We start from the raw sequence: 121,896 nt of genomic DNA on the forward strand, positions 1-121,896 counted from the left end.
CAAATAAGTCTGGCTGCAGAGCTAAAAGTATTGTATATTGAGAAATCATGCGACTAAACTAAAAAAAATAAGAAAAAAACTGTACTTTAAATGATACATGATACAACGAATGATAGTAAAAAGCTGTGGAGCATTTTGGGTAAAAAGGCAAACTCAGCTCCGTCCTTCATTGAATCAGATGACCCATTCATCACAAAACCCACTGATATTGTCAACTACTTTATTAATGATTTTGTTCTTTGGCAAGATAAGCAAATTCAGGCATGACATTCCAACAATAAATTCTGAATAAGTGACCAAATTATAAAAGACAAGCATTGTAATTTTGAATTCCGTAAAGTGAGTATGGAATATGTAAAAAAAAAAAAAAAATGTTTTGTTGTTGTCTAGCAACAATGACAAGCCACCTGGGTCTGACAACTTGGATGGAAAATGATTGAGGACTACATTGCCACTACTATTTGCCATCTTTTCAATTTTAGCCTACAGAAAAGTGTGTTCCCCCAGGACTGACATTCAGCATGTTTATAGGTGGGGCTGTACGGCTCTTACACAAATGACTGATGATTGGCTGAAAGAAATGTATAATAAGAAGCTTGTGGGAACTGTTCTGTTAGACTTCAGTGCAGCTTTTGACATTATCGACCATGATCTGCTGCTGTAAAAACAAATGTGGTACGACTTTACATCCCCTGCTATAGTGTGTATGGAGAGTTACCTGTCTAACAGAACACAGAGTGTGTTCTGAATGGAAGCGGCAGGGTCGCCTAGTGGTTAGAGCGTTGGACTAGTAACCGGAAGGTTGCAAGTTCAAACCCCCGAGCTGACAAGGTACAAACCTGAACAGGCAGTTAACCCACTTTTCCTAGGCCGTCAATGAAAATAAGAACTTGTTCTTAACTGACTTGCCTGGTAAAAAATAAAATAAAAAAGCCTCTCCAACATGATCCTGGTAGTCAGGCATTCCCCAGGGTAGCTTTCTAGGCCCTTTACTTTTTTTCAATCTTTACTAATGACCTGCCACTGGCACTGAGTAAATATTGTGTGTCTATGTATGCTGATGACTCAACACTATACACGTCAGCTTCCACAGCAAGTTAAATCACTGCAACACCTGGCACACGTTAGCATAACAAATTCCTCATCAACCTATCATAAACATTCCTCAGCCACCAGAGGGATAAACGTAAACCTTTAATGTGGAGGTTGACATGTAAACTCTGGTGGCTAAGTTGACCTATTTTAAGAAATGGCATTGGTTTGTGGAGAAAAAGTTTAAGATCTGTGATAGGCTGATGAGGAATTTGTTAAATAATCCCTGCCACCTGGTGAGGTTAGCATAGGGCTAACATCTGCCATGTTATCTGATGAGACCAGCTACATTGTAACATTTTATCACATGACACTACAGTGCCAATTTTAATTGCCGGATACTTGAACTTCAACTTTTTTTTATAATCTTTGCAAGTGTGGCCCTGGGGTCATCAGATAAGACCTTGTGTGCCTCTGCTACTCTATAGTTTAGCCTCACTTTCACACAGATACACGTTTATTTTCTTGTTTGCCAGTGTACCTCTTCAGTATCATTCAGTCTCTTGTTTTCATCCATTTGCTGCTGCTCAAATGGACACATTCCTTTCTCGTACTTCCTTGGCTGCTCTCTCAAGAACCTCAAGGGGGGGCTAGACCCTTTGTTTGTTTTACATTTGTATGTAGACATATTGTCACGTTCTGACCATCGTTCGTGTGTGTTTTCCTTGTTTTAGTGTTGGTCAGGACGTGAACTGGGTGGGCATTCTATGTTGGATGTCTTGTTTGTCTATTTCTATGTCCGGCCTGATATGGTTCTCAATCAGAGGCAGGTGTTAGTCATTGTCTCTGATTGGGAACCATATTTAGGTAGCCTGGGTTTCACTGTGTGTTTGTGGGTGATTGTCCTTAGTGTTAGTTTGCACCAGTTTAGGCTGTTTCGGTTTTCATTACGTTTATTATTTTGCACTGTTTGTATTTGGATTCATGTTGTTATAGTCACAATAAACATGGATCGCAATCTACACGCCGCATTTTGGTCCGACTCTCCTTCACACCTAGAAGACCGTTACAGAATCACCCACCACCAACGGACCAAGCGGCGTGTCAACAGGCAGCAGCAGCAGCAAAAAGAGGAGTTACGTTGTAAGGATTTCTGGACATGGGAGGAAATCCTCGACGGGAGAGGACCCTGGGCTAAACCAGGGGAGTATAGCCGCACCAAGGTGCAGCCGAAGAAGGAACAGAGGCAGCAGGAGCAGCAGCAGCCGCAGTGGGAGAGAGCGTCATGGGAGGACGAATTAGACGGTAAAGGACCTTGGGCTCAGCCAGGAGAATATCGCCGTCCCAAGGAAGAACGGGAGGCGGCGAAAGCGGAGAGGCGCTGGTACGAGGAGGCAGCGCGGCGTCGTGGATGGAAGCCCGGGAGTCAGCCCCAAAAATTTCTTGGGGGGGGGCTAACAGGGAGTATGGCTACGCCAGGTAGGAGACCTGAGCCAACTTCCTGTGGTTACCGGGGGGCTAGAGAGACCGGGCAGGCACCGTGTTATGCTGTGGAGCGCACGGTGTCCCCAGTGCGGGTGCACAGCCCGGTGCGGTACATTCCAGCTCCGCGTATCGGCCGGGCTAGAGTGGGCATCGAGCCAAGTGCCATGAAGCCGGCTCTACGCATCTGGTCTCCAGTGCGTCTCCTTGGGCCGGCTTACATGGCACCAGCCTTGCGCACGGTGTCCCCGGTTCGCCTGCATAGCCCAGTGCGGGCTATTCCACCTCGCCGCACTGGCAGGGCGACCGGGACCATTCAACCGGGTAAGGTTGGGCAGGCTCGGTGCTCAAGAGCTCCAGTGCGCCTGCACGGCCCGGTCTATCCGTCACCACCTCCACACCCCAGCCCTCCGGTGGCAGCTCCCCGTACCAGGCTGTCTCTCCGGCCCATCCGTCCAGAGCCTTCCTCCTCTCCAGCGCTGCCGGAGTCTCCCGCCTCTCCGGCGCTACCAGAGCCTTCCTCCTCTCCAGCGCTGCCGGAGCCTCCCGTCTGTCCGGCGACTCTGCCGGAGCCTCCCGCCTGTCCGGCGCCTCTGCCGGAGCCTCCCGCCTGTCCGGCGCCTCTGCCGGAGCCTCCCGCCTGTCCGGCGCCTCTGCCGGAGCCTCCCGCCTGTCCGGCGCCTCTGCCGGAGCCTCCCGCCTGTCCGGCGCCTCTGCCGGAGCCTCCCGCCTGTCCGGCGCCTCTGCCGGAGCCTCCCGCCTGTCCGGCGCCTCTGCCGGAGCCTCCCGCCTGTCCGGCGCCTCTGCCGGAGCTTCCCGTCTGCCCGGCGCCTCTGCCGGAGCTTCGCGTCTGCCCGGCGCCATCGGAGCCGCCCGTCTGCCCAGCGCCGCCAGCGCCGCCCGTCTGCCCAGCGCCGCCAGCGCCGCCCGTCTGCCCAGCGCCGCCAGTGCCGCCCGTCTGCCCAGCGCCGCCAGTGCCGCCCGTCTGCCCAGCGCCGCCAGTGCCGCCCGTCTGCCAGGGGCCGCCAGTGCCGCCAGTCAGCCAGGGGCCGCCAGTGCCGCCAGTCAGCCAGGGGCCGCCAGTGCCGCCAGTCAGCCAGGGGCCGCCAGTGCCGTCAGTCAGCCCAGCGCCAGCGCCGCCAGTCAACCAGGGGCCGCCAGAGCTGCCAGTCTGCAAGGAGCTACCAGTCTGCAAGGAGCCGCCAGAGCTGCCTGTCTGCAGGATGCCGCCAAAGCTGCTAGTCTGCAAGGAGCCGCCAGAGCTGCTAGTCTGCAAGGAGCCGCCAGAGCTGCCAGTTAGCATGGAGCAGCCAGGGCCGCCAGTCAGCATGGAGCAGCCAGGGCCGCCAGTCAGCATGGAGCAGCCAGGGCCGCCAGTCAGCATGGAGCAGCCAGTGCTGCCAGTCAGCATGGAGCAGACAGATCTGCCAGTCGACCAGACTCTTCCAGATCTGCCAGTCGACCAGACTCTTCCAGATCTGCCAGTCGACCAGACTCTTCCAGATCTGCCAGTCGACCAGACTCTTCCAGATCTGCCAGTCGACCAGACTCTTCCAGATCTGCCAGTCGACCAGACTCTTCCAGATCTGCCAGTCGACCAGACTCTTCCAGATCTGCCAGTCGACCAGACTCTTCCAGATCTGCCAGTCGACCAGACTCTTCCAGATCTGCCAGTCGACCAGACTCTTCCAGATCTGCCAGTCAGCCAGACTCTTCCAGATCTGCCAGTCAGCCAGGATCTGCCAGAACCGCCAGCCAGCCAGGATCTGCCGGATCTAACTACCTGCCTGAGCTTCCTCTCAGTGCTGTGCTACCCATCAGTCCCGAGCTACTTCTGTCCCGAGCTGCCCCTCTGTCTCGAGCTGACCCTCTGTCCCGAGCTGTCATTAAGAAGGGTCACCTATCTAGGGACGCTAAGGAGGTGGACTAAAACTGTTATGGAGTGGGGTCCACGTCCAGCGCCAGAGCCGCCACCGCGGACAGATGCCCACCCACACCCTCCCCCATAGGTTTAAGTTGTGCGTCCGGAGTCCGCACCTTGGAGGGGGGGTACTGTCACGTTCTGACCATCGTTCGTGTGTGTTTTCCTTGTTTTAGTGTTGGTCAGGACGTGAACTGGGTGGGCATTCTATGTTGGATGTCTTGTTTGTCTATTTCTATGTCCGGCCTGATATGGTTCTCAATCAGAGGCAGGTGTTAGTCATTGTCTCTGATTGGGAACCATATTTAGGTAGCCTGGGTTTCACTGTGTGTTTGTGGGTGATTGTCCTTAGTGTTAGTTTGCACCAGTTTAGGCTGTTTCGGTTTTCATTACGTTTATTATTTTGCACTGTTTGTATTTGGATTCATGTTGTTATAGTCACAATAAACATGGATCGCAATCTACACGCCGCATTTTGGTCCGACTCTCCTTCACACCTAGAAGACCGTTACACATATACTGTATATGTTCCAATAAATCAAGAAAAAGGTATAGGTCCCTGATCTGGTCCCTGTAGGTCCCTGATCTGGTCCCTGTAGGTCCCTGATCTGGTTTCTGTAGGTCCCTGATCTGGTTTCTGTAGGTCCCTGATCTGTCTGTGCTCGCTATGGCTTGAGATGGCTATACAGCAAGACATATACTCTAGGTTACCAAAACGTAGGCCTACATTCTTTTCAGTTCCTGCCCAGACACAAAAATATCAATTTATTCAAAGAAAAACATAATAATAAACTGTTTATAGACCTGTATGAGAAAGAGATGTATGATTGTATAATATCCGATATTTTCTGAAATTTGCCTTTTGCGATCACCTCGAACAAGAAACATAGCCTAGAGTTTATGGTGAAACGTGTCGAAACCTCTTTCTAATCATGCATTTAATGATTACAAGTTATTAGGCTACTGAACCGTGCATACGTTTAATAATTAACTTGCTACCATCAAACATAAGCCTAAAGTAGGCTATTTAGTAGCTCTTATTGCCCCGTTATTGAAGAGCCTATCTGGCAGCTTCATGGTTTGACAGTCAACCAGTGTGCACTGTGCACTCATGAACGTATGTCTTCACTGACCATGATTGATTGTGATTGGTTTAAAATTGACGAAAATGTTACATTTCAAACTAATCACAATCAAACCTGTGAGCACTACCATATGAAAACCTACAACCAGGATGCGCACAAATGCCACTTTCACATGCTAGTCGGACCTCTGGAATCTCCGACTTGCTAACTGGTTGTAGTTATAGGATACACGTGCTACGTTCAAGTCGTTAGCAAGTCGGATATTTCAGAAAGTACCAATGCTCCAATTGGTTCTTGGACTTTAAGGTCAAAAGTTCATCAGTGGGTCATATGGGTGAACTGTTGAAGAGCTCCAGGACTGTGTTCATTTGCCACCAAACTGAAGAAAACTGACTGAAACAAAGTAGGATCTACTTTTCAATGAGAAAAGCACATTTTTGTTTTCTGTTGCAAACGGTTTTTAAACATTTTCCATGGTGTGCCCTGCTGAATGTGTCCCATGAGTCTGTGAGGACCTCAGAGAGACCAAACGTGAGGGAACCAGCCAGTGGACAGACACATTAATCCAATAGAACAGTTGAGGCATAGCCATCCCATATAGGAGTAGTATGACGCCAGGCTGAGCCTGCGTGCAAAAAGGTCACTTCAAGGTCACTTGTCACTTCAAAGCTAGACTGGAAATTGTTCAATGGCATGTTGTGTGTAAGCCAACTACCCTGGAATTCAAAACCACCTAATCAGTTTAACTGTTCTTTTGATTCCTGAATTAGACATCCGTCCGATTCATTGTTGTATTTAGTGGGAGACCCAGACATCAGTTAATTTCCTAGAAGGTCACGACATGTTGCCTTTTATTATCCACTTGACTGTGCTAATAAACAACCTGTTGAAGTAAACGGCAGGGGCGGACTGGGACCAGGAACCAGCCCAGGCATTTCTGATGTATCATTTTTCTGGGCCTGTGTCTGTGTAATGGGACAGCAGCCATTTAGCTTAATTCTCTGCTCGCAATCCTTTCTCTCTCTCTCTCTCTCTCTCTTTTAAACAATCTTTTTTTTTCTCCCGTGAGACCGGCCCGTTAGCCAAATGATGGAATAGCCCACCGGGCAGTTGGCTGAATTGCCCTATTGCCAGTCCATTTCTGAAGTAAGTCCACTGTAAATAGTAGAAAGGAGGGCATTGGCCATAAATCAGAGATCTTTACGGCTGCGTTCACACACCTTTGTTTCTGTGAGGCGGCGCTGACGTGCTCGGGGAGTCAGATAAAGGGTATTTCTCACCAACACTTTCCTGTTATTATGCATGGCCCTTTGTTTGGTTGTGAAGTCTCAGTGTGTTGGTTCTCAGGGGAATGACAGGAACATGCAAGGCTGAACACTATCAACACCCCTCACAGCCCTCGCAGATCAGTCTCTTATCAGACCTGCGTCGTGTTCATTAGGCACCAAATGGAGAAGACAAAACACTGGCTGAAACAGGGAGGGAATTGGTGGACTACCTGATACAATAAGAAATACAAGTTTTTTCCGTTTCTGATTAATTACGTTTTTTAAAAAACGTTTTCTGTTTTTAGACCCTTAACTGTCTGGCTGTCACAGTGTGAGGCTTGTTGTTCTGGCATTGCATCCTGACATGCAACACGTCCTGTTTCATTGGCTCTTACCTTGACATGGCCCTTGACCAGGTCAAGGCTATCCACTCCTTAGCATTCAATAAAGTCTATGCTATCTTTGTCACGGGTGGCTGAGTTTAGACCATAAGAAGCTCTAAAGCTTTATAGGTCTATATGAAAAGCTGGGAAACTTTGGATAGCCTACATACTCTGCCATCTTGACACGCTTCATGCTGTTTCTATACATATAAAAAAAATCAGTATTAATTTTGTCTACTGAAAGAAACTGGTGATAATTAGATGTCACACGAGTCACACCCTTCAACAAAACGTGTATGGTGTGTGCCCTCCAATAGCAAAAACAGAGATGCATTGACTGAAATGATGTCCTTGAAGTACATGATGGGTTCAGATACCTTTATTCATAACCAAAGGAGTCTATGTTAGCCTTACTGTAGCCTATGTGACTGCTGCTGCTGAGGGTGTGTAAGAGACTGTCCAGTCATCCTTCCATGGAATTGTTGATGGTGAGAATAATGAAAAATTGGACCGGAATATGGCGAAAAGAAAAATGCCTTCCATCTGAACACAAGTACATTGTCTTTGTATAATAGAATAATATTCGATCCTATTCTATTCTATCCTATTATTTCTATTCTATTCTATCCTATTCTTTCTATCCTATTCTATCATATCCTATCATATTCTATTCTATTCTATCATACCCCTATCCTATTCTATTCTATCCTATTCTATTCTACCCTATTCTATCCTATTCTATTATATCCTATTCTATTATATTCCATTATATCCTATTCTATTCTATTCTATTCCATTCTATCATATTCTATTCTATCCTATCCTACCGCTATCCTATTCTATCCTATTCTATTCTATCCTATTCTATTCTACCCTATTCTATCCTATTCTATTCTATCCTATTCCATTCTATCCTATTCTATTCTAGCCTATCCTATTCTATTCTAGCCTATCCAAATCAAATCAAATTTTATTTGTCACATACACATGGTTAGCAGATGCGAGTGTCGCGAAATGCTTGTGCTTCTAGTTCCGACAATGCAGTAATAACCAACGAGTAATCTAACCTAACAATTCCAAAACTACTACCTTATACACACAAGTGTAAAGGGATAAAGAACATGTACATAAAGATATATGAATGAGTGATGGTACAGAACGGCATAGGCAAGATGCAGTAGATGGTATCGAGGACAGTATATACATATGATATGAGTAATGTAGGGTATGTAAACAAAGTGGCATAGTTTAAAGTGACTAGTGATACATGTATTACATAAAGATGCAGTAGATGATATAGAGTACAGTATATACATATACACATGAGATGAGTAATGTAGGGTATGTAAACATTATATTAAGTGGCATTGTTTAAAGTGGCTAGTGATATATTTTACATCAATTCCATCAATTCTATCCTATCCTATCCTATTATATCCTATCCTATCCTATTCTATCTAATCCTATCCTATCCTATTCTATACTATTCTATCATATTCTATCCTATCCTATTCTATCCTATCCTATTCTATCCTATCCTATCCTATCATATTCTGTCATATTCTATCCTATTCTATCCTATCCTATCCTATTATATCCTATCCTATCCTATTCTATCTAATCCTATCCTATCCTATTCTATACTATTCTATCATATTCTATCCTATCCTATTCTATCCTATCCTATTCTATCCTATCCTATCCTATCATATGCTGTCATATTCTATCCTATTCTATCCTATCCTATCCTATTCTATCCTATCCTATTCTATCCTATTATATCCTATTCTATCCTGTTCTATCCTATTCTATCATATTTTATCCTATCCTATCCTATCCTATCCTATTATATCCTATTCTATCCTATCCTATCATATTCTGTCATATTCTATCCTATTCTATTCTATTCTATTCTATCCTATTCTATCATATTCTATCCTATCCTATTCTATCATATTCTGTCATATTCTATCCTATTCTATTCTATTCTATCCTATCCTATTCTATCATATTCTATCCTTTCCTATTATATCATATTCTATCCTATCCTATCATATTCTGTCACATTCTATCCTATTCTATCCTATCCTATCCTATTCTATCCTATTCTATCCTATTCTATCCTATGATGTGCCTTCTCACAACATTCCAATACGGTTATTGCAGACACTGCCGTGCAACATGTCTTTGCTCCCTGTGAGTGTGAGAACTTGTTTGTGTTTAGGTGTTGACTTGAAGTTGTTTCAGGAAAGAATTCAGATAAACTCAAGCAGCCAGGGAGGAAGCACGGTGTCTCCAGCTCTGCCGGGATGACGGTCCGACAGTCACACCAGTGACGTGTGTCACTTGACAAATTCCAAGCCTTTTAAATTGCTGGGCAGGCACAACAACAACAGGAAGAAGGACCATTTTCACAGGTGTCAGGAAGCCCAGGAATAGGAAACAAACAAGCCTGATGCTGGAAAACAGTTGTGTTGTGTACCGTGCTGATTCTCGGAGGTGAGGGCTAGGCTAATAACAGGCTATTTTTAACCCTGACTGGGGTATTTTCAGAGTCAGGGTGGACATAGCCCACTCAATGGAGGTCCAAGAGTTCCATGAGTTCCAAAGTGATTCAATTGAGAGACAATAATAGGCTTTTAACTCGGCTATAAGTTATGACCAAACGGTGTCAATAAAGTTGGTAATTGGGAGACTTTTCAACCCTTTCTGGGTTTTTTTTTCAAGTATACTTCATTAGCCCCAGAATCTACATTTTTTCGACCACAAAAGTTTCTATACATTATGAACATACACTTCATGTTATCCATTTGGGCCAAATCTTTAGCATTTGTCAAAAAGTAGTGTGACAACTGCAGTTTTGCAGCTTCCATTGTCAGGCATCGAACGCCTCGTGATATCAATATAATCATGTTGCATTCAGATAAGACATAGCTTTGCAGATTCATTTCATGTCCTTGTGGTTTTTCTAGAAAAGGTAGCCGAAAGGTCGCCGAATCGAACCTCCAAGCCGACCATGTGCCCTTGAGCAAGGTACTTAACCCTAATTGCTCTTGTAAATGTTTCTTTCTCTTTATGTAGACGGACATCTTTAATAACATAGGAGGGAAATAAACCGCAATGACTAAAACACAGGGCTTCAAACTGATTTTTTTCCAGGTCAACTTTGGTTTATTTGTAAGACCATACTGTACATTGGCAGGTGATATGACATAATATATAATATATATATATTGATCCATGTGATCACAGGTGAAAGAAAAATAAGAGATTATCAGTAAAGAACAATCAATCAATCAATCAAACAAACAATCAATCAATCAAACAATCAATCAATCAAACAAACAAACAAACAATTAAAAAGCACAGATCACAGTAGATACTTCTAGAAGAAAAGGATGAGACAATATATTATTTATTATTTTATATCCCTGGGGGGGTCATGTCATATCAGCACAACATTTTCACATAATTTGATTGAACCAAATGATCTCAATTATGAAGAAGTGAATGCAGCATTGCTAGAATGTTAGCTCGTCATAGAGGTCATCATAGACATTCTAGATATATTCATACTTTGTATAAAAGTAGAATAAACATATATTTGAACTTTGGTACATTTGACCTCCCTTCGTTTGGTACAACACAACTCTTATGACATGATGGGGCACTGGTACAAAATAGAAACACCACAACAGAGATGCTCAAAACATTCAATCATCTTGTAGAAAATGTGTTTTCTTAATAATACATAATAAAATATATCCTCCAATCATTTAATTTACTACTATGCTTTCTACATTTACACAGAATAAACTAAGTCTTGATAATGAGTGTCAGCGAGGTGTTAACCACTTTGGAGCAGTGGATCGTTCCCCATTCAGACTGGTGCTGTCATCTCCTGAACCAATCTCACCTCCTGAAAATGAGAAATATCACCAGGTCAATATCTATTTAATGCGATGTGACAACTGCAAATACTTCACAGAGATACACACGCTGCGCTTCTTTAACTGGGTTGCTTTTAATGGTGTCTTTGCTTTAGTGCTACTCCACATTGTGTATCCAAAACATGCTCAAATGGATTTGCTTTTTTTTTTTAGCTCTACAGTTTCTCAGACAAAGACGAGACCTTTCAACCCGGATTTAAAAGCACTTGATAATCTCCATCGGAAGTGCTTCATAGTCCAGAATCTGTGTCCCATAGGGTGGCTCTCACATTGAGGTATTTTCTCAATCTCTCACCTGCATTGGGGTGCTGTGTCTTCAGCTTGCTGGCGATTTTGGTGAAGAATTTGAAGGTGAGGCAGGCTCCTGTCTCTCTGTCACAGATACCTCCAGCTTTGCAATGGCATGTTTTACCACACCCTACCCCATAGGTTCCATACATGCAATCTGCAAGGAAGGGAATACCATTCAATGTTATTGCACTTACTTGCAGGAGAGGGACATGATATGTAGTTACAGTAGGCAATTAAATGATCATCCATTAGACAAACAAAGTACAGAGTGGGGACGTCAACGGGCCACAGAGATGTATTTTCCGTTCTGTTCTGTTCTGTTCTATAGGTCCATGATCCTTTGCTCTTTATCAGATCTGCATTATAGTGATGTAAGACTACATATTACATACAGTTCTCTTCACCACTGTCAACATGAGCAGAAATAGTAAACATTCCAAATTCGAAAAACTTTGCATCCAAAAAGTCCACAGTGAAAGCTAAGCATAGCTTGATGTAAATACTATATATTCTACACGAAGCGTGTCATAGTCGGCGTCGTTTTCATCACGGTAACTTTTAGGAATGCTATGAACACAGAAACTATAGATCCCTTTGTAAAAACAGCAATGAAACAGTCAGGCTAAGCGTGAACGAAATGAAGCTTCCAGGGTTCCTTGGAATCGTTTTGGGAAGAAATAAACAGACGTAATAGTCAATATGTAACACAATATAAATAGGTATCACATGTATCTAGCCTGTTATGGCATATGTATGGACTATGTACAGATTAATCACACAATTTATGATGCGCAATTGCGCATTTGATGTGTCATGGTGAATATTAGCCTACCTTTGCAGATGCCATATTCATCTCCATAGTCGTCCTCATCTTTGTAGAACTCGCAGAATAATCCCGGTCCGCACTTGACTCCGTGCATCCCAGACACAGTGCGATAGCAGTGTTCCCCTCTGTCTGCCGCACAGACCTGACAACAACCGCAGTCATCCAGCACAGTCCGTCTGCAGCGCTGCGTCAAGCCGCACAGATCCACATTGCACCGCTCCGGGCAGTTCACCGCGTACTTGACACTTGCTCCCCAAGCCTCAACATTACGCACTATGAATATGGAGAAGACTGTGAAAAGGAGAAAATACATCTTTGGATAAGATTTAGCACGGGGTGCCTTGGATGTTCAGAAGAGCTGTTCTGGGCTGACGACGTCGCTGCTTGAATGGAGTGGCTTAATACACGAGGTTGCATGGTTATATCGGCTTAAAAACAAGTTTGTTTTTTCCCCACATGGTTTGCCCTCGTCAATTTCCTCAATCCGGTGTTGTCATCTAGTCTAGTTGCCAGCCTGTCCCCCTGTTTTAGAAATCCGGCATGGAAGTGGGAATTACACTCAACTGCCATCCAGGAATTGAAGTCTGTACAAACTGATGTCATAGTTTGTTTGTGTAGAGGAGACAGTAAGATGCCCCTTCGACCCCCCAAAGTTCCTGGTTCCTTACTTGACCCCAAGGAGACAGACAGTCAATCTAACACACACACACACACACACACACACACACACACACACACACACACACTTCCCCCCCCTCTCTCTTTTTCTGTCCATCTGTCCGTCTGTCCGTCTGTCTATCTGCCTCTCTGTCTGCCCACCTGTCTGTATGTCTGTCTGTATATCTGTCCTTCTGCATGTATGTCTGTCTGTCCGCCCGCCCGCCCGTCCGTCCGTCCATCCGTCTGTCTGTCTGTCTAAATTACTACACTGGTGGCAGCAGTGTGATAATCCCTGCAGTCTATTACCTGTCTCTGTCTCTCTCTGTCTCTGTCTCTCTCTGTCTCTGTCTCTCTCTGTCTCTCTCTGTCTCTGTCTCTCTCTAACAGTATAATACTGATGACTACACAGACAGGCGGCGGACAGACATACAGACAGGCGTCTGTCTGTATGTCTGTATGTCTGTCCACCCGCCTGTCTGTATGTCTGTATGTCTGTCCACCCGCCTGTCTGTATGTCTGTATGTCTGTCCACCCGCCTGTCTGTATGTCTGTCCGCCGCCTGTCTGTATGTCTGTCCGCCGCCTGTCTGTATGTCTGTATGTCTGTCCACCCGCCTGTCTGTATGTCTGTATGTCTGTCCACCCGCCTGTCTGTATGTCTGTATGTCTGTCCACCCGCCTGTCTGTATGTCTGTCCGCCGCCTGTCTGTATGTCTGTCCGCCGCCTGTCTGTATGTCTGTATGTCTGTCCACCCGCCTGTCTGTATGTCTGTATGTCTGTCCACCCGCCTGTCTGTATGTCTGTCCGCCGCCTGTCTGTATGTCTGTCCACCCGCCTGTCTGTATGTCTGTCCGCCGCCTGTCTGTATGTCTGTCCGCCGCCTGTCTGTATGTCTGTATGTCTGTCCACCCGCCTGTCTGTATGTCTGTCCGCCGCCTGTCTGTATGTCTGTCCGCCGCCTGTCTGTATGTCTGTATGTCTGTCCACCCGCCTGTCTGTTTCTCTGCCTCACTCTCTTACACAGACACTCTTTGTATCATAAGCGGTCACCGATCCTTAACAGTAGATGGCAGTATCATATAGAGGCAAAGACCACATGTAATAGACTGGTGGCAGCAGTGGGATAATCCCTGCAGTCTATTACCTGTCTCTCTGTCTCTGTCTCTCTGTAAGATCATCAGTATTATACTGTTAGAGAGAGACAGAGACAGAGAGAGACAGAGACAGAGAGAGACAGAGACAGGTAATAGACTGCAGGGATTATCACACTGCTACCACCAGTGTAGTAATTTAGGTGCACCAGTCAGTGCAGGACTTGGACCAGTGACCCCTTTGTTATGGGGCATGTAGGCTATAGCACCTGTGCCGGAGACTTAAAGGTCCTGATCTCTTGTTAGAGAGAATCAAATGTTAATAGTCACACGCTTTGTAAACAACAGGTGTAGACTAACAGCGAAATGCTTTCTTACAGGCCCTTCCCAAAAGTGTAGAATACAATAAAAAATAAAATTGGAATAATAATAATAATAATAATAATAATAACAATAATAATAGAACAGTTGATATGACACATGCTGCACAGGTATGTGCACATGCAGCCAGCAGATCTGACACACTTTCTTACAGCTGCACTAGGGTCGGACAGGCTTGCTTTGAAGATTAAGACACTGTGGAGCCATAGTTTGTGAGGATTAATGTTAATTTTCTCTTCCCTCTAGCAGAATGTACATTTTTTTGTGTGATTTTTTTTTTAACCCCTGTCCAGTTGGTGGCGACAATGCACCTTTTGACAGACCGCCCCCAGGGTTTAATGGTAGGAAACAACACATCCGCTACGCTGATCCTCAACACGGTGGCCCTTCAGGGGTGAGGGATCAGCCCCTTCCTGTACTCCTTGTTCACTCCTGACTGCATGGCCAGGTACAACTCCAACACCATCATTAAGTTTGCCGATGACACAACAGTGGTAGGCCTGATCACCAACAACGACGAGACAACCTATAGGGAGGAGGTCAGAGACCTGGCCATGTGGTGCCAGGACAACAAGCTCTACCTCAATGTGATCAAGATAAAGGAGACGATTGTGGACTCCAGGAAAAGGAGGACCGAGCACGTCCTCATTCTCATCGACGGGGCTGCAGTGGAGCAGGTTGAGAGCTTCAAGTTCCTTGGTGTCCACATCACCAACAAACTATCATGGTCCAAACACACTAAGACAGTTGTGAAGAGGGCACGACAAAGCCTATTCCCCCTCAGGAGACTGAAAAGATGTGGCATGGGTCCTCAGATCCTCAAAAGGTTCTACAGTTGCACCAACGAGAGCAGACCTGCCTGGTATGCCAACTGCTTGGCCTCCGACCGCAAGGCACTACAGAGGGTAGTGCGAACGGCCCAGTACATCACTGGGGTCAAGCTTCCCGCCATCCAGGACCTCTATACCAGGCGGTGTGAGAGGAAGGCCATGAAAATTGTCAAATACGCCAGTCACCCTAGTCATTCTGTTCTCTCTGCTACCGCACGGCAAACGGTACCGGAGTGCCAAGTCCATGTCCAAAAAGCTTCTTAACAGTTTCTACCCCCAAGCCATAAATCTCCTGAACAGCTAATCAAAGGGCTATCCAGACCCCTCTTGTACGCTGCTGCTACTCTTTTCTTATTATGTATGCATGGTCATTTTAACTCTACCTACATGTACATATTACCTCAATTACCTCAACTAACCGGTGCCCCTGCACATTGACTCTGTACCGGTACCCCCTGTATATAGCCTCACAATTGTTATTTTACTGCTGCTGTTTAATTATTTGTTACTTATATTTTCTATTTTTCTACATATCTATTTTTTTAACTTAACACATTTTTCTTCTTAACTTCTTTAAGCATTGTTGGTTAAGGGCTTGTATTTCACTGTAAGGTCTACTACACCTGTTGTATTCAGTATTTCACTGTAAGGTCTACTACACCTGTTGTATTCAGCATTTCACTGTAAGGTCTACTACACCTGTTGTATTCAGCATTTCACTGTAAGGTCTACTACACCTGTTGTATTCAGCATTTCACTGTAAGGTATACTACACCTGTTGTATTCAGTATTTCACTGTAAGGTCTACTACACCTGTTGTATTCAGTATTTCACTGTAAGGTCTACTACACCTGTTGTATTCAGTATTTCACTGTGAGGTCTACTACACCTGTTGTATTCAGTATTTCACTGTGAGGTCTACTACACCTGTTGTATTCAGTATTTCACTGTGAGGTCTACTACACCTGTTGTATTCAGCATTTCACTGTAAGGTCTACTACACCTGTTGTATTCAGCATTTCACTGTAAGGTCTACTACACCTGTTGTATTCAGCATTTCACTGTAAGGTATACTACACCTGTTGTATTCAGTATTTCACTGTAAGGTCTACTACACCTGTTGTATTCAGTATTTCACTGTAAGGTCTACTACACCTGTTGTATTCAGTATTTCACTGTAAGGTCTACTACACCTGTTGTATTCAGTATTTCACTGTGAGGTCTACTACACCTGTTGTATTCAGCATTTCACTGTGAGGTCTACTACACCTGTTGTATTCAGCATTTCACTGTAAGGTCTACTACACCTGTTGTATTCAGCATTTCACTGTTAGGTCTACTACACCTGTTGTATTCAGTATTTCACTGTAAGGTCTACTACACCTGTTGTATTCAGTATTTCACTGTAAGGTCTACTACACCTGTTGTATTCAGTATTTCACTGTTAGGTCTACTACACCTGTTGTATTCAGCATTTCACTGTAACGTCTACTACACCTGTTGTATTCAGCATTTCACTGTAAGGTCTACTACACCTGTTGTATTCAGCATTTCACTGTAAGGTCTACTACACCTGTTGTATTCAGTATTTCACTGTAAGGTCTACTACACCTGTTGTATTCAGCATTTCACTGTAAGGTCTACTACGCCTGTTGTATTCAGCATTTCACTGTAAGGTCTACTACACCTGTTGTATTCAGCATTTCACTGTGAGGTCTACTACACCTGTTGTATTCAGCATTTCACTGTAAGGTCTACTACACCTGTTGTATTCAGCATTTCATTGTAAGGTCTACTACACCTGTTGTATTCAGCATTTCACTGTAAGGTCTACTACACCTGTTGTATTCAGCATTTCACTGTAAGGTCTACTACACCTGTTGTATTCAGCATTTCACTGTAAGGTCTAATACAGCTGTTGTATTCAGCATTTCACTGTAAGGTCTACTACACCTGTTGTATTCAGCATTTCACTGTAAGGTCTAATACACCTGTTGTATTCAGCATTTCACTGTAACGTCTACTACATCTGTTGTATTCAGCATTTCACTGTAAGGTCTACTACACCTGTTGTATTCAGCATTTCACTGTTAGGTCTACTACACCTGTTGTATTCAGTATTTCACTGTAAGGTCTACTACACCTGTTGTATTCAGTATTTCACTGTAAGGTCTACTACACCTGTTGTATTCAGTATTTCACTGTTAGGCCTACTACACCTGTTGTATTCAGTATTTCACTGTAAGGTCTACTACACCTGTTGTATTCAGCATTTCACTGTAACGTCTACTACACCTGTTGTATTCAGCATTTCACTGTAAGGTCTACTACAACTGTTGTATTCAGTATTTCACTGTTAGGTCTACTACACCTGTTGTATTCAGCATTTCACTGTAAGGTCTACTACACCTGTTGTATTCAGCATTTCACTGTAAGGTCTACTACACCTGTTGTATTCAGTATTTCACTGTAAGGTCTACTACGCCTGTTGTATTCAGCATTTCACTGTAAGGTCTACTACGCCTGTTGTATTCAGCATTTCACTGTAAGGTCTACTACACCTGTTGTATTCAGCATTTCACTGTGAGCTCTACTACACCTGTTGTATTCAGTATTTCACTGTAAGGTCTACTACACCTGTTGTATTCAGCATTTCATTGTAAGGTCTACTACACCTGTTGTATTCAGCATTTCACTGTAAGGTCTACTACACCTGTTGTATTCAGCATTTCACTGTAAGGTCTACTACACCTGTTGTATTCAGCATTTCACTGTAAGGTCTAATACACCTGTTGTATTCAGCATTTCACTGTAAGGTCTAATACACCTGTTGTATTCAGCATTTCACTGTAAGGTCTACTACACCTGTTGTATTCAGCATTTCACTGTAAGGTCTACTACACCTGCTGTATTCAGCATTTCACTGTAAGGTCTACTACACCTGTTGTATTCAGCATTTCACTGTAAGGTCTACCTACACCTGTTGTATTCAGCATTTCACTGTTAGGTCTACTACACCTGTTGTATTCAGTATTTCACTGTAATGTCTACTACACCTGTTGTATTCAGCATTTCACTGTAACGTCTACTACACCTGTTGTATTCAGTATTTCACTGTAACGTCTACTACACCTGTTGTATTCGGCGCATGTGACAAATATAGCGTATATTTTGTATTTGTAATTATTGTGTCTCTCCATTATCTACCCTTCCTGTGATCCAGCAAAATTAACTTAAGGCAGTTATATACAATTTAAAAACATTAGCTACAATACATTTCACAACAGATTTCACAAAACATTAAGTGTGCCCTCAGGCCACTACTCTACTACTACCACATATTGGGTTCCCAAGTGGCTCAGCAGTCTAAGGCACTGCATCTCAGTGCTAAAGGTGTCACTACAGAAAGTGGTGCAGCAGTCTAAGGCTCTACAGACCCTGGTTCAATTCCAGGCTGTATCACAGCTGGCTTTGATTGGGATGTGGGGTGCATTTGGCCCAGTGTTGTTAGGCTGTCATTGTAAATAATAATTTGTTGTTAACTGACTAAATATAGGTTAAATAAATAAATAAAACATACAGTATCTGTATTTTGCCAATAAACCCGAAGAAGAATCTTGATCTCGCGTTACTTTTTCCGTGTGTTCTCGCTGACGCCCAGGCATGAAGGGCTGTGCTTTTCCTATGGTGCTGCTTTTCATGGCAACCAGGCACAATACTGTTGTTTCGTCCTGGCGAGACCGAAAACATTTTGCCGGTGCCGTGTCGGAGACCGACTTAATGGAAACCTGGATGTCTTAACTTGTTACTTATTTGTATTCATTAATTCTAGATAAATAATTATTTGTAAAACTTGTTTTTTCCCGTTAGCTGTCAACTGCAGTGGCACTGTAACGTTAGTTGCCAGCTGTAGCTAGCGTTAGCTAACTGAGCGTACGAGGAAAGCAGAGACCGGGTGTGAATAACACTGACAACAGAGGTAGGGTTTTATTTTCAATGCATTTGTGTATGCAGTGTGTGTAGCTATGCCAATAGAAAATCACCGTTACACAACATTTTGTGTTACAAAAACAACAATTGTTGATAGCTAGCTAACTTGGCTTGTTGCTAGCTAGCAATGCTGTCTAATGTCAGAATGACACAGTGCAGCCTGTACAGCCGTATCCTATTTGTCAAGATGGCTAACTATAGCGAGGTTGAGTTTGGTTAAAGAGCAGTTGTCAACCTAGCTAGATAGAAAGCTAAGACCTGATAGGACAGTAGCTAGCTACTAGCTTGCTGCAACATAATACAGAGCTGCTAACGTTACACAATGCAGATCTGGTGCTGATTTAGAAAATGACAGCTGTCACTCTACCACATCTGTGAGTAGTTTAGGTATTGTATTGTACCTATGCAAGTTAGCTAGCTTTTACTGTAACTAACTGTTTAGAATACCCAGCTAGTCAATGTGATTGCAAGGATAAAAGCGACCAGAATCCACTTTAGTCACCCTGTGCCGTGTATGCCTTGCAAAACAACAATGTGAGTTTTTTTCCCAGCTGAATTTGTTTCAGGAGCACATGGTCATCTTGTAGTAGATTAGCTACACTTTGAAACAGAGGTGATACAGTATGTCAACACTAACATACAGTCATTACACAGTAGGTAGTGTAAAACATAGAACACCGAATTTTCGTCCAACCCATCCTTCCTAAATTCGCCCACCTTTCTCAATCAATGAGAGAAGATTTGAAATAGTCAAGATGGCGGCATCTACTACATGTCTACTACATTAGCAGTTGACATTTTCTCACACTCACTGATTGTTTTCTGCTTACTGAAAGCCTGTCTGCAATGCCAGGATACCTGGGGGAATAGCTGTCAAATTCAAACCTGTCTTTCAAGTCCTTTGTGTTTGAATGTTAGTCATGCACTCTCATATTGTGGTCTTCTGATGACAGAAGACTATTCAGAGAAAAGTGATCAGCTTTCCACAAACCTCTGTCACAGATTCTTTGCTTCATGTAGCCTCAAGGTTAGAGCATTGGGTCAGTAACTGAAAGGTTGCTGGTTCAAATACTGGAGCTGACAAGGTAAATAAAAAAAATACAAATCTGTTTTAGTGCCCTCTAGCAAGGCACTTAACACTAGTTGCTCCAGGGGTGCTGTCCAATAGTGACCCTGGCTGTGACCCCACTCGGGTGTCTCAGGGAGTTGGAATATGCAAAAAAAAAATATATATATATTTTTTTTTATTACACACTTATAAATAAAGGCACCTCTCTAATAATAATAATAATTGTTGTCTCAATTGTTACAGTTGCCACTGGTTTGTTGACAATGAGGAATCATGCCATTGTTGTCGCGTCATTCGTCCCACCCCATCATGCATTGATTTTAGGCCATTTTGCAGCTGAATTTAACCGTACTGTAGCTTACTGTTGCATCTCAGCTTAGTAACTGTTAGCTAGTCCTAGGGTATGTTGAAATCTGACATAGGGATTGAGTGATATACATTATTTACTGCTGTATGAGGCAATTCTCGTATGAAAGGCTTGCTTCCAGCTTATGGCTAGAAATAAGCTTGTTCAGGCCACTGTTCTTTCTGTAATTAATTATGGTGACTTGTTGTATATGCATGCAACCTCCTCCATCTTACAGAGACTGGACTCTGTTTATTATGCGCTTTATTACAAATGCCAAGTCACTCACCCACCATTGCACCTTCTACCAAATGGTAGGTTGGACCTCACTTTATATGCGCAGAAAGATACATTTGTATGTGTTCATCTACAAAGCTCTTTTGGGTCAACTCCTTCTTCATCTCTGTAGTCTGGTCTCCTTCACCACCAGCAGTTACCATACCCGGTCTGCTAGGTGGTTGCTTCTTAAAGTTCCCAGGGCATTCACAGTATTAGACAAGACTGCCTTCTCTTCTTGTGCACCACAGAGGCATGGAATAGTCTACAATCCATGCTTCATCTAGATATATTAGTGCCACTGAATGAATTAAAAATATTGTTGTGAGACTGTTACAGAGGAGTTTTTTTTTAGGCTGGATCATGTGTTGTATTGTATGTTTTAGTTCTGTAATGTACTGATTGTTGCTGCTGCCTTGGCCAGGTCTCCCTTGAAAAAGAGACTCTGGGAGACTTCCTAGTTAAATAAAGGTTAAATATAATATATAAATAAAACTAACTCCATTAGCTAGTTTCATGAACACCAATTATGCCTGGTTCTAGACAATTATGCCTGGTTCTAGAAAATTAGGCCTGGTTCTAGACAACAACAAAACAAAATACTTCGCTCCAATTGACAATTTTGTATTGAACATACTTTTTAGGACTAGGCCTAATTAGTGTCTGGGAAACCGTCCCTACGGTCTGTTATTTCAGTACTCTGTGTATGACAACCTAAGTTTTATTGCCACCGGTCACCTTACTATTTGCCTTTTATTATTAGTAACATGTAACCTAACCTGCACATTTTGCTCTTGCATATAGTAAATAATCAGAGACCGCCTGACCAGTCTGGAGCTGTAGGTCAACCTGATACTAGACAAAGTGTGAGGCCTCTCCAATTGACATTTATTTTAATAATGATACCCCCCCCCCCCCCCCCATGCCCAATATAGGGCAGTCTGTTGATCCAGATGGTTGGTCAGGTGCTGGTTCAGGGATGTCGCAGAGTCAGCCAGGGAGGGCTAGGTTAGGCCCGACCTAGCTATGTCAAGAACTTTACTGTATCGTTGTTGCCTCTCTTAAAAGACGCTTTCTGTTATTTTTGTCCACTGGAAACCATACAGGCTCAGTCCTAGGGCTGTGCTCTAGGCAAGCTGCCTGCCTCATGCCTGACTGTTGAGCTGCAAAAGAGAGAAGAGGCTCACTCTCAGACATTAGTCGGCCCATAGCTAGCTCTCACTTCACTAATGCTGCATCATGGTAATGTATTACAGTAAGAGTTCAAGTTCTATGAAGGCTGATGAAAGTCTTAATGTACTGTGCTGTGCATCGAGTTCAATTGTCTGTTGTGATGTTGCTGAGGAATCTCAACACTCCGCGTACAAGTACAAGGCCAAGTTCAGCGGCAACGAGTGTGGGTGGACTGAAGCTCCGACTACATCGAGTCACTGTCAGTCGATACTTGAAAAGTCAAATCTTAAACCCTTACTGTGTACCTATGTTTATCCTGTTTAAAGCTGGGCTCGTATTTGTTTGCTGAAATCCATAGTTAAAAAAATAAACTTGAGTCAAATACAACCACTGACTGTTTCCTAGTTTCTGTTGCTCTAAAATGGCTCCAAGACATAGTGTAATCAACGTAATCTGACATTCAGTTGACACATGCACTGAGTTGTCATTTTAGAGCGAGGGAAAACAAGGAAACGGTCGGTGGTTGTATTTGACTCCAGTATGAAAGTATGGATGCCCCTAGACCAGAGAGAGACTACTGTGCTTGGACTGTCTCATCCAAGCTACTGTGTTGGCCTCTGGGCATTGTAGAGACTGAGGTAACCATTGAAAGGTTTGACTTTTATCTGTCTAATGGGAAATTAAGAGTCTCTCAAGTTATTGACCAGTTCAAGGGGATGGTGGCAATATTACCCTAGGCGTTGGCAGCACTTGGAAAACAAGTATACTCCAAGACTAACAAAAACGCAATTAAACTCTTATTAGCCTGCTCTTACCTTTATCAGCAATAATAACATCATTTGACATGCTTTGTTTGCTCACATGATCACGTCTTAGGCCTATTATCAATATTATCAATAGGCCTGCTGTGGTGTTTTGTTGTGTAGCGTAATGGATTTCAAGGCTTGTGATCAGAGAGGGGTGTTGTGCTAAGCAGTGTTTGTAAGCAGTAGATTGTAGAACAAGACGTCTGGAAGGTTAGTTGGCTAGACATAGAGGGTTAAGAAGGGACTGGGTTCAATGGGATAGTGTGTCATACATTCATGGTCATGTGCCCACTGCCCTGCAGCTAGACGAAGCCTTGCCGTGCTGTGGCGTGACACTGAAACGGATTTAAAATGGAGAATCATATTTCCGTACTACTGGTACTTTCCAGCTGCTGACCAGTGACTGCTGCCACCAACTGTAATGTAAATGAATCATTTACAAGTCACAGACCCATATCGATCAGATCAAGACGAGGGATTCCTTTACTGAAAGGCCTTGACTCCAAGGACATTTCAGTTAAGCTATTTTCATGTCATCTCATGTCCTAAGAAGACTTTCGGACCACTTTAAATCAGATTCAAGTTTCAGTGTTTTAATTAAGGATCCGCCCCTTCCTCCCCCCTATTTTCGCCTAAAATGACATACTCAAATCTAACTGCCTGTAGCTCAGGACCTGAAGCAAGGATATGCATATTATTGGTACCATTTGAAAGGAAACACTTTGAAGTTTGTCGAAATGTGAAATGAATGTAAGAGAATATAACACAATAGATCTGGTAAAAGATAATACAAAGAAAAAAAATGTTTTTTTGTTGTATTTCTTTTATACCATCTTTGAAATGCAAGTGAAAGGCCATAGTGCATTATTCCAGCCCAGGTGCAATTTAGATTTTGTCCACTAGATGGCAGCAGTGTATGTGCAATGTTTTAGACTGGTCCAATGAACTATTGCATTTCTGTTAAAAATGTTGTATCAAGACTGCCCGAATGTGCCTAAATGATTTAATAATACATTTTCAAGTTCATGTGCCCTCTCCTCAAACAATAGCATGGAAATCTTTCACTGTAATATCTACTGTAAATTGGACAGTGCAGTTAGCTTAAATTCTTGTTAATCTTTCTGCCAATATCAGATATGTCTATGTCCTGGGAAATGTTTTTGTTACTTACAACCTCATGCTAATCGCATTAGCCTACGTTAGCTCAACCTTCCCGCGGGGGGCACACTGATCCTGTAGAGGTTTTAATGTGCTAAGCTTTCGTTCAACACAACTTTCGTCGGGGCATACAGCCAAATACAGTGATAGGCCATAGCTTTTATAGCGGTGGTGTTTAATAATTTTCCCTTTATAACCTAATTATACTGTATGAACCAAGGTGTTTTCTCTCTCTCCTTCGGTCCCGTCCCTGACAGCTGCAATAACTCCAGTGTAGATAATGATCAGGAGAAATGCTGCCTTGATTTTGGTATCTATAGCTCGTAGTCTAACCTTATTAACCAAGGTGCTTTCTCTTTCTCCCCTTCATCTGTTCCTGACAGCTGTAATAACTCCACAGTGTAGATAATGATCAGGAGAAATGGTGCCTTGCCAGACCCACGTGATGCTGAAGTGGCAGGAGCATCTGAACAGCTCCTGGGCGGCGGAGGACAGCCAGACGGCCACGCGCCAGGGGGCTGCAGGACTCTACGCCAAACTGCTACACAATAAGGAGGTGGTGGGGGTGGCCCAGCCTGTAATGGTAAAGGAACAGAACGTGCTCAACTCGTACCCTCTTGCATATATTATATAGCCTGAGTTCCAGTACCGTTTTTGTTCTCATGCCAAACCCCCTGTCACTCATTGTCATGACAATAACAGCAATGGAGCAGGCAAGAGCACAGACTGATCTGGGACCAGGCTCAGTATTAGGAAGGTGTTCCCAATGTTTGGTGTACTCGGTGTATATTCAAAATGCTTGAATATAAGTTGCAATTGAAGGGTTTGTTTTTAATTTCAGGACTTGATTGGCCCGCGCCTGCCAGACTTCCAGTATGAGTCCAGTGCTGCTGAGGAGCGGGAGGAGTACCTGTCGTCGTTACTCCACAGCCAGCGCTGCCTGGCCCACCGTGTGCTGGCCCGGACCCCCTATGCCCTGGGCCTGCACCACCGCCTCGTGGTCCTCCAGCGGATATACTACGCCCTCCACAGCAAGTACCACGACCGCTTCCGAGCTCCTGCTCCCCCTCAGACCATGACTAGCCAGGACAGCGGGGCCATGGAGCCTGCCTCAGAGCCCTGGCTGCCTGGAGGAGGGTCCAGAGTTAAATCAGGGACGGACGTTCTGATCGAGATGGGCGTACGGACAGGACTGAGTCTCCTCTTCGCCCTGCTGCAGCAGAACTGGCGGTACGCCCGTGAGGACCCCGGAGTGGCGCTGTGTAACGATGTGTTGGCTACCGCTTCCTCCGTCCTGGCCTCCCTGCCCCCTCTCTCTCTGGCCAACGAGAACAAGATCCCAGTGGTGGGGCTGGACTGCCTGGCTCAGGTGGCAGACTTCCTGAAGAAGACGTCTGTGAGCTCTGGGAGTGGAGGGGCAGATCGGGCGGGACGCAGGCTGGCTCTGGAGCTGCTGCTGGGCCTGGCTGTACAGAGGGGCTCCCTGAGATTCCTGCTGGAGTGGGTGGAGGTGGCTCTGGCCGCCTCCTCTTCCTCTATAACTTCCTCCACCTCCACGGGGTCGCAACAGTTACAGTCAGAGGGAGGAGTAGGCTATGACCTCATCTATCAAACACTTCTTCAAATGAGGCAGTACTCGGTACGTATGTTCCCTCACCTTGACCTTCTACTTTCTATTCAGGGTAGGTTTAATCAATAATAGCAGTGATCGTGTTCTGCTATTTATATAGATTATGGGGGCATCCCAAATGGTATAGCGGCTCAGGTAAAAAGACGTGTACTATATAGGGAATAGGGCTCAGGTCAAAAGTAGTGTACTATATAGTGAGTGGGTCTCTGGTCAAAAGTATTGTACTATATAGGGAATAGGGGGCCATTTGGTACCCCTAAAGTCTAATGCTGGGGGGTGGGGGGTTCTACTAAGCTAACATATGGAATTATTTTACGATGGTCATACCCAAGGATCATTTAGCGATTTAATTTAGTATTTTAGGACCCCTTTAGGTACAGTGGGGAGAACAAGTATTTGATACACTGCCGATTTTGCAGATTTTCCAACTTACAAAGCACGTAGAGGTCTGTAATTTTTATCATAGGTACACTTCAACTGTGAGAGACGGAATCTAAAACAAAATTCCAGAAAATCACATTGTATGATTTTTAAGTAATTAATTTGCATTTTATTGCATGACATAAGTATGAATTATTATTAATAATAATAATAATAATAATAATAATAATAAGTACATAATACATACATACAAATACATATGGAATCATGTAGTAACCAAAAAAGTGTTGAACAAATCTAACAAAAATGTATATAATTGATTCTACAATGTAGAGAATAGTACAAGATAAAGAAAACCCATGAGTAGGTATGTTCAAACTTTTGAATGGTACTGTATAGAAAAAAAAATGAAATAAAATAAATATATTATAATAATATATATATAATATAATTTGATCAAACATTTAATTTTGGCTTACTGCTATTAGCCAATAGAAACGCAATGAATAACAGATTCGTAGATAGAAAAACATAGTCAAAATCCAATCAAAATGACGTTATTTTTGAAATGTCTGTCCTATACCTGAGCGATTATAAGAGAGCTCAGTAAATTATTTATTTATATACAGTGCATTCGGAAAGTATTCTAAAATGTATTAAATTAAAAAAAAAATCCTAATCTATCTACACACAATAGCCAATAATAAAGCTTAGACAGGTTTTTAGAAATGTTTGTAAACTATAACTATTCAGACCTTTTGCTATAAGACTAAACATTTTGCTCAGGTGGATCCTGTTTACATTGATCATCCTGAAGTTATTTCCACAACTTGGTTGGAGTCCAATGAATAGATTGGATATGATTTGGAAAGGTACAGGTCTGTATGTAGTCCCACAGTTGACAGTGCATGTCAGAGCAAAAACCAGGTTGAATGAATTGTCCGTAGAGCTCTGACAGGAGGATTGTGTCAAGGCACAGATCTGGGGAAGGGTACCAACTAGAGGTCGACCGATTATGATTTTTCAATACCGATACCGATTATTGGAGGACCAAAAAAACCGATGCCGATTAATCGGCCGATTTAAAAAAATACAAATAAAAAAAATAAATAAAAAAAAATAAAAAATAAGCTGTTTTTATTTGTAATAATGACAATTACAACAATACTGAATGAACACTTATTTTAACCTAATATAATACATCAATAAAATCAATTTAGCCTCAAGTAAATAATGAAGCATTTAATTTGGTTTAAATAATGCAAAAACAAAGTGTTGGAGAAGAAAGTAAAAGTGCAATATGTGCTATGTAAGAAAGCTAACGTTTCAGTTCCTTGCTCAGAACATGAGAACATATGAAAGCTGGTGGTTCCTTTTAACATGAGTCTTCAATATTCCCAGGTAAGAAGTTTTAGGTTGTAGTTATTATAGGAATTATACGACTATTTCCCTCAATACCATTTGTATTTCATATACCTTTGACTATTGGATGTTCTTATAGGCACTTTAGTATTGCCAGTGTAACAGTATAGCTTCCGTCCCTCCTCGCTCCTCCCTGGGCTCGAACCAGCAACACAACGACAACAGCCACCATCGAAGCAGCGTTACCCATGCAAAGCAAGGGGAACAACTACTAGAAGGCTCAGAGCGAGTGACGTTTGAAACGCTATTAGCGCGCGCTAACTAGCTAGCCATTTCACTTCGTTTACACCAGCCTCATCTCGGCAGTTGATAGGCTTGAAGTCATAAACAGCGCAATGCTTGACGCACAACGAAGAGCTGCTGGCAAAACATACGAAAGTGCTGTTTGAATGAATGTTTACGCGCCTGCTTCTGCCTACCACCGCTCAGTCAGATAATTAGATACTTGTATGCTTGTATGCTCAGTCAGATTATATGCAAGACAGGAGACGCTAGATACAATTTAGTAATATCATCAACCATGTGTAGTTAACTAGTGATTATGATTGATTGTTTTTTATAAGATAAGTTTAATGCTAGCTAGCAACTTACCTTTACTTACTGCATTCGCGTAACAGGTTGTCTCCTTGTGGAGTGCAACGAGAGAGAGGCAGGTCGTTATTGCGTTGGACTAGTTAACTGTAAAGTTACAAGATTGGATCCCCCGAGCTGACAAGGTGAAAATCTGTCGTTCTGCCCCTGAACGAGGCAGTTAACCCACCGTTCCTAGACCGTCATTGAAAATAAGAATGTGTTCTAAATGAACTGACTTGCCTAGTTAAATAAAGGTGTAAAAAAAATCGGCGCCCAAAAATACAGATTTCCGATTGTCAGCCCTAATTAATCAGCCATTCCGATTAATCGGTCGACCACTAGTACCAACACATTCCTGCAGCCTTGAATGTCCCCAAGAACACAGTGTCCTCCATCATTCTTAAATGGATGAATTTTGGAACCACTAAGACTCTTCCTAGAGCTGGCTGCCCGGCCAAACTGAGCAATCGGGAGAGAAGGCCTTGGTCAGGAAGGTGACCAAGAGCCTGATGGTCACTATGACAGAGCTCTAGAGGTCCTTTTTAGAGATGGGAGAACCTTCCAGAAGGACTGCCATCTCTGCAGCACTCCACCAATCAGGCCTTTATGGTAGAGTGGCCAGTCGGAAGCCGTTCCTCAGTAAAAGACATGACAGCCCGCTTGGAGTTTACCAAAAGGCACCTAAAGGACTCTGACAATGAGAAACAAGATTCTCTGGCTGCATCATGCTGTGGGGATGTTTTTCAGCCGCAGAGACTGGGAGACTAGTCAGGGTCGAGGGAAAGATGAACAGAGCAAAGTATAGAGAGATCCTTGATGAAAACTTGCTCCAGAGCGCTCAGGACCTCAGACTGGGGCGACGGTTCACCTTCCAATAGGACAACGACCCTAAGCACACAGCCAAGAAAACGCAGGAGTGGCTTCGGGCCAAGTCTCTGAATGTCCTTGAGTGGCCCAGCATGAGCCCAGATTTGATCCCGATCGAACATCTCTGGTGAAACCTGAAAATAGCTTTGCAGCAACTCTCCCCATCCAATCTGACACAGCTTGAGAGGATCTGCAGAGAAGAATGGGAGAATCTCACCAAATACAGGCGTGCCAAGCTTGTAGCGTCACACCCAAGAAGACTCAAGGCTATAGTCACTGCCAAATGTGCTTCAACAAAGTACTGAGTAAAGGGTCTGAATACTTATGTAAATGTAATATTTGTTTTGTATTTGTAATGAATTATGTGTAGATTGTTTAGGGGAAAAAAACGACTTAATCCATTTAAAAATAAGGATTTAACAAGTGACATCCATAAGGAATCACAGCTTTCACCTGGATTCACCTGGTCTGTCTCTGTCATGGAAAGAGCAGGTGTTCTTAATGTTTTGTACACTCAGTGTGTCTATTGTGGAGAGGGTACTAATGCAGCGAGTGGCGGCATAACATGTCCCCTCGTTGTAAATCATATTTACTTTTTTTCATTTTACTGTGTATCCTGGCCTGATGCCTGGAGCTAAAAGCCTGGGCCATTCCTCAGTGTGGTGGTGCTGCCTCGTCTGGCTGTGTGTCCACTTGATTTACGAGTCACTTAATCAATAGGAAATGTTCCACAGAAAGCTTTTATCTTCTGGGTGATAAAGAACTCCACCAGCAACTTTTCAAGTGGATCTCGAAATGTAGATATATATGACAGGGTGGTAATGTCCCAACAGACTGGTATTGAGATATTATTTCTGTGGTTATTGTTTTATGGTGTTCTCAACAGACTGGTATTGAGATATTATTTATGTGGTTATTGTTTTATGGTGTTCTCAACAGACTGGTATTGAGATATTATTTCTGTGGTATTGTTTTATGGTGTTCTCAACAGACTGGTATTGAGATATTATTTCTGTGGTTATTGTTTTATGGTGTTCTCAACAGACTGGTATTGAGATATTATTTCTGTGGTTATTGTTTTATGGTGTTCTCAACAGACTGGTATTGAGATATTATTTCTGTGGTTATTGTTTTATGGTGTTCCCAACAGACTGGTATTGAGATATTATTTCTGTGGTTATTGTTTTATGGTGTTCTCAACAGACTGGTATTGAGATATTATTTATGTGGTTATTGTTTTATGGTGTTCTCAACAGACTGGTATTGAGATATTATTTCTGTGGTATTGTTTTATGGTGTTCTCAACAGACTGGTATTGAGATATTATTTATGTGGTTATTGTTTTATGGTGTTCTCAACAGACTGGTATTGAGATATTATTTCTGTGGTTATTGTTTTATGGTGTTCTCAACAGACTGGTATTGAGATATTATTTATGTGGTATTGTTTTATGGTGTTCTCAACAGACTGGTATTGAGGTATTGTTTTATGGTGTTCTCAACAGACTGGTATTGAGATATTATTTCTGTGGTATTGTTTTATGGTGTTCTCAACAGACTGGTATTGAGGTATTGTTTTATGGTCTTCCCAACAGACTGGTATTGAGATATTATTTCTGTGGTATTGTTTTATGGTGTTCTCAACAGACTGGTATTGAGATATTATTTATGTGGTTATTGTTTTATGGTGTTCTCAACAGACTGGTATTGAGATATTATTTATGTGGTATTGTTTTATGGTGTTCTCAACAGACTGGTATTGAGGTATTGTTTTATGGTGTTCTCAACAGACTGGTATTGAGATATTATTTCTGTGGTATTGTTTTATGGTGTTCTCAACAGACTGGTATTGAGATATTATTTCTGTGGTATTGTTTTATGGTTTTCCCAACAGACTGGTATTGAGTTTTTTTTATGTGGTATTGTTTTAGTGTGTTTTCTATAATTGGAACAGTACCCTCTAATGTTCTGGAACAGTACCCTCTAATGTTCTGTCAGTGTCCTGGAACAGTACCCTCTAATGTTCTGTTATTGTCCTGAAACAGTACCCTCTAATGTTCTGTTAGTGTCCTGGAACAGTACCCTCTAATGTTCTGTTATTGTCCTTCAACAGTACCCTCTAATGTTCTGTTAGTGTCCTGGAACAGTACCCTCTAATGTTCTGTCAGTGTCCTGGAACAGTACCCTCTAATGTTCTGTTATTGTCCTGAAACAGTACCCTCTAATGTTCTGTTAGTGTCCTGGAACAGTACCCTCTAATGTTCTGTTATTGTCCTTCAACAGTACCCTCTAATGTTCTGTTAGTGTCCTGGAACAGTACCCTCTAATGTTCTGTCAGTGTCCTGGAACAGTACCCTCTAATGTTCTGTCAGTGTCCTGGAACAGTACCCTCTAATGTTCTGTTAGTGTCCTGGAACAGTACCCTCTAATGTTCTGTTAGTGTCCTGGAACAGTACCCTCTAATGTTCTGTTAGTGTCCTGGAACAGTACCCTCTAATGTTCTGTTAGTGTCCTGGAACAGTACCCTCTAATGTTCTGTTAGTGTCCTGAAACAGTACCCTCTAATGTTCTGTTAGTGTCCTGGAACAGTACCCTCTAATGTTCTGTCAGTGTCCTGGAACAGTACCCTCTAATGTTCTGTCAGTGTCCTGGAACAGTACCCTCTAATGTTCTGTTAGTGTCCTGGAACAGTACCCTCTAATGTTCTGTTAGTGTCCTGGAACAGTACCCTCTAATGTTCTGTTAGTGTCCTGGAACAGTACCCTCTAATGTTCTGTTAGTGTCCTGGAACAGTACCCTCTAATGTTCTGTTAGTGTCCTGAAACAGTACCCTCTAATGTTCTGTTAGTGTCCTGGAACAGTACCCTCTAATGTTCTGTCAGTGTCCTGGAACAGTACCCTCTAATGTTCTGTCAGTGTCCTGGAACAGTACCCTCTAATGTTCTGTCAGTGTCCTGGAACAGTACCCTCTAATGTTCTGTTATTGTCCTGAAACAGTACCCTCTAATGTTCTGTTATTGTCCTGAAACAGTACCCTCTAATGTTCTGTTATTGTCCTGAAACAGTACCCTCTAATGTTCTGTCAGTGTCCTGGAACAGTACCCTCTAATGTTCTGGAACAGTACCCTCTAATGTTCTGTTATTGTCCTGGAACAGTACCCTCTAATGTTCTGTCAGTGTCCTGGAACAGTACCCTCTAATGTTCTGTTAGTGTCCTGGAACAGTACCCTCTAATGTTCTGTTATTGTCCTTCAACAGTACCCTCTAATGTTCTGTTAGTGTCCTGGAACAGTACCCTCTAATGTTCTGTCAGTGTCCTGGAACAGTACCCTCTAATGTTCTGTCAGTGTCCTGGAACAGTACCCTCTAATGTTCTGTTAGTGTCCTGGAACAGTACCCTCTAATGTTCTGTTAATGTCCTGGAACAGTACCCTCTAATGATCTGTTAATGTCCTGGAACAGTACCCTCTAATGATCTGTTAATGTCCTAGAACAGTACCCTCTAATGTTCTGTTAGTGTCCTGGAACAGTACCCTCTAATGTTCTGTTAGTGTCCTGGAACAGTACCCTCTAATGTTCTGTTAGTGTCCTGGAACAGTACCCTCTAATGATCTGTTAATGTCCTGGAACAGTACCCTCTAATGATCTGTTAATGTCCTGGAACAGTACCCTCTAATGTTCTGTTAGTGTCCTGGAACAGTACCCTCTAATGATCTGTTAATGTCCTGGAACAGTACCCTCTAATGTTCTGTTCTTATTCCCTTAGGGTTTCCGTGGAGATTCTCTCAATTCTCAGGCCCTGAAGAAGGATGCAGATGGACTCTGCAGTCTCTCCCACGTTGCTCTCTGCCTGTTTGAAGAGGTTGGTTGGACTAAAGCAATTAGGAATATCTGTGTTTTCTAGTTCTGGATCTGAATGATGACTGACAGTGTAAAGCTATGGCAGTATTGTGTTCAATACGGTTCAGTGAACTTCATTCATCCCCTGAGGGCTTATTATTTCTGTCAGTTATACTGTAGGATACGGATCGAAAGACAAACATACAGTAACACTTACTAAATATTTTACATCAAGCAAGACAGACGGTTTATCTGTGACTTCTAGTTTACGATTGACAGATTAAAGACACTGCAGCAGTGTATGTAAATGTCCTTCCTTTCCCCATCAGATCTGTAACCTGGCGTCCAACTGCTTGTGTTCGTGCAGCGCGGGCTCGGCCACCCCTGGTGGAGTGGAGAACGATGCTGTCATGGTGTATGTGTGGGGCAGCAACAGCTCTCACCAGCTGGCTGAGGGCACCTTGGAGAAGATCCTACAGCCCAAACTGGCACAGGGCTTCAGCGACGCTCAAATGGTACTCTACAACCCTGTCGAGCCTCTTTCACACTGTAGGGCCAAATAACATCAAGCCGAGCTGTACTGGGCTAGCCTGGCTATGAATCCACCATAGTTACTGGAACTTTGCTGGAAAGGACTATGTGAAAAAGTAAATATGTGAGCCAGCACAGTACGGTTCAGGTGGGCTCTCTAGTGTGAATCGGGCGTCTGTCTGACATAATGGACCGCAATCTGTTCTGTCATCTCCGAGTTATAGTATACACTTACCAAAGCGTATATTAAAAACACAGCTTTATCTGTCTCTTTGATCAGCTCACGGAAACAGGACAACAAGTTGATTACTTGCAGCTAAATGCATTTGACTGAATCAGAAATAATGTCATAAAATGTCATGTCCAGTTTGAGATGATTAGTTCTGTTGAATGACATGTTTTCTCTTTCCACTTCCTCTTTCCTCCGTTCTAGATTGAAGCGGGACAGTACTGCACGTTCTCTGTGTCCGCGGACGGCTCAGTGAAGGCTTGTGGGAAGGGCAGCTATGGCCGGCTGGGTCTGGGCGACTCCAACAACCAGTCCATGCCCAAGAAGCTGGCCCTGGAGCCCCCGAGGAACATGTGTAAGGTAAAAGACTCACCCTGTGCAGTAGATCACCTGTTGGGTGTCGACGAACTCCGGAGATTCAACATGTAGAATAGTTGGTAAATGTACAGAACGTGACTGTGGATGGTCTGTGGTCAGAGGCGATAGGGCCACCTGCTGATTTGAACTGTTTGTCGTGCTGTCCTGTTTTGTGCTTTAGGTTTCCTCGTCCAAGGGCTCTGATGGCCACACCCTGGCTGTCACGGGGGAGGGAGAGGTCTTCAGTTGGGGCGACGGAGACTATGGGAAGTTGGGACATGGAAACAGTGCCACTCAGAAATACCCCAAGATAATACAAGGACCTCTGCTGGGGAAGGTAAGCATGCAATGGAGACTAACCCGTGCTCATTGTGTTTTAGGGTGGATGTAGTCTAGAGGTACGAGACGTCACAGCGTGGTCTAGAGGTATAAGTCTGTTAGTCACAGCGTGGTCTAGAGGTACGAGACGTCACAGCGTGGTCTAGAGGTACGAGACGTCACAGCGTGGTCTAGAGGTACGAGACGTCACAGCGTGGTCTAGAGGTACGAGACGTCACAGCGTGGTCTAGAGGTACGAGACGTCACAGCGTGGTCTAGAGGTACGAGACGTCACAGCGTGGTCTAGAGGTACGAGACGTCACAGCGTGGTCTAGAGGTACGAGACGTCACAGCGTGGTCTAGAGGTACGAGACGTACCACGTACCTTCACTGACGCCGCCAAACTTACCCTAGTAAAACTGACTATCCTACAGATTCTCGACTTCGGCGATGTCATCTATAAAATAGCTTCCTACACTCTACTCAACAAACTGGATGCAGTCTATCACAGTGCCATCCGTTTTGTTACCAAATCACCTTATACCACCCACCACTGCGACCTATATGCTCTAGTCGGCTGGCCCTCGCTACATATTCGTCGCCAGACCCACTGGCTCCAGGTCATCTATAAGTCTATGCTAGCTAAAGCTCCGCCTTATCTCAGTTCACTGGTCACGATAACAACACCCACCCGTAGCACGCGCTCCAGCAGGTATATCTCAGTGATCATCCCCAAAGCAAACACATAATTTGGCCGGCTTTCCTGCCAGTTCTCTGCTGTCAGTGACTGGAACGAATTGTAAAAATCGCCGAAGTTGGAGACTTTTATTTCCCTCACCAACTTTAAACATCAACTATCTGAGCAGCTAACCGATCGCTACAGCTGTACATAGTCCATCTGTAAATAGCCCACCCAATCTACCTACCTCATCCCCATATAGTTTTTATTTAATGTTCTGCTCTTTTGCACACCAGTATCTCTACTTGCACATCATCATCTGCTCATTTATCACTCCAGTGTTAATCTGCTAAATTGTAATTATTCGCTCCTATGGCCTATTTATTGCCCACCTCCTCATGCCTTTTGCACACAATGTATATAGACTTTCTTTTCTCTACTGTGTCATTGACTTGTTTGTGTTATTGGCTTGTTTTTTGTTTATCCAATGTGTAACTCTGTGTTGTTGTCTGTGTCACACTGCTTTGCTTTATCTTGGCCAGGTCACAGTTGTAAATGAGAAATTGTTCTCAACTAGCCTACCTGGTTAAATAAAGATTAAATAAAATAAAAATAAAACTACTGCCCACTTTTCATATGATTCGTCAATGTTTTCTACTTTCAGGTTGTGGTGTGTGTCTCTGCTGGCTACAGACATAGTGCTGCTGTAACCAACGATGGAGAGCTGTACACCTGGGGAGAAGGTGACTTCGGCAGACTGGGTAGAGTTCCTGTCATTTTTCATTTCAAACCTTCATTTCAAACGTTGTATGGAATTGACACTGCAAGCCAATTCATATATCATCATCAGACAGAGCAACTTTCAGTGATTTCTAGATGTATTTGAAAACTGCTTATTATCAGACAAGTAAAAGTGACGATGGACGATGACCGTCTTTCCCTCTGTCTCTCCAGGCCACAGTCATGACAGTCTTTCCCTCTGTCTCTCCAGGCCACAGTCATGACAGTCTTTCCCTCTGTCTCTCTAGGCCACAGTCATGACAGTCTTTCTCTGTCTCTCCAGGCCACAGTGACGGACACAGTCATGACGATCTTTCTCTGTCTTTCCAGGCCACAGTGACAGCCACAGTCATGACAATGTTTCTCTGTCTCTCCAGGCCACAGTGACGGCCACAGTCATGACAGTCTTTCTCTGTCTCTCCAGGCCACAGTGACAGCCACAGTCGTAACGTGCCTACGCTGGTGAAGGATATCAGTGGAGTGGGTCAGGCGGCCTGCGGTAGCTCTCACACCATGGCTGTGGCTCAGGACGGACGCATGGTGTGGTCTTTCGGAGGGGGAGATAACGGTATGATACGGAGCTGACAATGGTTCTCTGAGGGGGAGATAACGGTTTGATACAGAGATGATAATATCCTTCTGAGGGGGAGATAACGGTATGATACGGAGCTGACAATGGTTCTCTGAGGGGGAGATAACGGTTTGATACAGAGATGATAATATCCTTCTGAGGGGGAGATAACGGTATGATACGGAGCTGACAATGGTTCTCTGAGGGGGAGATAACAGTTTGATACAGAGATGATTATGTTCTTTGGCGAGGGAGATGACAGTATGATACAGAGATGATAATGTTCTTTGGCGAGGTAGATGACAGTATGATACAGAGATGATAATGTTCTTTGGCGAGGGAGATGACAGTATGATACAGAGATGATAATGTTCTTTGGCGAGGGAGATAACAGTATGATACAGAGATGATAATGTTCTTTGGCGAGGGAGATGACAGTATGATACAGAGATGATAATGTTCTTTGGCGAGGGAGATAACAGTATGATACAGAGATGATAATGTTCTTTGGCGAGGGAGATAACAGTATGATACAGAGACGATAATGTTCTTTGGCGAGGGAGATGACAGTATGATACAGAGATGATAATGTTCTTTGGCGAGGGAGATGACAGTATGATACAGAGATGATAATGTTCTTTGGCGAGGGAGATAACAGTATGATACAGAGATGATAATGTTCTTTGGCGAGGGAGATAACAGTATGATACAGAGATGATAATGTTCTTTGGCGAGGGAGATGACAGTATGATACAGAGATGATAATGTTCTTTGGCGACGGAGATGACAGGATGATACAGAGATGATAATGTTCTTTGGCGAGGGAGATGACAGTATGATACAGAGATGATAATGTTCTTTGGCGAGGGAGATGACAGTATGATACAGAGATGATAATGTTCTTTGGCGAGGGAGATGACAGTATGATACAGAGATGATAATGTTCTTTGGCGACGGAGATGACAGTATGATACAGAGATGATGACGTTTGATACAGAGATGATAATGTTCTTTGGCGAGGGAGATGACAGTTTGATACAGAGATGATAATGTTCTTTGGCGAGGGAGATAACAGTATGATACAGAGACAATAATGTTCTTTGGCGAGGGAGATAACAGTATGATACAGAGATGATAATGTTCTTTGGCGAGGGAGATAACAGTATGATACAGAGATGTCGGTTTGATACAGAGATGATAATGTTCTTTGGCGAGGGAGATGACAGTATGATACAGAGATGATAATGTTCTTTGGCGAGGGAGATGACAGTATGATACAGAGATGATAATGTTCTTTGGCGAGGGAGATGACAGTATGATACAGAGATGATAACGGTTTGATTCAAATCAAATTTGATTAGTCACATGCGCCGAATACAACCGGTGTAGTAGACCTGTGAAATGCTGAATACAACAGGTGTAGTAGACCTGTGAAATGCTGACTTACAAGCCCTTAACCAACAGTGCAGTTTATAAAAATACGGATAAGAATAAGAGATAAAAGTAACAAGTAATTAACAAATGATTAAATGATTAAAAAATAACAAGATATACAGTGGGGTGCCGGTACAGAGTCAATGTGCGGGGGCACCGGTTAGTTGAGGTAGTATGTACATGTAGGTAGAGTTAATTAAAGTGACTATGCATAGATGTCAGGAGTTCAGGAGTCACCTGGCTAGGGGGTAGAAGCTGTTTAGAAGCCTCTTGGACCCAGACAGGGCATTCCTCTGACACCGCCTGGTATAGAGGTCCTGGATGGCAGGAAGCTTGGCCCCAGTGATGTACTGGGCCGTACACACTACTCTCTGTAGTGCTTTGCGGTTCGAGGCCGAGCAGTTGCCATACCAGGCAGTGATGCAACCAGTCAGGATGCTCTTGACGGTGCAGTTGTAGAACCTTTTGAGGATCCGAGGACCCATGCCAGATCTTTTCAGTCTCCTGAGGGGGAATAGGTTTTGTCGTGCCCTCTTCATGACTGTCTTGGTGTGCTTGGACCATGTTAGTTTGTTGTTGATGTGGACACCAAGGAACTTGAAGCTCTCAACCTGCTCCACTGCAGCCCCGTCAATGAGAATGGGGGCGTGCTCGGTCCTCTTTTTCTTGTAGTCCACAATCATCTCCTTTATCTTGATCATGTTGTTGTCCTGGCACCACACGGCCAGGTCTCTGACCTCCCTATAGGCTGTCTCATCGTTGTCGGAGATTCAGGCCTACCACTGTTGTGTCATCGGCAAATTTAATGATGGTATTGGAGTCGTGCCTGGCCGTGCAGTCATGAGTGAACAAGGAGTACAGGAGGGGCCTGAGTACGCACCCCTGAGGGGCCCCTGTGTTGAGGATCAGCGTAGCGGGTGTGTTGTTACCTACCCTTCTAGGGGCGGCCCGTCAGTAATTCAGAGACGATAATGTCCTTCGGAGGGGGAGATGAACAGTTGAGACAGAGCTGATAATGTCCCTGGGCTGGTCCAATCACTTGTACAGTATATGACATTTCACTTAATCTCTCCTCTAAATACCAGACACTAACAGGACACATTATTAAAATACTCTTATCACGCATGCTCCCTTCCTCCATTTCACACCGTCTGTTTTACAGTAGCTACGGTCATGGTTAGTCTGGGCGTCAGTCTGAAATTGTCGTGCCAAACAACAATCTGCAACGGAATTGGCAACAACCACAAACTGATCTGGGACCAGGTTACCACATTGTTCAGCGTGACTGATTTTGCTGTATTTGTGTGGCAGGTAAACTGGGTCACGGGGACACTAACCGTGTGTACCGGCCCAAGGTGATCGAAGCACTGCATGGGTTCATCATCAGGAAGGTGTGTGCCGGGAGCCAGTCATCTCTGGCTCTGACCTCTGCTGGACAGGTACAGTACTGCTCACTAGTTCATTTTTTTAAAAACATGTGATATCTGCTCATCCTGCTACAGTATGTCAGCTTTAAACCAGCTAAATAAACACTGTGTTAGGTAAAATATTAACATACATTTTACATGAACACATTCAGTCTTATTTTCTCATGCAAAATCACAGCTAAAGGCCTCATAGTCATTTTGTCTACTGTTCCTGAACCCTGACCTCATTGTTCCCTCTCAGTCATTTTGTCTACTGTTCCTGAACCCTGATCTCATTGTTCCCTCTCAGTCATTTTGTCTACTGTTCCTGAACTGTGATCTCATTGTTCCCTCTGTCATTTTGTCTATTGTTCCTGAACCTTGACCTCATTGTTCCCTCTCAGTAATTTTGTCTACTGTTCCTGAACCCTGATCTCATTGTTCCCTCTCAGTCATTTTGTCTACTGTTCCTGAACCGTGATTTCATTGTTCCCTCTGTCATTTTGTCTATTGTTCCTGAACCCTGACCTCATTGTTCCCTCTCAGTCATTTTGTCTACTGTTCCTGAATCCTGATCTCATTGTTCCCTCTCAGTAATTTTGTCTACTGTTCCTGAACCCTGATCTCATTGTTCCCTCTCAGGTATTTGCGTGGGGCTGTGGTTCATGTTTGGGCTGTGGTTCCTCTGAAACCACATCTCTGAGACCCAGGTTCATCGAAGAGCTCAGTGTGACCAAGATTATTGATATTTCCTGTGGGGACAGCCACTGTCTGGCTCTGTCTCATGGTGAGAGACTAACAGGTGGCCATGTTTGTGAAAGTTCTTCATGGGTCTACAATGAAACCGTTTAGCCTACCATCCGTCCTCCTCGTCATACGGATCCAGTAAATACCGACAATAACACAGTATAAACTTTATGATTAACTGGATGGGTCGAGCCCTGAATGCCGATTGGCTGACAGCCGTGATATATCAGACCGTATACCACGGGTATGACAAATTACGTTGGTAACCAGTTTATAATAGCGATAAGGCACCTCGGTGGTTTGTGGTATATGCCTAATATACCACGGCTAATGGCTTTATCCAGGCACTCCGCGTTGCGTCGTGATTAAGAACAGCCCTTAGCCGTGGTATATTGACCATATACCACACCCCCTCGTGCCTTATTGCTGAATTATATCACATTTTAAAGCCTCCTGACATTAAAGTGTTTAGCAAAACGTATGACTTTTTCGGCTACTTGTAATAACATAAACTTGACTTGAAGACATTGAAAAATTGGACACATGCACATTCTTCTATTCCCTTCCTCCTGTCAGAAAATGAGGTGTATGCTTGGGGGAACAATGCCATGGGGCAGTGTGGCCAGGGACACACCTCTACACCCGTCACCAAGCCGAAGAAAGTGATTGGTCTAGAAGGAGTGTCAATCCAGCAGATCACCGCTGGCACTTCCCACAGCCTGGCCTGGACCGCTGTCCCCACCGACAGGTATGAAGGAGGACCTCGGGGTCTTTGTTCATTTGGAAAACAAGTATTTATTGGACAAGTTCAAATGGTTTTTTTACCTCCCTGTTTCAGCGTTTTCTCTTCCAGTGATGCCTCCTGAACACTACCCAGAAAGAGTAACCGTTTGAATTGAAAACAGTCAAGCTAGCGATATGTATTCAAAGCCAGTGATGCCTCCTGAACACTACCCAGAAAGAGTAACCGTTTGAATTGAAAACAGTCGAGCTAGCTATATGTATTCAAAGCCAGTGATGCCTCCTGAACACTACCCAGAAAGAGTAACCGTTTGAATTGAAAACAGTCAAGCTAGCTATATGTATTCAAAGCCACATTCTATCCTTGTTTGATGGATGAAAAAAGCAAAAAAAATATATTCCGTCTGACAGCTATTTGTCCTCTTGTATCTGTGTTCTTCTGATCTCATCTTGCAGCTCAGGCATTGCATTATTCATTGATTTGTTTATAAAAATGAGTTATTCCTGGACAGGCAGGTTGCTTGTTTCATTATTTATTTCCTTATTTCATTTTTTATTTTCTCCTGGGCTGGACAGGCAGTTGGTGGCATGGCATAGACCGTTCTGTGTGGACCTGGAGGAGAGCACCTTTACCTACCTTCGTAGTTTCCTGGAGAGATACTGTGACGGGATAGGAGGAGAAATGCCCCCTGCACCCTTCCCTTCCAGGAGGTAAAACAACATGCCTCCTGCACTCATCCCCTCCAAGAGGTACAACATGCCTCCTGCACTCATCCCCTCCAAGAGGTACAACATGCCTCCTGCACTCATCCCCTCCAAGAGGTACAACATGCCCCCTGCACCCATCCCCTCCAGGACGTAAAACAACATGTCCCCTGCACCCATCCCCTCCAAGAGGTACAACATGCCCCCTGCACTCATCCCCTCCAAGAGGTACAACATGCCCCCTGCACTCATCCCCTCCAGTAGGTAAAACAACATGCCCCCTGCACCCATCCCCTCCAAGAGGTAAAACAACATGCCCCCTGCACCCATCCCCTCCAAGTGGTACAACATGTCCCCTGCACTCATCCCCTCCAGGAGGTAAAACAACATGCCCCCTGCACTCATCCCCTCCAAGAGGTACCACTTGCCCCCTGCACTCATCCCCTCCAGGAGGTAAAACAACATGCCCCCTGCACTCATCCCCTCCAGGAGGTAAAACAACATGCCCCCTGCACCCATCCCCTCCAAGAGGTACAACATGCCCCCTGCACTCATCCCCTCCAGGAGGTAAAACAACATGCCCCCTTCCCCTCCAAGAGGTTGAACAACATATCCCCTTCCTCTCCAAAGAGGTTGAACAACATATCCCTTTCCTCTCCAAGAGGTTGAACAACATATCCCCTTCCTCTCCGAAGAGGTTGAACAACATATCCCCTTCCTCTCCGAAGAGGTTGAACAACATATCCCCTTCCTTTCCAAAGAGGTTGAACAACATATCCCCTTCCTCTCCGAAGAGGTTGAACAACATATCCCCTTCCTCTCCGAAGAGGTTGAACAACATATCCCCTTCCTCTCCGAAGAGGTTGAACAACATATCCCCTTCCTTTCCAAAGAGGTTGAACAACATATCCCCTTCCTCTCCGAAGAGGTTGAACAACATATCCCCTTCCTCTCCGAAGAGGTTGAACAACATATCCCCTTCCTCTCCAAGAGGTTGAACAACATATCCCCTTCCTCTCCAAAGAGGTTGAACAACATATCCCCTTCCTCTCCGAAGAGGTTGAACAACATATCCCCTTCCTCTCCAAAGAGGTTGAACAACATATCCCTTTCCTCTCCGAAGAGGTTGAACATGCCCCCTGTTAGTAAGAGCGTGACTCTAGTAAGACCAAGGTCATGGGTTCAATTCCTGCAGTGGTCAACAAACCTACTTGTGTATGTCAAAACAGAGTAAGCATTTACACCTTGTCTTACTGTAATCACTTTTGAGATAACAGGGCCAATGATCTTACCAACACAACATTAGCACAAATGCCTCTCTTGAGAGGAGTGATCATTTTATATGGTTATGAACGCTCCCTCTGTCTCTTCCTCGCTCCCTCCCTCTATTCAAGGGGAAACTTGGCACAAGTCTAGAGGCATGTAGTGAAGCTGGAGGACATATGGCCTCATCTGAAGGACAGTTACTGAGACTCACTATCTCTTGCTCTCTCTCTCCTCTCTCTCTCTCCCCTCCCTCTGCCTCTCTCTTCTCTTTCTATCTTTCTCTCTCTCTGTCTCTCAGGGAGCACCACCAGTTTGTCTTGCTGTGTATGAAGCTGCTGTCCATACACCTCTCTCTAGCCCATGCTGGGGGCACAGGGGCCACAGTACTAGGGGCCCAAGGGAGGCCCCTCCGAAACCTGCTCTTCAGGCTCATAGACTCCAGTGTACCTGAATCCATACAACAGGTAAAACAGACACGATCAATGTCACCATATCGAGCTTATCTTAATAAAGACACCGTAGCTAGATTTGTGAAAGAAGTAACTAAAATGGTAGTAAATATTTTAAGCTTTTCAATAGACTCATTAGAACTACTAATGCAATTGTTTGCAGGCATTCAGTCTACTATGTTCTGTTGTATATATCCTCAGAGGTCCCCAGCCCGTGCTGAACTATCACTAAGGTGTGTGTTGTGTGTGTTCCCCAGGCGGTGATGAACACTCTGTCCATCGGAGCATCTCTGCTGTTGCCCCCCCTCAGGGAGAGAACTGAACTGCTCCACTCACTGCTACCTCAGGGCCCAGAGAGCTGGGAGAGCCTCTCTAAAGGACAGGTAGCTAAACACACCTAGCCTAGCCTACTGCTACCTTAGGGCCCAGAGCTGGGAGAGCCTCTCTAAAGGACAGGTAGCTAAATACACCTAGCCTAGCCTACTGCTACCTCAGGGTCCAGAGACCCTCTCTAAAGAACAGGTAGCTAAACACACCTAGCCTAGCCTTCTGCTACCTCAGGGTCCAGAGACCCTCTCTAAAGAACAGGTAGCTAAACACACCTAGCCTAGCCTTCTGCTACCTCAGGGTCCAGAGACCCTCTCTAAAGACCAGGTAGCTAAACACACCTAGCCTAGCCTACTGCTACCTCAGGGCCCAGAGCTGGGAGAGCCTCTCTATAGGACAAGTAACTTAGCACACCTAGCCTAGCCTACTGCTACCTCAGGGCCCAGAGAGCCTTTCTAAAGAACAGGTAGCTAAACACACCTAGCCTAGCCTACTGCTTCCTCAGGGCCCAGAGAGCTGGGAGAGCCTCTAAAGACCAGGTAGCTAAACACACCTAGCCTAGCCTACTGCTACCTCAGGGCCTAAAGAGCTGGGAGAGCCTCTAAAGACCAGGTAGCTAAACACACCTAGCCTAGCCTACTGCTTCCTCAGGGCCCAGAGAACTGGGAGGGCCTCTAAAGACCAGGTAGCTAAACACACGTAGCCTAGCCTACTGCTACCTCAGGGCCCAGAGAGCTGGGAGAGCCTCTCTAAAGGACAGGTAGCTAAACACACCTAGCCTAGCCTACTGCTACCTCAGGGCCCAGAGAGCCTTTCTATAGGATAGGTAACTAAACACACCTAGCCTAGCCTACTGCTACCTCAGGGCCCAGAGAGCCTTTCTATAGGATAGGTAACTAAACACACCTAGCCTAGCCTACTGCTACCTCAGGGCCCAGAGAGCCTCTCTATAGGACCGGTAACTAAACACACCTAGCCTAACCCTTCATGTCCTACCTTCCTCTCCCCCCTAGCGTCTGCAGTTGGACATGGTTCTGAACAGCCTCCAGGAGCAGTCCCATGTGGCCTCTCTGCTGGGGTACTCCTCTCCTGGGGAGCTGACTGCTGGGGCTGGCCCCCTGGGGCCACCCCTGGCCCTGACCTCCAGCCCAGACCGGCCCAGCCCCAGCCCAGAGGCCCTCCACGACCATCTCCACCTGGCTGAGATGCTGCTCAAGACCCTGTTGCTCAGCATCGGATTCTACACGGTACAACTGGCAGTTTTTGTATTTATTTAATTTATTTTACTTTTATTTAACTTGGCAAGTCAGTTAAGAACAAACTCTTATTTTCAATGACGGCCTAGGAACAGTGTGTGTTCAGGGGCAGAACCACAGATTTGTACCTTGTCAGCTCGGGGATTCGAACTTGCAACCTTTCGGGATACTAGTCCAACGCTCTAACCACTAGGCTACACTTATTTGTGTGGAATAGATTAGAAACGTTGGTTGTGAGATCTATTAAATTGTTTGTGGACCATCACAAGTATGCTGTAAGTTTTCCCTTTTTGTATGATTGATCATTTTTCTCCGTACACCTAGAAACCTGATGGGTGTTCGTTAAAAACACCATGTCTCCAGCTTCTCGTCTGTACATGTGTCAGCAAAAGTTTAATAGAGGGTTGTAACGCTGGGTAATAATGGGCTGCTTCCTGCCCTGCCCTGCAGGAGCGGGCGTTTGGTGAGCTGGAGAAGAACAGTGACAAGCAGCAGTCCAGCCGGTCCCAGAGACAGACAGATCCTCCCTCTCACTTCCACCACCTCTTGTCAGCCCTGCACAAACACCTGCTGGCCCATTGTTACAGCCAGACCAACACAGAGGTACTGGCCCATTGTTACAGCCAGACCAACACAGAGGTACTGGACCATTGTTACAGCCAGACCAACACAGAGGTACTGGCCCATTGTTACAGTCAGACCAACACAGAGGTACTGGCCCATTTGTTACAGCCAGACCAACACAGAGGTACTGGCCCATTGTTACAGCCAGACCAACACAGAGGTACTGGCCCATTGTTACAGCCAGACCAACACAGAGGTACTGGTCCATTGTTACAGCCAGACCAACACAGAGGTACTGGCCCATTGTTACAGCCAGACCAACACAGAGGTACTGGCCCATTGTTACAGCCAGACCAACACAGAGGTGCTGGCCCATTGTTACAGCCAGACCAACACAGAGGTACTGGTCCATTGTTACAGCCAGACCAACACAGAGGTACTGGCCCATTTTTACCTTCTACTGTACATGGTTAGATTTTCTTTAGTTTGACATTCTACAGATTTCGCGTGAGATACGTTGCTGCTGTATCCTGGCGCCATCTTGGAAAAGTTCTGTGATATATTATTGAATTCTAAGAGAGCATGCGAGTTGCTGTGAGGCGCTCAATTCCTTACTTCCGCCTGTCTTACCCCTCTAGGATGACAGCAGTGTGACGTTGCTCCACAAACACCTGTGTCTGCTGCTACCGTACACTGCCGAGACCTTCAGGAGGTCCACCATCTTACTGGAGGAGAGCTCTCTGGACAAGCACGTCATCCACAAGCTACACAGTAAGAGATCGATGCCTTATACACCCGTATGAATATAAGAGTTTATCCATATGTATAGGGCCTATATATGAGCCCAAGCCTGAAAAAATCGAATAATGATTGTGCCCGTTATACAATACATAACCCACCGCATATTACACATGGCAGAGAAACATTCAAAAAAAGACTGATTGAAGATATATTTGCTACATAAATGGTCTAGCCTAAATTAAATTCAGAGTTCGCCTACAGTTGTAGTGAATTAGTATTTGATTTTGAATACCCTAGTAAATAGGGCATTTTTTTGTAGCTTTCATAATGAATAGGCTGACCAATTACCTTTTAGCAACAGAATATCTCGGACACCGTGCGTTTCAATCTGCTCTCTGTCCTTCATTCCTTTCTCCAGTGTGCAGAGAGAGGGGATGTCAACAGTTGAATGAAATATCTTTCTTTATGAAAACATGTTTCCTCGAATTAAGCGCTGGGTAGCTTCAGGAGCAGGGGGTTTGAAAGCACATGGCATAAAGAGTTTGGATGCGATAATATCACCTGTCGCACGGCGAAATATGAGTGAAACGACCCGGAGGGAAAGTGGCATCCAGTCGCTTTTCCAGTGCGTACGGATTACATGTATTTTTCCCCTTGCCCCTGTTCCTGTCGATTTGATAATGGCCCCTTTTTTAAATCAAAACTCATTTGACATATTAGTAAAGACGAGATTAAATTGAGAATAGTCTGATGGGTGAAAATATGATCACTTGATTAGAGAACTGTGTGTGCAGCCAGAGAGCCAGAGGCAAGGAGCCGAGAGCAAGCTTTTTTTTTTTTTTGCTACTTTCTCAAATCCTCAATAGCCTGTAGTCAGACCATACAGTGCCTTGCAAAAGTATTCATCCCCCTTGGCGTTTTTCCTATATTCTTGCATTACAACCTGAAAAAACAAAACAATGCATATGTATTCACCCCCTTTGCTATGAAGCCCCTAAATAAGATCTGGTGCAGCCAAATACCTTCAGAAGTCACATCATTAGTTAAATAAAGTCCACCTGTTTGCAATCACATGATCTGTCACATGATCTCAGTATATATACTACACCTGTTCTGAATCTGCAACACCACTATGCAAGGGGCTGTGGGGATGTTTTTCATCAGCTGAGACTGGAAAACTGGTCAGAATTGAAGGAATGATGGATGGCGCTAAATACAGGGAAGTTCTTGAGGGAAACCTGTTTCAGTCTTTCAGAGATTTGAGACTGGGACAGAGATTCACCTTCCAGCAGGCCAATGACCCTAAGCATACCGCTAAAGCAACACTCGAGTGGTTTAAGGGGAATCATTTAAATGTCTTGGAATGGCCTAGTCAAAGCCCAGACCTCAATCCAATTGAGAATCTGTGGTATGACTTAAAGATTGCTGTACACCAGCGGAACCCATCCTACTTGAAATGGCCGGAGCAGTTTTGCCTTGAAGAATGAGCAAAATCCCAGTGGCTAGATCTACCAAGCTTATAGAGACTTACGCCAAGAGACTTGCAGCTGTAATTGCTGCAAAAGGTGTCTCTACAAAGTAGAGGGGGGGGGGGTGAATAGTTATACACTCTCAACTCTTCAGGTACTTTTTGTCTGATTTCACAATAAAAAATATGTTGCATCTTCAAAGTCGTAGGCATGTTGTGTAAATCAAATGATACGACCCGGGTGAATACCTTTGCAAGCCACTGTATATGTTTTGATTTCTAAGACATTCTAAGGTTTGTATCATTCACAACTAAAGTTTCCAAATAACTCTAAATCTAGCAAATAGGACCAGTTTCAAATCATCTATTTTTTTTTTGCTCAACATAGTAACTTCATATGCGGATTCTCGCTCAGGAATGGGGAAAAATATCCTTTCATTTCATTCTTCTTACTTTAAACTAATTTAAAATAATGGCACAGGACTTATAAGCATATCTCATGTGGTGTTGTGGTAATACGGTCACTGCAACAGCCCTAAATACAACTTTTTCCTCATTTGTGTTACTCAACTGGAGACGTAGCGGCCTTGACGTACCACATAAGCTGACAAAGCTCTTCTGAATCTCCCTCCTCCTCTCTCCCTCCTCTCCCCCTAGCGGTGCTCCTGAGCTCTGTAGCGGGCAGCCTGCTGTGCCAGGTCATGTATTCCCTGTTGCTGCTACCCCTGTGGGTGGTACGCCCGCTGCTCACCCACCTGCTCTGTCTGCTGGAGCACCTCAATGAGTTCAACTGCCTGCTGCCAGACACTGCCCTGCTGGAAGAGAGGGAGTTGGAGGCAGCGTGTTCCGGACCGCTGGGTAGGTGTCGACTGGAGGCTGTGTGTTCAGGACCGCTGGGTAGGTGTCGACTGGAGGCTGTGTGTTCAGGACCGCTGGGTAGGTGTCGACTGGAGGCAGCGTGTTCCGGACAGCTGGGTAGGTGTCGACTGGAGGCCATGTGTTCAGAACCGCAGGGTAGGTGTCGACTGGAGGCCGTGTGTTCAGAACCGCTGGGTAGGTGTCGACTGGAGGCCGTGTGTTCAGGACCGCTGGGTAGGTGTCGACTGGAGGCCGTGTGTTCAGGACCGCTGGGTAGGTGTCGACTGGAGGCCGTGTGTTCAGGACCGCTGGGTAGGTGTCGACTGGAGGCCGTGTGTTCAGGACCGCTGGGTAGGTGTCGACTGGAGGCCATGTGTTCAGGACCGCTGGGTAGGTGTCGACTGGAGGCTGTGTATTCAGGACCGCTGCGTAGGTGTCGACTGGAGGCAGCACGTTCAGGACTGCTGGGTAGGTGTCGACTGGAGGCCATGTGTTCAGGACCGCTGGGTAGGTGTCGACTGGAGGCCATGTGTTCAGGACCGCTGCGTAGGTGTCGACTGGAGGCAACATGTTCAGGACCGCTGGGTAGGACATTTAGGGGGTTACTTCGTCCCCAGACTGGCTAATTGCCCAAAGCGTGTCTGGGAACAAGATTACTAGGGGGAGACCTCCTGTTTCATTACTACTAGTTTCAAGCCCCTGACAGTATGCACCACCCGACCAGTCATGGATAGCCATGATGCTTGCTGCATAGAAGTAGAAAATGTAGTCCAGGAGCTCCTTATTGTCATGATGTTATGGATTAATTCTGTGCTTCCAGATGACGCTGAAAGGGCAGGTCCTAGCCACGGAGGGGCGGAGGACGACGGATGGGTGTGGCTTCTGGACCTGGAGAGATCTGTGGCGCTGGCGATTGGACGCTGCCTGGGCGGGATGCTGCAGGGACCGCCCCCCTCTGTCCAAGAGAGGACATCAGAATACTGGCTGTGTAACCCTCTCCTCAGGAATGGACTGGAGATGGACTTTGAACAACTGGGTGTGTAATGACACACACACAAACATTGACCTGTAATGGAATGTTTGTTCTAGTAATTATATTTCTATGACATGACACACGCCAACCATGATGACCAGCATTCGTTCAATCTTTAAAAAAAATTCAATCTCAAGTCTAATTCCTGGTCAAGTACAGTAGTAGATCAGAAAATAAACTAGTTGTGGGGTGTTTAGGTTGTCAGTTAAGTACAAATTGTTATTTACAATGACAGCCTACCAGGGAACAGTAGGTTAACTGCCTTGTTCAGGGGCAGAACGACAGATTTTTGCCTTGTCAGCTCGGGGATTCGATCCAGCAACCTTTCGGGTTACTGGCCCAACGTTATGGATAACCACTAGGTTACCTGCCCCCCCCAAATTCTTCTTTCATCTCCTCACCATGGTAGTAATACCAGTATTGTCCTCTCAGCCAGTAACTTGTAGGTAACAGGGTAAAAAAAATATCATATTGAGACAAATACGTGTCCACACAGTGTTGAATTCTTTTACAGTTTATTGAGTGCAGAATTTCACCCCGAACGCCTTCGTCAGGCTTTTCATTGTAATAATAAATGCCTGTGTTATTGTGTGTCTGTCCCTGCAGACTCCAGCACAGCGTGGCTCACCGAGGCAGTGCTGCTTGGCTGTCCTGATGCCAAGCTGGCAGACCTGTGTTTGAGCGAGGAGAACAGCATGTTGATGGAGCTGGCTCTAGGATCTTCTAGGGAGCCTGCCGGAGGCCTGTGGAGGAAGATGAAGGAGTACGCCATCAGCAGGGGTAGGGCTAAGAGGAGACAGATGCATGCACACACACACACACACACACACAGATGCACGCACACACACACACACACACACACACACAGATGCATGCACACACAGACACACACACAGATGCATGCACACACACACACACACACACACACACAGATGCATGCACGTACGCATGCACACAAACACACACACACAGATGCATGCACGTACGCATGTACACACACACACACACACACACACACAGTAACACTGTGACATCCTGTGTGGGTGATAATGACTTCAGTGACTGTGAGAGGCTATTCATAAAGTGTGTTTCCAGAGGAAGGACGCTTTATCAGATTATAAAATCATAAAAGCAGTATCTCTTGTCTACAGTGTCTTGTTCTTGGGTACCGTCATTCATTAGAGTTATCCTGAATGAATATGATGCTGACATCACCATCAACCCAATACCTTTTTGAGACCTCTGATTTAGAGAGGTCGTAGGTCATTTGTGGCGTTGTGTTTTGAAAAAAACGTTCTGTGTTATAACCTTGGCAGACTGGGATAACAGCGGTCCCTCGGGTGACTCCCTGTTAGAGACGGCGTGTCGCTGCAGCCTGGCTGCTCTCCTCAAACACACAGGGCTACAGGATGAGGCCTACTGGCAGGACAAGTGAGTGGAGCTGCTTAAATAAGCTGTGATAGGATTTTCAAATACAGAGATAAAAGTTTTTTCTTAAAGGGATACTTCAAGATTTTGGCAATGAAGCCATTTGTTTACTTCCCCAGAGTCAGATGCACTCATGGATACCAATTTTATTTATCTGTGTTGCTAACTCACGCTAGCCCAATTGCTGCCTGGCGTTACCCATAATCTCCCAGTCATTGTGCTATCTGTCAGAATGGTAGTAGATCCCCATAGACTTCCAGTCATTGCGCTAATGCTAGTTAGCTTTGGCTCACCAAACGACCTCTATCTTCCTTCATACTGGACACAGAGACATACTAATCACATCCATTAGTTCATCTGACTCTGGGGAAGTAGACAAAGGGCCTCGTTGCCAAAATACCAATGTATCCCTTTAATTCTCAGGTACTGAAACCCTACATTTGACCCATTTCTGACTTCATTTCAATCTGTGGCTGGATATTTTATGAGATGTATCCAACATGGGTCTCTAGAGCAGATGAAATGGCTCCAGTCCTTCAATGTGTATTGTGTGTGCCAGGAGAATGATGTATCATAACGTAATACCTCTTCTCCTTGTCAGGTACGAGCCGTGTGAGATGCTGATAGAGATCTATGAGATGGTGTATAAGATCAGGAGTGCTCTGCTGGCACACAAAGACTCTCCAGTGACTACAGCCAACACACAGGCCCTGGCTAACAGCAAACAGGTAGGACTACAGCCAACACACAGGCCCTGGCTAACAGCAAACAGGTAGGACTACAGCCAACAAGCAGGCCCTGGATAACAGTAAACAGGTAGGACTACAGCCAACAAGTAGGCCCTGGCTAACAGTAAACAGGTAGGACTACAGCCAACAAGTAGGCCCTGGCTAACAGCAAACAGGTAGGACTACAGCCAACAAGTAGGCCCTGGCTAACAGTAAACAGGTAGGACTACAGCCAACAAGCAGGCCCTTGCTCATCACTAAGCTAAGAACCCTGGGACTAAACACCTCCCTCTGCACCTGGATCCTGGACTTCCTGACGGGCCACCCCCAGGTGGTAAGTGTAGGTAACAACACGACCACCACGCTGATCCTCAACACATGGGCCCCTCAGGGATGCGTGCTCAGTCCCCTCCTGTACTATCTGTTCACTCATGACTGCACGGCCAGGCATGACTCCAACACCATCATTAAGTTTGCCGATGACACCACAGTGGTAGGCCTGATCAACAACGAGACAGCCTATAGGGAGGAGGTCAGAGACCTGGCCATGTGGTGCCAGGACAACAACCTCTCCCTCAACGTGATCAAGAAAGATGAGATGATTGTGGACTACAGGAAAAAGAGGACCGAGCACGCCCCTATTCTCATCGACGGGGCTGTGGTGGAGCAGGTTGAGAGCTTCAAGTTCCTTGGCGTCCACATCACCAACAAACTAACATGGTCCAAGCACACCATGACAGTCGTGAAGAGGGTACGACAAAACCTATTCCCCCTCAGGAGACTGAAAATATTTGGCATGGGTCCTCAGATCCTCAAAAGATTCTACAACTGCACCGTCAAGAGCATCCTGACTGGTTGCATCACTGCCTGGTATGGCAACTTCTCGGCCTCTGACCGCAAGGCACTACAGAGGGTAGTGTGTTCGTCCCAGTACATCACTGGGACCAAGTTTCCTGCCATCCAGGACCTCTATACCAGGCGGTGTCAGAGGAATGCCCTAACAATTGTCAAAGACCCTAGCCACCCTAGTCATAGACTGTTCTAGGTCCAAGAGGCTTCTAAACAGCTACTACCACCCAAGCCATAAGACTTTTGATCATCTAATCAAAATGGCTACCCAGACTATTCACAGACTATCCTTCCCCCCCTTTTACACCGCTGCTACTCTCTGTTATCTATGCATAGTCACTTTAATAACTCTACCTACATGTACATATTACCTTGACACTGTACCGGTACCTCCTGTATATAGTCTCGCTATTGTTATTTTTGTTATTGTACTGCTGCACTTGAACTACTTGTTACTTTTATTTCTTATTCATATTTTTGTAACTGCATTATTGGTTAGGGGCTTGTAAGCAAGCGTTTCACTACAAGGTGCAATGTGACTATTAACATTTGATTTGACTTAATGTCAAGACAGTTTTCTGAATGATATCTCCATTCAACCTGAAGAGCTAACCTGAAGAGCTGTCTCATACTGTCTCTCATGTTACTGTCTCATGCTGTCTCTCATGTTACTGTCTCATGCTGTCTCTCATGTCACTGTCTCATACTGTCTCTCATGTTACTGTCTCATGCTGTCTCTCATGTTACTGTCTCATACTGTCTCTCGTCACTGTCTCATGCTGTCTCTCATGTTACTGTCTCATGCTGTCTCTCATGTTACTGTCTCATACTGTCTCTCATGTCACTGTCTCATGCTGTCTCTCATGTTACTGTCTCATACTGTCTCTCATGTCACTGTCTCATGCTGTCTCATGTTACTGTCTCATACTGTCTCTCATGTCACTGTCTCATGCTGTCTCTCATGTTACTGTCTCATGCTGTCTCTCATGTTACTGTCTCATGCTGTCTCTCATGTTACTGTCTCATGCTGTCTCTCATGTTACTGTCTCATGCTGTCTCATGTTACTGTCTCATACTGTGTCTCATGTTACTGTCTCATACTGTCTCTCATGTTACTGTCTCATGCTGTCTCATGTTACTGTCTCATGCTGTCTCATGTTACTGTCTCATGCTGTCTCTCATGTTACTGTCTCATGCTGTCTCTCATGTTACTGTCTCATGCTGTGTCTCATGTTACTGTCTCATGCTGTGTCTCATGTTACTGTCTCATGTCACTGTCTCATGCTGTCTCTCATGTTACTGTCTCATGCTGTGTCTCATGTTACTGTCTCATGCTGTCTCATGTTACTGTCTCATGCTGTCTCTCATGTTACTGTCTCATGCTGTCTCTCATGTTACTGTCTCATGCTGTGTCTCATGTTACTGTCTCATGCTGTGTCTCATGTTACTGTCTCATGTCACTGTCTCATGCTGTCTCTCATGTTACTGTCTCATGCTGTGTCTCATGTTACTGTCTCATGCTGTCTCATGTTACTGTCTCATGCTGTCTCATGTCACTGTCTCATGTTGTCTCTCATGTCACTGTCTCATGCTGTCTCTCATGTTACTGTCTCATGCTGTGTCTCATGTTACTGTCTCATGCTCTCTCATGTCACTGTCTCATGCTGTCTCATGTTACTGTCTCATGCTGTCTCATGTTACTGTCTCATGCTGTCTCTCATTACTGTCTCATGCTGTCTCTCGTTACTGTCTCATGCTGTCTCTCGTTACTGTCTCATGCTGTCTCTCGTTACTGTCTCATGCTGTCTCATGTTACTGTCTCATGCTGTCTCATGTTACTGTCTCATGCTGTCTCTCATGTTACTGTCTCATGCTGTGTCTCATGTCACTGTCTCATGCTGTCTCATGTCACTGTCTCAAGCTGTCTCTCATGTTACTGTCTCATGCTGTCTCATGTCACTGTCTCATGTTACTGTCTCATGCTGTCTCATGTCACTGTCTCATGCTGTCTCATGCTGTCTCTCATGTAACTGTCTCATGCTGTCTCTCATGTAACTGTCTCATGTTACTGTCTCATGTAACTGTCTCATGCTGTCTCTCATGTAACTGTCATGTTACTGTCTCATGTAACTGTCTCATGCTGTCTCTTCTATTCCTTCCAGAGTCCCAGTGGGCAGGACCGGCAGGAACCGGGTCCCTCTGGTAGGGAGCAGCAGGCGGACCGGGGGAAAGATCAGGACCCTGAGCTGGGGGGTCACAGTGGAGGTCACGGGACTCACCAGGGAGGGCAGTTCCTCCCCACGACTGCAGAACACAACCAGGAGGAGGGGCCAGAGGAGGACACACCCAGCATCAGCAGTATGTACCTGCCGGGTAAACTGGGCCATGTCCTTGGTCTTTGTTTGTCGCATGATGATTTTGAAGTGTAGTACACACACACTCTCCTACCTAAATCTCCCCATCCCTGTTTGCCAAATAGAGGTTCTCCAGTGCTTCCTGGCCACGCGGGAGGCCATGCAGCTACAGCAGAACGAGACTGTCTACGAGTCTTCCGGGACCTCCACCCTCCCCAGCAGCACAGAGAGCCCCGGTACCCCAGAAAGAGAGCCCCCTAACACGCAGGGCTGGGAGCGGCGGAGGGGGTCTGAAGAGGGCATGTCATTCCCTGTAGCCTGCCACCTGGTTGTGTCCCGCTGTGTGTTTCTCCTCTTGGGGGTCCGGCCCGCGTGGCAGGAACAGAGTGAAGAGACAGGGCAGGCGGAGAGCACTGGAGCCAGGTGAGTGGGTCTGTGGATGGGGGGGAGGAGTCGGGTGTGTGTCGTGGGTGGGGTTGTGGGTATTGGTGTCAATGTTTGTGGGTGGGTGGGGTTGTGGGTTTGGGCATTGGTGTCAATGTGTGTATGTGTGTGTTGTGGGTGGGTGGGGTTGTGGGTTTGGGCATTGGTGTCAATGTGTGTGTGTGTGTGTGTGTGTGTGTTGTGGGTGGGTGGGGTTGTGGGTTTGGGCATTGAGGTCAATGTGTGTGTGTATTTCAGTACATTAGCCCTAGTATTCATTGTTTTTTCATCTACTATAAATTACTGGTCTGCTTTCTACAGGAAATCAACTTCATCTACAGATTCCCTACTCAGCCCAAAGGTCGAACAGAGCAGATTCACCTTGAGCAGTAGAAAACCATCTGCAGGCCAGTCCAGAAACTCCTTCAAGAATAGAATGGGTACTAAATCACTCACCGAATATGATCTAACTATCAATCCAGGAAGTACAGTCAAACACAATAGAAGATGGAATGAGAGGTCTAGGCCCAGTTTCTGTAAAGCACTTTGTGACAACTGAGGATGTTGAAAGGGCTTTATAACCACATTTGATTGATTGATTGATTGGATGAGAGGTCAACTATTATAACCCCTGACCTCTGACCCTCCCTCAGGTCTACCACTGTGTTCCCTGGGCATCATGAAGGATGCGTGGGAGCGGCTACGCCAGTGCATCAGCCCCACCACCAGCTCCATGTGCCAGGGCGGGGCGGGCAGCTCGTCCAGCGTGCTCAGCCAGGTCTTTCACTTCCTGTGTGGGAGCCTGCTCCGTCCGACCCCACCCTCCTCGTTACTGGAGAGAGAGGCAGGAAGCCAGGCAGACCCCAAGGCCATCACATTGGCCATGTACCAACAACAGCAGAGGGCAGAGGTAAGTATTTATAAAATCGATACAGTTACACGTCGCAATATTATTTTTTGACAATATTATTATTGATATTTGTCTGCAGGTAAACAATTAGTAAAAAATAATAAATAAAACTACTGTAGGCAGCGTTTGCTAGAGCTAGTCGGCTTCACCAACGCCACTATTTCTCATCCCAATGCTTCTTTTCCATCTTGTTTATAAATAGCGAGCTAATATGTTTTCAGCACTCTTAATTCCATGGCTGATCAAAACTCCATGCTCCATCTTGTTTCTCTGCAGCAGACTTAGTGAGCAATTAAATTGTAATAAATACAAATTGCAGTATTGTACCGAAAAAAAAAACATAGAATTGTGAGAAATGCAATACATATCGGTACCTCAGTATTTTTGATATATCGTAAGGTCCCTGGCAATTCCCAGCCCTAGAAACGAAATACCTTATTTTACGTGACTGTGCTTAGTGGAGGGGCTATTCTCCCTGCTGCAGCATTGTAGAATCATTATCAAAGACTTGAATATAAGGATATTAATTTATTTTAACAATTTATTGAGAGCACATTCTCTTTTACAAAACAACCGTAGTCGTCCGTTCGTTCAACATGGAGGGTTACAATAATGTTAGTAAAACACTATGATTCTCTTGTGCTCAGGTCCGTCTAGAGGCGTTGTGCCAGATCTCTTCCTTCCTGTCTGAGATGGAGGAGAAGAGTAGTGGTTCAGGCTCCTCTCCTCCCTTGCGGTTCCCTGGCTTGTTACAATCTGTTCAACTGCAGTTCCTGTCGGGCTGCTTCGGACTGGGGACACCTATCACAGGCTGCCAGTCTGGAGACAACGACCAGATGAACCACTACACTGTGAGTTAGACCAGATGAACCACTACACTGTGAGTTAGACCAGACGAACCACTACACTGAGTTAGACCAGATGAACCACTACACTGAGTTAGACCAGATGAACCACTACACTGTGAGTTAGACCAGATGAACCACTACACTGTGAGTTAGACCAGATGAACCACTACACTGAGTTAGACCAGATGAACCACTACACTGAGTTAGACCAGATGAACCACTACACTGTGAGTTAGACCAGATGAACCACTACACTGTGAGTTAGACCAGATGAACCACTACACTGAGTTAGACCAGATGAACCACTACACTGTGAGTTAGACCAGGTGAACCACTACACTGTGAGTTAGACCAGATGAACCACTACACTGTGAGTTAGACCAGATGAACCACTACACTGTGAGTTAGACCAGATGAACCACTAGACTGTGAGTTAGACCAGATGAACCACTACACTGTGAGGTAGACCAGATGAACCACTACACTGTGAGTTAGACCAGATGAACCACTACACTGAGTTAGACCAGATGAACCACTACACTGAGTTAGACCAGATGAACCACTACACTGTGAGGTAGACCAGACAAACCACTACACTGTGAGTTAGACCAGACGAACCACTACACTGTGAGTTAGACCAGACGAACCACTACACTGTGAGTTAGACCAGATGAACCACTACACTGTGAGTTAGACCAGACGAACCACTACACTGTGAGTTAGACCAGATGAACCACTACACTGTGAGTTAGACCAGATGAACCACTACACTGTGAGTTAGACCAGATGAACCACTACACTGTGAGTTAGACCAGATGAACCACTACACTGTGAGTTAGACCAGATGAACCACTACACTGTGAGTTAGACCAGACGAACCACTACACTGTGAGTTAGACCAGATGAACCACTACACTGTGAGTTAGACCAGACGAACCACTACACTGTGAGTTAGACCAGATGAACCACTACACTGTGAGTTAGACCAGATGAACCACTACACTGTGAGTTAGACCAGATGAACCACTACACTGTGAGTTAGACCAGACGAACCACTACACTGTGAGTTAGACCAGACGAACCACTACACTGTGAGTTAGACCAGACGAACCACTACACTGTGAGTTAGACCAGATGAACCACTACACTGTAAATTCAGTTACGTATCATCACTGCACAGGGACACGCACCATAGTAGTAAATAGTAATTACTTGAGCAAACACAAACAAGTTGGGGCGGCAGGTAGCCCAGTGGTTAGAGTTGGACTAGTAACCGAAAGTTTGCTGGATCGAATCCCTGAGCTGACAAGGTAAAAATCTGTCGTTCTGCCCCTGAACAGGCAGTTAACACACTGTTCCTAGGCCGTCATTGAAAATAAGAATTTGTTCTTAACTGACTTGCCTAGTTAAATAAAGGTCAAATAAATAAAATGCATTTTAAAAAGTTGACGCTGGTAATATGAACAATGTGTTACGGAAGGGGACCCATCACATGTAGAAAAGTAGGTCTTTCCTGTGTGCTGACAAGAACGAGACTCACTGGCACGCGCTAAATACTGCTGAGATCTAGTTCTGCCGGGTGACAATCGCCATTTCAAGTTGATCGTGTAGTATTTTAATGTTACGCCGATTGTATTTCTGTCCCCAGTCTGGGACCCAGTCGGCGTCTATGTTTACCCAGAGAGAGCTGCAGTCTGCTGCCCACACCCTCTACCAGCAGGTGGTCCGAGTCCTGAGACAGAAGGTCCTCACGGAGAGGGAACAGACAGGTCGGGGTCCAACTATATTATAGAACACATTTACTTTAGACTGGTTCGAGATCTGTTTGTTTCCGTGTGGCCAACTCTTTTGGCCATTTGATCTGGCTACAGTAACATGACTCCAGGGTCTGCTTCCATACATTCATAAATCCATCCCTGACAGGGATGTCCCCTTGCCTGATCCCAGATATGTTTGTGATGTCTTACCATCTCGGTCATAGGAGTTGCCTCCACGGCATAAACAGGTCTGGGATCAGGCTAGCAGTGTGTCCACCCAGACTTGAACTCTTTTTTTTGGTATTCCCTCTCTCTTTCTCAGGCTCCTACCAGCCTCTGCTCTTGGCCACAGTGTTTGCCTTGAATTTCCACTACCAGCCAGTAGATCTGGTGGTGGTCTGTAAGTCTGGCATCCTGGAGATCCTGTCGTTGCTGACAGACAGCACGTGTGTCCTGATGAACCAGCGCTGGCTGGTAGCCTCTGTGTCAGGAAGCATGCTGCTGAATGGAGCCGTAAAACTGGCCTGTGCCCGGCTACTGCAGATACTGGCCATCGCTGCTAGGTGAGTAGACTCGACAGGGACGAGGAAAGGAACTAGGACGCCAGGTGACAAATGCTGCCGAGTGGAGGTATCGAGCTGGCCTGCTGGAGATGCTGGCCAACGCTGATCGTTATATAGCTGCCTTGTTTAGTGCACAACATCTAGGATACTTAGAATCCCACCAGATGTATTTATTTAACCAGCGACCTAGTTGCAGACCTGGCTTCTCTAACCTCTAGACTACCTCCCGCCTAACTGATGTCCACCGTGTGTGTGTGTGTGTGTGTGTGTGTTCTGTCCCCCAGTTCGTGTGAGGACTCCCTGCCTCTGGACGTGTCTCAGGCCCTGCTGGATGTGATGCGTGAGCAGCTCCAGAGTCTGCTACACATGGTCCACCAGCAGGAGGCGCTGGAGAACACGGCAACAGAGGAAGCAGACCAGGACACCTCCACCAAGAGGATCCGGATAGAGGGTGAGGCAACGTTAGAGGGGAAAATACTTACTTGTACTTAGGCCTTTAAATCCCATGGACAACATAGGGGGAGATGACCTATTTATCACGTAGAGTAGACCGGTTATGACTTTAATGTGTGTTTGTTCTGAGTTTTAAAAAAACAAGTATTTACTGTTCCTTATGAACGCCATTGTTGTGGCCCAGTATGAGATGTTAGCTGGAGTGGACATGATGTCAGGTGGGATGAACCTTCACAGTTTACATTTCTCTGTAGGGATGGAGATGGTGCGGAGCAGTAGGGTCATTGAGTCGCAGCTCGCTGACTTCTTGGTATTCCTGAGGCGTATCCTGTCGCTAAGGGTGACCAAGAGAGTCTCTGCCTTCATCAAGTGGATCGATCCACTCATGACCATCATCTCACACAAGTGCTCTTCTGGTAAGGGCTGAACGCAGTCAACTCAGTTCTGTTTCTCTTTACACTGCGGAAAATTGTAATTCAGAAGATTTTGGGGATGTGTCATGTCTCTGCACGTGTATCACCTTTTAAAATGTTTATCAAATATAACTTGATCAGCTGCTTGAAATGGAGATGTGATCTTTCTATTAGGTTCTCCACGATTCCGGAACTTGAGAACCAAACTGTTAGCCTTCCACATTCTGGAAGGTCTGTTACCGGCCTGTTCTGATACAGCACAGATTGAACAGGTGAGACCACAGATTAGTCTACTGTCTCTGTCTGTCTGAGACCACAGAGTATTCTACTGTCTGTCTGAGACCACGGATTATTCTACTGTCTCTGTCTGTCTGAGATCACAGAGTATTCTACTGTCTGTCTGAGACCACAGAGTATTCTACTGTCTCTGTCTGTCTGAGATCAGAGTATTCTACTGTCTGTCTGAGACCACAGAGTATTCTACTGTCTCTGTCTGTCTGAGACCACAGAGTATTCTACTGTCTGTCTGAGACCACAGAGTATTCTACTGTCTCTGTCTGTCTGAGACCACAGAGTATTCTACTGTCTGTCTGAGACCACAGAGTATTCTACTGTCTCTGTCTGTCTGAGACCACAGAGTATTCTACTGTCTCTGTCTGAGACCACAGAGTATTCTACTGTCTCTGTCTGTCTGAGACCACAGAGTATTCTACTGTCTCTGTCTGAGACCACAGAGTATTCTACTGTCTCTGTCTGTCTGAGACCACAGAGTAGTCTACTGTATCTGTCTGAGACCACAGATTGGTCTACTGTCTGTCTGAGACCACAGAGTATTCTACTGTCTGTCTGAGACCACAGAGTATTCTACTGTCTCTGTCTGTCTGAGACCACAGAGTAGTCTACTGTATCTGTCTGAGACCACAGATTGGTCTACTGTCTGTCTGAGACCACAGAGTAGTCTACTGTCTGTCTGAGACCACAGAGTAGTCTACTGTCTGTCTGAGACCACAGAGTAGTCTACTGTCTGTCTGAGACCACAGAGTAGTCTACTGTCTGTCTGAGACCACAGAGTAGTCTACTGTCTGTCTGAGACCACAGAGTAGTCTACTGTCTGTCTGAGACCACAGAGTATTCTACTGTCTGTCTGAGACCACAGAGTAGTCTACTGTCTGTCTGAGACCACAGAGTATTATGTCTCTCTGTCTGAGACCTCAGTGTATTCTACTGTCTCTGTCTGATAAAGACCACAGAGTAGTCTACTGTCTCTGTCTGATAAAGACCACAGAGTAGTCTACTGTCTGTCTGTACCTACCAGTTATAAAGCATGGAACTTACTTGTTTTCTCCTCTTCCACTTTTCCCCTCCCTCCCCTTTTCAGATAGTTGATCAGCTGTTTGGGCTTCTCTCAGTGTGTATGTGGGAGGAGCCTTTAGCTGTGAAGAAGAACCAAGAGAAAACAGCAGAGAGCTCCAACAGGGTATTCACAGTTACAATATCATGGACATTTAAATTAACTTGGTGTGGTGTTTGTTGAGTTTGAGTAATGTGGTCCTGTGTATCTCAGTTGGTAGCTTAATGGTCATGGGTCATGAACTTACAATAAGGTCGTGGGTCAGGAACGCACTGTAAAGTCGAGGGTTAGGAACCTACTGTAAGGTCGAGGGTTAGGAACCTACTGTAAGGTCGAGGGTTAGGAACCTACTGTAAGGTCGAGGGTTAGGAACCTACTGTAAGGTCGAGGGTTAGGAACCTACTGTAAGGTCGAGGGTTAGGAACCTATTCTAAGGTCGAGGGTTAGGAACCTATTCTAAGGTCGTGGGTTAGGAACCTACTGTAAGGTCGTGGGTTAGGAACCTACTGTAAGGTCGTGGGTTAGGAACCTACTGTAAGGTCGTGTGTTAGGAACCTACTGTAAGGTCGAGGGTTAGGAAACTACTGTAAGGTCGAGGGTTAGGAACCTACTGTAAGGTCGAGGGTTAGGAACCTACTGTAAGGTCGTGGGTTAGGAACGTCCCTGTAAGGTCGTGGGTTAGGAACGTCCCTGTAAGGTCGTGGGTTAGGAACGTCCCTGTAAGGTTGTGGGTTAGGAACCTACTGTAAGGTCGTGTGTTAGGAACCTACTGTGAGGTCGAGGGTTAGGAACGTCCGGTGAGGTCGAGGGTTAGGAACGTACCGTGAGGTCGAAGGTTAGGAACGTCCCTGTAAGGTCGTGGGTTAGGAACGTCCCGTGAGGTCGTGGGTTAGGAACGTCCCGTAAGATCGTGGGTTAGGAACGTCCCTGTAAGGTCGTGGGTTAGGAACGTCCCTGTAAGGTCGTGGATTAGCAACCTACTCTTAGTCACTTAGGATAAAATCGTATACTAAATGCTATTCATGTTCATGCTGTGTTCCAGGACCCAGGAAGTGAAGATGAGTCTATTCCTATTGGAGACTTCTCCTTTGACCCCTACAAGCTGATCTGCTGCTCGTTGGAGAGCGGCAACGTCCTCTCTCATGGATCAGGAGGGAAGGGGTACGGCCTCGCCACCACAGCCATCAACTCCGGCTGCTTCATATGGAAGGTAAGGGGGGGGGTATTAAAGTACTTTATTTAATGAGTAAAATGTACAGGATAATATAAGATGGCTCAGAAGGGAAGGTGTACGGCCTCGTCGCTACCGCCTTGCCACTACATCACCTCAGGCTGCTTTTTATGGACTGTAGGCTGTCTGTACTAGTTAATCAGTGTGTTTGAGAGGATCCATTTGAGCAAGGTGAGGCACAGAATCTCTAATCTTGATCGTACTGAATAGTAGTATTTTAGGATTCAAGGTGAGGCACAGAATCGCTAATCAAAAATCTAATCAAATTTGATTTGTCAGATGCACAGAATACAACATGTGTAAACCTTACTGTGAAATGCTTACTTACAAGCTCTTAACCAACAATGCTTTAAGAAAAAAAGTAACAAATAATTAAAGAGCAGCAGTAAAATAACAATAGCGAGGCTATATACAGGGGGTACCGGTACAGAGTCAATATACAGGGGGTACCGGTACAGAGTCAATATACAGGGGGTACCGGTACAGAGTCAATATACAGGGGGTACCGGTACAGAGTCAATATACAGGGGGTACCGGTACAGAGTCAATATACAGGGGGTACCGGTACAGAGTCAATATACAGGGGGTACCGGTACAGAGTCAATATACAGGGGGTACCGGTACAGAGTCAATATACAGGGGGTACCGGTACAGAGTCAATATACAGGGGGTACCGGTACAGAGTCAATATACAGGGGGTACCGGTACAGAGTCAATATACAGGGGGTACCGGTACAGAGTCAATATACAGGGGCTACCGGTACAGAGTCAATATACAGGGGGTACCGGTACAGAGTCAATATACAGGGGGTACCGGTACAGAGTCAATATACAGGGGCTACCGGTACAGAGTCAATATACAGGGGGTACCGGTACAGAGTCAATATACAGGGGCTACCGGTACAGAGTCAATATACAGGGGCTACCGGTACAGAGTCAATATACAGGGGGTACCGGTACAGAGTCAATATACAGGGGGTACCGGTACAGAGTCAATATACAGGGGGTACCGGTACAGAGTCAATATACAGGGGCTACCGGTACAGAGTCAATATACAGGGGCTACCGGTACAGAGTCAATATACAGGGGGTACCGGTACAGAGTCAATATACAGGGGCTACCGGTACAGAGTCAATATACAGGGGGTACCGGTACAGAGTCAATATACAGGGGCTACCGGTACAGAGTCAATATACAGGGGCTACCGGTACAGAGTCAATATACAGGGGCTACCGGTACAGAGTCAATATACAGGGGGTACCGGTACAGAGTCAATATACAGGGGCTACCGGTACAGAGTCAATATACAGGGGCTACCGGTACAGAGTCAATATACAGGGGCTACCGGTACAGAGTCAATATACAGGGGGTACCGGTACAGAGTCAATATACAGGGGGTACCGGTACAGAGTCAATATACAGGGGGTACCGGTACAGAGTCAATATACAGGGGGTACCGGTACAGAGTCAATATACAGGGGGTACCGGTACAGAGTCAATATACAGGGGGTACCGGTACAGAGTCAATATACAGGGGGTACCGGTACAGAGTCAATATACAGGGGGTACCGGTACAGAGTCAATATACAGGGGCTACCGGTACAGAGTCAATATACAGGGGGTACCGGTACAGAGTCAATATACAGGGGGTACCGGTACAGAGTCAATATACAGGGGGTACCGGTACAGAGTCAATATACAGGGGGTACCGGTACAGAGTCAATATACAGGGGCTACCGGTACTGAGTCAATATACAGGGGCTACCGGTACAGAGTCAATGTGCGGGGCCACAGGTTAGTCTAGGTAATCTTGATCATACTGAGTAGAAGTATTTAGGATGCAATGTGATTTGTAGATAAGTGATTCTGTACAGTTTGACTACAATGTCAATGATTAAATCATGAAATCGGGCAACATTGTATCCTCCTAATTCCACTTCTTCATCTCCCCTTCTCCAGTTCAACATCACCAAGGAGAACAAAGGGAACGAGGGCACTTGTATCGGAGTGTCTCGCTGGCCCATCCGGGACTACAACCACCGCACCACCACAGACATGTGGCTGTACCGGGCCTACAGCGGTAGTCTGTACCACGGAGGGGAGCTGGGCCGGGCCCTGCCATCTTTCACTCAGGGAGACACCATCACCTGCATCCTGGACATGGAGGCTAGAACCATCTCTTTTGCCAAGAACAACAAGGTCTGTATACAATAAAATACTTTTATTTACGTGACATTTGTTGCTGGTAGGCATAGGATATTCGTCTGAATATCATTAGGACATGCCTAATATTGTGTCTTGTTGACAGGAGCCTAAGTTGGCTTTTGAAGGTGTGGAGGCCACGGAGTTGTACCCTTGTGTGTTATTCTACAGCAGCAACCCTGGAGAGAAGGTGTGTGTGTGTGTGTGTGTGTGTCTTTAATTGGCTCTTTTAATACAAGGTAGATGTCTATGTAACATTTTGAAGTTACTAAGTTACAAGTATAATGCTATCAGTCTGCTTTCAATGGACTAAAGTAGGACACCACTACCCTGCTCTACCCATAGGTGGCGCTGTGTGACCTCCAGATGAGAGGCATGCCCAGTGACCTGCTGCCTGGCGAACCACTGTGTTCCCCCCGCACCACAGTACTGCTGGAGGCCACGGTGCAGCTCCTCCGCAGGCTGCACCAGTGTGACGGCTACTGGACACAACACATCAACCAGCACATGCAGAGCCGGCTGGAGCTCATAGGACCGCTCATGAAGGAGGGAGGCCTGGGGACCGTCAAACATGGTCAGCCACTGGGCGCACACACACTAGCAGTATCATACATTTAGCTTTCTAGTCATTTAGCAGACGCTCTTATCCAGAGTGACTTAGTTAGTACATTCATCTTAAAATAGTGAGGTGGGACAACTACATATCACAGGCATAGAAAGTACATTTTTCATCAATAACATATCTATCTATCAAATTCTGGTTGTTATTTTTTTATTTGAGGGAGGGGGGGTTCACGATGAGGAGGATTATTTAAGATACTGTTTGAAGAGGTAAGGGTTTTCATATGTTTTTGGGGAGATGGGTTTTCGGGGAGATGGGCAGAGACTGTGCTCTGGGGGAAGCTGGTTCCAACATTGGGCTGCCGGGGCAGAGAAGAGCTTGGACTGGGCTGGAGGGTCAAGAGACCTGAGGTGGCAGAACGGAATGCTCAGGTTGGGGTGTAGGGTTTGACCTTAGTCTGAAGGTAGGGAGGGGCAGTTCCTCTCGTTGTTCTGTCGGTAAGCACCACGGTCTTGGTTGTGTGGAGTGTGCGCAGGAACGAGGTTACAGAACCTGGGAAGGTTGAAAACCAAGAGCGCTGCAGCATTCTGGATCAGTTTCTGGGTTTGATGGCGCAAGCTGGGAGCCCAGCCAACAGCGAGTTTCAGTAGTCCAGACGGGAGAAGACAAATGCCTGGATTAAGAACCTGTGCCACTTCCTGTGAGAGGTAGGGTCGTACTCTACGGATGTTCCTCTTCCTGTGTGAGGTCGGGTCGTACTCTACTGATGTTGTAGAACATGAACCTGCAGGAATGAGTCACTGCTTTGATGTTTGCAGAGAACGACAGGGTGTTGTCCAGGGTTACGTCACAGTTCTTTGCACTCTGGGAGGGTGACACTGGAGTTGTCAACCGTGATGGAGAGGTATTTGAGCGAGAAGGCATTCCCCCCCCCCCCCCGAGGAAGAGCAGTTCCGACATCCCAGTTGGGTGTCAGAAAGAGAAAAATATTTAAGTGTCACCCGCATAGCAATGATAGGAGAGACCATGTGAGGATATGACTGACTTGGTGAGAAGTGAAGAGGGACTAGAACCGAGCCCTGGGGGACAACAGTAGTGAGAGTACGTGGGGCAGACACAGGTCCTCTCCATGTCACCTGGTAGGAGAGACCTGCTAGGTTGGATGCAATACAGGAGTGTGCAGAGCCTGAGATGCCCAGCCCTAAGAGGGTGGAGAGGAGGATCTGATGGTTCAGGGTGTTGAAGGCAAGGTATAGATGTAGGAGGATGAGAGGAGAGAGAGTCAGCTTTGGCAGTGCGGAGAGCCTCCGTGACAAAGAGAAGAGCAGTCTCAGTTTAGTGACCTGTCTTGAAGCCTGACTGGTTAGGGTCAAGAAGATCATTCTGAGATGAAAGTTGTTCAGAGACAGCATCCTCAAGTGTTTTGGAAAGAAAAGGATACAGGTCTATAGTTGACGTCAGTGTTCGTTTCTTGAGGGGACGCAGTGCCAGTGGTGAGGAATGAGTTGATGAGAGAATTCAGGAATGGGAGAAGGTCTCCAGAGATAGTCTGGAGAAGGGAGGATGGCAGGTTGTCTGGAGGCCAGACCTCACTAGTCAAGAGAGAGAGGGGAGAAAGAGGTCAAGGCTTAGGGTAGTTCTGTGTGAGTTGAGACCAGTGGACTGAGTAGCGGATGTCTGGAGGGGGTGGAAGATTTAGGTGGGAGGAAAAAGTAGAAAAGAGTTTCCTAGAGGCAGAAGCTTGACATGTAGTGATAGAAGGTGGCTTTAGCAGGAGATCCAGAGGAAGAGAAGGTAGAGAGAAGGGACTGAAAGGATTATAGGTCTTCTGGAAGTTTAGTTTTCCTCCATTTTTGCTCAGCTACCCGCAGCCTTGTTCTGTAAGCTCGCAATCAGTCACTCAGCCATGGAGCAGGAGGGGAGGCCCGAGCCAACCTGGAGGAAAGGGGACGGTGCAAATCATGGGATGAGGAGAAGTGTCAGAGGCAGAATCAGGAGACAGGAGGGAGAAGGATTTAGCAGAGGGGAGAGATGATAGAAGAGGAAAGAGTAGTGGGAGAGAGAGAATATTGCGTCCGCACACGACCATCTGGGTAGCGGCTGAGTGTTCAGGATTGGAGGAAAGGGAGACAGAAAAGGAAATCAAAGTAGTGATGAGAGACCTGGAGAGGCGTTGCAGTAAGATTAGTAGGCGAGCAGCCTCTAGTAAAAGATTGTCAAGCGTATTGCCTGCTTTTTGAGTTGGAGGGGATTGGGAAAGGGTGAGGTCAAGAGGCAAGGAGGGGAAATAAATTAATCGAAGGCAGATGTCGGGAGGTTGAAGTCGCCAAGTACGAAGAGCGGTGAGCCAATCTTCAGGAAATTAGCTTATCAAGGTGTCAACTCTCCCAGGGTACCTGGTGGTCTGTAGATGACAACGTTAATTTTGAGTGGACCCGTGACAGTGTGGAATTCAAATGAGGAGATGGACAGGTGAGGGAGAAATGAGTTAGCCTGTGCCACCACTGCGACGACCAGATGCTCTCGGACTATGAGAGAAAACAATCAGATGAAGAAAGAGCAGCTGGAGTAGCAGTGTTCTCTGGGGTGATCCCTCTCTGGAACAAGGCAAGAGACTGAAGGGCAGCACAGGCTGAGATGAACTCTGCGTTCTTGATCGCAGATCGGCAGTTCCAAGAGCTGCCAGAGACCTGAGAATTCCATGGTTGGTGCGCGCGCAGGGTACACTAAATTAGAAGGGTAGCAGCCGAGAGGGGGGAAGCGTCTGGAAAGCCTTCAGGTAGATGAGCGAACGGGTAGAGAAAACACAGAGCTCCAAAAGATCAAAATGAGAATCTATAAATAACTAGGTAAGATACTGAGAGAGTGGTGTGGAGCCTTCCACGAACAACTCGGATGAACTAACAGCTGCCACTGAGAAACCAGTGGAGAATGACGAACTAATTGCCAATTGCCTAGCAGCCGAGGAGAGAGCACCTCCCTGTACTAATTGCTGATTGCCTAGGAGAGATGAAACCACTCCCCCCTCCAATACAGCCACTGGTTACCAAAACAAGTCACACATTGCCCTGCCCCTTGATCCTGGTTGATGTGTCTATCTGCCAATGATGAGCAGGCAGCACTTTATACACCAAAGTAGACCACTGGGAAGACAGTCAGCAGTTCATACACCAAAGTAGACCACTGGGAAGACAGTCAGCAGTTCATACACCAAAGTAGACCACTGGGAAGACAGTCAGCAGTTCATACACCAAAGTAGACCACTGGGAAGACAGGCAGCACTTTAACTAGTTGGTCCTAGCTAGGAAAAAGACAGTACTAGACCACAACAAATAATCACTCCTGGAGATATCAGGAGTCCTCTAGATATAGAATATATATATATGATATATTCTAGATATAGAATGAAGTACGCTGAGATGGAGGCTGAGAAGTTGGTGATATATACTCAGAAGATGAAACCCCTCCCTCTCCAATACAGCCACTGATTACCAAAACAAGTCACACGTTTACACATTTACACACCTGAATACGTTCACAGAATAGAGAAAGAGCTCAAACTAACTGTAGCTATTCAGCATTGTCTGGAAGGCTAGTGGTATTTGAAGACGTTTTTACTATGCTGTGATCGTGATGTGGCTGTTGTACCTATTTTAGTTGAATACACTGATTTAAGTCTGTATGTTCTGCTTCAGTCTATATCTGACTAAAATGTAAATGTAGCCTTAAAAAGATGAAAAGTAACTGTCACTTAGTTTCTTTATCTGATTTTTAATAATATAAAAAAAAAAAAAAAAAAAATGTACCCCCTTTTTCTCCCCAATTTCGTAGTATTCAATTATTTGTAGTTACTATCTTGTCTCATCGCTACAACTCCCGTACGGAGGTCGAAGGTCATGCGTCCTCCGGAACACAACCCAACCAAGCCGCACTGCTTCTTAACACAGCGCGCATCCAACCCGGAAGCCAGCCGCACCAATGTGTTGGAGGAAACACCGTGCACCTGGCACTGCACTGTGCCCGGCCTGCCACAGGAGGCGCTGGTGCGCGATGAGACAAGGATATCCCTACCGGCCAAACCCTCCCTAACCCGGACGACGCTAGGACAATTGTGCGTCACGTCACGGGCGCGAACCCAGAGTCTCTGGTGGCACAGCTAGCGTTGCGATGCAGTGCCCTAGACCACTGCGCCCCCTGGGAGTTTATCTGATTTCTTATCTGTCCCTGTTAATCCAGCAGGCCCAAGACCTAAAGGAATTGATGAAAGGGAGAAGAACAAGGAGCAGGTCAGGAGTTGTGTTGGAGAGGAGACTGTAGAACCAGGAGACTTGGTGACGGGACCTTCAGGCCTCTCTGAGACCCAACTGGGTGCTTTGTGCTCTGAGGTGTGGCCGGTGCTGGCCCTGATCGGAGGAGTGGACAGTGGGCTCCGGGCAGGGGGGCTCTGCCTGCACAAACCCAGTGGGAGAAGGGCTACCCTGCTGGGGGTACTGAAGGAAGGAAGCCCCCTAGCCAAGCTTCAATGGGAGGAGGCTGACCTCTCTGTCAGGTATTACAGTAGAGATTACACACACACACACACACACACTCAACTGTAGAGAATTGTTTTCATGCACAGTGCTGTTTATTTCCAGACTTTTGTGATCCATCCTGTTCTGTTGTGTCTGTCTCTCTCCAGTTCCATCATGTTCTGTTGTGTCTGTCTCTCTCCAGTTCCATCCTGTTCTGTTGTGTCTGTCTCTCTACAGTTCCATCCTGTTCTGTCTCTCTACAGTTCCATCCTGTTGTGTCTGTCTACAGTTCCATCCTGTTGTGTCTCTCTACAGTTCCATTCTGTTCTGTCTCTCTACAGTTCCATCCTGTTCTGTTCTGTCTGTCTACAGTTCCATCCTGTTCTGTCTCTTTACAGTTCCATTCTGTTCTGTCTCTCTCCAGTTCCATTCTGTTCTGTCTCTCTACAGTTCCATCCTGTTCTGTCTCTCTACAGTTCCATCCTGTTGTGTCTCTCTACAGTTCCATCCTGTTGTGTCTGTCTACAGTTCCATCCTGTTGTGTCTGTCTCCAGTTCCATTCTGTTCTGTCTCTACAGTTCCATTCTGTTCTGTCTGTCTACAGTTCCATCCTGTTCTGTCTCTCTACAGTTCCATCCTGTTCTGTCTCTCTACAGTTCCATCCTGTTGTGTCTGTCTACAGTTCCATCCTGTTGTGTCTGTCTCCAGTTCCATTCTGTTCTGTCTCCAGTTCCATTCTGTTCTGTCTCTACAGTTCCATTCTGTTCTGTCTGTCTACAGTTCCATCCTGTTGTGTCTGTCTACAGTTCCATCCTGTTGTGTCTGTCTCCAGTTCCATTCTGTTCTGTTCTGTCTGTCTACAGTTCCATCCTGTTCTGTCTCTCTACAGTTCCATCCTGTTTTGTCTGTCTACAGTTCCATCCTGTTCTCTGTCTACAGTTCCATCCTGTTCTGTCTGTCTACAGTTCCATCCTGTTCTGTCTCTCTACAGTTCCATCCTGTTCTGTCTCTCTACAGTTCCATCCTGTTGTCTGTCTGTCTACAGTTCCATCCTGTTCTGTTGTCTGTCTGTCTCTACAGTTCCATCCTGTTCTGTCTCTCTACAGTTCCATCCTGTTTTGTCTGTCTACAGTTCCATCCTGTTCTCTGTCTACAGTTCCATCCTGTTCTGTCTGTCTACAGTTCCATCCTGTTCTGTCTCTCTACAGTTCCATCCTGTTCTGTCTCTCTACAGTTCCATCCTGTTCTGTCTCTCTACAGTTCCATCCTGTTGTCTGTCTGTCTACAGTTCCATCCTGTTCTGTTGTCTGTCTGTCTCTACAGTTCCATTCTGTTCTGTCTGTCTACAGTTCCATCCTGTTCTGTCTCTCTACAGTTCCATCCTGTTTTGTCTGTCTACAGTTCCATCCTGTTCTCTGTCTACAGTTCCATCCTGTTCTGTCTGTCTACAGTTCCATCCTGTTCTGTCTCTCTACAGTTCCATCCTGTTCTGTCTCTCTACAGTTCCATCCTGTTGTCTGTCTGTCTACAGTTCCATCCTGTTCTGTTGTCTGTCTGTCTCTACAGTTCCATCCTGTTCTGTCTCTCTACAGTTCCATCCTGTTTTGTCTGTCTACAGTTCCATCCTGTTCTCTGTCTACAGTTCCATCCTGTTCTGTCTGTCTACAGTTCCATCCTGTTCTGTCTCTCTACAGTTCCATCCTGTTCTGTCTCTCTACAGTTCCATCCTGTTCTGTCTCTCTACAGTTCCATCCTGTTGTCTGTCTGTCTACAGTTCCATCCTGTTCTGTTGTCTGTCTGTCTCTACAGTTCCATTCTGTTCTGTCTGTCTACAGTTCCATCCTGTTCTGTCTCTCTACAGTTCCATCCTGTTCTGTCTCTCTACAGTTCCATCCTGTTGTCTGTCTGTCTACAGTTCCATCCTGTTCTGTTGTCTGTCTGTCTCTACAGTTCCATTCTGTTCTGTCTCTCTCCAGTTTCATTCTGTTATGTCTCTCTCCAGTTCCATACTGTTCTGTCTCTCTACAGTTCCATCCTGTTCTGTCTCTCTACAGTTCCATCCTGTTCTGTTGTGTCTGTCTCTCTACAGTTCCATCCTGTTCTGTTGTGTCTGTCTCTCTACAGTTCCATCCTGTTCTGTCTCTCTACAGTTCCATCCTGTTCTGTCTCTCTACAGTTCCATCCTGTTCTGTTGTGTCTGTCTCTCTACAGTTCCATCCTGTTCTGTTGTGTCTGTCTCTCTACAGTTCCATCCTGTTCTGTCTCTCTACAGTTCCATCCTGTTCTGTTGTGTCTGTCTCTCTACAGTTCCATCCTGTTCTGTTGTGCGTGTCTGTCTTTCTTTTCTGTTTATTTCTGTTCTGTTTTAATCATGTGTCTTTCCCTCGGTTACCTAATTCACCCTTCTTACCTTTCCCTTTTCTTCCTTCTTTTTGTTTCTCTTCTTCTTTTTTTTTGTCCTCCCTCCTTCATTTCCTCCCTCCCTCTCCATCTGTTTCATGTCCTGGTTCTCTCACCACTAACCAAAGCTTCCTGAATTCTTGGTCACCCAGCGATACTCCGCTCTCCTCCTTGGAGCCCTGTGACGTGCCCCAGTGTGACGTCAGCAGATTCCGAGGCCTCAAACCCTCTGTCCTCTTAGACCTGATCTTCCTGACCGGCCTCCTGGAGGAGCAGGAGGAGGCCCGGGGACGAGGAGGAGGCACAGGGAGAACCAGGAAGAGCTGCTCCTCCGAGCAGGAAGAGGAGGGATGGAGCATCCCTCGGAGCGTGCTGGAACGCAGGCTAGATGAAGACATCGCCCGTGTCATGATGGACGATGATGACATTGAAAGAGGCACTGGGCTAACAGAGGAGACGGAGGAGAGGGAAGGAGAGAGGGAGAGGAACAGTCACCCGTCCCCAACTAGAGCGCTCTCAGAGTCCTGTGACGATCCAGAGGAGGGTAGTACCTCGTCCTCCTGCCCCCCAACTCCAACCCCAACCCTACCGACCCCCTCCCCCCATCAGACCAAGCCCCAGCCAGATGTCTTCTCCCTGGAGCTCCGGGCTGTAAGGGTTTCCTACCTCCTGCTGGGAGCCTTAAAGTCCCTGGCTGTCATCCTCAGCTGTGGGAAGTTTACTGACCTGCTGCTGGTGCCAAAGCATCAAGACCCCTCTACTGCTGCCATCCTGACCAGTAGCAGCCCTGACCAGGCTAAGCCAGGGGACTCTGGTTTGAGCCCTGGCCCAGCCGGAGAAGACAGCAACGCTGCTGAAATGAGGTAGATTGATTTTGAATTTATTTTTCAAAAACAAATTCAGAATATAATACACACATATGATTCATATAGTGCTTTTCAAATACCCAAATAAAATGACATTTACATATACAGTTAAAAACAAGCAATTATTTAAAATGAAATAAAACTATCTAGCATAACTCTGTCGTTGAATTCCAGTATTTCCATGATGGTGTTCCTAGGTCTGTGCTACAGTTTATGGTGCGGAGCATGGTGAAGTGGGCTGTGCGACCCTGCCCTATCAAACAGAGTGTGTCCCTGTCAGACCTAGAGAGAGCTCAGGTCCTAATCTTCAAAGGAACTCTCAACAGACTGCAGGAGGACAAAGTAACCAAAGACTGGAAGGGTACTAGTACCGTTATTATTGGCTTATAGAAAATGTAATGTTCAGAATAGACGAATAGTCCTCTGGTTTGGCCAGTCCAATATGGCTTCGTATTTCTCTCTGGGTTATTGTGTGAAAGGTTAAGCTTAACGAGTGGTACGAAATTCTTGTTTTTTTTTTAGACTTGTTCAAAATTGAAGTTCTTGCGAATTTAGCTTGTTGTTGCCGCTGAAGAATAATTTAAAATCATTTATTTCTAATTTCTCCCTGTAGAGCCTGGTCACCACTCCTCGTTCCAGCCGCTGTCAAAGACTTCCAGCTCTGTGTCTCTCTACAGCACGGGGTCAGAGGGCACCGCCATCTTCAGTCAATCAAACGGAGCCTCTGCCTCGTCCTCCACCAATGACCTGGCTGCTTCCCTGCTCTCTGCGCTGCAGGCCGATGGCCTGGAGAACTTTAACCCCTTCCTCCCCATCAACCTCCTGCAGTGAGTACAGATCCATACATAGATTCTATTTCTATGTAATTCTATTTCTATGTTATGGTACGTTTAGTCATTAATGAAGGTTAATGTCGGAATCACAGTAGTTCTTAGTCCTTTTCAGGGTACACACACACACACACACACACACACACACACACTTTCCATTGACAGCCTGGGTTGTTGATGTTCCTGCTCCAGATCCATATCAGTCGGCAGCTCGTCTGAGACACAGAAGACTCAGAGTGGTGGTGAGTGTGTGAAATGAGACTGTGCTCTGTCTAACCCTCCCAAGGCTTCAGCTCTGCTGCAACTCCTCCTGGTTCTGATCTAACTGCTGGCTTCCCAAAGACGAGCAGACTTACAGCACAGTTCAACTCTATGAGGCGGTTTCCTGGACATTTTCAATGGAGCAATCGGCCCTACATGTTAAATGTAACAAACGTGTTCTATCTCTGATGATGAGGCTATGAAGAGAATTGGAAGCCTCTAATTGTCAGTGGGCTCCATTCTGTGGGCTCCCTTCTGTCCAGGAACTTCTAGTCCTAACACACAACCAGTGGTGCCTCTGTATCTCAGCTGTCTTTGTGCTAAATGCAGCCCACTACCACTGTGTTGTTGGCTTGGCTTCCTCTAGGCGGATGGTGTTAGCACGGTTCCCTACCCTGGCCGGCCTGGTTAATAACCCCCCCATGTTGCACGGTCCCGGCCCAGGCTTCGGCCTGGCCACCTCGTCTTCCTGTGAGGGCTTCACAGAGCAGCAGACCAGCTTCATGGAGCCCTGCGCTAATTCTCAGGCCAGGAGCCGTGGCGCGGGTAAGAAAAACAAATACATGGAAGATTGAAGGCAATTTGGCTGGGTTTAGATAGGCAGCCCAATTCTGTTTTTTTTTTGCCCAATTAGTGGCAAAAGATCTGATCTGATTGGTTAAAAGACCAATTAGTGGCAAAAAGATCTGATCTGATTGGTTAAAAGACCAATTAGTGGCAAAAAGATCTGATCTGATTGGTTAAAAGACCAATTAGTGGCAAAAGATCAGAATTGATCTGCATGTGTAAACAGCCTTTTATGGTGTGCTGCCCATCTCATTCAATAAGAGAACCAGTCACACAGCAACACGGACCAACTAGCCTGGTCCCAGATATGTTTGCAGTTGGTTATACAGCGCAGACAGATCTGAGAGCAGGCTATAGATCAACTCCGCTCCGTCAATAACAAGACAGAATAGATACTGTAATGCTCACGGGGAACTTTATGTCTGCCTGTTGCATGTCATGGCATGTTGAATGACATGCCCGGCTAATGTTCATTGTCCAGCTGGTTATTTCTGTTATGAGTGCTTGATTTTTGACAACCAGAGCTTGTGTATTTGTATATGAAGAGTTGATTGATTGCATGCATGAAATCAGTTTGTCATCTACTCACATTGCTTGAATGGGACCATGAATTTGTGTTGAAAATGAACAGTCCTAAATAGAGCAACAGGAAATTCTCTTACATAGAGAATTCATCCAGTTCTTTCTGTATAAAAACCAAATCATTTTTTTAGGATGGTGACAATTGTTTTGGGAAAGGTGCAGCCTGCTCAATGAGTTCACACTGTTCTGCAAATCAATTTAGGGACTTCTTGTGGTAAAATAAGTAAACTTTTGTTTGTTTGTAAGGACTTTGAGTGCTGTTACTGCAATAGTACTTACAGTGCATTCGGGAAAGTATTCAGACCCCTTCCCCTTTTTCCACATTTTGTTACTTTACAGCCTTATTCTAAAATGGATTAAATATTTTTTTCCCCCTCATCAATCTACACACAATACCTCATCATGACAAAGCAAAACCAGGTTTTTATATATTTTTTGCAAATGTATTCAAAATAAAAATCAAAAATACCTTATTTACAGTATGTTCTTACTGAAAGAGTTTTGCATTTCAGCCCGATAGGAAGTTGTCGTTGCCTTCATTGTATGATGACATGTCAAACATTTTACTGTCGATGACAGATTTGTTGGCTTGTTTTTCTTTTACCTTTTTTTTTGTCTCCTCAATTTCTAGAACGGCCTCAAATGTTTGTCCCAGTCCGCTTACTAGAAATGGGCTTCTCTATGAGACATATCTACAAGGCCATGGAGGCAGCAGGTATTGCTGTCGCTGCGCTCTGTGTGTTAAGTGTGGTGTGTACTGTGCTCCATCCGCTTTCTGTGTTGTAGACTTGTTCCTGCTTTTCCAGAGGGGTCTGGGTTTCTTTCTTTTAGGTCTACTCCTATGTCTTTCCTCTTTGCATGCGGCCTATCGAAACGGGTCGTGGTATAGACACTAGTATTTTACAAATCAGGGGTTGGAACCAAAATTATTTCCCAATTGTTTCGTTCTGAAAATAACTATTCTTTTATTAAGTCCATTCCACTTTTCTGACAAGGAAAATAACGTTCTGAACCGTTTCGGACCCCAAAAAAGTTAGTTTATATTGGGGGTTTTTAAACCTTAAATTACTTCACTAATCAGTTCGGATAGAGCAACTTACTATGGTACGGCCCAGCTATAGTTGTTTACGTGCATGATAGATAGACAAGTGTAGGGCACGAGATGCGACTGGTGGGGAGAGAGCGAGAGAGGTTGGAGGAGAAGGCTTGGCGCGCTGGGCATCTTGTTATGACATGCATTATATGAATTTGGCCCGCAGAATAATACCTATGGAAGAGCGACTTCTATGGAGGAACTTTAAAATGTCTTTGAACTCCCGAGAGTTGGCTTAATGTTGGACAAGAGCTACTGTAGCTAGCTAGCTAACGAGCTTGTGTGTGCAGAGCGGCACTAGAATTAAAAACACATCTTACCTTTTTGTAGTTGATAAATCCAATGTGAAACGTGATAACTATAGTATCCTTAATAACGAGCATTGAGAAAGTTAATTCCGTTCTTCAGACACTGGAAGAAGTTTCTGAGTGACAGAGTGAGAACTTTGCATAGGTGCTTTGTTGCGTTTTTTTTGTGGACTTGAAAACATAAAATAACGTTATTAACCGGTTCCCATGCTTTAAAAAAAAACAGTTCTGTTCCGGGAACAGGATAGATCACTTTCATTCCCGGTTCTGATTCTGTTATTCTGTTTTTGATTTTGTTCCCTGAACTGGTTCCAACTCCTGATTTACAATAGACGTTGTTAGGCATTTTTGTTGTTAGGCATTTTTTTCATTAGATTATAATCTAAAAAAAAATTCAAACCAGCCAGCAAATATGTGAAATGATAGGCTCATGGTGATACAAATTGTAATTTTCTGTTCCCTCTCCTTGGCATACTGTACCCCACTCAAATCTGTCTGGCTCCTCTCAATTAAGCCCTGTTAACCAGGTTTCTGGACTACTTTACCTAATTTTTCTGTATAGTGAGAAAGCATTTTTAGATATTGATATCGATTCATATACAGTTCAGGTTAATTGTAAACACCACTGTTTGGTTAAGCACATGAATCCGCACGTGCATGTTTTCAATACAAATTCTATTTTATACTTTTATACTATGAACCTAGTCGTTGAATTAGATTGAATAGGACCCTCACTCTCCGTCTCTCACACTTTTGTTTCTTTACTCCTTCGCTAGTACTGTCGTCTTTCTTCCCCATATTAGTTTGGATTGAGTGTACTTCCATCACAAACTTTCCAATCTAACACTCCTGTATAACGTGTCCCTTTCAAATGATTGATTTTGACTTCTATTGTCATTGCCTTAATGCAATATCCCCCTTTTTAAAAAAGGGCCTGTGTCCCCTCACTTGGACTTGATCTCTTACCTCTCCTTGACCTTTGACCCCAGGTGTGGCAGGTGAAGTAGACTCACGGACCATCGAGGTGCTGGCTAGCTGGATGTTGGAGCACCCCCTGACTGAGGAGCTGCAGATGGAGAGCCAGCCAGCAGGAGCCTCTACCACTGAAACCCCCTCCCCTGACGGACCGGAGACCGTACAGTGCCCCGAGGCCCCCACCAGCGAACCCAACGAAAGGTCAGACACAGAAACAATATTTAAAAAAAAAAATTTAATCCATTGAGTTAAGGGTAGTAGAGCTGTGTCGATTAGTCAGTCATAAATTCAATATGATTGTTTCAAGAAAAATTGAAGACGCAAGTCAGTTCGAGAGATTGACATCAATAGATTATTCACAGAAACAAAGATTGTGTTGGCTTGGTTGAGTTGGAAGATTAGTTACTGTTATGTTATTGTGTTGCAGTCTGCTGGCGGGCCTGGACCTGGTGGAGAGGGAGAACTTCCTAGATGTCCACCTGACCAGGAACAGGCCTCCCCCGGCCAGACGCCAGCGCTCCAGCTTGGGGCACAGAACATCCTTTAGGAGAGCAGGTCAGCACAACCTCCAACAGGAAGATATTTGGGTAGCTGACCCGAAGCTCTCTGTCTGTGACATTGATGGGATTCTATCTGAGACTAAGGGGATATCATGTGGTGTCCCTCGGGCCTCATACTAGGACCTCTACTGTTCCTGTTACATGTAAATGAAATACCAGCAGCAGTGAAATGTAAACTCCTGCTGTATGCGGACAACTCTGCCTTGCTGGTGTTAGGAAAGGATTCTGTGTGGATTGAGGGGCATTAAGCAAAGTGCAGTACACTGCTTTTCTATGTTATCCTCTTTAAGGATTCACATGTGAGGCCATGTACTAAAGATTTCAAGACTAAAGGCTGGTTTATACTACGGGTGTGTTCAGAAATTTAATCTGGAGTGCCTAAGTGCGCTCTGAGAGTTAGTAAACTCAGAGCGTTGTCAGATTGGCCGTTAGTAAACTCAGAGCGTTGTCAGATTGGCCGTTAGTAAACTCAGAGCGTTGTCAGATTGGCCGTTAGTAAACTCATAGCGTTGTCAGATTGGCCGTTAGTAAACTCAGAGCGTTGTCAGATTGGCCGTTAGTAAATTCAGAGCGTTGTCAGATTGGCCGTTAGTAAACTCAGAGCGTTGTCAGATTGGCCGTTAGTAAACTCAGAGCTTTTTCACTCTCGGAGCACCCACTGGATGCTCTGGCCCGAAAAGTAAGTTTGATCCGAGCGTTCTGACCTAACGGCAGTCAAGCACCCAAGCTAACTGGCTAACGTTGGCTAGCTTGCAAGCAACTTCCAGACACAAATTAGAGAACTGACCATTTTACCAGTCCCAGCAGAGCTAGTAAGGCTGTTTTTATGTTATCCAGAGCATTGGTGATTGCAACTGTGCTGCTGGCAACAATATAATTACATAATTTTTTTGCCAATGTTTACTGACACCGGCCATATTCAACGGGTGTTGAGCATTCGTAGATTCGTCAGTTATTCTGCGCTCTGGCACCCTCAGACGAGAGTGCTCTGAAATCGGAGCAGATAGCCAGAGCGAATTTACTAGCTACGTCTATAGACAGTTGTCGCAGTGACATCATAAACATTCTATTGAAATAGTTACTTGCATAGTGTAATCTTTTGTTTACATGTTGCTAGCTAGCTAAACAATGAACCATAAACTCATAACGTGAATCGGAATCTGCAGGAAGCTAACCAACCAGGGTCAATGTTAGCTAGCTAACATTAGGCTATAACTAGCAATGCAAATGGCTCTGAGAGACAAATAGTATTCCTACACAGATCATTCATGTAATGTTAGCTAGCCAGCCAGCTAATGTTAGCATGCTAGCTAACACTTTACCTTGAAAGGAAAACTACTTTCTGACAAAATTAGAAACGTGTAATATCTGAAAATGTAGCTAGCTAGACTCTCTTACCCGTATATATGGATGGATGCTTCTCCCTCTCTTTCACGGATGCCATGGTTGCCCTTAGTTTGAAGATGTAATCCGGAGCCTTCTGTGTTCTCTTTTCGACCCCGTCTGCATATTTGCAATTAAACGCCAGAATTTTCTCCATTTCCTTAGCTATCATATTCTAATTCTACTGATTTCAAAACTCGGTCCTCCAGAAAGTGGAGAGCAATACTTATGCAGTTCTACTACATGATATCTTTCAAAAAAGCTGCATTAGAAATGATTACCGACACATACTGACTAGCTCATGTTATAGACAGAAGCGTGCTACATGGCAGACCAATCCGAACTCATCTCGCGGCATGTCCAGCCCACTCATTATCTTAGCCAATCATGGCTAGCGGGAAGGTTGCCCGCTTTTTCTGTGGCTAAACCAACTAGGCTCATAATTTAGCAATGTTATTTGTATTTACAGATGGCATACAAGTTTGTTATTAAGGCACATGAAAGTTCACGTTCCACGAGGCATTACTGCCAAAAAAACGCAAACATAAAAATAAAAAAAGTTTACGTTCAAATGTCTCTCCTGTGAAGTAGTGACGCGCAACATACGCCTAGTTTCCTGAAAAGAGTCACATACTGTTGAAGTCGGAAGTTTGCATACACCTTAGCCAAATACATTTTACCTCAGTTTTTCACATTTTCTGACATTTAATCCTAGTAAAAATTCCCTGTTTTACGTCAGTTAGGATCACCAATTTATTTTAAGAATGTGAAATGTCAGAATAATATTAGAGAGAATTATTTATTTCAGCTTTTATTTCTTTCATCACATTCCCAGTGGGTTAGAAGTTTACATACACTCAATTAGTATTTGGTAGCATTGCATTTAAATTCTTTAACTTGGGTCAAATGTTTCGGGTAGCCTTCAGCAAGCTTCTAACAATAAATTGGGTGAATTTTGGCCCATTCCTCCTGACAGAGCTGGTGTACCCGAGTCAGGTTTGTAAGGCCTCCTTGCTCACACGTGCTTTTTCAGTTCTGCCCACAAATGTTCTATAGGATTGAGGTCAGGGCTTTGTGATGACCACTCCAATACCTTGACTTTGTTGTCCTTAAGCCATTTTGGGGTCAATGTCCATTTGGAAGACCCATTTGCGACCAAGCTTGAACTTCCTGACTGATGTCTTGAGATGTTGCTTCAATATGATGACATCTATTTTGTGAAGTGCACCAGTCCCTCCTGCAGCAAAGCACCCCCACAACATGATGCTGCCACCCCTGTGCTTCACGATTGGGATGGTGTTCTTCAGCTTGCAAGCCTCCCCCTTTTTCCTCCAATCATAACGATGGTCATTATGGCCAAACAGTTCTATTTTTGTTTCATCAGACCAAAAAAGTACGATCTTTGTCCCCATGTGCAGTTGTAAACCGTAGTCTGTTTTTTTTTTATGCCGGTTTTGGAGCAGTGTCTTCTTCCTTGCTGAGCGGCCTTTCAGGTTATGTCGATATAGGACTCGTTTTACTGTGGATATAGATACATTTGTACCTGTTTCTTCCAGCATCTTCACAAGGTCCTTTGCTGTTGTTCTGGGATTCATTTGCACGTTTCGCACAAAAGTATGTTCATCTCAAGGAGACAGAACGTGTCTCCTTCCTGAGCAGTGTTTTATTTAAAAAAACATTTTTTACCTTTATTTATTAACTAGGCAAGTCGGTTAAGAACAAATTCAAATTTTCAATGACGGACTAGGAACAGTGGGTTAACTGCCTTGTTCAGGGGCAGAACGACGTCTGCGTGGTCCCATGGTGTTTATACTTGCATACTATTGCGTACTATTGTTTGTACAGACGAACGTGGCACCTTCAGGGGTTTGGAAATTGCTCCCAAGGATGAACCAGACTTGTGGAGCTCCACAATTTTTTTTCTGAGGTCTTGGCTGATTTCTTTGATTTTCCCATGATGTCAAGCAAAGAGGCAGGCCTTGAAATGCATCCACAGGTACACCTCCAATTGACTCAAATGATGTCAATTAGCCTATCAGAAGCTTCTAAAGCCATGACATAATTTTCTGGAATTTTCCAAGATGTTTAAAGGCACAGTCAACTTAGTGTATGTAAACTTCTGACCCACCGGAATTGTGATACAGTGAATTATAAGTGAAATAATCTGTCTGTTACAGTTGTTGGAAAATGACTTGTGTCATGCACAAAGTAGATGTCCTAACCGACTTGCCAAAACTATAGTTTGTTAACAAGAAATTTGTGGAGTGGTTGAAAAACGCTGTCTGTCTTTCACATGGGAGGGCTATCTGTCTTTCATGTGTTATCCTCTGGGAGGGCTATCTGTCTTTCATATGTTATCCTCTGGGAGGGCTATCTGTCTTTCATGTGTTATCCTCTGGGAGGGCTATCTGTCTTTCATGTGTTATCCTCTGGGAGGGCTATCTGTCTTTCATATGTTATCCTCTGGGAGGGCTATCTGTCTTTCATATGTTATCCTCTGGGAGGGCTATCTGTCTTTCATGTGTTATCCTCTGGGAGGGCTATCTGTCTTTCATGTGTTGTCCTCTGGGAGGGCTATCTGTCTTTTTAAGTGTAAAAAAGAAGTGGGAAAAGACTAGGCAGAGACAGTCATGTACTGTTCATTGTGACTCTTTCCGTCTTGCTAACCTACTATATTTCCACCACCATCCTTTCTTCAACCAGACTCTCCGTCTCCCAACCCCATCCCACCGCTGTACAGGCAGGACCCAGGGGTGTCTGAGTGGCCGGAGAGGGCGGAGACGCACCCGTTTGCTGCTGAGGAGGAGTCAGAGTTGGGGTACATGGATGACCCCTACCATGAAGAGCCCTATGAGGAGCTACAGTTTAGAGAGTTCATCAGCTCGGAGAGAGACACCCTCTGGATGGTCGAGGTACTACATCACATTTCACAATCACAGATCCGGGAAATATATATAAGCGCAATGACTTTTAGTTTAAAAACATGACGTTTTGGCTTCCAAACGGCCTTCATTAAAAAGAGCAAACAGTAGGATAGGACTAGAAAAAAAGGTTTAGGCCAGGGTTGGAATCAATTCCATTTCAAATCAGTCAATTTCAGGCAGGTAACTGTAAAAGTTGAATTGATCCCAACCCTGGTTCGGTCCAGTTGATATGGCTGTTGTTTCCCTCAGGGGGGCGAGGAGCACCAGCCCCATGACATGGTACAGTGTGAGCTGTGTAACACCCTGACTCTGCAGTTCAACAACCACATGAAGAGGCATCACCCGGGCTGTGGCCAGAGCGCTGGGCGGCGAGGGTACCGCTCTACTGGGGTATACGTGGACGGGTGGTTCGGAGGGGAGTGTGGGTCCGGTAGCCCTTACTACCTGCTCTGTAGCACCTGTAGAGAGAAGTACCTGGCAGCTAACCTAGGGGAGATTGGATCCAAACATGACCGGTGAGTAAGAAATCCTCTTTATGCTTAAGCCTTATTTGTGCAGGACTCACACACACTTATGCTCTTTATGCTTAATCGTGCCTTATTTGTGCAGGAGTCACACACACATATGCTCTTTTTCATAGTCCTTCGAGCGGCATAGTAACACTGTATATGCTTGTTAAAAGTACTACAACAGTTGAGTCTGTCAGTTACTCCCAGGCATACTGTTTCTCTCTCTCCTCAGATTGAAAGGGCTTGCTTCTGATTTAATTGGACGACTGGACAGCACCTCCGATGGTAAGGATTTGACCCTCTATCTGCTCTGTGAATCATATGTTTAAGTGACTCCCAGTGAACCAATGTTTTCTTATAATAAATTCACCATGTGCTCGGAGACAGTGAATCGTTTGGTGAATCATATCCAGGACCCCCTCCACAAAAGAGGTTTCTAACCTCAAGGGTCTTAAATAAAGATTAAATGAAAATATGAATAAATACATTTAACCTTTCTGATCTCCCCATCCCGGATCCGGGTTCGTGAATACAGACTCAAGCTCATTACCATAACGCAACGTTAACTATTCATGAAAATCGCAAATGAAATGAAATAAATATGCTAGCTCTCAAGCTTAGCCTTTTGTTAACAACACTGTCATCTCAGATTTTCAAAATATGCTTCTCAACCATTGCAAAACAAGCATTTGTGTAACAGTATTGATGGCTAACGTAGCATTTAGCATTAGCATTCAGCTGGCAACATTTACACAAAAAAACAGAAAAGCATTCAAAAAAATCATTTACCTTTGAAGAACTTCAGATGTTTTCAATGAGGAGACTCTCAGATAGCAAATGTTCAGTTTTTCCTGAAAGATTATTTGTTTAGGACAAATCGCTCCGTTTTCTGCGTCACGTTTAGCTATGAAAAAACCCCTGTATCCAGGATTGTGTAAATCTATCAGCAAGCTCATTAGCATAACACAACGTTAACTATTTATGAAAATCGCAAATGAAATGAAATAAATATGCCATCTCTCAAGCTTAGCCTTTTGTAAACAACACTGTCATCTCAGATTTTCAAAATATGCTTCTCAACCATAGGAAAACAATAATTTGTGTAAAAGTAGCTAGCTAGAGTTAGCATTTCGCGTTAGCATTTAGCGTTAGCATTAGCGTTAGCATCCAGCACGCAACATTAACAAAAACATAAAAGCCTTCAAATAAAATCATTTACCTTTGAAGAACTTCTGATGTTTTCAATGAGGATACTCTCAGTTAGATAGCAGATGCTCAGTTTTTCCAAAAAGATTCCTTGTGTATTAGAAATAGCTCCGTTTTATACATCACATTTGGCTACCAAAAAAAATCCATAAATTCAGTCCTCAAAACGCAAACTTTTTTCCAAATTAACTCCATAATATCGACTGAAAACATGGCAAACGTTGTTTAGAATCAATCATCAAGGTGTTTTTCACATATCTCTTCATTGATACATCGTTCTTGGACACATGCTTTCTCCCCTGAATCAAATGGTAAAGTGGAAGCAGCTGGCAGTTGCGCACCGAATTCGACGCAGGACACCAGGCGGACACTTGGAAAATGTAGTCTCTTATGGTCAATCTTCCAATGATATGCCTACAAATACGTCACAATGCTGCTAAGACCTTGGGCGAACGACAGGAAGTGTAGGCTCATTCCTTGCGCAATCACAGCCATATAAGGAGAGAATGGAAAACAGAGCTTCAGAAATTCTGCTAATTCCTGGGTGATGCATCATCTTGGTTTCGCCTGTAGAATGAGTTCTGGGGCACTTACAGACAAAATCTTTGCAGATTCTGAAACTTCAGAGTGTTTTCTTTCCAAAACTGTCAAGAATATGCATAGTCGAGCATCTTTTCGTGACAAAATATCGCGCTTAAAACGGGAACGTTTTTTATCCAAAAATGAAATAGCGCCCCTAGAGATCTAAGAGGTTAAAATAAATAAAAAGATGACTCATGACGGTATCTGCTTCTTCCAACCAGAAGACTGGGAGCTGGGCCCTCTAGACGACTCTGACCCAGACCGTCTGACTGGGCTGGAGGACTTTGGGGTGTTGCTGAGGCCTCTGGGTCTGAGTGAAAAGAAGCTGGTGCCAGACCCCATCCCCTTCACAGAAAACGACCCGCTGGGAGCGCTGGTCAACAGCACCAGTAACCCTGACGGGTCAATGATCCAGAAAGGTACTGTATTTCACACACAGCATTATGCAGCAAACTAGGGTTGCAGAATCCCTGAATTATACCAAAACTCCACGGTTGGAGAATTTCTGGAATCAACAGGGAATAAGTTGCAAGGAAGTCCTCCAACCTACAATTCTTCAACTGGGATTTCTGAAAAAAAATCAGAGAATTCGTGGGAAAGTTTCAAACTAACTCAAACATAAGATTTGAAATATTTTCAAATGCTCACACAGATGTTGTAATGTATTGTGTATCTCTGGTATACAGGTGTGGTCAGCACTGACACTAAGGGGCTATTAGGTTCCTCCGGCCCTCTGACTCTGGGGGAGCAGGCTGCATCGCTGAGAGACCCTCAGGACAGACTGCAGGCTCTAAGGAGAGTCACCTCTACAGCCCAGATACTACTGGCATACAGCATGGTGATGAGAGCGCTCTCCCAAACATCCTCTAGGTTGGTTTGTTTAATTGGATCGGTATCTCACAGTGGGGGGTAGTCTAATGTTCAGAGAGTCCATCAACAACATATTCCGTTCTACTGTACAGTGGCTACATTCCAGGCTCCTCCTCTGATGAGGTATTTCAATACACATTTGCTACTGAGAAGTAGCTTGTTATTTCACCTCCAAAAAACGTTGTTTTGTTAGTCTTATGAAACCTTTTACATTGGTCTGAAAACAGTGAGCTGGGAAACTTCTGGTGTTGTTTTCATCAAACAATTCCTGTGCCGTTGTTCTAGTGATACAGTGGTTTATATGTTACGGTTGATTGTGATGTTACGGTTACAGAGCTGTGATCTGTTACTTGTAGAACACTACAGGGCTGTGATCTGTTAACTGTAGAACACTACAGGGCTGTGATATGTTACTGTAGAACACTACAGGGCTGTGATCTGTTACTGTAGAACACCCGGGGCTAGGTTGTAATCTGTTACACTCCTTTGGTCCCCAATTGTGTTCCCCTCATATCACACATCTATCTCTCCTCCCCTCCTCTCCCCTCCCTCCCTCCCTCCCTCCCTCCCTCCCTCCTTTTTCATTCTTTCTACTTCTCTCTCTCTTTTGCCCAGTGTGTCAGTGTGCAGTGCCTCTAGTGGTCTGGAGGGCTTGGGCCTGGCAGACATCCGTATCCTGGTGCGTCTGATGTGCCTTGCGGCGGCAGGCCGGGTCCATACCAGTGTTGACCAGCAAGGGGTAGCAGGGGGTGGCAGAGGCTGTGGTGGGGCTACAGAGAGCAGCAGCTCTGCCTTCCTCTCCTTCCTTAGCTCCGCTATAGGCAGCCTGGTCTCACACAGCCCCACAGCATACAGGGAGCTGGTGGACATCTGCACTCAGGTGTGTGAGTCTGTACTCATGGCTGGCTCCATATGTCTTAGACTGTTTACCAAGTTTGGGGTAATTCCATTTCAATTCAGGAAGTGAACTTCAAATTCCAACTCCAATTGTATGTCTTACAAATGTCTTACGTTTGGCGTAGTCGGCAGGATATGGAATTTCGGTTTTCTTCTTGAATTGACCCCAACCTTGGTGTCTACATTTTTCCATCACCGTCCGTCTGTAGAATATATGGTGCTCTTGTAACTGTAATCTTTCTCTACTTACACTGTCACCCCTTGGTCCGGTTCTAGGATCTGATGGCGGCTGCCACAGGGATGAACCTTGGTGCCATCAGTGATCCTGCACAGAGAGTTCGTCTGACCTCCACCCTGAAGAGGGCGCCACAACAAGATGTCACACCCCTCACACCTCCCACCTTCCTGGTCACACAGAGTCTGGTCTCCCTGCTCACAGAGAAGGGCATCCGCTTCCGCTATTCTCCAGAGAGAACCGTTACCGAGCAGCACGAGTCTAAAGGTGAGAGGAAGGTACTTTTATGCCAAAGTCACAGAATAAGTTATGTTTGGTACGGTACATATTTTTCAGGTAGTACATCCACATTGCACTCTGTAGCATTTCCCCCCTACTGGACACAACCCTGTAGAGAGGTTTGATTGGTTGGTGCTACCTCATGACGGCTGTTGTGTTTCCCCGATTTGGTCCAGGTCCAGAGGCTGGTAGCCCGTCTGCTGCAGTACCTCCTCCCCAGGTGGGGGCGAGAGTGGGCCCTCTGGAGCTGGCCAACGCCCTGGCTGCCTGTGCCCTGTCTGCCAGGCTGACCAGTAAACATCGTCAGTGGGCAGCCCAGCAGCTGGTCCAGGCCCTGGCAGCCTCAGAGAGGGAGAGGGACAACCCCATCCGGCCTCAGACCTACAGCGACATGGCTGGAGACCTGAGGAAGTGTCCTCTGAAGAAGCTAGAGGGACATCACGGCAGGGTACGGGACTAAGATATTTACGCTCGAATATTCATTCATCCTCTCTCCTCACATCCTTCTCAAAACGCATTGAAGGAGACGTCTGAGGGAAGGGACCTTGGACTTTATCTTCCAATGCGGTTTGAGGAGAGAGGAAAGACTAATTAAAAAAAGCCAGAGTGAAAGTGATGCTTACTAATGAGGTTCCTATAATCAGTTCCTGTTTGTTGGATACTGATGTTGACCCGGTTGTTGTTGTCGTAGGTGACTAGCTGTACTTGGAACAATGAGCAGGGTCTGTTGGCCACTGGAGCTCAGGACGGGACAGTCAGATTGTGGGACGTCAACCAGAACACTGCTGACCTGCAGTGCACACACTCCTGTAGCATCAGGTATCATCATGACATACAGTATGGGCCAATACTTCAGAAATGTTTCCTTCTTTGTTGCCTTGAGGTAAGCGCAGCTCACATAAATGCAAGGTTACCACCCTATTACTTCCATCATTGCAAACAAGGTTGAAAAGAAGGATGCTTTTCTAAAGTATTGGAACAGGGACATGAACGATGTGGTGCTGTTGGGAGTAGAGCTAATGCCAATCCTGTCCTATTGCCCCAGTGATGACAGACGGGGCTCTGAGGCAGCAGGTGGAGCTCACCTGGTGTCTCCTGTCTACTGGAGCTCTGGAGGTACCCTCCTCGCTGCCTTCCAAAACAAGATCATCAACATCTGGACTGTCAACGGTATGTACAGTAGTAACTGGTCCTCAAACCTTTTAAAAATGTGTGTAGTTCAGCTGTGTTTTCATGTTCGGATGCTCTGATGAAGGTCAACCGTGACCGAAAGCTTGGCAAAAAAAAGGTTTTCCGTTGCTCTTCATTTCATATGTTGAAAGTATTAAATATGTATCTTATCTGAGATTCTGAACTACATTTTTTTTTTATGTAAATCCCAAACTTTATCATTAATTTATAATCTCTCTGTTGTGGTTCATTCAGGAGCCCAGGGCCATGTGGAGGCTCAGCCGTCCTGGGTGACAGCCCTCTCCTGGGTGCAGACCTCCAACCCCTTCCCCACCCAGGGGGGCATCGCCGGGAAGGATTCCCAGCCAGAGAGCCTGTTGGTGGGGCGTCTGGACGGATCACTCTGCTGGTTGCAGGTCACTGAAGACTTCTCCATTGAGAGCACCGAGCTCACCCGCTGCCACAGGAAAGAATGTGAGTTACATTTATACTGACTGACTGACTGCTGATCTATTAAGTGGCTATTTTTTGTTGTTATTATGTAGAGGAAACAAGTGGTCAAATATAGCTGCCAGCAGCCACAACATGAGTCCAAGCCAAGTTGCCGTTACGTCAGAAGTGGCTTTGTTTATGACAATAAGTAGTGTTCTCAGTGGTCATGGACTGGTTGATGTGTGATATCTTGCTCCTCTCGCTCCCCTCCCAGCTCCTCAGTGTGTGGCGTGGCACAGTGTGGACAAGCCCTTTGCTGTGGGTTACCCTGATGGGAAGATCCTACTGGCTACCGCTGAATCCTACGAGACTGAACAGCCCCTACTACTGTCTGCTTTCCCTGTAAGTCAACACAGACTTTTACATCCATGTAAATGTGTAGTCGTTTACAGGCCACTCTTTAACCAACTCGGTCGCGTCGTCACCATCGTTATCAACGTTCTACAGACGCTGCTGCCATGTCCTAAAGTAGAACGGGGGCTAATGACTCTTTCGTTTCATTTACACTATATGGGCTTCGGAATATGACACGATTCTAGTAGGAAGCAACTTTGCCATCATGATCATGTTGTCAAATTTACTTTAGACAATTGACGACGTCATTAGCAAGCAAAGTTCGTCAAAAATAGCTAGCAATGCTAACATTAGCTCGTCTCCTCTCAATCTCAATCTTAGCTAGCTAGCTAGCTAGTGTTATACTAAAGTCAATCTGGCAACATCAAAATGACGACAAAAGGGTTTTCTACTAATTAAACTCAGAAAAAAAGAGAAATGTCCTCTCACTGTCAACTGCATTTATTTTCAGCAAACCTAATGTGTAAATATTTGTATAAACATAAGATTCAACAATTGAGACATAAACTGAACAAGTTCCACAGACTTGTAACTAACAGAAATGGAATAATGTGTCCCTGAACAAAGGGGGGGGTCAAAATCAAAAGTAAGTCAGTATCTGGTGTGGCCACCAGCTGCATTAAGTACTGCAGTGCATCTCCTCCTCATGAACTGCACCAGATTTGCCAGTTCTTGCTGTGAGATGTTACCTCACTCCTCCACCAAGGTACTTGCAAGTTCCCGGACATTTCTGGGGGGAATGGCCCTAGCCCTCACCCTCCGATCCAACAGGTCCCAGACGTGCTCAATGGGATTGAGATCCAGGCTCTTTGCTGGCCATGGCAGAACACTGACATTCCTGTCTTGCAGGAAATCACGCACAGAACGAGCAGTATGGCTGGTGGCATTGTCATGCTGGAGGGTCATGTCAGGATGAGCCTGCAGGAAGGGTACCACATGAGGGAGGAGGATGTCTTCCCTGTAACGCACAGTGTTGTGATTGCCTGCAATGACAACAAGCTCAGTCCGATGATGCTGTGACACACCGCCCCAGACCATGACAGACCCTCCACCTCCAAATCGATCCCACTCCAGAGTACAGGCCTTGGTGTAATGCTCATTCCTTCGACGATAAACGCGAATCCGACCATCACCCCTGGTGAGACAAAACCGCGACCTGTCAGTGAAGAGCACTTTTTGCCAGTCCTGTCTGCTCCAGCAACGGTGGGTTTGTGCCAATAGGCAACGATCCTGTGCAGGTGTTGTTACACGTGGTCTGCCACTGCGAGGACGATCAGCTGTCCGTCCTGTCTCCCTGTAGCGCAGTCTTAGGCACGTACACGCAGATGAGCAGGGACCCTGGGCATTTTTCAGAGTCAGTAGAAACGCCTCTTTAGTGTCCTAGTTTTCATAACTTTGACTTTATTTGCCTACCGTCTGTAAGCTGTTAGTGTCTTAACGACCGTTTCACAGGTGCATGTTCATTAATTGTTTATGGTTCATTGAACAAGCATGGGGAACAGTGTTTAAACCCTTTACAATGAAGATCTGTGAAGTTATTTGGATTGTTACGAATTATCTTTGAAAGACAGGGTCCTGAAAAAGGGGACATTTCTTTTTTCGCTTAGTTTATTGGCTCTTAGAAATGTCATCTTGTTTTCAAGCCACAGGAAGGAACTCTAGACCAAATCTTCACCAGGGCCCAATGAGGATACATTGAGTAGAATGCTCAGCTGGTCATCAGTCCTCAAACAAACTTGCCATCAATGAATTTCTTGAAAATACAGTAAATTATTTCAATTCAGCAAACTAAGCTGAAAAACAACACATCCAGGAAATCCAAGATTGCAAGCAAAACATTTGTCATTCTCTCCCTCCCTCCATCTCTCTCTCCCTCCCTCCATCTCTCTCTCTCACAATCCTCCCTACCTCTCTCCAGGAGAGTGTCAGCATCCTGCGCTGGGACCCCACGGGCCACCTCCTCCTCTCCACGGGCCGCTCTGAGGTGGTGAAGATCTGGGGGCGGGCGGGAGGCACCTGGATCACCCTCCACTCCCTGTACCACACGGGCACCGTCAACACGGCCGAGTGGTGCCCGCTGCCTGGCAGAGGTCCCGAACCACGCCTTATGATGGCTGTGTGAGTACCAGGGAATAAGTGCAGTGTGTGAGTACCAGGGAATAAGGGGAGAGTGTGAGTACCAGGGAATAACGGGAGAGTGTGAGTACCAGGCAATAAGGGGAGAGTGTGAGTACCAGGGAATAAGTGCAGTGTGTGAGTACCAGGGAATAAGGGGAGTGTGTGAGTACCAGGCAATAAGGGGAGAGTGTGAGTACCAGGGAATAAGGGGAGAATGTGAGCTGTGTACACTGAGTAATTAGTACATTATTAGCTATATTTAACGGTGGCAAAGCACATTGATCAACATTTCTGTATATGGGTCAAATGTAGTCCCTGTAGACATTAGATTTAGTTATTCCCTATATTTCCTCTGTCTTTTTAGAGGGAGCCAGAATGGTCTTCTGAATGTGTGGACTCTGCCACAGGGGGGCACTAATGTGTCAGTTCCTAAGTTCCTGGGCAGCTCATCCAGTCAAGAGAACAACAGTGGCATCAAGGTCAGTACAGTCTCAGTGTGTTCTGTAGCGCTCAGTTATGACTGAGATAAGCGGCTTCGGTTATGTCTCCTTTCTTTCCCCCATTTCCTCTGACACCTTAATGGGAAGTAGAAAAGTGTCAGTTGTCTTTGTGGAGGAACAGAAATTCATCATTTTCTATTATTTTTCTTCTTATTATCCTTTTGGATTCTTCTAATAACTACCTTATTTGTCAATGCAATTCCAGTTACTCTTTTATTCACTGTGTCCTGATCTATGTGGCGTTTGGCCTCCCTAGCGTGGCAGTGCCAAGTGTGTGTTCAGACTGAGTGGTCACATCACAGCGGTGAAGACCCTGTCGTTCTGCCCCAGTGGTCTGGCCCTGGTGTCTGGAGGTATAGGAGGACTACTCAACATCTGGTCTCTACAGGTGAGAGCTGTAGCATGATGGACTATGCTACTAATAATGTGCTGTTTTCTCATAGTAAAGATTATAAATAAAGAAAGATAACATAAACTCCTTATCAATACAACATCCTCTGTCTATTATCAGTGCCGTGTGTTCTAATCTTATCCCGGTTCCCCCCTCCTACAGGATGGTTCCATCCTACAGACAGTGGTGACAGGCCTAGGCTCAGTGGTCAGTACCACCTGGATACCAAATGTAGGGGTGGCTGCCTGCTCCGGGAGGTCGAAGGTTAGTCCAGTATGCCTTTCATTGCACTAGGCCTCAGGCTCTATCTCGTTACGATCTGTCCTGTCCTCGTCTGTTCTCGTCTCCCCCTTCATCTCCACTGATTGGAACAGACTTGGCAGGTGGAAACAGAATGGTGGGAGATCATCATTAGGCTGTCTTTCACTTGGTCACTTCTTTCAGATCAGTGCAGTTGAAAGAGAGGGGAGGAGATGAGAGGACAGCTTTTTAGACTGAGAAAGAGACCTAATGAACAGGGTCTGATGTCTGACCTCCACTCCAACAGGATGCTCTGCTGATCCGCTGTACGTCAGACTGGATCTCCCAGAACCACGTGTTGGCATCCTGCCGCACCGTCCTCAGAACACAGGGCATTCTGGGTCTGAACCGTGCACCCTGCATGGCCGTCTTCCTGGAGAGACTTCCCACACTACTGCAGGAACAGTACAGCTATGAGAGGGTTAGTACAGTACAGCAGTACAGCTAGTTAGTTAGTTATCTACTTATTTAGATATCTACTTGGTTAGTTATCTAGTTAGTTATCTACTTGGTTAGTTATCTACTTGGTTAGTTATCTACTTGGTTATCTACTTAGTTTGTTATCTACTTGGTTAGTTATCTACTTGGTTATCTACTTAGTTTGTTATCTACTTGGTTAGTTATCTAGTTAGTTATCTACTTGGTTAGTTATCTACTTCATTATCTATTTATTTAGATATTTATTTGGTTAGTTATCTACTTGGTTAGTTATCTACTTCATTATCTACTTGGTTAGTTATCTACTTCATTATCTATTTATTTAGATATTTATTTGGTTAGTTATCTACTTGGTTAGTTATCTAGTTAGTTATCTACTTGGTTATCTACTTAGTTTGTTATCTACTTGGTTAGTTATCTAGTTAGTTATCTACTTGGTTAGTTATCTACTTCATTATCTATTTATTTAGATATTTATTTGGTTAGTTATCTACTTGGTTAGTTATCTACTTCATTATCTATTTATTTAGATATTTATTTGGTTAGTTATCTACTTGGTTAGTTATCTACTTCATTATCTACTTGGTTAGTTATCTACTTCATTATCTACTTATTTAGATATTTATTTGGTTAGTTATCTACTTGGTTAGTTATCTAGTTAGTTATCTACTTGGTTAGTTATCTAGTTAGTTATCTACTTGGTTAGTTATCTAGTTGGTTATCTACTTAGTTTGTTATCTACTTGGTTAGTTATCTACTTCATTATCTACTTATTTAGATATTTATTTGGTTAGTTATCTACTTGGTTAGTTATCTAGTTAGTTATCTACTTGGTTAGTTATCTAGTTAGTTATCTACTTGGTTAGTTATCTACTTGGTTATCTACTTAGTTTGTTATCTACTTGGTTAGTTATCTAGTTAGTTATCTACTTGGTTAGTTATCTACTTCATTATCTATTTATTTAGATATTTATTTGGTTAGTTATCTACTTGGTTAGTTATCTACTTCATTATCTACTTGGTTAGTTATCTACTTCATTATCTATTTATTTAGATATTTATTTGGTTAGTTATCTACTTGGTTAGTTATCTAGTTAGTTATCTACTTGGTTATCTACTTAGTTTGTTATCTACTTGGTTAGTTATCTAGTCAGTTATCTACTTGGTTAGTTATCTACTTCATTATCTATTTATTTAGATATTTATTTGGTTAGTTATCTACTTGGTTAGTTATCTACTTCATTATCTATTTATTTAGATATTTATTTGGTTAGTTATCTACTTGGTTAGTTATCTACTTCATTATCTACTTGGTTAGTTATCTACTTCATTATCTACTTATTTAGATATTTATTTGGTTAGTTATCTACTTGGTTAGTTATCTAGTTAGTTATCTACTTGGTTAGTTATCTAGTTAGTTATCTACTTGGTTAGTTATCTAGTTGGTTATCTACTTAGTTTGTTATCTGCTTGGTTAGTTATCAACTTCATTATCTACTTATTTAGATATTTATTTGGTTAGTTATCTAGTTAGTTATCTACTTGGTTAGTTATCTACTTCATTATCTACTTGGTTAGTTATCTACTTCATTATCTACTTATTTAGATATTTATTTGGTTAGTTATCTAGTTAGTTATCTACTTGGTTAGTTATCTAGTTAGTTATCTACTTGGTTAGTTATCTAGTTAGTTATCTACTTGGTTAGTTATCTAGTTGGTTATCTACTTAGTTTGTTATCTGCTTGGTTAGTTATCAACTTCATTATCTACTTATTTAGATATTTATTTGGTTAGTTATCTACTTCATTATCTACTTATTTAGATATTTATTTGGTTAGTTATCTACTTCATTATCTACTTATTTAGATATTTATCTGGTTAGTTATCTACTTGGTTAGTTATCTAGTTAGTTATCTACTTGGTTAGTTATCTAGTTAGTTATCTACTTGGTTAGTTATCTAGTTGGTTATCTACTTAGTTTGTTATCTGCTTGGTTAGTTATCAACTTCATTATCTACTTATTTAGATCTTTATTTGGTTAGTTATCTAGTTAGTTATCTACTTGGTTAGTTATCTACTTCATTATCTACTTGGTTAGTTATCTACTTCATTATCTACTTATTTAGATATTTATTTGGTTAGTTATCTAGTTAGTTATCTACTTGGTTAGTTATCTAGTTAGTTATCTACTTGGTTAGTTATCTAGTTAGTTATCTACTTGGTTAGTTATCTAGTTGGTTATCTACTTAGTTTGTTATCTGCTTGGTTAGTTATCAACTTCATTATCTACTTATTTAGATATTTATTTGGTTAGTTATCTACTTCATTATCTACTTATTTAGATATTTATTTGGTTAGTTATCTACTTCATTATCTACTTATTTAGATATTTATCTGGTTAGTTATCTACTTGGTTAGTTATCTAGTTAGTTATCTAGTTAGTTATCTACTTGGTTAGTTATCTAGTTGGTTATCTACTTAGTTTGTTATCTGCTTGGTTAGTTATCAACTTCATTATCTACTTATTTAGATCTTTATTTGGTTAGTTATCTAGTTAGTTATCTACTTGGTTAGTTATCTACTTCATTATCTACTTGGTTAGTTATCTACTTCATTATCTACTTATTTAGATATTTATTTGGTTAGTTATCTACTTCATTATATACTTATTTAGATATCTACTTGGTTAGTTATCTAGTTAGTTATCTACTTGGTTAGTTATCTACTTGGTTAGTTATCTACTTGGTTATCTACTTAGTTTGTTATCTACTTGGTTAGTTATCTAGTTAGTTATCTACTTGGTTAGTTATCTACTTCATTATCTATTTATTTAGATATTTATTTGGTTAGTTATCTACTTGGTTAGTTATCTACTTCATTATCTATTTATTTAGATATTTATTTGGTTAGTTATCTACTTGGTTAGTTATCTACTTCATTATCTACTTGGTTAGTTATCTACTTCATTATCTACTTATTTAGATATTTATTTGGTTAGTTATCTACTTGGTTAGTTATCTAGTTAGTTATCTACTTGGTTAGTTATCTAGTTAGTTATCTACTTGGTTAGTTATCTACTTGGTTAGTTATCTAGTTGGTTATCTACTTAGTTTGTTATCTGCTTGGTTAGTTATCAACTTCATTATCTACTTATTTAGATATCTACTTGGTTAGTTATCTAGTTAGTTATCTACTTGGTTAGTTATCTACTTCATTATCTATTTATTTAGATATTTATTTGGTTAGTTATCTACTTGGTTAGTTATCTACTTCATTATCTATTTATTTAGATATTTATTTGGTTAGTTATCTACTTGGTTAGTTATCTACTTCATTATCTACTTGGTTAGTTATCTACTTCATTATCTACTTATTTAGATATTTATTTGGTTAGTTATCTACTTGGTTAGTTATCTAGTTAGTTATCTACTTGGTTAGTTATCTAGTTAGTTATCTACTTGGTTAGTTATCTAGTTGGTTATCTACTTAGTTTGTTATCTGCTTGGTTAGTTATCAACTTCATTATCTACTTATTTAGATATTTATTTGGTTAGTTATCTAGTTAGTTATCTACTTAGTTAGTTATCTACTTCATTATCTACTTATTTAGATATTTATTTGGTTAGTTATCTACTTGGTTAGTTACAGTGCCTTGCGAAAGTATTCGGCCCCCTTGAACTTTGCGACCTTTTGCCACATTTCAGGCTTCAAACATAAAGATATAAAACTGTATTTTTTGTGAAGAATCAACAACAAGTGGGACACAATCATGAAGTGGAACGACATTTATTGGATATTTCAAACTTTTTTAACAAATCAAAAACTGGAAAATTGGGCGTGCAAAATTATTCAGCCCCCTTAAGTTAATACTTTGTAGCGCCACCTTTTGCTGCGATTACAGCTGTAAGTCGCTTGGGGTATGTCTCTATCAGTTTTGCACATCGAGAGACTGAAATTTTTTCCCATTCCTGCTTGCAAAACAGCTCGAGCTCAGTGAGGTTGGATGGAGAGCATTTGTACTTGATAACTTCTTTTTGTATCCAAATCGGGCTTTAAACTTCTTCACAACAGTATCTCGAACCTGCCTGGTGTGTTCCTTGTTCTTCATGATGCTCTCTGCGCTTTTAACGGACCTCTGAGACTATTTTTTTTTTATTTTTTTTTTTTTTTATACGGAGACTTGATTATACACAGGTTGATTGTATTTATCATCATTAGTCATTTAGGTCAACATTGGATCATTCAGAGATCCTCACTGAACTTCTGGAGAGAGTTTGCTGCACTGAAAGTAAAGGGGCTGAATAATTTTGCACGCCCAATTTTTCAGTTTTTGATTTGTTAAAAAAGTTTGAAATATCCAATAAATGTCGTTCCACTTCATGATTGTGTCCCACTTGTTGTTGATTCTTCACAAAAAAATACAGTTTTATATCTTTATGTTTGAAGCCTGAAATGTGGCAAAAGGTCGCAAAGTTCAAGGGGGCCGAATACTTTCGCAAGGCACTGTAGTTGGTTAGTTATGTAGTTGGTTAGTTATGTACTTGGTTAGTTATCTAGTTGGTTAGTTATGTACTTGGTTAGTTATGTAGTTGGTTAGTTATGTACTTGGTTAGTTATCTACTTGGTTGGTTATCTACTTAGTTGGTTAGTTGTCTAGTTGGTTAGTTACCTAGTTGGTTAGTTATCTAGTTGGTTAGTTATGTACTTGGTTAGTTATCTACTTGGTTAGTTATCTACTTGGTTAGTTATCTAGTTAGTTGGTTATCCACTTGGTTAGTTATCTAGTTAGTTAGTTATCTAGTTAGTTAGTTATACTTGGTTAGTTATCTAGTTAGTTATCTAGTTAGTTAGTTATCTACTTGGTTAGTTATCTAGTTAGTTGGTTAGTTATCTTCTTGGTTAGTTATCTACCTGGTTAGTTATTTACTTGGTTTGTTATTTACTTGGTTAGTTATCTACCTGGTTAGTTATCTACTTGGTTAGTTATCTAGTTAGTTGGTTAGTTATCTTCTTGGTTAGTTATCTACCTGGTTAGTTATTTACTTGGTTTGTTATTTACTTGGTTAGTTATCTACCTGGTTAGTTATCTAGTTGGTTAGTTATCTTCTTGGTTAGTTATCTTCTTGGTTAGTTATCTTCTTGGTTAGTTATCTTCTTGGTTAGTTATCTTCTTGGTTAGTTATCTTCTTGGTTAGTTATCTAGTTATCTAGTTATCTAGTTAGTTAGTTAGTTAGTTATCTGCTTGGTTAGTTATCTAGTTGGTTAGTTATCTAGTTGGTTAGTTATCTAGTTGTTTAGTTATGTACTTGGTTAGTTATGTACTTGGTTAGTTATCTACTTGGTTATCTAGTTAGTTAGTTATCTACTTGGTTAGTTATCTAGTTAGTTGGTTAGTTATCTTATTGGTTAGTTATCTTCTTGATTAGTTATCTACTTGGTTAGTTATCTACTTGGTTAGTTATCTAGTTAGTTAGTTATTTACTTGGTTAGTTATCTACCTGGTTAGTTATTTACTTGGTTAGTTATTTACTTGGTTAGTTATCTACCTGGTTAGTTATCTAGTTGGTTAGTTATCTTCTTGGTTAGTTATCTTCTTGGTTAGTTATGTACTTGGTTAGTTATCTAGTTAGTTAGTTAGTTAGTTATCTGCTTGGTTAGTTATCTAGTTAGTTGGTTAGTTATCTAGTTGGTTAGTTATCTAGTTGGTTAGTTATCTAGTTGGTTAGTTATCTAGTTGTTTAGTTATGTACTTGGTTAGTTATGTACTTGGTTAGTTATCTTCTTGGTTATCTACTTGGTTAGTTATCTACTTGGTTAGTGATCTACTTGGTTAGTTATCTACTTGGTTAGTTATCTACTTGGTTAGTTATATACTTGGTTAGTTATCTAGTTGGTTAGTTATGTATTTGGTTAATTATCTACTTGGTTATTTATCTAGTTAGTTATCTACTTGGTTAGTTATCTACTTGGTTAGTTATATAGTTAGTTATCTACTTGGTTAGTTATGTACTTGGTTAGTTATGTACTTGGTTAGTTATGTACTTGGTTAGTTATCTACTTGGTTAGTTATCTACTTGGTTAGTTATCTAGTTAGTTGGTTAGTTATCTTCTTGGTTAGTTATCTTCTTGGTTAGTTATCTTCTTGGTTAGTTATCTTCTTGGTTAGTTATCTTCTTGGTTAGTTATCTACTTGGTTAGTTATCTAGTTAGTTAGTTATTTACTTGGTTAGTTATCTACCTGGTTAGTTATCTAGTTGGTTAGTTATTTACTTGGTTAGTTATCTTCTTGGTTAGTTATCTTCTTGGTTAGTTATCTAGTTAGTTATCTAGTTATCTAGTTAGTTAGTTAGTTATCTGCTTTGTTAGTTATCTAGTTAGTTAGTTATCTACTTGATTAGTTATCTACTTAGTTAGTTTAGTTAGTTAGTTAGTTATCTACTTAGTTAGTTAGTTAGTTATCTACTTAGTTAGTTTAGTTAGTTAGTTAGTTAGTTAGTTAGTTAGTTAGTTAGTTATCTACTTGGTTAGTTATCTAGTTAGTTAGTTAGTTAGTTATCTACTTGGTTAGTTATCTAGTTAGTTAGTTATCTACTTGATTAGTTTGTTAGTTTGGCCGTCTTCCTGGAGAGACTTCCCACACTGCTGCAGGAGGCTGCTTGGATTTACATTCCTACACTTACTCTGTAGAGGCTCGCCTAACAGCTTGTGACTTGTGATGTCGGTGCATTCCAGAGGTTTTAACTTTATGCAAGTTTTACTACAGGGAACGCTTGGTGGATATAATCCAGCCTTCGCTAGTGCTGCTGACCTCAACAAACTGTCACTGAAGGCCAATTTACAGACAAATGTCCCGTCTCTCTGCAAGGTTATTGAGCCCAGAGGAACATCGGCTAATGCAGTAGTTTTCCACCTCATTGGATCTTGAGGATTAATCCGTGTGTCTGTGTGTCTGCGTGTCTGTGTGTCTGTGTGTGTGTGGAGGGTGTCTGTCTGTGTGTGTGGTGTCTGTCTGTGTGTGTGTGGTGTCTGTGTGTGTGTGTGTGTGTGGTGTCTGTCTGTGTGTGTGTGGGGTGTCTGCGTTTCTCTCTATCTCCTCTTCTCTCTCTCTCTCTTTCTCTCTCTCTCTCTCTCTCTCTCTCTCTCTCTCTCTCTCTTTCTCTCTTTCTCTCTCTCTTTCTCTCTCTTTCTCTCTTTTTCTCTCTCTCTTACTCTCTCTCTTTCTCTCTCTTTCTCTCTTTCTCTCTCTTTCTCTCTCTTTCTCTCTCTCTCTCTCTTTCTCTCTCTCTCTCTCTCTCTCTCTCTCTCTCTCTCTCTCTCTCTCTCTCTCTCTCTCTCTCTCTCTCTCTCTTTCTCTCTCTCTCTCTCTCTCTCTCTCTACAGAGTCACGTGACAGCGGGTGACCAGTTGGTCCACAGTGCCTTCCTCCAGAGTCTGGCCTCTCTGACCGTCGGTCTTTCCCTGGAACAGTACCTGTGTCGGCCCTGCCGACCCCCCCACCACCACCCTGCCAGCCTCAGCCTCGACCACACACACTCCTGCCCCATGGAGTGGAGCTGGCTTCAAACCTTCTCCACCACTGTGAAGAGCGCGGAGGCCATCGCCAGGGGAACAGCGTTCCCAGAATCCTTCACTGTCCCAGAGTTCCAGCAGGCAGGAACCACAGAACTCACCAAGCCCCTGGTGAGCAGAAAGTAGAAGCTTCCTGTAGCTTCCTCAGACTAGGATGGTGTCCGAAATGACACCCTATTCCCTATTAGTGTGTGCTGCATAGAGAATAGGGCACTTGGGAGTCTGTGGGGTTGTGTTATTGGAGAAACAGACTAGCTGCCAACCAATTATGGTGTTCCTTCAACTGTTTTTTTATTTTTACTTTTAGTGTTATTTGTTCATCTTTCCATTTACTGTGATGTATGGCAGCTCACACAGTTTGTTGATGCACTCACTTCAATTCACTTCTTCACTTCGCTTCTCTTCTTCTCTCCTCTTTCTCAGGACAATAGTAAGTGGAGCTTCATGATGGACGAACAACTCATGTCCTGGGCCACCACCAGACCTGAGGTAAGATTTCTGTCTCCAGTACCATATCTAAATCCCAAATGGCACCATATTCCCTATATAGTGCACTACTATTGACCGGGGCCTACACAGGGCTCTATTCCCTATATAGTGCACTACTATTGACCAGGGCCTACATAGGGCTCTATTCCCTATATAGTGCACTACTATTGACCGGGGCCTACATAGGGCTCTATTCCCTATATAGTGCACTACTATTGACCGGGGCCTACATAGGGCTCTATTCCCTATATAGTGCATAGGGTGCCATTTCTGATTCATATCTCCTGATTTCTGTCTGTAAAACCATATATCCTATTCTCTTAATGTCATTACTGTATCACTTGACATACCCTCAGCAGCTCTGGGAACCCACACCCTGGGTCAGGCCAGCCTCATGACACAGCTCCATCACTTCATGTTCAGTTAGCTGTATCACTTAAACATACCCTCAGCAGCTCTGGGAACCCACACCCTGGGTCAGGCCAGCCTCATGACACAGCTCCATCACTTCATGTTCAGATAGCTGTATCACTTAAACATACCCTCAGCAGCTCTGGGAACCCACACCCTGGGTCAGGCCAGCCTCATGACACAGCTCCATCACTTCATGTTCAGATAGCTGTATCACTTGACATACCCTCAGCAGCTCTGGGAACCCACACCCTGGGTCAGGCCAGCCTCATGACACAGCTCCATCACTTCATGTTCAGATAGCTGTATCACTTGACATACCCTCAGCAGCTCTGGGAACCCACACCCTGGGTCAGGCTACTTTAAGCTACTTTAACAGGCTACTTTAAGGCTACTTTAACAGGCTACTTTAAGCTACTTTAACAGGCTACTTTAAGCTACTTTAACAGGCTACTTTAAGCTACTTTAACAGGCTACTTTAAGCTACTTTAACGGGCTACTTTAAGCTACTTTAACAGGCTACTTTAACAGGCTTTCCCACCTCCTCTTACTGTATTTGACAGGACTGGCAACAGGGAGGGAAGAGTCAGGTGTTTCTGTGGGGCAACGGGCGTCACGGACAGCTGGCAGACGCAGGGACCAACCTGATGGTGCCTACCATCGCCCCGTCTCTGTCCCAGACGCATCAGGTAGAGTTCATAACCTACTAATACACCAGGGTCACGTTCATTACAGCACACGTCGTGAGCATCTCTGATTAGGCAGCTTCAGATTGTACTTAGGCTTCTTACATTTTGAGCCCAAAGATTCTCTGTTGTTGACCTGTGATACTCTACTCTCTGCAGGTTGTGTGTGGGCAGAACTGTACATTCCTGGTACAGGCGAACGGTACGGTGCTGGCTGTAGGAGAGGGTAGCTATGGGAGACTGGGCCAGGGCAACTCTGATGACCTATATACCCCCACAGTCATCTCAGCCTTGCAAGGTAACATCTTTATCTCAGGTTGATCTATAACCTTGGACACCTTTGACACCTTTGTCCCCCTTGTTGACCCCCCAGGCTACGTGGTGACCCAGCTGGTGACCTCTTGCGGTTCTGACGGCCACTCCCTGGCCCTGACGGAGACGGGGGAGGTGTTCAGCTGGGGTGACGGGGACTATGGGAAGCTGGGACATGGGAACAGTGAGAGACAGAGACGACCCAAACAGGTGGAGGCTCTGCAGGGAGAGGAGGTGGTGCAGGTAGGACTGGAGATGAGGCTCTGCAGGGAGAGGAGGTGGGGCGGGTAGGACTGGAGATGAGGCTCTGCAGGGAGAGGAGGTGGGGCGGGTAGGACTGGAGATGAGTCTGCAGGGAGAGGAGGTGGGGCGGGTAGGACTGGAGATGAGTCTGCAGGGAGAGGAGGTGGTGCAGGTATGATTGGAGATGAGGCTCTGCAGGGAGAGGAGGTGGGGAGGGTAGGACTGGAGATGAGGCTCTGCAGGGAGAGGAGGTGGTGCGGGTAGGACTGGAGATGAGGCTCTGCAGGGAGAGGAGGTGGGGCGGGTAGGACTGGAGATGAGGCTCTGCAGGGAGAGGAGGTGGGGCGGATAGGACTGGAGATGAGGCTCTGCAGGGAGAGGAGGTGGGGCGGGTAGGACTGGAGATGAGGCTCTGCAGGGAGAGGAGGTGGGGCGGGTAGACTGGAGATGAGGCTCTGCAGGGAGAGGAGGTGGGGCGGGTAGGACTGGAGATGAGGCTCTGCAGGGAGAGGAGGTGGGGCGGGTAGGACTGGAGATGAGGCTCTGCAGGGAGAGGAGGGTGGGGCGGGTAGGACTGGAGATGAGGCTCTGCAGGGAGAGGAGGTGGGGCGGGTAGGACTGGAGATGAGGCTCTGCAGGGAGAGGAGGTGGGGCGGGTAGGACTGGAGATGAGGCTCTGCAGGGAGAGGAGGTGGGGCGGGTAGGACTGGAGATGAGGCTCTGCAGGGAGAGGTGGGGGGGGTAGGACTGGAGATGAGGCTCTGCAGGGAGAGGAGGTGGGGCGGGTAGACTGGAGATGAGGCTCTGCAGGGAGAGGAGGTGGGGCGGGTAGGACTGGAGATGAGGCTCTGCAGGGAGAGGTGGGGGCGGGTAGGACTGGAGATGAGGCTCTGCAGGGAGAGGAGGTGGGGCGGGTAGACTGGAGATGAGGCTCTGCAGGGAGAGGTGGGGGCGGGTAGGACTGGAGATGAGGCTCTGCAGGGAGAGGTGGGGGCGGGTAGGACTGGAGATGAGGCTCTGCAGGGAGAGGAGGTGGGGCGGGTAGGACTGGAGATGAGGCTCTGCAGGGAGAGGTGGGGGCGGGTAGGACTGGAGATGAGGCTCACCTGACAGGTCACACCTAACATTGCTGGGATGTTAAATTACATTAAATGAATCCCTCTTACTGTAGATTACATACCCTTCGTTGTATTTACATTAGATATAATATAATGCTTCATTCTAAGTGGTAGGCCAGCACGGAAACATTATTGGTTTCATTTATCCTGAATAGTTTCTCTGTCTCTGTCATTCATCATTCCTTCACACAACAGTTGGCGTGTGGGTTCAAACACTCAGCCGTGATTACAACAGACGGGAAGCTGTTGACCTTCGGTAGTGGAGACTCTGGTCGTCTGGGTCAAAGGTCAACGTCCAACAAGATGCTGCCAGAGAGGGTCACGGCACTGGAGGGATATCACATTGGACAGGTAAGATCCGTCATATCAGACATAGCAAACCGTATTAGCACACTACATGGTTGCCATTGCACTCAGGCCAGGTCCATCAACAACGAGACTGCTGCGCAGGCCTACTAATAACAGAGCGAAAGCACCTTAATAACAGAAATATAGGGATACTTAAAACATGAACCTAACAAGACAGGTAAAATCCATCATATCAGACAGGTAACATCCATCATATCAGACAGGTAACATCCATCATATCAGACAGGTAACATCCATCATATCAGACAGGTGAAATCCATCATATCAGACAGGTGAAATCCATCATATCAGACAGGTAATGTCCATCATATCAGACAGGTAACGTCCATCATATCAGACAGGTAAAATCCATCATATCAGACAGGTAAAATCCATCATATCAGACAGGTAATGTCCATCATATCAGACAGGTAATGTCCATCATATCAGACAGGTAATGTCTATCATATCAGACAGGTAACATCCATCATATCAGACAGGTAATGTCCATCATATCAGACAGGTAATGTCCATCATATCAGACAGGTAACATCCATCATATCAGACTGGTAATGTCTATCATATCAGACAGGTAATGTCCATCATATCAGACAGGTAACATCCTTCATATCAGACAGGTAACATCCATCATATCAGACAGGTAACATCCATCATATCAGACTGGTAAAATCCATCATATCAGACTGGTAACGTCCATCAGATCAGACTGGTAACGTCCATCATATCGGACAGGTGGTACCGTCCATCGTATCAGACAGGTCGTACCGTCCATCGTGTCAGACAGGTGGTACCGTCCATCATATCAGACAGGTGGTACCGTCCATCATATCAGACAGGTGGTAAGGTCCATTGTATCAGACAGGTGGTAACGTCCATCGTATCAGACAGGTGGTACCGTCCATCGTATCAGACAGGTGGTACCGTCCATCGTACCAGACAGGTGGTAACGTCCATCGTATCAGACAGGTGGTAACGTCCATCGTACCAGACAGGTGGTACCGTCCATCGTATCAGACAGGTGGTACCGTCCAACGTATCAGACAGGTGGTACCGTCCATCGTACCAGACAGGTGGTACCGTCCATCGTACCAGACAGGTGGTAACGTCCATCGTATCAGACAGGTGGTAACGTCCATCGTATCAGACAGGTGGTAACGTCCATCGTACCAGACAGGTGGTAACGTCCATCGTATCAGACAGGTGGTACCGTCCATCGTACCAGACAGGTGGTACCGTCCATCGTATCAGACAGGTGGTACCGTCCATCGTACCAGACAGGTGGTAACGTCCATTGTACCAGACAGGTGGTAACGTCCATCGTATCAGACAGGTGGTAACGTCCATCGTACCAGACAGGTGGTATCGTCCATCGTACCAGACAGGTGGTACCGTCCATCGTACCAGACAGGTGGTACCGTCCATCGTACCAGACAGGTGGTACCGTCCATCATGTCGGACAGGTGGTACCGTCCATCGTATCGGACAGGTGGTACCGTCCATCGTGTCGGACAGGTGGTACCATCCATCATGTCGGACAGGTGGTACCGTCCATCGTACCAGACAGGTGGTACCGTCCATCGTATCAGACAGGTGGTACCGTCCATCGTACCAGACAGGTGGTAACGTCCATCGTACCAGACAGGTGGTAACGTCCATCGTACCAGACAGGTGGTAACGTCCATTGTACCAGACAGGTGGTAACGTCCATCGTACCAGACAGGTGGTACCGTCCATGTCGGACAAGTGGTACCGTCCATCGTATCGGACAGGTGGTACCGTCCATCGTGTCGGACAGGTGGTACCGTCCATCATGTCGGACAGGTGGTACCGTCCATCGTATCGGACAGGTGGTACCGTCCATCGTGTCGGACAGGTGGTACCGTCCATCGTGTCGGACAGGTGGTAACGTCCATCGTATCAGACAGGTGGTATCGTCCATCGTACCAGACAGGTGGTATCGTCCATCGTACCAGACAGGTGGTACCGTCCATCGTACCAGACAGGTGGTATCGTCCATCGTACCAGACAGGTGGTACCGTCCATGTCGGACAAGTGGTACCGTCCATCGTATCGGACAGGTGGTACCGTCCATCGTGTCGGACAGGTGGTACCGTCCATCGTGTCGGACAGGTGGTACCGTCCATCATGTCGGACAGGTGGTACCGTCCATCGTATCGGACAGGTGGTACCGTCCATCGTGTCGGACAGGTGGTACCGTCCATCGTGTCGGACAGGTGGTACCGTCCATCATGTCGGACAGGTAAAGAGCTGATGATGACATGTTTGATTTTCTGTCCTGTGATCTGTGATGCTGCCAATGTTGCCTAAGGAGATGTTTTAAAGCTGGGGTCTCAGTCAGGGCATGGTGTTTTAAAGCAGGGGGTCTCAGTCAGGGCATGGTGTTTTAAAGCAGGGGGTCTCAGTCAGGGCATGGTGTTTTAAAGCAGGGGTCTCAGTCAGGGCATGGTGTTTTAAAGCTGGGGTCTCAGTCAGGGCTAGTGTTTTAAAGCTGGGGTCTCAGTCAGGGGTCTCAGTCAGGGCTAGTGTTTTAAAGCAGGGGGTCTCAGTCAGGGCTGGTGTATTAAAGCAGGGGTCTCAGTCAGGGCTAGTGTTTTAAAGCAGGGGTCTCAGTCAGGGCTGGTGTTTTAAAGCAGGGGGTCTCAGTCAGGGCTCGTGTTTTAAAGCAGGGGTCTCAGTCAGGGCTGGTGTTTTAAAGCAGGGGGTCTCAGTCAGGGCTAGTGTTTTAAAGCAGGGGGTCTCAGTCAGGGCTAGTGTTTTAAAGCAGGGGGTCTCAGTCAGGGCTGGTGTTTTAAAGCAGGGGTCTCAGTCAGGGCTGGTGTATTAAAGCAGGGGTCTCAGTCAGGTCTGGTGACATCCAATTTCCCCTCGTAGGATAATGTATATATATATTTCTACCTTTTATTTAACAAGGCAAGTCAGTTAAGAACAAATTCTTATTTACAATGACGGCCTACACCGACCAAACCCAGACGACAGTGGGCCAATTGTGCGCCGCCCTATGGGACTCCCAGTCACGGCCGGATGTGATACAGCCTGGAATCGAACCAGGGACTGTAGTGACGCCTCTTGCACTGAGATTGCAGTGCCTTAGACCACTGCACCACTCGGGAGCCCTATTAATAACCTTTATTGAATTCAATCGGGCCCCCTGCTCTGCTTCCTATTGGCCCCCAGATTTATATCTTATTCCTATTGGCTCCCAGATTTATATCTTATTCCTATTGGCCCCCCAGATGTATATCTTATTCCTATTGGCCCCCAGATTTATATCTTATTCCTATTGGCCCCCAGATTTATATCTTATTCCTATTGGCTCCCAGATGTATATCTTATTCCTATTGGTTCCCAGATGTATATCTTATTCCTATTGGCCCCCAGATGTATGTCTTATTCCTATTGGCCCCCAGATGTATATCTTATTCCTATTGGCTCCCAGATGTATATCTTATTCCTATTGGCCCCCAGATGTATATCTTATTCCTATTGGCTCCCAGATGTATATCTTATTCCTATTGGCTCCCAGATGTATATCTTATTCCTATTGGCCCCCAGATGTATATCTTATTCCTATTGGCTCCCAAATGTATATCTTATTCCTATTGGCTCCCAGATGTATATCTTATTCCTATTGGCCCCCAGATTTATATCTTATTCCTATTGGCTCCCAGATGTATATCTTATTCCTATTGGCTCCCAGATGTATATCTTATTCCTATTGGCCCCCAGATTTATATCTTATTCCTATTGGCTCCCAGATTTATATCTTATTCCTATTGGCTCCCAGATGTATATCTTATTCCTATTGCCATTGGATCTCTGTCAGCTTCGGTCAACGGTTACCTATGTGTTACCGATGTGTTACCTAGGTGTTACCTATGTCTTTCTCCCATTGTGACTAGGTGTCCTGTGGTATCAACCACACCCTGGTGCTGTCCTCCGATGGGATGAGTGTCTGGTCCTTTGGTGACGGAGACTATGGGAAGCTGGGGACCGGTCCCTGCACTGTGAAGTCTTATCCTCAGGTAGGCTACAGTGCTCCTCTCACGTTTCAACAACATAACTTCCACAATGGGTTATTATTCATCTTTTTCATTAATCTTTACTTTGTAGAAAGTGGAGCAACTGTGTAACAAGGGAATCAAGAAGGTTGGCTGCGGGACCCAGTTTTCTGTTGTCCTGGCCAAAGATGGGCATGTTTACACCTTTGGACAAGGTAATGAATGTAGTTTATCATGTGAAGTTCCACACAGCAGACTTGACTACAGTAGTAGGCTAACTTGTTGTTTTTTAATGGACCCCCAGCTGTTCTGTTTTCGTGGTGGCACAGCAGCTACATGATAATATGTGTCAGTTCCCCCACCTATTGTAAAACATCCGTATCAAAGTGGTCTCATGTGCATTGATTATGTGGTGCTTGAGCTAGATATTTTTTTTTTTAAATTGACAGAACTTTAAGACCTATTTCAAGCTGTCTTGTCTCTCCTTCCTTCCTTCCTTCCTTCCTTCCTTCCTTCCTTCCTTCCTTCCTTCCTTCCTCTCCCCTCAGAGCGGTTGATCGGCCTGCCAGACTCTATGTTGAAGAACCACAACCGTCCCCAGGTGGTGCCAGCCCTGGAGGGGGTGTTTGTAGAGGACATAGCTGTGGGCTGTGAGCATGTCCTGGTTTTGTCTTCTACCGGAGATGTCTATGCCTGGGGCTGTAACTGTGAAGGACAGGTAGGAACATAGCTTCTCTACCACAGTATTACACGAGTTCTTCATTCGGCTCTCCTCAATTCCTTGCATCCTCTCCTCGCCTCTGAGAGTGTGGAGCTGAGAGTGTGGAGCTGAGAGTGTGGAGCTGAGGGTGTGGAGCTGAGGGTGTGGAGCTGAGGGTGTGGAGCTGAGGGTGTGGAGCTGAGGGTGTGGAGCTGAGGGTGTGGAGCTGAGGGTGTGGAGCTGAGGGTGTGGAGCGTGGACCTTTTCCTCCAATGAGGAGGTGGTAACTAGATAAGATGTGAGGAATCACTGAAAGACTGAGATGGAGCCTAAGACTAGTGGTGGTGGTGTATAGATTTGTCCTCTCATTCAGTATGTGACTTTCCACTGAAGTCAGTCTTTGTTTTGTGTTGATCTGTCTTTCAGCTTGGCCTGGGTCACTCAAGCCCAGTGAAGGAGCCCACCCTGGTGACAGGCCTACAGGGGAACAACGTCAGACAGATCTCTGCTGGTCGCTGCCACAGCTCAGCCTGGACCACACCCTCACCTTCTGTCAAAGCCTCAGGTAAACACACACGCATACATACATACACACACACACACACACACACACACACACACACACACACACACACACACACACACACACACACTGATGGCATGCCTCAGCTCTATGTGCTTGGAAACCAGATGTTATCCATAATGTCTCCTGGGTTTGGACATATCCCAGGACTGTTACCCAGTCTGACCTCTTCTTCACCTTCCATAAACCATGTCTGCTGATCTCTCTTTTCCAGGTGCCTCAGCCAACCTGCAGCTGGGTCTGCCCCAGTCTATCCCTCCCCAGTATAACGCTCTGAAAGACTGCAGCCCTGACGTCCTCAACACCCGCCTCCGGGTGCTCTACCACTTCTCTGACCTCATGTACAAGTCCTGGAGGCTGCTCAACCTCCACCCCAGGAACCAGGTAATGAACAAGCTGCTCTCGGTTTATCTTGTCAACCTCATATTATCTCTGATTGATGTCAGGGAATGAGTTACACAGTCTTACCGTAAATCTCATGTCTTACCCGTTACCCGGTCTTTCTGTTACACACACACACACACACACACACACACACACACACACACACACACACACACACACACACACACAGCTGGTTCTATGTTTACTGTGTCGATCTAGATTGAGATGTCATTAAGACCTTGTGATGATGCATATCAAAAAACAGGTTAACCTGACTTGATGTTTCTCTCTCTCTCTCTCTCTCTCTCTCTCTCTCTCTCTCTCTCTCTCTCTCTCTCTCTCTCTCTCTCTCTCTCTCTCTTTATCTCCCTGTCTCTCTCTCTCTTTCTCTCTGTCTCTCTCTCTTTATCTCCCTGTCTCTCTTTATCTCCCTGTCTCTCTCTCTTTATCTCCCTGTCTCTCTCTCTGTCTCTCTGTCTCTCTTTCTCTGTCTCTCTGTCTCTCTCTCTCTCTCTCTCTTTCTCTCCCTGTCTCCAGGTGTCTTCATCTCGCTACAGCTCAGGGACAGCAGCCATCGTCCAGGGCCAGCTGAGAGGCCTCCTGTCCCCCAAGGTCAACACTCTACCCCTGGTCAGATCAATAGGGAGGACCATGACCCAGGGCAAGACCTACGGACCCCAGATCACTGTCAAGAGGATCTCAACTAGGTAACTATTTTTGGGGGGTGTGAAACGTTATTTTACAGACACACGTCCATTGTTTCTGAGTGGATCCTGATCCCTGGGATTCCATACTGAGGTTACATAGTGGATCCTGATCCCCTGGGGTTCCATACTGAGGTTCCATAGTGGATCCTGATCCCCTGGGGTTCCATACTGAGGTTCCATAGTGGATCCTGATCCCCTGTGGTTCCATACTGATGTTGCATAGTGGATCCTGATCCCCTGGGGTTCCATACTGAGGTTACATAGTGGATCCTGATCCCCTGGGGTTCCATATTGAGGTTACATAGTGGATCTTGATCCCCTGGGATTCCATACTGAGGTTACATAGTGGATCCTGATCCCCTGGGGTTCCATACTGAGGTTACATAGTGGATCCTGATCCCCTGGGGTTCCATACTGAGGTTACATAGTGGATCCTGATCCCCTGGGGTTCCATACTGAGGTTACATAGTGGATCCTGATCCCCTGGGGTTCCATACTGAGGTTACATAGTGGATCCTGATCCCCTGGGGTTCCATACTGAGGTTACATAGTGGATCCTGAGGTTACATAGTGGATCCTGATCCCCTGGGGTTCCATACTGATGTTACATAGTGGATCCTGATCCCCTGGGGTTCCATACTGAGGTTACATAGTGGATCCTGATCCCCTGGGGTTCCATACTGAGGTTACATAGTGGATCCTGATCCCCTGGGGTTCCCTACTGAGGTTACATAGTGGATCCTGATCCCCTGGGGTTCCATACTGAGGTTACATAGTGGATCCTGATCCCCTGGGGTTCCATACTGAGGTTACATAGTGGATCCTGATCCCTGTAACATGTTAGTTGAAGATGATTGACAGTACATTACCCTTGGGTTAGCCCCCCATGCATCGTAATGTAACATGTTAGTTGAAGATGATTGACAGTACATTACCCTTGGGTTAGCCCCCCATGCATCGTACTGTAACATGTTAGTTGAAGATGATTGACAGTACATTACCCTTGGGTTAGCCCCCCATGCATCGTACTGTAACATGTTAGTTGAAGATGATTGACAGTACATTACCCTTGGGTTAGCCCCCATGCATCGTACTGTAACATGTTAGTTGAAGATGATTGACAGTACATTACCCTTGGGTTAGCCCCCCATGCATCGTACTGTAACATGTTAGTTGAATATGATTGACAGTACATTACCCTTGGGTTAGCCCCCCATGCATCGTACTGTAACATGTTAGTTGAAGATGATTGACAGTACATTGCCCTTGGGTTAGCCCCCCATGCATCGTACTGTAACATGTTAGTTGAAGATGATTGACAGTACATTACCCTTGTGTTAGCCCCCCATGCATCGTAATGTAACATGTTAGTTGAATATGATTGACAGTACATTACCCTTGGGTTACTCCCCCATGCATCGTACTGTAACATGTTAGTTGAAGATGATTGACAGTACATTACCCTTGGGTTAGCCCCCCATGCATCGTACTGTAACATGTTAGTTGAAGATGATTGACAGTACATTACCCTTGGGTTACTCCCCCATGCATCGTACTGTAACATGTTAGTTGAAGATGATTGACAGTACATTACCCTTGGGTTAGCCCCCCATGCATCGTACTGTAACATGTTAGTTGAATATGATTGACAGTACATTACCCTTGGGTTAGCCCCCCATGCATCGTACTGTAACATGTTAGTTGAAGATGATTGACAGTACATTGCCCTTGGGTTAGCCCCCCATGCATCGTACTGTAACATGTTAGTTGAAGATGATTGACAGTACATTACCCTTGGGTTAGCCCCCCATGCATCGTAATGTAACATGTTAGTTGAATATGATTGACAGTACATTACCCTTGGGTTACTCCCCCATGCATCGTACTGTAACATGTTAGTTGAAGATGATTGACAGTACATTACCCTTGGGTTAGCCCCCCATGCATCGTACTGTAACATGTTAGTTGAAGATGATTGACAGTACATTACCCTTGGGTTAGCCCCCCATGCATCGTACTGTAACATGTTAGTTGAAGATGATTGACAGTACATTACCCTTGGGTTAGCCCCCCATGCATCGTACTGTAACATGTTAGTTGAAGATGATTGACAGTACATTACCCTTGGGTTACTCCCCCATGCATCGTACTGTATCATGTTAGTTGAAGATGATTGACAGTACATTACCCTTGGGTTAGCCCCCCATGCATCGTACTGTAACATGTTAGTTGAAGATGATTGACAGTACATTACCCTTGGGTTACTCCCCCATGCATCGTACTGTAACATGTTAGTTGAAGATGATTGACAGTACATTACCCTTGGGTTACTCCCCCATGCATCGTACTGTAACATGTTAGTTGAAGATGATTGACAGTACATTACCCTTGGGTTAGCCCCCCATGCATCGTACTGTAACATGTTAGTTGAAGATGATTGACAGTACATTACCCTTGGGTTAGCCCCCCATGCAATGCTGCATTTTAGTTTCCGATGCTGATTGATATTAGTACTTCTCAATGATTAACAGTAACAATGCCCATTGTCCCCCGCACCACAGGGGGCGCTCCAGCAAGCCCATCTTTGTGCAGATCGCCAAGCAGGTGGTCTCTCTGAACCCCCTGGAGCTGAGGCTGCCCTCCAGGGACTGGAAGGTCAAGCTGGTGGGGGAGGGGGCTGACGACGCAGGGGGTGTGTTTGATGATACCATCACGGAGATGTGTCAGGTAGGACCCTGGTTCAAGGTCAGCTTTTTTTGAACAAAGATAATTCAATTTCTACTCCATATATTCAGAAACCTAACTGAAATTATAATTATTTTACTGAGGTTTTTTTGAATTTCAGTTCACTTTCTGAATTCATTGATATGAAATGGACCTCAACCCTGCTCATTGTACGTGCATGTTTGATGTGAAAAGATGAATATGTATGTCTTGCTGTGACATTCTCAGGAGTTGCAGTCTGGTGTGGTTGATCTGCTCATTCACACCCCCAACAGCTCTACTGATGTGGGAAGTAACACCGACAGGTACGTCATGAGACTTTGCTCTCCACGTGGTCTCATGTTCTCTTTCTGCTCTCCACGTGGTCTCATATTATCTCTCTGCTCTCCACGTGGTCTCATATTATCTCTGCTCTCCACGCGGTCTCTTGTTCTCTCTCTGCTCTCCACACGGTCTCATGTTCTCTCTCTGCTCTCCACACAGTCTCATATTCTCTCTCTGCTCTCCACACACGGTCTCATATTTTCTCTCTCCTTTCCACGTGGTCTCATATTATCTCTGCTCTCCACACGGTCTCATGTTTTCTCTCTGCTCTCCACGTGGTCTCATATTATCTCTGCTCTCCACACGGTCTCATGTTTTCTCTCTCCTCTCCACGTGGTCTCATATTATCTCTGCTCTCCACACGGTCTCATGTTTTCTCTCTGCTCTCCACGTGGTCTCATATTATCTCTGCTCTCCACACGGTCTCATGTTTTCTCTCTCCTCTCCACGTCGTCTCATATTATCTCTGCTCTCCACACGGTCTCATGTTTTCTCTCTGCTCTCCACGTGGTCTCATATTATCTCTGCTCTCCACACGGTCTCATGTTTTCTCTCTGCTCTCCACGTGGTCTCATATTATCTCTGCTCTCCACACGGTCTCATGTTCTCTCTCTGCTCTCCACACGGTCTCATGTTCTCTCTCTGCTCTCCACACGGTCTCATGTTCTCTCTCTGCTCTCCACACGGTCTCATGTTCTCTTTCTGCTCTCCACGTGGTCTCATGTTCTCTCTCTGCTCTCCACACGGTCTCATGTTCTCTCTCTGCTCTCCAAACACGGTCTCATAGTCTTTGTCTTGATATTCCTTTTCATGGTAAAGCCATCGATCTTACCAGCTGTGAGTTCCTTTAAATCTAAGCTCTGCCTACCATGTGCATAGTGAAGCAATAGACCTGGGGCTGGATGCATTAACCATCCTAAAGTTAAATCCTTCCTTTTCCTTCAGTTCCACACATCATTTGAAGGATAACCTACTCTGTAGTCTACTTTGATGTGAAATGTCTTTTTTTATCTTCTGAATCAATTTGTTTTTCATGTCTTGAATGTAGAAGCTATATTTTCTCTTTGACGAGAGATTCAGTCAGTGAAGGTTGTCTCCACGGTAACCAAGAGACTCTTTCTGCCATACATGCCTTCAAACTACCGTAAAACCACTTAAATGATGACCTTACCTAAGGACATGTTTTAGGGGCTCTATGCAACACCCTTAAAAACATTTCCTCGGGTAAGGGAAAAGTATTCCTTAAGGGAAACACTTATGATGTTTTATGCAACCAGGCCCTGGGGAGGTTTCTGCTTGTGATGACGTACTGTACACCGGCTTTGCCCGCTGGGATCTGGTGTCTCCCGGGGTTTGATTGGATTATGTGACGTAATGACATCATTTCAGCCACCTTTGCCTGCTGCGAAAGCTCCCACTGTGTGTGAAGTGAACCAATAGGCCTTTCCTGTCTTGTGTTTCTCCTGGAGTTTTGGTTAAACAATCTGATTCTAATTCCCCCTGTCAGGTTCCTGCTGAACCCAGCGGCAGTCTCTGAAGACCACATGGTCCAGTTCCGTTTCCTAGGCATCCTGATGGCGGTGGCCATCCGTACCAAGAAGCCCCTGGACCTGCACCTGGCCCCCTGGGTGTGGAAGCAGCTGTGTTGTATTCCCCTGTGTGGGCCGGACCTGGAGGAGGTGGACCTGCTTACCTACCGCTCCCTGCACGGCATCCGGCACCTGGACAACAGCGGCATCACAGAGGACAACTTCCACGTGGTGAGGGAGGATATGATGCATACAGGGGCTGTTTCCCAGACAAGAGATTAACCTTAGCTAGTTCTGGACTGAAAAGCTATTCGTTTGCAATGGGTGTTCTCTATTGAACGCAATGGGTGTTCTCTATTGAACACTATGGGTGTTCTCTATTGAACACTATGGGTGTTCTCTATTGAACGCAATGGGTGTTCTCTATTGAACACTATGGGTGTTCTCTATTGAACACTATGGGTGTTCTCTATTGAACGCAATGGGTGTTCTCTATTGAACACTATGGGTGTTCTCTATTGAACACTATGGGTGTTCTCTATTGAACACTATGGGTGTTCTCTATTGAACGCAATGGGTGTTTTCTATTGAAGGCAATGGGTGTTCTCTATTGAACGCAATGGGTGTTCTCTATTGAACGCAATGGGTGTTCTCTATTGAACGCAATGGGTGTTTTCTATTGAACGCTATGGGTGTTTTCTATTGAACACTATGGGTGTTCTCTATTGAACACTATGAGTGTTCTCTATTGAACACTATGGGTGTTCTCTATTGAACACTATGGGTGTTTTCTATTGAACACTATGGGTGTTTTCTATTGAACACTATGGGTGTTTTCTATTGAACACTATGGGTGTTCTCTATTGAACACTATGGGTGTTCTCTATTGAACACTATGGGTGTTCTCTATTGAACACTATGGGTGTTCTCTATTGAACACTATGGGTGTTCTCTATTGAACACTATGGGTGTTCTCTATTGAACACTATGGGTGTTCTCTATTGAACGCAATGGGTGTTCTCTATTGAACGTGCTTTTTAGTCCATGACTAGGCGTAATCTGTTTCCGGGAAACTGGTTTATGCAGCTAGATCCCGCTCTTTGCTGACTTTAGCCAGTGGCATGTTCAAACTGACCTGCATCACCAGGTTCCTGCTGCAGGGATGTCATTTTTCCTGATCCCCCCCCCCCCAGACATTTTTCCAGACTACTTAGCAATTTCTCTTTTCAGTTTGTTTTCATACACCATAAAAAGGGATCACATCTGTCACTGTGTTCTGAGAGTTATGTGTAATGTGTTCTGTCTGTCTGTCTGTCTGTCTCCAGATGATTCCTCTGGACTCGTTCATGGCCCACAGTGCAGATGGGAAGCTGGTGCCGGTGGTCCCTGGGGGACACAACATCTCTCTCACCTTCTCCAACAAGAGTGACTACGTAGAGAGGACTCTGGACTACCGTCTGCACGAGATGGACAGACAGGTAGTGTTGTCGTACACTGCTGTATCGTCGTTGTGCTGTGTCTGTCCCGGCTGTTGTGATGGTTCCAGCTGGTCTGCGCTCGGTCACGTTGTTGTTTACCTGTGCAGGTAGCAGCGGTGAGAGAGGGGATGTCCTCCATCATCCCGGTGCCTCTCCTCTCCCTCCTCACGGCGCGCCAGCTAGAACAGCTGGTCTGCGGTCTGCCCGAGGTCTCCGTGGAGATGCTCAAGAAAGTAGTCCGATACCGCGACATCACAGACAGTCACCAGCTGATTGGCTGGCTGTGGCAGAGTCTGGAGGAGTTTGCCAATGAGGAGCGGGTTCTATTCCTGCGCTTCGTGTCCGGAAGGTCCAGACTGCCCTCCAACCCCGCTGACATCACTCAGAAGTTCCAGATCATCAAGGTTGACAGGGTAAGTACTCAGTTTTATTTCAGTTTGAGTGACATTAATCCCTAGCCTGGTCCCAGATCCAGGGGTGCTGTCTCGCCAATGACCATAAGAGTTGGCAAGATGATATGAACAGATCTGGGACCAGGCTAATTAATCAGGTTACTTGTGTTGTATATAAAACATACAGTATTTGGGTCATCTGTGTACTCCACTCTCAGTACTTTTTTCACAACTTAATAAAAGGTAAAAACAACCCCTCTTCTCCTTCACTGTGAACCCCTCTTCTCCTTCACTGTGAACCCCTCTTCTCCTTCACTGTGAACCCCTCTTCTCCTTCACTGTGAACCCCTCTTCTCCTTGACTGTGAACCCCTCTTCTCCTTGACTGTGAACCCCTCTCCTCCTTCACTGTGAACCCCTCTCCTCCTTCACTGTGAACCCCTCTCCTCCTTCACTGTGAACCCCTCTACTCCTTCACTGGGAACCCCTCTTCCCTCTTCTCCTTCACTGTGAACCCCTCTTCTCCTTCACTGTGAACCCCTCTTCCCTCTTCTCCTTCACTGTGAACCCCTCTTCTCCTTCACTGTGAACCCCTCTTCTCCTTCACTGTGAACCCCTCTTCTCCTTCACTGTGAACCCCTCTTCTCCTTCACTGTGAACCCCTCTTCTCCTTCACTGTGAACCCCTCTCCTCCTTCACTGTGAACCCCTCTTCTCCTTCACTGTGAACCCCTCTTCTCCTTCCCTGTGAACCCCTCTTCTCCTTCACTGTGAACCCCTCTTCTCCTTCACTTTGAACCCCTCTTCTCCTTCACTTTGAACCCCTCTTCTCCTTCCCTGTGAACCCCTCTTCTCCTTCACTGTGAACCCCTCTTCCCTCTTCTCCTTCCCTGTGAACCCCTCTTCTCCTTCACTGTGAACCCCTCTTCTCCTTCCCTGTGAACCCCTCTTCCCTCTTCTCCTTCCCTGTGAACCCCTCTTCCCTCTTCTCCTTCACTGTGAACCCCTCTTCTCCTTCCCTGTGAACCCCTCTTCTCCTTCACTGTGAACCCCTCTCCTCCTTCACTGTGAACCCCTCTACTCCTTCACTGGGAACCCCTCTTCCCTCTTCTCCTTCACTGTGAACCCCTCTTCCCCTTCACTGTGAACCCCTCTTCCCTCTTCTCCTTCACTGTGAACCCCTCTTCTCCTTCACTGTGAACCCCTCTTCTCCTTCACTGTGAACCCCTCTTCCCTCTTCTCCTTCACTGTGAACCCCTCTCCTCCTTCACTGTGAACCCCTCTTCTCCTTCACTGTGAACCCCTCTCCTCCTTCACTGTGAACCCCTCTCCTCCTTCACTGTGAACCCCTCTTCTCCTTCACTTTGAACCCCTCTTCTCCTTCACTGTGAACCCCTCTTCTCCTTCACTGTGAACCCCTCTTCTCCTTCCCTGTGAACCCCTCTTCTCCTTCACTGTGAACCCCTCTTCTCCTTCACTTTGAACCCCTCTTCTCCTTCACTGTGAACCCCTCTTCTCCTTCACTTTGAACCCCTCTTCTCCTTCACTTTGAACCCCTCTTCTCCTTCCCTGTGAACCCCTCTTCTCCTTCACTGTGAACCCCTCTTCCCTCTTCTCCTTCCCTGTGAACCCCTCTTCCCTCTTCTCCTTCCCTGTGAACCCCTCTTCTCCTTCACTGTGAACCCCTCTTCTCCTTCCCTGTGAACCCCTCTTCCCTCTTCTCCTTCCCTGTGAACCCCTCTTCCCTCTTCTCCTTCACTGTGAACCCCTCTTCCATCTTCTCCTTCACTGTGAACCCCTCTTCTCCTTCACTGTGAACCCCTCTTCCCTCTTCTCCTTCACTGTGAACCCCTCTTCCATCTTCTCCTTCCCTGTGAACCCCTCTTCCATCTTCTCCTTCACTGTGAGCCCCTCTTCTCCTTCCCTGTGAACCCCTCTTCCATCTTCTCCTTCACTGTGAACCCCTCTTCCCTCTTCTCCTTCACTGTGAACCCCTCTTCCATCTTCTCCTTCACTGTGAACCCCTCTTCCATCTTCTCCTTCACTATGAACCCCTCTTCTCCTTCCCTGTGAACCCCTCTTCCATCTTCTCCTTCCCTGTGAACCCCTCTTCCATCTTCTCCTTCACTGTGAACCCCTCTTCCCTCTTCTCCTTCACTGTGATCCCCTCTTCCCTCTTCTCCTTCACTGTGAACCCCTCTTCCCTCTTCTCCTTCACTGTGAACCCCTCTTCCATCTTCTCCTTCCCTGTGAACCCCTCTTCTCCTTCACTGTGAACCCCTCTTCCATCTTCTCCTTCCCTGTGAACCCCTCTTCCATCTTCTCCTTCACTGTGAACCCCTCTTCCCTCTTCTCCTTCACTGTGATCCCCTCTTCCCTCTTCTCCTTCACTGTGAACCCCTCTTCCCCTTCACTGTGAACCCCTCTTCTCCTTCACTGTGAACCCCTCTTCCCTCTTCTCCTTCACTGTGAACCCCTCTCCTCCTTCACTGTGAACCCCTCTTCTCCTTCACTGTGAACCCCTCTCCTCCTTCACTGTGAACCCCTCTCCTCCTTCACTGTGAACCCCTCTTCTCCTTCACTTTGAACCCCTCTTCTCCTTCACTGTGAACCCCTCTTCTCCTTCACTGTGAACCCCTCTTCTCCTTCACTTTGAACCCCTCTTCTCCTTCACTGTGAACCCCTCTTCTCCTTCACTGTGAACCCCTCTTCTCCTTCCCTGTGAACCCCTCTTCTCCTTCACTGTGAACCCCTCTTCTCCTTCACTTTGAACCCCTCTTCTCCTTCACTGTGAACCCCTCTTCTCCTTCACTTTGAACCCCTCTTCTCCTTCACTTTGAACCCCTCTTCTCCTTCCCTGTGAACCCCTCTTCTCCTTCACTGTGAACCCCTCTTCCCTCTTCTCCTTCCCTGTGAACCCCTCTTCCCTCTTCTCCTTCCCTGTGAACCCCTCTTCTCCTTCACTGTGAACCCCTCTTCTCCTTCCCTGTGAACCCCTCTTCCCTCTTCTCCTTCCCTGTGAACCCCTCTTCCCTCTTCTCCTTCACTGTGAACCCCTCTTCCATCTTCTCCTTCACTGTGAACCCCTCTTCTCCTTCACTGTGAACCCCTCTTCCCTCTTCTCCTTCACTGTGAACCCCTCTTCCATCTTCTCCTTCCCTGTGAACCCCTCTTCCATCTTCTCCTTCACTGTGAGCCCCTCTTCTCCTTCCCTGTGAACCCCTCTTCCATCTTCTCCTTCACTGTGAACCCCTCTTCCCTCTTCTCCTTCACTGTGAACCCCTCTTCCATCTTCTCCTTCACTGTGAACCCCTCTTCCATCTTCTCCTTCACTATGAACCCCTCTTCTCCTTCCCTGTGAACCCCTCTTCCATCTTCTCCTTCCCTGTGAACCCCTCTTCCATCTTCTCCTTCACTGTGAACCCCTCTTCCCTCTTCTCCTTCACTGTGATCCCCTCTTCCCTCTTCTCCTTCACTGTGAACCCCTCTTCCCTCTTCTCCTTCACTGTGAACCCCTCTTCCATCTTCTCCTTCCCTGTGAACCCCTCTTCTCCTTCACTGTGAACCCCTCTTCCATCTTCTCCTTCCCTGTGAACCCCTCTTCCATCTTCTCCTTCACTGTGAACCCCTCTTCCCTCTTCTCCTTCACTGTGATCCCCTCTTCCCTCTTCTCCTTCACTGTGAACCCCTCTTCCCTCTTCTCCTTCCCTGTGAACCCCTCTTCCATCTTCTCCTTCCCTGTGAACCCCTCTTCTCCTTCACTGTGAACCCCTCTTCCATCTTCTCCTTCCCTGTGAACCCCTCTTCCCTCTTCTCCTTCACTGTGAACCCCTCTTCCCTCTTCTCCTTCCCTGTGAACCCCTCTTCCCTCTTCTCCTTCCCTGTGAACCCCTCTTCCCTCTTCTCCTCAGCCTGTGAACGGGCTCCCCACAGCCCAGACGTGTTTCTTCCAGCTGCGTCTGCCTCCCTACACCAGCCAGGCCATCCTGGCCGAGAGGCTGCGTTACTCCATCCACAACTGTCCCTCCATCGACATGGACAACTACATGCTGTCTCGAAACACCGACCCGGCCGACGGATCCGACACAGAGTATTGATGATACTGGTGATGTTGATAGTAATGATACTGAGTACTGATGAGACCCTGCTCAATAACAACAATAACAACAACATGGCTCAACATTACTTGAAAGCTCAAAGTGTTTGTCATGTCGTTTCTTCTTCCTCCTCGTATCTTTATTTGAACTTTTCTTTGGTACAATAGTCAATGCTAGTCTCTGGCTCCGGGCTCTGTGTGGCTGAATGAATGACTGGCTGAATGAATGACTGGCTGAATGAATGACTGGGTGAATGAATGAATGACTGGCTGAATGAATGAATGACTGGCTGAATGAATGAATGACTGGCTGGCTGAATGAATGACTGGCTGAATGAATGAATGAATGACTGGCTGAATGAATGACTGGCTGAATGAATGAATGAATGAATGACTGGCTGAATGAATGACTGGCTGAATGAATGAATGAATGACTGGCTGAATGAATGACTGGCTGAATGAATGAACGACTGGCTGAATGAATGAATGAATGAATGACTGGCTGAATGAATGACTGGCTGAATGAATGACTGGCTGAATGAATGAATGAATGACTGGCTGAATGAATGACTGGCTGAATGAATGAATGACTGGCTGAATGAATGAATGACTGGCTGAATGACTGGCTGAATGAGGTGATCACTCTTATCGCTCGCTCTGAGAGAAACATTTTTAGTTTTTAAGCCTTTTGTTTTGAATTCACAGTTTCTTCTAGAATATTTGTTAAAGAACAACAACTTAGTTTAAAGAGAGTGCATCATCTACTGAGACGTATTGATGTAGGATAAACCTTGTTGCATTAAGCGGCTGAATAACCTTTATGCTACAGGAAGTATGAGTAGTATTACTGTTGTAGGCAGAAAGATAGAAAAGGTCTGTGAATAATAATGAATAACAGTT

The 121,896-nt window shown here is 45.1% G+C and overlaps 2 protein-coding genes across 7 annotated transcripts; one reads left to right on the forward strand and one right to left on the reverse strand.

Moving 5' to 3' along the window:
- Positions 1 to 10,323: 10,323 nt before the first annotated feature.
- On the reverse strand, positions 10,324 to 12,760 carry esm1 (endothelial cell-specific molecule 1). Its single transcript, XM_021622597.2, has 3 exons — positions 12,245 to 12,760; positions 11,417 to 11,566; positions 10,324 to 11,090 (listed from the first exon to the last, which is right to left on the reverse strand). Exons 1-3 carry the CDS (start codon positions 12,549 to 12,551, stop codon positions 11,008 to 11,010), a joined length of 540 nt encoding a protein of 179 aa, XP_021478272.1. The 5' UTR covers positions 12,552 to 12,760; the 3' UTR covers positions 10,324 to 11,007.
- Positions 12,761 to 18,860: 6,100 nt separating this feature from the next.
- On the forward strand, positions 18,861 to 121,070 carry LOC110536778 (probable E3 ubiquitin-protein ligase HERC1). Of its 6 annotated transcripts, none has more exons than XM_036936839.1 (81): positions 18,861 to 19,179; positions 24,402 to 24,601; positions 24,860 to 25,657; positions 32,657 to 32,752; positions 33,060 to 33,245; positions 33,695 to 33,850; positions 34,029 to 34,184; positions 35,509 to 35,605; positions 36,049 to 36,192; positions 38,941 to 39,068; positions 39,678 to 39,822; positions 40,359 to 40,530; positions 41,100 to 41,234; positions 42,793 to 42,958; positions 43,201 to 43,326; positions 44,284 to 44,517; positions 44,977 to 45,129; positions 45,729 to 45,861; positions 47,957 to 48,157; positions 48,978 to 49,193; positions 49,797 to 49,970; positions 50,507 to 50,621; positions 51,220 to 51,346; positions 54,358 to 54,568; positions 54,675 to 54,972; positions 55,294 to 55,412; positions 55,626 to 55,882; positions 56,530 to 56,733; positions 58,379 to 58,499; positions 58,810 to 59,050; positions 59,335 to 59,501; positions 59,758 to 59,919; positions 60,091 to 60,188; positions 61,295 to 61,393; positions 62,310 to 62,477; positions 64,459 to 64,698; positions 64,808 to 64,891; positions 65,047 to 65,275; positions 69,500 to 69,812; positions 72,303 to 73,037; positions 73,238 to 73,401; positions 73,654 to 73,867; positions 74,063 to 74,112; positions 75,912 to 75,995; positions 77,671 to 77,857; positions 78,084 to 78,211; positions 82,303 to 82,511; positions 82,773 to 83,038; positions 83,265 to 83,317; positions 85,042 to 85,239; positions 85,507 to 85,690; positions 86,306 to 86,570; positions 86,864 to 87,089; positions 87,278 to 87,549; positions 87,793 to 87,920; positions 88,147 to 88,271; positions 88,527 to 88,745; positions 88,978 to 89,105; positions 91,036 to 91,235; positions 91,600 to 91,714; positions 91,992 to 92,123; positions 92,289 to 92,390; positions 92,674 to 92,847; positions 100,246 to 100,545; positions 100,858 to 100,923; positions 101,898 to 102,023; positions 102,180 to 102,318; positions 102,394 to 102,575; positions 103,889 to 104,044; positions 107,983 to 108,105; positions 108,194 to 108,296; positions 108,630 to 108,799; positions 109,208 to 109,346; positions 109,579 to 109,748; positions 110,286 to 110,455; positions 113,017 to 113,182; positions 113,408 to 113,484; positions 115,011 to 115,263; positions 116,358 to 116,510; positions 116,618 to 116,923; positions 120,812 to 121,070. In XM_036936839.1, exons 2-81 carry the CDS (start codon positions 24,440 to 24,442, stop codon positions 120,995 to 120,997), a joined length of 14,574 nt encoding a protein of 4,857 aa, XP_036792734.1. In that variant the 5' UTR covers positions 18,861 to 19,179; positions 24,402 to 24,439; the 3' UTR covers positions 120,998 to 121,070. The 6 variants fall into 6 exon arrangements, with proteins under 6 accessions (XP_036792734.1, XP_036792728.1, XP_036792731.1 ...); XM_036936833.1 differs by lacking the exon at positions 74,063 to 74,112 and adding an exon at positions 74,499 to 74,677; XM_036936836.1 differs by lacking the exon at positions 74,063 to 74,112 and adding an exon at positions 74,499 to 74,677 and having other exon boundaries at positions 85,045 to 85,239.
- Positions 121,071 to 121,896: the final 826 nt, after the last annotated feature.

The sequence above is a fragment of the Oncorhynchus mykiss genome, chromosome 12 (genome assembly GCF_013265735.2).
Source record: "Oncorhynchus mykiss isolate Arlee chromosome 12, USDA_OmykA_1.1, whole genome shotgun sequence".
Classification (NCBI taxonomy): domain Eukaryota; kingdom Metazoa; phylum Chordata; class Actinopteri; order Salmoniformes; family Salmonidae; genus Oncorhynchus; species Oncorhynchus mykiss.

Excerpts from the sequence above, each read along its gene's own strand:
- LOC110536778 (XM_036936833.1), top strand. The coding sequence starts at position 24,440 with ATGGTGCCTTGCCAGACCCACGTGATGCTGAAGTGGCAGGAGCATCTG. Across the intron at positions 45,130-45,728 it reads ACAGCCAGACCAACACAGAG|GATGACAGCAGTGTGACGTT; the intron begins GTACTGGCCCAT and ends TTACCCCTCTAG. Across the intron at positions 85,691-86,305 it reads CTCTCCCAAACATCCTCTAG|TGTGTCAGTGTGCAGTGCCT; the intron begins GTTGGTTTGTTT and ends TCTTTTGCCCAG.
- esm1 (XM_021622597.2), bottom strand. The coding sequence starts at position 12,551 with ATGTATTTTCTCCTTTTCACAGTCTTCTCCATATTCATAGTGCGTAAT. Across the intron at positions 11,567-12,244 it reads TGAATATGGCATCTGCAAAG|ATTGCATGTATGGAACCTAT; the intron begins GTAGGCTAATAT and ends CCTTCCTTGCAG. Across the intron at positions 11,091-11,416 it reads GACACAGCACCCCAATGCAG|GAGGTGAGATTGGTTCAGGA; the intron begins GTGAGAGATTGA and ends TCTCATTTTCAG.